At 38.7% G+C, this 113,860-nt stretch overlaps 6 protein-coding genes and 1 long non-coding RNA gene across 14 annotated transcripts; 4 read left to right on the top strand and 3 right to left on the bottom strand.

Annotated features, from left to right (window-relative positions):
- Positions 1-23,575: 23,575 nt before the first annotated feature.
- On the top strand, positions 23,576-33,949 carry LOC122651609 (protein ALUMINUM SENSITIVE 3-like). Of its 2 annotated transcripts, XM_043845065.1 has the most exons (4): positions 23,576-23,877; positions 24,976-25,221; positions 25,397-25,722; positions 33,934-33,949. In XM_043845065.1, the coding sequence occupies exons 1-3, from the start codon at positions 23,647-23,649 to the stop codon at positions 25,709-25,711; spliced, it is 792 nt and encodes a 263-aa protein (XP_043701000.1). In that variant the 5' UTR covers positions 23,576-23,646; the 3' UTR covers positions 25,712-25,722; positions 33,934-33,949. The 2 variants fall into 2 exon arrangements, with proteins under 2 accessions (XP_043701000.1, XP_043700999.1); XM_043845064.1 differs by lacking the exon at positions 33,934-33,949 and having other exon boundaries at positions 25,397-25,901.
- LOC122651611 lies at positions 31,311-63,495 on the top strand. Of its 3 annotated transcripts, none has more exons than XM_043845068.1 (4): positions 31,311-31,495; positions 58,541-58,716; positions 62,277-62,475; positions 62,898-63,495. In XM_043845068.1, the coding sequence occupies exons 1-4, from the start codon at positions 31,420-31,422 to the stop codon at positions 63,080-63,082; spliced, it is 636 nt and encodes a 211-aa protein (XP_043701003.1). In that variant the 5' UTR covers positions 31,311-31,419; the 3' UTR covers positions 63,083-63,495. The 3 variants fall into 3 exon arrangements, with proteins under 3 accessions (XP_043701003.1, XP_043701001.1, XP_043701002.1); XM_043845066.1 differs by lacking the exons at positions 58,541-58,716; positions 62,277-62,475; positions 62,898-63,495 and adding exons at positions 40,979-41,154; positions 42,468-42,666; positions 43,085-43,480 and having other exon boundaries at positions 31,313-31,495; XM_043845067.1 differs by lacking the exon at positions 31,311-31,495 and adding an exon at positions 45,216-45,323.
- Positions 63,496-66,768: 3,273 nt separating this feature from the next.
- Positions 66,769-68,289, bottom strand: LOC122652051. The gene is made up of 4 exons (XM_043845704.1): positions 67,950-68,289; positions 67,279-67,357; positions 67,090-67,177; positions 66,769-66,975 (listed from the first exon to the last, which is right to left on the bottom strand). Exons 1-4 carry the CDS (start codon positions 68,211-68,213, stop codon positions 66,882-66,884), a joined length of 525 nt encoding a protein of 174 aa, XP_043701639.1. The 5' UTR covers positions 68,214-68,289; the 3' UTR covers positions 66,769-66,881.
- A 984-nt stretch (positions 68,290-69,273) lies between these two features.
- LOC122651316 (protein MAEA homolog) lies at positions 69,274-85,749 on the top strand. Its single transcript, XM_043844661.1, has 7 exons — positions 69,274-69,815; positions 69,987-70,181; positions 71,344-71,466; positions 72,267-72,452; positions 84,667-84,800; positions 85,074-85,260; positions 85,348-85,749. The coding sequence occupies exons 1-7, from the start codon at positions 69,507-69,509 to the stop codon at positions 85,447-85,449; spliced, it is 1,236 nt and encodes a 411-aa protein (XP_043700596.1). The 5' UTR covers positions 69,274-69,506; the 3' UTR covers positions 85,450-85,749.
- Positions 84,680-96,373, bottom strand: LOC122651318. Its single transcript, XR_006331435.1, has 3 exons — positions 96,363-96,373; positions 93,445-93,446; positions 84,680-84,824 (listed from the first exon to the last, which is right to left on the bottom strand). It is a non-coding gene; the product is annotated as an uncharacterized LOC122651318 (long non-coding RNA).
- On the bottom strand, positions 87,668-92,158 carry LOC122651317 (serine/arginine-rich splicing factor RS2Z32-like). Of its 4 annotated transcripts, none has more exons than XM_043844663.1 (8): positions 92,116-92,158; positions 91,066-91,180; positions 90,114-90,153; positions 89,867-89,962; positions 89,051-89,247; positions 88,831-88,932; positions 88,280-88,325; positions 87,668-88,237 (listed from the first exon to the last, which is right to left on the bottom strand). In XM_043844663.1, the coding sequence occupies exons 2-8, from the start codon at positions 91,170-91,172 to the stop codon at positions 87,851-87,853; spliced, it is 975 nt and encodes a 324-aa protein (XP_043700598.1). In that variant the 5' UTR covers positions 91,173-91,180; positions 92,116-92,158; the 3' UTR covers positions 87,668-87,850. The 4 variants fall into 4 exon arrangements, with proteins under 4 accessions (XP_043700598.1, XP_043700600.1, XP_043700599.1 ...); XM_043844665.1 differs by having other exon boundaries at positions 87,668-88,222; positions 88,268-88,325; XM_043844664.1 differs by having other exon boundaries at positions 87,668-88,271; positions 88,317-88,325; positions 92,116-92,157.
- Positions 96,374-102,782: 6,409 nt separating the features above from the next.
- On the top strand, positions 102,783-107,714 carry LOC122650188. 2 transcript variants are annotated; one of them, XM_043843516.1, is made up of 4 exons: positions 102,783-103,022; positions 103,120-105,411; positions 105,523-105,824; positions 105,911-107,714. In XM_043843516.1, exons 1-4 carry the CDS (start codon positions 102,999-103,001, stop codon positions 107,253-107,255), a joined length of 3,963 nt encoding a protein of 1,320 aa, XP_043699451.1. In that variant the 5' UTR covers positions 102,783-102,998; the 3' UTR covers positions 107,256-107,714. The 2 variants fall into 2 exon arrangements, with proteins under 2 accessions (XP_043699451.1, XP_043699450.1); XM_043843515.1 differs by having other exon boundaries at positions 103,120-105,824.
- Positions 107,715-113,860: the final 6,146 nt, after the last annotated feature.

The following is a 113,860-nucleotide window of genomic DNA, read 5'->3' on the forward strand; positions in this document are numbered from 1 at the left end:
ATTTGATCATATTGTGACTACAATTTTGTTCAGTAAGGATACTCTAAAACTTGACAAAGTTTTTGTTGTTTTGCTGAGAAATGAGACACGACAGAGAATAGTGGTGAGGCGATGTCAGAAAAGGATAATGCTTTGGTTACAACAGTTGTTGGTCACGGCAGAGGCAGGTCACATGAGATGGGTCCGGTAAGAAAAAGGGTTGGTTCAAATCAAAAGGTTGCAAAATAACTTGTTACTACTGTGACAAGGAGGGTCATATAAGAGCAATTGTCCAAATCGTAAGGAAGATAAAAAGGAGAATGAAGATAAATTATCCAAAGCTGCTATCTTGGAAGGGTCCTAGGGTGATAGAGATATCTATATCACTATTTCATCAATTACGAAAGCTTCAAATTGGATATTAGATTCGGGTTGTTCATTTCATGTGTTCACTCAAGGATTTATTTGTTATATATCATGCATGCGATAATGGTACGGCTAGAAAAATGTCGCGATTGGGACGGTGCTGATTCGGATGTTTGATGGGATTATGCAAACTTTAATTGGGGTTAGACATGCATTAGATTAGAAGAAAATTTTGATTTCACTGGGCACACTAGATTCAAGAGCTTACATATGCTCATTCAAAGGTCAAGTTCTCAGGGTTTCTAAAGGGGGCCATAGTTGTGATGCAGGGACAAATGATTTAGAATCAATATAGACTTCTAAGGAGTATTGAGACAAGTAAAGCTACTATTAGACCTCAGGCAAGAGGTACAGGTGGATGACGAAGACTCCAAAGTGCAGACAATTCAGGCTATGAACAAATGTAGATCTAGGAAGAAACGGGTCTCTTTCGCTTCGGATCTTGTGAGTGAAGTGATTACTCCAATCAGTTCGTTGCAGTAGGAGAGGTGAAGGCATACCACATTGTGCAACAGTGAGCTGTGTGGGGCACCCAAGCAGGGTGTGGGTCATGCCAATTTGGGTGTGACAGTCAGACAGCGATAATAGGAGATTTAGTAGAATCAACACCAACACCCTTTTTCTTCAGGGTGGCTTGTAGAATCCAAGTGATGATAGAGATTTGTTGAGGTTGTATCTTGTATTTTGCAGGGCCCACGCAATTATTAATGGGTTTGTATATGTTTTACAGGTTGGTTAAAGATCAATTAATGTAAGGGTAAATTGTAGTTGTCTAAATGTCAAGGTTTCTAGGGTGCTTATTTATTGTATCTTTGGGAAAAACCGAGATAGATCAAACAGTGAGCTGGAGAGATGTGTAGTATTTTCTGATTAATAGAAAATTTTCTAATTTTCTAGGGTAAATGTACATGCATTGGATTCAAACCACGGTAAATTGCTTGTGCTTGTGTGTGAATGTCTGCATTTCCTTTTCTCATGTTTGCGCAGGCTAAGTTGGAAATGTAGTGGAGAACAACCAGATATAAGGGGGAAAATTTAAATTAACAATTTTGTGATGAATTCATTGATTCACTATTCCATAAATACATAAAATGTAGCATTGACGAAAGTACCTCCATTCCAGCTTTGACAAGGAGAAGCTTCAAACGAAACAGTATAGCTTCTTGGAGAAATCAATCTGAATTATATCCACCTATATGGATCAAAGATATGTCCAACTCAATCAAAATTCATTGTCAAATTAACAAAAACTATCCCAACACTTGAAACATTGATTAACAATAATCGAACTCAGAATTGGACAGGAACGAATAGGAATAGATGTTGAAGAAACTTCAAAGCACAAACCTCAGAAACCTTGCAGGCGCATTCGGAGGTAAACTGATTCAAGGACCGAATAAAGACCATATCATAGGACTTAAGCACTGGATTGCCAGAATTAAAAGCGTCGTCCTTACGAGGGGTGTCGACGACAACCTTCAAGAGGGTGTACTGATGGAAGGGAGAGTTCAAAGGAACCCCCAAGGCCTCTCTGTGAAACGTAACGACGGAGGTGGAGAGTACAGCGATCGGAGTCAGACATGACGCCCGTCATCGAACGGTTGTAAGCGACTCCGGTGTTACCCATCTCCATTGATTTCACCAATAACTTCAATCTCGCATTCTTTCTACCTTCTTATCGGGGATGGATTTCTCCGACCCCCCTCCTCCTATGTACGGGACATTCGTACCGAATCCTAGAAACCCATCTTTCGGAATAATTACCACCACCAATTCGCGGGCACATCCAATTACTCTAATTGGGGGAGTGGACTCCATCTTAGGCAGTGTTTTCAGGTAGGGGGTAGGATGGTCATTCCAACCCCCATGTGAAGAATTGGAGGGGACAGTGAATTGGAGGGGACAACGATTTCGTCGATGCTGAAAGTTAGAGAGAAATGCGAAAGAAGTAGGAAGGAGGAGAGAGAGAGTGAGCATTGCCATCATAGCTCCTTTTGAACATCAACTCTTACGGATGCAAATTTGGCCCCGACGGCCCGAGTCCAACCTGGCCAAGGCCGTTCAAGGTCAGCCCAGGCCGACCCTAAGGCGGATCAGGGTTGGATTTTTCTGACCCCAAGCCAGGATCAGGCCAGGCTTGGACCCAGCTAAGGGGACTCAAGGTTGGGCTATGGTTTTAAAAGGCCCGGCCCAATCAGTTCTCCTTTACTGAAAAAGATAAATGGATGGTTTGGATTTGCTGCTTCCGATCTCCACGTGACATCAAACAGCTAGACTTGCTTGCCATATCAATCAACGTTTTAAAACCCGAAAAAAATCAACTCCACTTTGCCGCTAGCTGATATGATTTCAGATTTTCTCGACGGTATGAATCAGTGTTTACAAACTCGAGAAACAACTCATTCAATGGATAACTGACCTAGGATCATGTTGGGGTTACGATGTCTTGTATCTCGTCGCCTAGATTTGGGTTGATTGCAAAAGGTGAGTGAAGAGGAATCGGCCTATCTTGCGTGTCAATCTACTATACTATGGGGCTCGATGAACAAGCTGATTCATGCGGGGTTTTGGGGCAGTAAACCCTAGGGAAATATTTTTGAGAAGTATATGGGTATTTCTGTAAAATTCTTGTATAGGGTTCCACTATAAATTTGTAGCGACAGCTTTTTCTCTATTATGCAATTTGCTAGGTGTGAGGACGAGCGATTGTAATTCTATTCTCCATTGATAGTGAAGCAGATCTTATCTCACTGTGATAAGAGTGTCAATTTGGAATCGACACCGCCCGCATAAAACCGTACCAAATCGTACCGTTGCAAAAATGGTATGGTACGGTATGATCAAACGGTATTAATCACGATACGGTATGGTATCGGTGTTGGGTACAATACCATCGGTATGTACCGAAACCGTATCGTTATACCGAAATGGTACCGAAACCATACCATTTTGGGGGATATACTTGTAAAATTTAAAAAAAAAACCTAAAATCTAAATGGCTATGATTAAATCCTAAAAGGCTAAAACCAACCCTAATTCCTTTTGGCCCTTTCCCCTTCGCCCTTCCAGGCTTCCCCTCGGTGCCGCAGAGCCTCCTCGATTGAGTGCACCTTACCCTTTTTCATTTGTTGTGTTTCTTCTCCTTCTCCTTCTCTAAAAGAGGGATTCTCCGATGTCTGAGGCCTGATCAGTTTCGACTTGAAGAAGAAGAAGAAGAAGAAGAAGAAGACGAAGAAGAGGAGAAAGAAATCTCATTCCTCACAGAGACGACAAAAGAAGAAAACAGAGACAGAGATGGGAAGCTCTACAGGAGTCGGATTCATAGCGGTTTTCGCAGTCTCATGGAGCATAGCTCTGTTGACTCTTCAAGTTCATAAACGTCTCCTCTCTCAATTTATGAAGAAGGTTGAACTTGAGTTTGCCAGTATGGTTTTCTTCCTCTTCTCCTTCATTCATGTCGTTTGCATTTGCTTGTTCTTTCTGGCTTCTTGTTTTAGACTTCTTCTTGGATCTCAGTTTTGCTTTTCTCTAAAATTCTAAGAAGAAACTTTCAAATTAGAATTGTGTATAATCACATGGATTTACCTTCTTTAAGTTTTTAACTTTTTTCTTTTTAATTATCCTAATAAAGAATTTTCTTTTCCTCTTTTGATCTAATGTATATATTTTCTGGTCAATGAACCAGTAATTCTCCAAATCGGTATCGAATTTATACTAGTTTTAATACCATTTTTTAAAAATCGGATTTTTTACCGTTTCCATACTGTACCAAAATGGTACGGTATTGGTATTGAAAATGGTATTCTTAAACGATATGGTACGATATCGGTATTGGGTACCTATTTTTGGTACCGTACTCAAACCGTACCGGTTGACAAACCTAACTGTGGACGTAGACAATCTTGCCTAATCACGTAAATCCGTGTATTCAATTGTGTGATCATGTATACTTACAATGTCTAAGTTTTCTTAGTTGTGGATTAGAGACTAGATGAATCTCTTCCCCAATCCCCACTCATGGTTTTAGTAATCGATATCGGATCGATCGATTCTTATCATTATCAACAAGGGCCAATACCAATTCCTAGCCGGTCCAATGGATCGGTACAGACCAAGGATAAGAATGATTAAAAAAAATTAGTTTATAAATTATATCTGTTAGATTTAAAATATATTTTATTTTATTTTAAGTTTCAAAATTTTTTGATTGCTTTATTATGGTGTGGGACCCATGTGATCAAAGAAGTAATTCCAAAGGTTGTAACATTCTATGGGTACCCTAAAGTCTATTCATGATAACTATCATGAGTGGGAAGGTGGGTCAAGGATATTGAATGAGATTGATTTCTCAATTCATGGCCATAGGTGATGTCTCTCCCTTTATGGGTATTAAGGCCTTTATGGTCCTTAGTGGAGAATGACTATTTTATGGGGTTTTAAGGCCTTTATGGTCTTAGTGGAGAATGAATGAATTTTAAGGTCATTCATGACCCTTAGTGGGGAATGACCATGAATTTGGAATTAACCTCCAATTCATGTCCATATTCATGCCCATAAATCTTATTCTTCAATTTGGTCATAAGTGGATGGTTATTCTTGAGAATTCCAAGGGAATGCAAGGATTGGTCTTGGGCCTATATAAACCCAACCAATTGCTTTGTAAGAGACGTCTTTGGATACATGTTCATGCTCATACTTAGCAATCACTACGAGTATTATTCTCTCTCTCTCTCTCTCTTTTCTTCTAAGTGTGTTAGAGGGTTGCTGTGTTGAAGCTCTTGGCTCCTTCAAGGGACTAGAAGGACTGCTTCATCTTCTAGTTGGAGGTTGTTTTATCTTGGGGTAGTGGTGCAGAACACTCCTTGGCAGTAGGAGGTATCAATTATCTTAAAGGCAGCACCACAAGTGTGACTCAACCTCAAGCTTGTTCAAGTTATTGCGGGTGTGGTTCTACATCAAATTCAAGCTTTGGTCTTCTCATTTCAGCCAAAGGTCAAGCCTAGTTTCTACTGCTTAATCTATTGTATTGCAATTCGTGTTGTTTCAATAATTTGTAAGGAATTGTAATACAATTATCCAACAAGTTTAAGGTAATTTATATTATAAGATCTCATGGCTGATCTTGGAGTCGTAAGCAACAAGGGTGATGCTTCGAACAACAACACCGCTGATGGAGGTGCCAATGAAGAAAATCCTTCAAACACAAGTATTGAAGGAGCAATCAACAACCAAGAAGGCGGAGTTCCTGTTAGCCGCAATGGTAAGGAGATTCCTCTTTTTCCTACCGTTGACTCAATTCCCACCAATGTTATCCCGTCGGTGACGGAGCTTATCCCGAATTTGGGTAAGATGAGGATTATCTCTGAATTTGACAAGATCGAACAGTTTGGAGGTCAAAACTTCAAACGATGGAGGCAAATGATGTTGTTTGCATTAGCCCAAATTGGGGTGGTATTTGCCTTGACTGAACCCATGCCGAAAAAAAGTAATGATCCTGAAAAGGAGGGCAAAAGGGTGGCTTGGATTCAAGCGGATTACCAGTGCAAGAATCGAATTTTGAATGCATTATCAAATGACCTATACCATGTATATAGTTCTTTGGAGTATGCATGTTCGATTTGGAATGCGTTGGTAAAAAAGTACTCTCTTGAGGATGCTGGTTCAAGGAAGTACTTGGTGGCTAACTTTTTAAACTTTGTTATGAAAGATAGTGACACCATCTCAAGTCAAATTGATCAATTTCAAATTTTGGTTGGAAAGCTAGCAAAGGAAAAGATGGTTCTACCGGAAGAATTTGTGACCGGTGCCTTGATTAAAAAGCTTCTATCTTCTTGGGATGCCTTTAAGGCGTCTATGAAACATAAGAAGATGGAGTTGACTCTAGACCAATTGATTGTAAGGATCAAAATTGAGGAGAAGAACCGGCACAAGGACAAGGGTGAAAAAGACCTTGGGGAAAGACGCCTAAAAGTGAACTTGGTAGAGACCAACAAACAAAACAAGAAAAGGAAGAATCGTCAAGACAATGATGAGCCTTCTTTCAAGAAGAAGAAACTTACTTGTTTTGTGTGTGGTAAGCTAGGACACTTTAAAAAATATTGTCGGTTCAGGAAGAAAAATTCTGAAAAGGTGAATCTAGTTGAAGACAACGTCTTTATTGCTATGGTCACGGAAGCAAATTTGGTTGAAAAACCAAAAGATTGGGTATTGGATACCGGTGCCACAAGATATATTTGTGGTGATATGAAGATGTTTTTCTCTTATTCCATGAATACAGAGGATGAAAAGGTATTTATGGGGAATTCCCAAAGTGCTCCTGTTATGGGAAAAGGAAAAGTGACTTTGAAACTCACTTCAGGGAAGACTATGGTTCTCACCAATGTTCTTCATGTGCCGGATATTAGGCGCAATTTAATTTCAATTCCTTTGCTTAATAAAGTAGGAATGAAATTAGCTTTTAAAAGTGATAAGGCAGTTATCACTAAAAATAATGTTTTTGTGGGGAAAGGATACCTTAGTGAGGGATTGTTTGTACTAAGTGTTGAAAATATTGTAATTGAGAAAACTAGTACTTCTTCTGCTTATATGATTGTCTCTTCTAACTTTTTTGATTTGTGGCATGGTAGGTTGGGTCATAGTAGTGTGAAATATATCATCAAACTATGCAAGTTAGGCATGATTACCGATAAGGTGGAATCCCCCGTAAACAAGTGCATAACTTGTGTAGAGGCAAAGTTAACCAAAAAACCTCACAAGACTATGGATAGGAAGAGTAATCTCTTGGAATTAATCCATAGTGACTTATGTGACTACAAGTCATATGAGTCTAGGGGAGGAAACAACTATGTCATAACTTTCATAGATGACCACTCTAGATATACCATGGTGTATTTACTCAAATCAAAGGATGAGGCCGAAAAGGCGTTCATATCTTACAAAATGAAAGTTGAAAATCAACTTGGTAAGAAGGTTAAGAGACTTAGAACTGATAGAGGGGCTGAGTACTTTAACCTTGATAAGTTTTGTGAGGAAAATGGAATTATCCATGAAACAACCGCTTTATACCAACCGGAATCAAATGGGGTTGCCGAAAGAAAAAATAGGTCTCTTAAAGAGATGATGAACTCTATGTTATTGAGTTCAGGTGTACCACTTGATATGTGGGGGGAAGCCATGCTATCGGCATGTTATCTATCAAATAGAATACCACATAGCAAGACTGGTATGGTTCCATTTGAGAAATGGTTTTGTAGGAAACCAAGTCTAAAACATCTACGGGTTTGGGGTTGTTTGGCTAAGGTGTTGTTACCGGATTCCAAGAAAAAAAAATTGGGACAAAAAACATGTGATTGTGTGTTTTTGGGTTATGCTACAAATAGTACGGCATACCGGTTCATGGTGATCAAAACCATGGATGATGTTATTGAACCAAATAGCATCATAGAATCAAGAGACGTTGAGTTTTTTGAAAATTTATTTCCCTTTAAGTCCATATTACCTATAAGTAAGGATAGTCAATTGACTAATGGGGAAATGGAGTCAAATGAAAGGGTTACCAATCAAGAATTGAGTAATGATGACGAAAGTCGGCCTAGGATAGCAAGCGACTCAAAAGATCCAAATATACAGATGATGAGTGGCTTGTCTATTTAGTAGACAAGGATCCTCTTACATACAAAGAGGCTATTACATCACTGGATGCCGTCTTTTGGAAAGAGGCAATCAAGAGTGAACTAGATTCAATCTTGGCGAATAACACTTGGGAATTGGTGGATTTACCATTCGGATCCAAAACTTTGGAAACCAAGTGGATATTTTGAAAGAAATTAAACAGTGATGGGTCACTTGATCGTTTCAAGGCCAGACTTGTTGTCAAAGGTTTTAGGCAAAAGCCTAATATTAATTACTGACACATTTGCCCCGGTGTCTAGAATTGCCACGATAAGGGTTATGTTGGCAATGAAGTCAATATATAACCTGGTCATCCATCAAATGGATGTGAAAACGGCATTTCTTAATGGGGACTTAGAGGAGGAAATTTACATAAAGCAACTAGAAGGTTGTGTTGTAATTGGCCAAGAGCGAAAGGTTTGCAAACTTCGAAAATCCTTATATGGATTGAAGCAAGCACCGAAGCAATGGCATGAAAAATTGGACAAGGTTCTAATTTCAAATGGATTCGTTGTAAACGACGCTGAAAGATGCTTATATAGCAGGTTTCATGGTGGTAGGAGTGTATTCATACTACTATATGTAGATGATATGCTCATAATGGGAACAAACTTGGAAATGGTTAATCAAGCTAAGAAACTTTTGATGTCTAGTTTCGACACAAAAGACTTAGGAGAGGCTGATATGGTCCTTGGGATCAAAATCACCAAGCAAGGAAATCATATTTCATTATCCCAAGCCCGATATGCAGAAAATATACTTTCAAGGTATGGGTACCATGAAGTTTCAGCGGTTAAAACACCTTTTGATATGGGGTGTCACTTGAAAAGGAACCTAGGTGAACCAGTGAATCAAAAAAGATATGCTCAAATTATTGGTTCGATCACATATCTAATGAATTGTACGCGTCCAGATATTGCCCTTGCGGTAGTAAAGTTGAGTCAACATACTCACAATCCAAGTAAGGAACATTGGAGCGCAGTTGATAGGTTATTAAGGTACCTAAAAGGCACTATAAACTATAGTTTACACTATAGTGGTAAACCAGCAGTTTTGGAAGGGTATTGTGATGCAAATTGAATTTCGGATACAAACGAGTCCTTAGCTACTAGTGGATATGTGTTTACACTAGCAGGCGGTGCAATCTCATGGAAGTCCACAAAACAATCTTGTGGGACAGGCTCTACCATGGAAGCTGAGTTCATAGCCTTGGAAAAGGCAGGAACGGAAGCCGAATGGCTTAGAAATTTAATGGCGGGTATTCCATTGTAGCAAAAACCGGCGCCATCGGTATCACTACATTGTGATAACCAAGAGGCTATACATCTAGCCAAGAACCGGATATACAATGGTAAGAGGAGGCACATACGCCTCAGACACAACCTTGTGAGACAGTACATAGATGAAGGAATGATAGCTATCGATTATGTGAAGTCAGAAAGTAACCAAGCTGACATGTTCACAAAGCCTATGTCTGTCAAGAACTTGTGTAGTGCATCTACAGGAATGGGGTTAATGCCTAATCCATAGGTCATGTGATGGACACCCTACCTATGTGAAGAGGCTAAATGTCTGAATTAGGTTCAAGGGGTACAAACGAAATCACTGGTTGACCGATTTTGTACTACTACTTGTATAAATATTCATTCCAAGCTGTAGATGGTGAAAGTAGTACTACCACAAAGAAAGAGGTTGAGCGGTAAAGCTCTTAATTAGTCTAATCCCAGGAAATGTGGGGGTGTGTCAGTTGTGGTGCACACTAGGGACTAACCTAAGTGAATGTAGGGGGTGTGGCCGCCGCCGATGAGAACTTATAGGCGAGTTCTCTAAAACATTCACGAGTTCAAGATAAGGGATATGGCCGGTTCAAAAGTCCAAAGTGATTTTATGATGGGTAGCACAAGAGTCGACCTATGGGATATGGTTGATGTGACGGTCAGCTACACCAATGAGAAAAGGTTCAAGGAGTCTGACTCCACCTCTACTCGTAGCGCGGTTCATTAGACCTAGTGTAGGTTCAAGTCCGGAAGACACCTACAACGATGTGTCCTATAGTGTCTAATTCATCACAAAGATGTGTGTCTTGTGTCGTTTTGAAACTTGTGGGGATTGTTAGATTTAAAATATATTTTATTTTATTTTAAGTTTCAAAATTTTTGATTGCTTTGTTATGGTGTGGGACCCATGTGATCAAAGAAGTAATTCCAAAGGTTGTAACATTCTATGGGTACCCTAAAGTCTATTCATGGTCACTATCATGAGTGGGAAGGTGGGTCAAGGATATTGAATGAGATTGATTTCTCAATTCATGGCCATAGGTGATGTCTCTCCCTTTATGGGTATTAAGGTCTTTATGGTCCTTAGTGGAGAATGACCATTTTATGGGATTTTAAGGCCTTTATGGTCTTAGTGGAGAATGAATGAATTTTAAGGTCATTCATGACCCTTAGTGGGGAATGACCATGAATTTGGAATTAACCTCCAATTCATGTCCATATTCATGCCCATAAATCTTATTCTTCAATTTGGTCATAAGTGGATGGTTATTCTTGAGAATTCCAAGGGAATGCAAGGATTGGTCTTGGGCCTATATAAACCCAACCAATTGCTTTGTAAGCGACGTCTTTGGATACATGTTCATGCTCATACTTAGCAATCACTACGAGTATTATTCTCTCTCTCTCTCTCTTTTTCTTCTAAGTGTGTTAGAGGGTTGCTGTGTTGAAGCTCTTGGCTCCTTCAAGGGACTAGAAGGACTGCTTCATCTTCTAGTTGGAGGTTGTTTTATCTTGGGGTAGTGGTGCAGAACACTCCTTGGCAGTAGGAGGTATCAATTACCTTAAAGGCAGCACCACAAGTGTGACTCAACCTCAAGCTTGTTCAAGTTATTGCGGGTGTGGTTCTACATCAAATTCAAGCTTTGGTCTTCTCATTTCAGCCAAAGGTCAAGCCTAGTTTCTACTGCTTAATCTATTGTATTGCAATTCGTGTTGTTTCAATAATTTGTAAGGAATTGTAATACAATTATCCAACAATATCAACGACAAATCCATCTATCCAAATCGATATTGGCCAAGTCTAATACTATATCAGATACCAATTACTAAATCCTTGTTGATGTGACCATGTAATTGGACTCCTTCACCAAGTGCAGAAAAACTTTGGTCACCGGTCTTAATTTATGCTAGACATTTTTTTTTTCAAAAAAATTACAGGATTACAAAGGGGAAGGATTTGCTGCCAGGTTATCTAATTTTTTATTTAAATAACTACCCAAAATAAAGATAGGTGTTATAGAACTACCCAAAGTAATGTTCTTTGGGTATATATACATATACTTTCTTTTTCCATTAAAAAAAAAAGTAATGTTCTTACTTCAACTATTTATAGTTTTTGACGTTTTTACCCTCAAGTTATCTCTTATTCGATCACCACCTCTCTCTACTTCAACCACTTCCCTTCTTTTTCCAGCCAATAAATCCTTAAGAAGGTTTTCTACATTTCTGATGTTGGCAAGCTCTGAAGTTGGGAAGGAATTTGCATAGGAGACTACCCTGGCTTTCTCTGCATTCCTTGTGGTTTTCTTGGTCTTTTCTTTTGTCTTGGTCCTCTGCTTTTCATTTCGTTTGAAGTTTAAACTTTGGGAAAGGCTCCCACAACCTACATCATCAGTAGGGGAAGGTGTGAGTGGTGAGAGGAGAAGAAGTGCACTTTGTTTACACCCTACGTGAAGCTAACTCTGTTGCTGACCGTCTTGCTTCTCTAGGTGCTCAGTCTCAAGATCATCTGTCTTGTAATCTGGTTCCTCCAGACTTTATCTCTCTTCCTTTGTATGCTGATCTTAGCGGAACTTTGTTCCCCCGTTAATAAAAGTTGATTAGCAAAAAAAACAAAAAAAGAGAGAAATGGGAATTAGAGAGGGAAATCAAGGGCACAAGTGTAAACAAACATAGGAGGGTGAGGTAGATCGTAGAGAGAGTGTTTTGGGTAATTTTGTAATATCCATCTTTATATTTGATAGTCTAGTTAATAAAAATATTGGATGGATAATTTGGTAAATCCATCTTTATATTTTTTTTATTTGGGTAAAGTTGTTTGTAACCAAGGCCTATTGTTGTAACCATATATTTTTTCCCATTCGTATCCTTAGAAGACTTCTTGGGGAAGTATTGCGTGATTAATTAGATGGATAAACTCATAGATGATAAGAAATTTACATCTTTAACCTCATTAAAGTACTGCCACCTCAAATAATAAAGGGTAAACTTGTATGGTTACAAAATTTGTTTGTAACCTTTTTGATTACAAACAAACACATCCTTTTTATTTTTTCTTTTCTTTTCTTGACTTCCAAACATAAACTAAAATAATTAATGGGTTACATTAAAAGAGGAAAAAACTAGGTTACAACTTCTTTCTTTTTCACCAAATCTAATTACAATGAGATTTTATCTATTAGACAGAGACTTAAAAGAGTAGATGTCAGGATGGACACCATATGGATAGGAAAATGATCGAGATGGTGACCTGACCAAGGAGAGATCTCCTGTTATAGGCGGCAAACAGAGATAGAATGGTTTTGAACATGAATTATCAGCACCTTGAACTATACTATCGAAACTGTGCTCTGAAGATTGATTTAAAGTAAACCAGTCAGATGTATCAGAAAAGGTAGTGACCTCCCCTTGAAAAGTATCACGACCATAAAGAGAAGGAGAATTAGCATATGGGAAATTGTGCTCATCAAAGATCACATGCCTGGAAATGTAAATTCACCCTGTAGGGGGATACAGACACCGATATCCTTTGTGTTGAGGGCTGCACCTTATTTCAAAGAAACAGAAAATTCTGAAACAGCTGAGGAGTTGTTTTAATTAAGAAAATAAAATTGAGTTCACCTCTTGCTCTTTAATGAGAACATAGTTAATTTGATGGGTAAAGAAGTATTTTCATGTTAAAAATAAAATACCACTCTGTACTTGATGGTCTCACTACTACCATCACCAATGCGCCACCGCCACCATCGTCGCCACCATCACCTCCTTCTTGGTCTCAGCCCTACCCGGCCACCACCACCCTTCACCAAAGAAATATAGAGAATTTATTCTCAGAAATTGAACTATCATACCGAAATCTTATTCTTGAAATATTTCAGATTGATTCAATCAATAAAATTTCAATTTCTTGGCCCAAAATCTATTTGTTGATTATTTCATGAAATCAATCCTAAATTCAAATAGAAATCATACCAAATCTATGCCTTAGTCAATTTCATTTTACTTCTAAACCATATAGTGGTTTTATTTAAAGTGTGCTCTCAAGCATTTAAGTTCGAAGGTTATATTCGCTATCACCTAGCAGTTGGTCCTCGAGGAAAAGGCAGTCTAGGATCCCCCCACCTACCCCACATATATATATATACCAAATTGGTTTTCCAGACCCATTCTCCTCAAGATCTAATACTTTCCTTTTTCATTGCTTCTTTCAACTTGATTTTCTTGGTGGCTAAAATATAATATGAAATATTATTACTTCTTACATGTGCAACCATGGCTCTTCCCCATGGATACTAGTAAATTAAGTGGGATGTTCTTTATTGAATATTGATTCAATTCTAATTTCAATATTCTATAAAAAGAAAAAGAAAAAGATTCTTTCTCCTACATTGTAAAAGAGGCTAAACACTTCCAAGTTAAAGCATATAATATATGAATGCACATGCCAAACATCAGATTGAAAGGAATATTCCACATGGCTCATCACTTTAAAGGGAAAAAAATTGATATCAACTGTCTTCTTTTTTTAGTAGGAGATCAATTGTCTTTCTTTATATTTCTTTCACATGTGCGTGTGATTTGAAGATAAAACTGTTAGATTAAATTGATCCGAATAGGGACAAAATCCCAAAAGCCAGGATCTCCATAGGGCGTTCAAGAACACAATCAAATAAATAATAGAAAATAGGGATAGAACCACTGACCTTGTTTCGCATCCATAGTGATGATGATTGCAGCGAAAAATAAAGAACAAAGATCTAGGTGCTTCCCCTCTATTCCCAAAGTAACTAGCCTGATGAGAATACCGAATGCGCAGGGACGACGAACACTGAATGTCTCCCTCTCTTTCAAGAATGCACTCCTCAATAGTAATTGAGAATAATAAGTTGTGATGGGTAGAGGGGGGACCTAGCTCTCCTTATATAGTAATCCCTATAGGGTCTGACTCATCACAGTCCCAATAAGAATCTATCTGGCCCACACTAAGCCAGTCCACATTAGACTTCTAATATAACTTAATGACCCCACTTTATTAGACCAAAACCCTAATTAGCCTAGTTTAGGGATTTAATTATGTCCATATAGAGTTTTATTAGAACTAAAATTCTAACATTCTCCCACTTGGACTTACATTAAATTCCTTATTTTTAAAAGGATTTAAAAACAGTTTTGACCAAAACAAATCACAGGCTAACAAGTCTTTAAGAAAACTTTATGTGCACAATTTTTAAAATAAATTGGTCTAGAGATCATATTAGAAAGTCAATCCTATCCCATAGAGTTTTAGACACCGAATCATGGCAGTAACTGCATCTATGATCAAACGACACAGAGCCTTCCATGGTCACTAGAGCCCTCAACTCTACTAACATGGATACAATGTGGTAGTGTGGCAACGAGATAATACTCACGTAGTGATTCCTTATATATTATTCGTTTATCAGTCCAAAATTTCTCTTCTTTAAGTGGCACAGGCTTACTAGAGAAATAAACTTTGTGATTCTAACGAATCTGTATGTCTCATCAGAAATAACTCGAGTTATACTTTATGTGTTACAAGACATACCTTTAGGCTAACAACTTAATGCCCCAGCCTTGCTTAAGGTTAACACATTCCTTAAGACTTTAAAATCAAAAATATATACATCATGTCAATAAATAAAACACTCATGTGTTTAAAAGAAACTGCATGCAATGACACCTGATATATATGTAAATCAAAGTTTACCATAAGGTAAAAATATAGATGAAAAGAAACTTTAAATTACAATGAAGCAAAATAAAACAAACTCCCACTAACCAACCACATCCCATGATGCAACTAAGCCCATGCCCATGACATGTCTCTCAAAAACACAAGGGCGAAGACCTTTGGTTAGGGGATCTGCAACCATATCATCTGTACTAATATGCTCCACTGTAATGTCACATTCCTTTACTCTCTTCTTTATGGTCAAATACTTGACCTCCATGTGTTTAGACCCTCTAAGTCCTTTATTGTTGTTTATAACCAACACAACAGAGCTGTTATCACAGTATATCTGGATGGGTCTATCCACAAAATCTACAATAGTCAACTCCTTTATGAGATTTCTGAGCCAAATAGCCTGAGTAGCAGCCCCATAGCATGCTACAAACTCTGCCTGCATAGTCGAAGTGGTCACCAATGTCTGCTTTTTACTCTTCCATGATACTGCCCCTCCTGCCATCAAGAAAACATAACCTGATGTGGATTTCCTATCATCCTCACAGCCAGCAAAGTCAGAGTCTGTATACCCCACTAGCATGAGTTCAGGAACGTGTCTGTAAGTCAGCATATGATCTCTCATCCCCTTCAAGTACCTCAATACTTTCTTGGTAGCAACCTAGTGACCAAGACCAGGATCTGACTGATACCTGCCAAGAAGTCCCGTCACAAAAGCAATATCCGGCTGCAGTGCAGACTGAGCATACATGATACTACCAAGTGCGCTAGCATAAGGCACCTTCTTCATTTCATCCCTCTCAGCTTTATTTTTCGGGCACTGTGTCGAACTCAGTTTGTCATCCTTGAGAATAGGAACATTCCCAGGTTTACAATCTAGCATACTGAACTTCTCCAGAACACGATCAACATAAGCCCTTTGAGAAAGACTTAATAAACGGCGAGAACGATCCCTATGGATCTCAATCCCAAGAATAAAAGAGGCCTCACCAAGGTCCTTCATGTCAAATTCCCTAGATAAAAGTTGCTTTGTATTATGCAACATCCTTAGGTCACTGCTTGCAAGCAGGATGTCATCCATATACAGAATGAGAAAATAGAATTTGCTCCCACTGACCTTGTGATATATACACTGATCCACTTTGTTTTTCATAAAACCAAACGAAGTTACAACACTGTCAAATTTCAGATACCACTGCCTAGAAGCTTGTTTAAGACCGTAGATAGACTTCTTGAGTCTACACACAAGATGATCTGAATCATCCACTGCAAAACCCTCAGGCTGAACCATATATACTTCCTCATCAAGATTGCCATTGAGAAAGGCGGTTTTAACATCCATCTGATGCAGCTCCATATCAAAATGAGCTACCAATGTCATGATCACCCTGAAGGAATCCTTCGAGGAGACTGGAGAAAAGGTCCCATTGTAGTCTACTCCCTCTCTCTGAGTGAATCCCTTGGCTACCAGTCTGGCTTTAAACCTCTCAACTTTTTCTTTGGAATCTCTTTTGGTTTTATACACCCATTTGCAACCAATGGGCTTACAACCTTTAGGTAAATCAACAAGCTCCCAAAAATCATTATGTTTCATCGATTATATTTCATCTCTCATCGCATCTATCCACAAATCTGACTGAGGACTAGAAACAGCGCCTGAATAAGTAACTAGATCGACCACACAACCAATGTCATAGTCATGTTCTCCCAAATAGACCTCATAGATAGGTGATATAGCTGACCTTCTCTCCCTGGTGGATCTCCGTAATGGTGCCACTACTGCCTCAACCTGAATCTGAGGAATCTCAGCTGGAACTGTATCAATGATAGGATCCTCAACCGCATCCTGAATAAGAGGAATCTCATCAGGTGCTACATGAATGTCGGGGACGGTATCAATATCAGGCTCCTGAACTCCAGCAGGTGTAACCAATGGCACAGTATGCCCCACATCAATCTGAATAGGTAGAAGAATAGGTACCGATGTACCAACCATGTGACTATCTTGAACAGTCTGAGAACAATCATTCTTTTCAGCCACATCAAATTCCAGAAACTTCGCTGTCTGTGACTCCACAATCCTAGTGCCTCCGCAGGGATTATAAAATTTATATCCCTTCGAATGATCTGGGTAGCTGACAAAGTAGCAACAAGTAGTCTTGGGATCCAACTTGTTTAAAGTCGGATTATACAACTTCACTTTTGCAGGGCACCCCCAAACTCTAAGATGGTTTAAACTGGGTTTACGGCCGGTCCACAACTCAAAAGGTGTAAGAGGAGCGGCTTTAGTAGGTACACGGTTAAGGATGTAAAGAGCAGTTTTCAAGGCTTCACCCCATAAGAACTTAGGTAAATTTGTCCTACTAACCATACCCCTCACCATGTCCATAAGGGTACGATTACGCCTTTCGACGACCCCATTTTGTTCAGGACTTCCTGGCATAGTAAACTGACTAACTATTCTAGAGTCCTCAAGGTATTTGGCAAACGAGCCCTTAAGCTGTCCAGCATCGTCATGTCTGCCATAATACTCACCCCCACGATCAGATCTAACAATTTTAATAACTTTCCTTAACTATTTCTCAACTTCAGTCCTAAAAATCTTGAACTTGTCAAGAGATTCAGACTTTTCTTTAATTAAGTACAAGTATCCATATCGGGAATAGTCGTCTGTAAAAGTGATGAAATAAAATTTTTTACACAATGTGGCTGAATAGGGACCACTGATGTCAGTGTGAATGACCTCTAACAGGTCAGAACTACGGACTGCAGTTTTCTTCTTTATTTTGGTCATCTTTCCCTTACAACAGTCTACACAAGTTTCTAGATCACTTTCGAGAGTAGGCAGGATGTCAGACTTTATCAGTCTTTCCACTCTTGCCTTAGAAATATGACCTAGCCTCTTATGCCACAATGTGAAAGACCGTTCTTTAGGTAAGGGTCTTTTAGAAACAACACTTTCAACATTACAGAGACGTAGATATCGGTGGGAGACAAACACAATCGCCAATCCGTTGGACATAAAGCAGAACCAACTTTAGTTGAATTAAAAAATAAATTAACCATAGTATTCTTTATTTCAAAATAGAAACCACTAATGTCCAAAACTGAAACCGAATTAAATTCCGCCTAAAGGACGGTACATAAAAAGTGTTCTTTAAAGTCAATTTAAAACCAGAATCTAATAATAAAATGACATCTCCACGAACTCTACGTGGAATGTCCATCATTTCCCTACGACCAGCCTTGATTCATCCTTGTTTGGCCTCCTCAGGTTTATGAACCCCTGTATGGTAAAAGCAACATGGTTAGTTGCACCGCTATCTAGCCACCAAGAACTGGATGGGGCTTCTGATAGATTGGATTCACAAACAAAAGCCAAAGAATCATTACCGATGGCTACTTGGGCTTGAGTAACTAAGCCTTGTATTTGTCGATCCTTCTTCATGTGACCCTTCTTCTTGCAAAAGAAGCGTGATCACTCTCTTTCTTCAAAGAGTCTTTCTTGGGTCCCAAATTGTTAGTCCGATCGGACTGTTTATTGGCAGACTTATGAGTATGGTTTTTAGACTTTTTACTCTTACGGGCTTTGGAAGTAAACAGGGCAATAGGCTTTTTCTCTTTCTTCAGTTTCTCTTCCTCAGACATAACCCTAGAAATTAGGTCATTAATGCTCCAGACTCCATCTTGGGAAATGTAGTTGGTTTTTATGATGCCAAATTCAAAAGGTAGGGTATTTAAGGCTTGATGGACAATTAGGGCATCTGGAAGAGGAATGTCTAAGGCCTTGAGTTTAGTTTGGTAATCAACCATCCTAATAATGTAATCCCTAACACCCCCAGAACCATCATACTCCATATTAAATAACCCTTGCAGAAGTGTCTCAATCTCAGCATTCGATGAAACTTTGTATCTCTTGGAAATTGCATCTAGCAATTCCCTGGCAGTACATTTCTCAGGCAGACCACTTTTTAGGTGTTCCGGTATCGACTTCTTTATGGACAGTATACTGAGTCGATTACTCTTTTGCCATGCAGCATGCACAGACTTTTCATCCTCAGTACTATCAGCAGTTAGTTCCATTGGTGTATCCATAACAAGGGACGTGTGCACATCTGCCATTTCCATAGCAAACATAATGTCCTCTTTCCACTTCTTAAAGTTTGACCCAGTGAGGAGCTCAATAGTAACCATGTTATTATTGACAGAGAAGGTGACTGAAAATTTAAACAATGAACAGTATAATAATTAAAATGATGCAAGTACAGCTTGAAAACTTTATAAGCTAATGAGAATTTTACACACATCATTGTGAAAACACCTTTGGGTTGAATTCTCAATATGCAATTGTAAAAATCCCTACATACCAGTGGCCATGGGAATACAGCTCAACTTTTAAAATCCACCACCTTTGGGTGTGCAGAATTCTAGGGTCAACCTATTCACATGCATACTGTATATGTACCCCTTCAAGTACCAATACATGACTACCACCTTTGGGTGTATGACCACACATTAGAGTTGAAGGACACCCCACAACTGTATGAGACCAGTGTTTCACAAATCCAACAAGGAAGGTCGCTTTGGCGGCTGCATCCTGTCGAACCCATGGAACCCTCTCTTGGGATATTCCAAAATTACTTACATCCTTAAACAAATTGTGTTATTTTATACTTTATGACAAGGGGCTTTAAATGTCTTAAAATTAACACAAAGATAATAATAATACTATTCATCAAGGTAGGTATTCCAGCAATTCAGAAATTGGTTTGGTTCCCAATAGAACGAACCGATAAATTACATAAAGGGCATGCATCAAAAGAATACTAAAAATATTTAAAATATTCATATCTGATCAAAACAGAGGGCACCACTGTGTAGAGCACAGAAAAACAGAGCCAACGCAAAAAACGGGACCCCAAACAGAGTCCCGTAGCCCCTAGAAAGCCCGATCAAAGTTCAGGTCCAAATCCGATTGACTGTACTGGTCAAACCGGTCCGAAAAGTCAAACCAAATCAATTTGGGTCAGCCCCCGGTTCCAGTGAACCGGTCCAGACCCGGTCCAACCGGGTTCGGGTCAACCCAAAACGGGTCAGTAATCGGGTTAGCGGGTCGGGTTTTCGGGTCAGAACCCGGGGCGACCCGAGAGGCGCATGTTAGCATCGCCTGTAAATAGCATCAGGCGCACGATAGCAAAACCCAGATTCTTTTTTTTTTTTTAAACTTCTGCCGGCGAGTGAAGATCACCCGCGGCTGCCGCCGATGTGTGGGAGCGCGTCCGGCAGCCGCCGGCGGTGATCCACCCACCAAAAATTCTGATTTTTCGAGTTCTATGCCCCCATATAATCAGATTCTGTTTTCGCCGGCTAAAAAAAACCGGCAGAATGCCAGTGTCCGTACGGGCTTTTGGAAAACTAGAAAAAACCCTAAAAACCTTGATTCGAATCGAAAAATTTTTGATTCCCTTATTATGTTCTATTATTTTGAATCCATATAGGTTCAAGAACGGATCTATGGAGGCTCTGATACCACATGTTAGATTAAATTGATCCGAATAGAGACAAAATCCCAAAAGCCAGGATCTCCATAGGGCGTTCAATAACACAATCAAATAAATAATAGAAAATAGGGATAGAACCACTGACCTTGTTTCACATCCATAGTGATGATGATTGCAGCGAAAAATAAAGAACAAAAATCTAGGTGCTTCCCCTCTATTCCCAAAGTAACTGGCCTGATGAGAATACCGAATGCGCAGGGACGACGAACACTGAATATCTCCCTCTCTTTCAAGAATGCACTCCTCAATAGTAATTGAGAATAATAAGTTGTGATGGGTAGAGGGGGGGCCTAGCTCTCCTTATATAGTAATCCCTATAGGGTCTGACTCATCACAGTCCCAATAAGAATCTATCTGGCCCACACTAAGCCAGTCCACATTAGACTTCTAATATAACTTAATGACCCCACTTTATTAGACCAAAACCCTAATTAGCCTGGTTTAGGGATTTAATTATGTCCATATAGAGTTTTATTAAAACTAAAATTCTAACAAAAACAGGATAAAAGAAATTATGGCTTTCGAAACAAAAGAGTGATTTTTTTTGTCACAAACAAAAGAGCGATTGATGAATAAGCGTTATTCACTCTGGAAAATTATCCTCTCCTATTCCCTAAAGCTCGGCAGTGCGGCAGTGTTAGGTGGAGATGCTAACACATGACAGTTCAGACATCCAATGATTCAATCTGAACTAACATGTGTCAGCATCTCTACCTAGCATTACCACACTGCCGAGCTTTAGGAATTAAAGAGAATCATTAGCACGCATGGGCTTGTGATTCATCTATTGGTTGTAGCATTGCACCAGTCATCCGAGTTTGAGTTCCCATGAACGGAGTATGGATAATGGTTGATAAACTTCTTCTTACTCATTCTTCTATTAGACCCTTATTTTTGATACCAGTATTGGATCTCAATGACTGTGAGGATTGAAGATCATCGACAAGCAAGTTGGAGCTCCTCTAGTGATTGCACTTAATTTCTTCTCATATCTTCCATCTTCAAACTCATAGTTCATATAGGTGTTCTTGGGAGACAAATGAATCGTTGAAAAGTAAAGGCCCTTACTGCAATCACGGAATCACCCATACGGATTAGACCACGTGTCCACATCACTAACAATTCTCAAGCATTTAAATTCAAAGATTATATTCGATGTCACCTAGCACTTATGCTTGAGACCTCATTTTCCTAATCTAGTCTAGGATCCCCCACCCCCACCACGAATTTTTATCACCTACGGTTTTCCTGCCTGGTGCGGTTCTTTAGTGCCTCTAATAAAAGGGGGTGGATCCCTCCTGGGCAATGTGTTCGGTCAAGGTGGAATGGTCATTTCAGCCCCTCTTATGAGAGGAATCGCCCAACCGTACCGGTCAACGTACCTCATGGGATAAAAGTCCCCCACCAACCCCACCACAAAATTATATATATACATTTTCTATCACTCCCATTTTGTGAAGTCGATTTTTTGAGAGCAAGTGTGCTTACATATGAGAAGTCTTCAACCACAAGGGTCTAAAATAATATAGTCCTCTGCATCTCCTCCTGCCCCGCCCTCTCTTTCCCTCTCATCGACTCTGGATTCTTTCTCTCTCTCTCTCTCTCTCTCTCTCCTTCATCTGTGGTCCCCTCCCCTCTCTCTCTCACGTGAAAATCAATGGATGATTTAGATTAATTTGATCTCAGATCTGTGATTGCAATTTATGACGTGAAAATAAATTGGAGTTCAGTTTCTGTGCACGTATCAACAGGTAAACGTACATATGAGAGTCAACCACCTGTCCTATTTTTGCCATTTACAAGGGGAAGAGGGGTTTTTATGAAAACAAAATTAAAATGTGATTGACTCTGAGATGTATGTTCACTTGTTGGTACATGCAAATGATTCATTCTCAATAAATTGACAACGTGTACATCCCACCATTATTTGAGTTGAGTTCTCCTACAACCATGGTCAAAGGATGCAAAAATATCCCATTTGGTGCCATTTAAGATGAATAGAAGTGTACTTTTGAAAGTGAAAGAACACCATGCTCCAAACTGTACGTGTCGAGGATCCAAAGGACTCAGATTAGGTTCACGTACGAAGACATCGGTACATCGGCAAGCCTTCCAAATGGAATCCACTAATCATTCTTTTTTTTTTTGGGTAATCACTAACCACCCTTCAACTTAAAGGTGTCAAAATCAAACTGAAACTATTTACCAAAATCGAATCGAACCATTTAATAAATGGTTTAGTTATGATTTAAAAAATTGAGGTCATTTAGTTAAACGGTTTGAATCGAAATAAACCGTTTAACACTCTTAAATATACATAAATGTGCCAAAATCAAACAAAAGTTTGACAAACCGAACCAAACCGTTTAAAACTAAAACCGTAAAACTGTTTAATAAATGGTTGGATTATAGTTTCATAATTGAGACGGTTTACTTAAACGGTTTGAACCGAAACCAGACCGTTTACCACCCGTACTTCAACTGTACTAAACAATCCAATTAAAAAATAGGAGACATGACGGGAAAAAGCCTAGGCCTAAGTCGTGGGTCATTCATGCCCAAGTGGAACCCAAATATATCTTTTAGTCAACGTGTCAAATTATCACTGGACAGTTGTTAGACTGATGAGAAAGGTTTGTGCGACATAGATCCTGATCCTTTATTCTTAAAATCTCACCTTCTTTTTTTATTGGTAAAATGGAATTTCTGCTCTATTTTTAAGGATGGAGGAGATGGATATGGACCAAATGTTCGAATCTCTTCAATTGGAGAGCAGCAGTACCCACCATCACCAGAGCACAATAATTTATCAAATCGATCGCAGTTACGACCTGTTCCTAGCAAGCTTTCCTCAGAAATTAACTTCCCGATATCTTCCATTTTATTGGGAAGGTTCACACATCTTATCACTTTAACCAGACAGTATCTATCGTCCTTCTATTTGTTCCTATTCTTCTTCCTCTGATCAAGTTTGTTGAGCCTCCCTTGAACCTGTTTTGTTCAGAGCGTTTTTGGGAAACAGGGCAACATGGATATCGATTGGGTTGATTTCCTCAAAGGTATGGTGAAACCGCTTATGGCCACTGCAGTAGTTTTAATGGCCGTGGTTCTGTCGATGGTTCAGAAGCTTGGGTTGGCTACGGAAATGGTCTATTCAATTGTTAGGGCTTTTATTCAGTTGTCTGTGATCGGATTCGTGCTTCAGTTCATTTTCAATCAGAAGAATGGTGGTTGGATTATCGCAGCTTACTTGTTCATGGTTGGTTTTCACTACATTTGGTGTCTCTATTTTCTTTTTTTGCTTTTGCTTGTCTTGTAGTTTCTTTGTGTAGATTGGGGTTTTTAGAGTTATTACCTGTTTGAGGAAAGGTTTACTTGGGGTTTTCTTTGGCCGTTAAATTTGTTTCTCATGAATTCCCTTTTAGCTGGGCTAGATGTGAAGTTGAAAATTCTCTGGAAAGCACTTGAGCTACATGATTAAATTATTGAAAGCTCGAGTAAGTACATCAATAGGCTTGCGACTCAAGCAATCTTCAGATTAGGTACTTCCTTCGTGAAATATGTGAACTTTATCTCTATAGAGTTTGATTTATATCAGTTATTATTATGCTTCACCCTTTCCATAAGGCTAGCCAAGACATGATCTTTAATCCGAAGAAGCATAATTTTGTACTTGATGTTGGAATCCTAATTTAGTCTGCTTTGTTGCTCATCGCCTTTTATAATTTTTGGAAGTCTAATGGACTCCTATTCTTTATCACTCAGTATAAATTCTTTGTAATCTCCCACACTTTTCTCACAACTCATAATCTTTAGAGACAATCCTAAAATGTGGACAAACACTTTGTCGGATGAACTGCAATGGATGGGGATGAAATATTATTGGGTGGGGGGGGGGGGGGTTGTTATTCTGCTATTCTCATGAATAATGGTATTTAATCCTACAGTGCTACGAAGATGCTGATCTTGGAAAACCCTTGTTACTTTGCCCATGATTGTTTCGGACCTGCTTCTACTGTTTCTACTCAATTTTTGTTTTTATGTATAGATGGAAGACCATATGATTATAACTTGTCTGATCATATTCATATAGCATGATCGAGATAGGAAATTGACATGGGTTTTACTGAAAATGGCATTGCCTACACCTAAAATGTTTGAAAATGTGGTTGAGAATAGGATAAACAAAATTACACACTCTGTCTCTACAAAATAAAGAGGTCAAGAAGAAATGAAGAGCATCTTGTGTGATCTTCTGCAGGATACTCTTTGACACTCATTTGCTGAATGGCCTCCCCTTCATTATTAATTTAAAAGTTATTTACCTGATTGTTCCATTCTATTCGTGTTATTGCAGGTCTCTGTTGCTGGTTACACTGCAGGCCAACGTGCAAAACACGTTCCACGTGGGAAGTTCATTGCTGGTGCATCCATTCTTGTTGGAACGGCAATTACCATGTTCTTGCTTATTGTGCTGAATGTTTTCCCTTTCACACCACGGTACATCATCCCTGTTGCAGGCATGATGGTTGGTAATTCCATGACCGTAACTGGTGTAACAATGAAGCGACTCCGAGATGACATCAGGATCCAAAAGAACCTGGTTGGTCTAAATTGAATAGATACATTTGATTTTTTGAGTCATTTGAGGAAATCTAAGGTGTTTCTGGCAATGCAAGAGAAAAACCTTAGATTTCCTCTATTGTTGTTGGCATTTAGTGTTCTTTTTAGTGAGTCCTATCTATATACTTAATCAAATTTTCTAATTCTTTATGTAGGTGGAAACAGCATTGGCCCTTGGAGCAACCCCACGACAAGCTACACATCAGCAAGTAAAGAGGGCTTTGATTCTTGCACTCTCTCCTGTTTTAGACAATGCAAAGACTGTGGGCCTGATCTCACTTCCTGGTGCAATGACTGGTCTTATAATGGGGGGAGCTTCCCCTTTGGAGGCCATTCAGTTGCAGATTGTGGTGATGAACATGCTCATTGGGGCATCAACTGTCAGTAGCATTATGTCGACATACCTCTGTTGGCCCACCTTCTTCTCCAAAACATACCAGTTGGAGTCTAAGGTCTTCAATGCAGAGTAGCCTCTGTTTTTTTCCTGCAACTTGCTCCTAACTATGACCATATGCATTGTGATTTGTGATCTGTACTAGTAGCACATGGAATGGTGGAGGGAAGACATTCTTCATGTCTGCTGAGCTTTTTTTGTACATTAGAGGCAGGTGTGTTGGCTTCTCAAATTGAATAACAATGTTATGGCTCGTTTTGTAGTCATTTCAAAATGTAGCCGAATGGAATTGACTCATTTTGCAATCAGATGCTTATATTATGGAAGCTGTCTATGGTTCAATGCATTCAGTGGACCCTTGTGGTCTTGTGCTTTCCTTTCTTCAATAATGTAATTGTTGTCTTCGCGACGCACAGAGAGAGAGAGAGAGAGAGAGAGATGGTAAGGAAAACATTGGAATCGTCTCCTGGAGGTTGCACGCTTGCCTTTGGTCCAAATTTGGGCTCATGTTACCTCTGCACAACTATTGTGTTGTGGTCAATAGATAGCCAGATCAGTGGAGTTTGACCTTCCCGGAACAGAAGGTGGTCTCTCACTCTTGTTTTGCTTCAACCATCTCTTACTTTCTTTCAGTCGATGAGTCTTATTTTATGTTGTCCATCTGTTCAGCTGAATTCAAAATAGTCAAAAACATTGTGAAGATGTTTGGTTCTCTTTCTCTCAGCAAGTGTTTCATATAAACAAGTTGTATCTTGTCTCAAGCTCTTAGCTGAGTAGGATTTTCTAGGTAAGTTTGGAAAATTATTATATCCCTAGGTTTCTAAATTCTTTTACAATGTGGTTGGGTCATTACTATTTTTACCTAGTATGTCAAACCTTCTTTACAATTCCATATATTGTAAATTCTTATTTCTTTACCAAAAAAAAAAATTCTTATTTCTTTATTTACCAAAAAAATAAAAAAAATCTTAGTTCTTTGATGAACATGTCATTGACACCAACTAAATAATCAAAGTGATTTTTTTTTTTTTGGGTAAAAAGCAAAGCCAATCTATTCAGAGAAGAGAGATACACTCATGACATGCCGTCTAGCTGGAAATGCTAAGATAAATAGGGACTCCTTGTTCTACATTATGGCCATGTTTGATTGGCAAGAAATGAATAGAAAAGAACAGAAAGAAACATGTGAATATTTCCATCAAGTGATGGAAGTTGTTGAGCATATGGATTCAAAGAACTTTTAGGCAAACAATTTTGGTATGTTGTCATTGTTTGCATGCTTCTTAGTGACAACCTTTTTGGTTGTAGTAGTGCCAACAGATAGTGATGATGTGTGTCTGGTGGCGTTGGAGAACTTGGAGTGTTACAGCAGCAGTAATTTCATGGGGGCTTTGAGTTGTCCTTCAGTTGGTTTTTGTGGAAGCTTGAAACATGATAAAGGAAGACCTCTGAGTCATATTTTCATTGGTTCAAGTATCAGATCAATCTGATATCGGTATTGGCCGGGAGTTTTGGCAAAAACACTCGACATGGTCTGTGTACTTTAGAAGAATAGTGTTTGCACGTCAGCTTAGTTTTGGGATCCATGCTCTGCACCTTAGTCCTTCAAGTCAGCTTTACATCGGCAAAAGAATCAAGGCAATTGGAGTTCAGATGAGAGGGTTATCGCTGTTCTGTTGGAAGTGCGGACTGCCTAGTTTTGACGCCTAACAGAATTTTTAAAATGGCAAAAATCTAAGGGACGTCGACATTTTGAAGGGTCTGTAGACAACAAAGTGACATTGATAAGCATTCCCTAGACGTCGACACGGGCCATTTCAGCGGTTAATCTGCTAACATGTGAATTTTCGTCCTTACATAATTGTGCCTATAAAAGGCCCAAAAGGCCATTAGGGAAAATGAGAGAAAAACCCTTAAAAAAGGAGAAGAGATAGAAAAGGGAGGGAGAGACCATTCCAAGTCAAGACTTTGATTCATTCATGCCTATGGCTATTTGAGAAGTTTGAAAAAAAGAGACCTTCATCGTCTATGCATGCTAGAAGGTGAGATTGAAGGGGAGAGCATTGTCTGCATTTCTTCTAGTTGGAGTTCCTGAGGTTGAGGTAACTCATTTAGCAAAACCTTGTATTTATGATTCTAGGTTTAGATTATTGTTGAGTAAATCTATTATCATTTATATAAGGATTAGGATTTGATTTTATATATCATTATCATTGTAAGGTATACCTAGTTGGGGCTTGATAGAGTTAGTGTTGTGGTCCTAGATATCTTTGTTGGAGCAAATCTGTATAATAGAAGTAGAGACTCCTTGGTTATTGTAGTGATCAAAACTGTATAGTATATTGATTAAAATACGAAGCCCCATATGCATTACTCCATGGACATAAGACATGGCCAAACCACGTAAATCTGTGTCTTTGTAATTTGTCTCTTATTTGGATATTGGAGTGTGTGTTCGGTAGAGTGGATGTGCACTACCTGATATACTTGGCCACATTGTGGTTGTGAGGTAGGTGTACATATGATTGTGTGTGATTGATAAAATTGATCAGCACCAGCCATTCATGACTATAGGGCTTTCATCGTCTGTGTCAAGCAACTCAAATCAAGCCAAAGATTTGAAGTATTGAAAAAGCATCGATTCACTCCCCTCTAAGTGTTAGCTTGGGACTATCAGAAGTTCAACTTCTTCTTTGCTTTACTTTGTTCAATTTACCTTCGGTTTAGGTTGAAGAGGGTGGGATTTGGTTGCATGATCAAAAAGTTGGATTAAATGAACATTCTCATAGATGAGCGATCAAACCTTTAGGCTCTGGTTGGCTTGCGGATGCCCCACAATTATAGTTGCAAGTCTCCTTTATCACAATAATATAGATATGGAAACCTATTCACAATGCAAAAAACAAAACAAAACAAAAAAGAAAAACGATGAAGCAACAATACCACGAGGATATATGTGATTCAGTAAGGTGCCAACATCCACGGTGAGACGAGGGTTACAAGTTCTCTCTCTTATGCCTTTCTTTGTTTACAAAAATTTCCCCGTAATTCCAATAACCCTCTGTCATTAACAAATTAAAGAGAAAATAAAAAATTACAAATTTTCGAAATTACCCTGTGTAAACCCTAAAAATTTCCTCTATTTACCTAACTCTTGATGGACTTGCCATAAACCATGGACAAAACTTGGTCCAAGACAGATTGAGTTTCCCTCCACTCATGCAGAAGGAGTCACCTCACTATGGTTATTGGAACCATCTGATTGGCATGGCAGTGATAGTTTCAACCATGCACAATAGGGATGGGAATTAATAATGACACAAGAGTCTAATCATAAGGTCTCATCATCAATGAAAGTCTTCCTTCTTCATGAGTCTATGGGTGAAGGAAAACTTAGTCCAAGACAGAATAGGGGATAGTCTTATAGCTCATCCATTTGTGTTTGAGGTTGATGCTAAAAGTAAGGTTTGCTATAACTCAACCTGGAAAGGTACCCTCATTGGGAAAGCAGAGCAGGCTCTAAATAGCATACCATGAGACAAATGAACTAAGTTTCCCTTCACCTACCCCGATGAAAAGAGTCATAAATCATGATTTTTTTTTTTATACGATAAAGAGTCGTAAGCCATGACATATGACTTTTGGATTGGATTGGAGAAGGTGTTTCCAACTTCGTACAATAAGGGACAAGAATTAATGATGAAACCCACTTGTTCTAGAATCCAATAAGCAATGAGGCCACTTGTATCACACGGATAATTTTAATCATCAACAAATAGGGTCAACAGTCTCAAAAGGTCATATCATGGAAGATGAAGAGATTCTCTTTTCATCCTAGGCGACAAAAAACTTTATCATGGGGCAATAGGCTTAGAATTTTGTGTCTTTGTTTTATTTATAAGGAGAGTTGATGTGGTCAATCTTAACCATTTAAATGTACGAAGGGATCTCTAAATTGATTACATGTCAAATTATAAAGCTTCATTCTAGCGTAGGACTTAGTTTCTATCAATTTTTATGGTCTATAATTTCCTACCCGGTACAATTCCTATAGTCCTCTAACTAGAAGGGGGTAGATCCCATCCGGATAGAGTGTTCGGTCAGGGGTTGGAATGGTTATTTCGCCCCCCCCTTGTTAGAAAACTATAGGAATTGTACAGGACAGAAAACTATAGGCGATAAAGATCCCTGCCTTCTTTTCTTTTGTATTCCTCTTTGTATAAAATTGGTTTGTTTTCAATAACAAAAAATTTCGAACCTTTCCCATTATACATACAGAACATTAGGATTGAAATTTGACAACTAAGTTTGGAAATGGAATATAGGCTTTCATGGATTTTGATTTGGAATAGAGTGGAATCAGTCAAAACTAAATCATGTATGAACTACGAACGATCTAAATTGACTGGATTCAAATATCCGATTCCAATTCTTCAAACCATGATTAAGTAGGGGAGAGTCTTTTGTGGGTAAAATTTAAGCCTTGTTCTTATGGCTATGTTTGGAAGTTTAAAAAAGAAAAGAAAAAATTCAAAAAAACTTGAATTTGAGCATAAAGATATACACTTGATCTTAACCAAAAGGCAGAAAGATATACAAATAAATATATCATTGTGTCAAAAAATTGAATTTGAGGAAAGAGATAGACACATAAATCAATCATTGTTTCATCATAAATTTGTTTTATTATTATTATTTTTTTTTTTTCCCTTAACTTTCAAACATAGCTATATGTGTGATTCTTGACTATAATAATGCAAGAGATCTGAATAAAACGTGAGAAGCACTAGTGTTAGATATTAGGATCGGATGTTTCATTTCAATTGACCCTGTATTGGTATTGGTATCAGTATTAGTTGTATCAGACCAATATCATATCAGTGGTGTCAAAACAAAGGAGGGCATAATAATAAAAAAAAATCTCATAGACATTTGAGGGGCAAAACGATCGGATATGATATAGCTAATCTGTATTGCCATTGATAGCAATGGTGACCAATACCCATGCCAATCATGGTTTGAGGTATCATTATCGAATTGCCTATACGGATGATCAATATCAGTATCCCTAACCACAGATCCCAATACCTGACCGATCCCGTATCAATAGAATGGTATAAATCAAGAGTAAAATTGTAAAAAAAAACAAGGGAGAATGTTCTCTATGCCGCAGCGCAGGCTGCGCCCAGGCACATGGGCAGCCTATGCAGGGAGGCAAGGTGGTCATTGTGCCCACCCCATGTGCCTGGGCTCTGCCTGCGCTGTGGCACTGAGAACACCGTCCCAAAAAACAACCTGTCTTTTTTTAAGAAGAACCAAGGGGAAAACTGTTTGATTCGGATTTGTACCAATCTATATCGATGTCGTATCGATTTCCAAATGGCCGATCCGATACCGTGCACTAAAATCGGTCAGATGGTTCTGGAAAAGGAGTTAATAGTATCAGAATCCCACGAAGGAAGGGAACTTTTAAAATTGAAATATCATAAAATTCTAGAAAGGGAAGGTCCAACATCCATGGCATGAAGAAGAAGGTCGCGACGTGCGCACCATGCGTATGTGACACGCGACTCATGCTTTGAAGGCTAGAATACGCAGTGCGAAAGGTTTTGGTGGTTCACGTTAGAAATCTCCGTCCACTGGTGACAACAAAACACTTGACTTCCTCGTTAAAGAAAGCGTTCGAGCTTACCTTTTTTGTTCATTTCTTTTCGGATTTCTTATTCAATCAAGTTGATCAATAACCAGAAGCTCATCATTATCAAAGGAGAAGGGTAATCCGTTATGGAGATTAGATTTTGGACGAATTTAAAAGTTCGTGTTCTTCTTCTCGCTTCGCTCATCCTTTGCTTCTTTCCCGGTAAGTTTCTTCTCAACTAGGTTTCTGGATCTCTGTTCATATAGATTTTACTCTATTTGTTTGTTTCTTTCAATAGTTTTTGTGTATTTCCTCCAAATTCTCGGTCCAGAATCTATCAGATGAAGTGAAACCGTAATTTAAGTTAATAATACCACGTATAATAGTCAAAGAGTGTTTTTCGAACTCCAATTGATATGTCTGTGAGAGATATAAACGTATGAAAGTGAATTTAAGAGATTCTTTAAGCTAAGAGAACTGGGCATTCGATACGTGCACATGAAGCAATCTCTTTGTGCGGCAAAACTTGAGACTTTCTCTTCTAGATCATGAATTATTTGCTTTGTAGCTATTAAATCAGCTCTCGATTCGAATATTCTCTCTCTTTTGCTATACTTGAGCTTTTGTTGACTGTCGGATACGACTGTGTGGATTTGCTGGTTCGTATTACATGATCTATAATATTGTCGGTGGAAGATAGCCAAGAAAGAGGACAGGAAATTACTAAGGTTAAAGCTCTTGCGATGGCAAGAGAATTGAAGGTTAGTTACAAGGAAGAGATGGAACTTTTGTCTTTTGAGACCATTGGTTGGTCGGTGACTGGTGGAATTGAGAGATTTACATCAATTTTTATGCATAATTTTAGAAATTTTTATTTGTACATAGTATCAAACTATTAAACTACCAAAAGTAAAGAAAGACTACAATCAATAATAAGGAAAGACATGGGTGTCTAAAAGAAAGATTAGCCAGCTTGCCTAAGTTCTGATTAGGACCTCATTTTGTGGAAATACCTTAATAGGAAAATATTTGATGCCATTATGGGGTTCTGATATTCTTCTCAACCTTGGTGCGTTGAAGGAGAAGAATGTTCTCTGGTTTCGAGGGTTAAGGGAAGATTTTGTGTCATCTCTATTTAGCATGAAGAATGTGGCAGAGTAGTAATTTCTCCACAAAGTGTCAACCCCTCGAGTGTCACAAGGATGAGGGTCTGAGGTTTGGAAGGATGAAGGAGAGTATCCTTGCTTTTATTAGTAATTGTTTATGGGTGTTTCCTAAGGGGTCTGAGGCATAGTTTGACATTGCTTTTTGAGATGCTCACCATTTATTGGAGCTGAATTAATAGCTGTTTGGAAATTATGTTTTGATATTTTTAAAGCAGAAAGAGGCTAATAACAAGAATCGGGTGTTAGGAAAGATGAAGGAGAGTATCTTGCCTTTTCTTAATAATTGTTCAGGGGGGTTCCTAATGGGTCTAGGCATATTTTGGTCTTGTTCCTTGAGCTGCATACCGTTTACTGGTGTTGAATTAGAAACTCTGAAATTTTTGGATTTTGGATATAAAAATATTGCTAAAATGCATATTTAGCTAAAATGCATATTTATATTCTGCAAGCAGAAAGAGGCAAATAAATATAAGTTGAAATATTTTGTCTCTCACTTAATACTACTTATGCATGTACTCAGTGGTGTCATGAAATTATGGGGGAAAGAAATTGACCAGTGCTTCATGATTAATAATCATAATGTGGTGTCAGAATGTTTTGTTTGGAGATACCTCCTTGAGAAGGACTTAGATGAATTTGCTACTCTTCTTGAATGACTATGCGAGATGGTATTGATGTAAAAAAAGATGGAAATATGTGGATAAGCAGGACTAAGGGTATGATTCCCTTTCTGGTATCCAAATGAGATTTTTGCCCTATATAGAATGTGGGTTACAACAGCTCCATGGAAAGTCATGACTTTTGCTTGATGTTAGCACTTGAAAAAATCTTGGCTTTACACCATCTCAAAAGGAAGGGGTGAAGTGAAAGAGAAGAGGTTACTCATCTCCCTTTATATTGCAAGTTCGTAGAAACAGTTTGGAGATACTATTTGGTCTTATATGAGATGCACTAAGTTGCCAAACAGTGTACGGATGCTGTTTATGTCATTGGATACTATTCTTTTGGTTCCTAGTATGTTCTCCTTTGGAGATGGTTCCCTTTGCTTTAGTGCTGCAGATAGAAAGGTAAGTGTTTGAAGGAAGTATTGCGCTGTTCAAAGAATTTGTTTGGACATTTGTTTTGGCATGTGTCAAATGTGCAGATTGGGTTCGGTTTTGAGAGATTGAGATCTTTGATTTGTAAATGAACAATAGTTCCATACACGAACATAAAACTTATCCAGATTATATAAAATCAATGGAACTTCTTGTTGCCTATAGAAAAGTTTTCAGTTGAGCAGTTTAAAGAAACAGGTTATCAAGAAGTGCGGAAGGTACCAAAGCTGTTTTTTATACTTTCCACATTTGCTTTGGTGTAAATAGGTGTTCGGTTTTGCGAGATTGAGGTTTTAAACAAAAATAGGGGTATGTTTTGTACGCTTTTAATTTCTAAATGGAAGATATTTCTCCAGCATACATAAAACATGTGCAGATTACAGAACAAAAAGCAGGATTTTTTGTTGTTGTTGCCAATAAGGGGTGGTGAGGAAGAGAAGAGTTGCCATTAAGCATTTTAAGAAGGCAGCTTTTTTATTTGAACAAAAGGCTATTGATGCGTTTAAAGATTGTCCAATTGGGCCAATTAGGCCTCAGAAGACTTTATTTTGGCCCAAGGGTTGGGTTCTATGGACCTTGGGATTCTTATTTTTGGGTTTATTGATGTAATGAGCCTCTTGTAAAAGTCTATATTTGGGGCCTTAATTTTTTTTATACAGAATTAGTATATAGATAAAATTGTGTGGGTTCCCATGTGCTTTTAAGTAAGTAAGTTTAGTCTAAGATACCTTTTTAGTTAAATATTTTATGTATTATTGTTAATCAGTAGTTTATGTTGTTTGGAGTCTACTATAGCAAGTATTTGATCAGTTAAGTTAGTTTTTGTTTACGTAACTTGAAAAGAGAGTTTTTTTATTTGGTTTAGGAGTCCTAAAGTCAATTTATTTGATCTTTATAAATAGGGATGTAATTCTACATGAATTTATGGAATTTGGAAATGGAAAATTAGTTTGGTTTAGTTAATATTGAGGTTGTTCTTCCCCACAACTTCTCCATTCTCCTAATCCTTGCGATTCCCTTTCTTCCCTATCCTTGCGGCTCCTTTCCTTCTATGTTAGAAGAAAATCCACCACCAACAGATCCTCTGATTAATCTGCATTAGCTATTTAAAAGTCTACACATGGTAAAGAAACACTATTTGTTGGATATTCACAGAAAAGTTCTTTTCTATCAAAATAGAAAATCCCAAACACCACTTAATAGTCTATAATACTTATTCAGTAAGAGGCTAAGAGCATAGTGTAAATTCAAATGGTTGGATTTGAATGTTATTCCTTGACCTTGCAATCACGTCCTTGATGTTATTTTGATTCTGAATCTTCACTTTGATGTTGGCAATCAAGGAGAATTATACCGTGCACAGTTGCACCAACCTATGGTACCATGTTGGGATCCCCCCAACCTTTTTTAGACTTCTACTCGTCTCTTTCTACCTATATTATTCTTGAGCAGCTTACACATCTTATAGAGCTCAAAATAGTGATTTTGAAATGGCAGTGTCTAATTGAGAAACTCAAAACATATCTGCAGTTACCAAATTAATGTTGTCTATGAAGATTGGTGCCGTAAACTTATTTGTTTTTTCCTTAATATTCTTCTTCAAAGCTTTTAATAGTTCAGTTCCGCAATCCTTAGTCTTTTCCCTTTGACATTATTTATATATGAAGTACCTCAACGAATATTGAAACTCTGAGGACTAAAGATGTAGAAGTACAACTGTTATTTTTTCCTTCACATCTTTATGTTGAGTTAGAGGAAGGATATTTTAACCCATCATTCTGCACATCATGAGATAGCTATGGACACTTGGCTCACTTCTTGAGTCCAATGGTTGTTTCTGGGGTCTCTTCAAACATGGCTAGACTTATTGCAAGTTTGCATTAGAAGTTTCCTTTGCATGCTATTTCAGGTGAATTTACAAGAAAGAAAATATTAGAATTTTTAGGATAATATTCTAATTTTTCTAGTCATGATAAACAAAATCAAGCTGATGCCTTCTGATGCGGCAAAGGATATGAGGTTATATAAGATGATTGAACCTAATCGATGAGTTGTAAAGGACGAGAAATGAGAAGTTTCTGATACAAAATGGCTACAGAGAACTCGAGAGGCTGAAATTAGCCTAAGCAAGAGTTAAAAGTTGTCAATTTCTAGGAGGTAACCTATGTCCATCTCCCACCAGCAGCCCCATCTTCTTCCTCCTCCATTCTTTTCTTCTTTATCCCTCATTTGTGTTACTGTTCAGATTACGGATTACCCAAGACATTTCTCTTTATTCATCTACTCCCTCAATCATCTCCGTGAACTAGTGAGAGGGGGGTCATACCAAGTACAAGTTCTGCTTTTTTGCATGGTCTGAGGAGGGGTGAACTGGAGGTGGTCCTAGCTGTCAGCATTTTTACATAAAGTTTCCGCCCTCAGATTTTGAACTCTGCACCTTCATACTAGTAGCCTGAGTTTTTTCCATCGCATCAGCAACAACCCCTACGTAGACTTTTATGAGCTCTCTTATCAACCATATGCATTGGATAAAAAAGCTATTGTAGGTTTACATTATTAATGACCTATGTTAAACTTGATGATTTTGAAGATCAAAACCTTTGAATGAATTGCATTGATGATTGAACAACAGATTTAATGACATTGGAAGAGACTAAAGACTAACAACGAAATATTGCTAAGTAGAATTTTTGTGCATGGGTTGATGGGCTAATAGGCAATTGGTCTAATAATCATGGGCATGGACTGTTTTTTGGGGTTGGGACTGTGCTAGGGCCCAGTCCTAGTTGGTGAGGCCTATTGGACCTCAGTTGGACCTAAAAAGAAATCCTCCTTTCTTCTCCTAGAATTTAGGGTTTCACGTTATGTTACTTGGACCCTTCACTTCATCCCCATAGTATTCATGTCGACTCAATATGACAGACACGGGTACAGGATACATGCCAGATCCTCCTCCTGGGAAAAAGGGGTTGGGTAGTAGACAGAGGAAGAGGAAGAAGGGGCAACCTCTGAAGAGGAGAATAATCCAACTCCAGATTCCAAAACCCTACTTTTGGGTTGCATGGGTCCACTTATAACAAATCTAAGGGTCAGTGGCAAATCTGTAAATAAATGGAAGTTATGGACCCCTCTTGGGCAAGATGACATAATTTGGGACTAAATGGTAAATTGAAAGAAGGGGCTTATTTTTGGAACTTAAAAGTGGAGTGGAGGTATACAGTAATTAAACTCAGAATCAGGGACTTTTATGTAAAATAAAAATTATATGGTCTTCAGTGATTACATAATGAAGTCGTTCCAACCTCTCGACCAGAACAGTACATGGAAGAACGGGAGTTGTTCCAGTTGAGAGAATTCCCTCGCTTGATCACCAATCAAATGAGATTTCAGGTGATGATTCGCAACCATTAGACCTCTTGAATCTGACTAAAGGCAATCCTATAGATCAACTAGCGAGTTAAAGGAGAAGTTCTGAAATCAGATCTGGAGGGAAAGAGAGAAAAGCCTTAGTTGCAGGTCAACAACTCTTAGCAGGAGGGGCATGGAAGTTTACTTAGGGCTTTGGGTCGCCGATGTTAGGGCAACCTTTGTTCAAAATCTCAGGCTAAGCCGATGGAATATCAGGGAGTTTGAACTCGTTAGGGACTGCAAGTAAAACCTAGAACAAAATAGGGTGAATGGAACTCTTTGATGCTGGTTGGCCCTTTGGCCTTTGAACTGGTCCTCCTGTTGATGTGAAGATGGGCCAGTTCTTGGTTTGTACCTGAAGCTGTTTTTCAGCCCATGAAATTGATCTACATCAGCTCCTCCCCTCTTAAAATCATTCGTCTCCGACGAATGGATGAAGGACATGTATTGCTCGTACAAATTTGGATCGAGGCGCTTGAAGTCGTCAGCATGGATCCACATGCAATCCTTGACAGAGCGACCTTTCCATTTGACGAGGAAGGAGTAATAGCCATTACTACTCTGCATCATAATAAATTTGTTGTCGAGGACATCTTCGATAGGAGTTGCAAATTGAGGGAGTCGTAGTGCATGCTCTGTGTCACCCTTGTCTGTGTGAAGGCCCACATAGAGAGTGAGGTCAGCAGTGTTGAAAACATTGCTAATATTCATATCGGTGGTAATTCCAACATGTAGGCGTTAGGACCGATGCGTTTCAGCACCTTGAATGTTCCCATTTTCCAAGGATGAATCTTGTGGTTGGTAACCGGAGGGAGATGTTCCAAAGCAACTCGAACCATCACTATATCACCCTGCTGACACTCAACAAAACGGTGATTACGGTTTGTGGCAGCTTGGCATCCATCATTGCTAATAGCAATTCGTCGTCGAACATCCATGTGTATCTTCGTGATATGTCGCAGAAATTCATCCGCTTCAATGCTAACACATGCGTGAGGGGGTAATGTTACCAAATCCACTGGTCTCTACGGGGTTCAAGACCAAGTACTATCTCAAATGGTGTGCAGTCAGTAGTACGGTTGAAGGAACTATTGTACGCAAACTCCGCAATGTTAAGAACTGAAGGTCATATCTTCTCATGATCACGAACAAGACATCGGAGAAGATTACTGAGGCTTCGATTCACCACTTCCGTCTGACCATCTGTTTGAGGATGGAATGCCGTTGAAAATTTCAGTTTTGTGTTTCTCTTCATCCATAGCGTCTTCCAAAAGTAATTTGTGAATTCCACATCATGATCCAAAACTATGGATTCTGACAATCCGTGGATACGTACCTCCAAAATCCCGGTTGGGATTTAGTTCATTTCGGTCTAGGTTTCTAGATTGGGTCATGCCGTTCGTCGCATATCATGCAACTGCATTGGAGAAAGAGGGAAGCTGAAATATGACAATGAAGGACAGAAGAAGATTGATAGAAGCTATAGAGTAGTGTCAACACTCTGTAACCATGCTGAGTAATAAATGAGCTTCTTCGATGGCGATACCTGCAACTCATCTTCCCCAATTGATTTGGGGAAGATGAGTTGCAGGTTTTTTTTTTTAATTTTTTCTTGAAGGGGTATTTTTGTAACTTTACCCCTTGATTTTAACACTGTTAGTCATGAACTGACGGAATGGGTTTATTTGTTAACGTTTGTAAACCTCAGGGGGTACGCAGAATTGTCCAAAACTGGGGGGTAAAATCATACTTTCGTTAAACCTCAGGGGTGGTATGTGTAAATTACCCTTTAATTAATTCCCTTACCCCACTTCATATTACCCTTCCCTCTCTTCTTTTTACTTCTTGCCATTAAATTGTTTTCCGTTCCAAGTTTGCCCCTCCCAGAGTCCCACTAGTACGATACATTCACTCACTTGTCTTTTGAACTTCTATTTATTTACAGTACTGCTGCCATTTGTTTCTCATCTTTTATTAATTGCTGAATTGTTGTGGAAATTACAATTTTGCCATTGTTTATAATCCTTGAGTTGATTAAGTGTTTGAGTGGGCCCAAAGCAATCCGAACCAGAGTTTTGGAACCCCGGATTGCACTAAAGATGCTAGGAGGAGAAGAAGATGTAGAAGAAGAATCATACCAGCTATCGTTCCTTATTCACCTTTCCTCTTTGGGGTTGAGGTCGCTAGCTGCATCTTTGTCAAGTGGGAGTCCTAAAGCCTCAATTCGTGACCTTATTCTTATTTCTCCTTATAAGTATTGTTGGGGAATAAGTTTGATAATTTACACTTAAGCCCTTGGGAAAATAGTGCTTTGAAAAATCCAGGATCATGGAGAGGTGCATGCCAATTCATGGACGGCTGAAAAATACAAGGATGAATGGACATAAATGGGTGTGTGTAATTTAATTTGGGTCTGAAATTTGACGCATGTCCAATTCATATCATTTTCTACATATCCAACAGTCACAATTACCACATCGCCTTTCCATGTGGCACAAACAGGTGTGTGGAGCATGTAAAATTTTCTACTCTGTGCAGGGCAGAAAACCTTCTGCCTAAAAATTATACTTGAACCCTTACAAAACCTACAAGTTACATTTTGAATCCTTGGGGGCTTCTGACTTATAGTCTATTTTCAATTCTTTGGGAATTTGAGACTTATATTAGTCAAGTCCCTATACCCCATACCTAATTTTGGATACGTATTCTTCATCCTGAACTTTAGGAGTTTGACGGATCTGACTCCTTGATACAGTCCCGCACTCTATTCCCAATTTCCCAATACCTGTACCTGTACCCAAACCCAAAGAAATTGGTTCCATGATTCCATTTGTTCCCCCATGGAGAACAAATGAACAGTTTAAAACTTCCACTCTTTATAAATAATATTAAATAAGGATGATGGGAACACTTTCTTCTTATTCATATCTTTTAATATTTCTAGAATTTTTGGCAGTTCTATGCTTTAATGACTCAATTAATAATCCATTAGGCCTCAGCTAACAAGGTTATAGGAAAGATCACCCGCAAAAGAAGCTTACGGGGACAGATTGTTGTTGCAACTAAGAACATAAGTACTTTGATATGATCAAGGTTCTAAATTTCGGTGGCCATTTCAACCATGGCCGTAACCAAAATATCTCAATGAAATCGTTGAAATGGCATAGAAATTTGGTCCATTTCGGCTGAAAGAGAGAAATGGCCATTTCGGTACCGAAAAAGTGGAATTTCGCCTTGAAACTTCAGGGAGTGCCTATTCAAGTATGGTAATACTTGTTGTTATTAATAGATTGAGAAAAAAAATCCAAATTGGTAGTTTGGCTTCGAACCCTGGGTTGCTAGTGTATAGTGTAGCTTACTGTATCCATTCCCTTGTATAATCTAGCAAAAGATTGAACCAAGATGGAAAGATTTGGGGACATACCTCTTTCTTTAAGTTTCAACCCAATATCTCTTCACAATCTTGTCATGAGAGCTTAGATGAGTTTAGAGAGCTTTGAATCCTCAATGATCTGTAAGTTTTTGAAGAAATTTGAAGAGTTATAGCAATTTTGACACATGTTCTCATTTTGCCAATTTTGACTAATTTTGATTCATTTTTTTGGTATTTTATATGAAGGAGTGTGATATTTCGATTATTTTGACCAAAATTTCGGCATTTCGATCATTTCGTTTCACTCATTTCAACGATATATTATATTCTTAGTATTTCACATTCATTTCGTTACAAGGGCCATTGAAACCGAAATATTTTTCCAAAATTGCGATATTTCGGTCGGAATTTCCAACTATGACATGATTCAGTGAATGTGTAAAAGCTAATTCCCTTTTGCCAAGCATGTCTGATATGCTCTGCAATTAGGGACTCAGCCAAGTGGCCCAACCCTTTTATCTGTTGTCACTTTGCGATAAGGAAATGAGCCAACTTAGTTTGTCTCTACAAAATTATGTTTATTCTAAGAGTTAATATAATAATTTGAGTGCATGGTGGCATTAGTTATAAGGCCTGAATATTGCTGTCCTCTCTTTTGCAGGAGTTTTTTCTTCAGGAGTTGTTACACTCAAGTCCATCCAGATTTTTAATACCCATGAATGGTTTAATGCCAAACCTACAGTTTATTTTCATTGTAAAGGAGAGAACAAAACAATTTTGCCAGATGTGAAGAAAGCAGATGTTGTATATACTTTCAAGGGTGAAGAATCTTTTCAGGTTTGTAGTTAGTTTCATAGTTATTTTGAACTAATGGTCTAATACTTTTGTCTGTTGTTAGTAAACTCTGAAAGATCTGTGGATAAACTATTTTACATGGCTTACCATGCTTTTACTGTTTCTTCTGGATCCATGTACGTAATTCTCTGATCCTTTCATATGCAGAAAAAATATTAAATGAAAGTTGTAATGGAAATCTAACAATGCCATAAGCAAACAGTGTGCTTGTGAACATAGTTCGGGGGAACTGTCCATCTTCCAATGCTGTGTATTCTCATCCAGCATTTCATCTGATAAGAAAGAGTAACTTATATTGAAATAAGTACATGAAACTTGCTTCTTTATCACTTCATTCATGCTGTGAGAACCCATGCCTTGTTTTCACTCTAATTGGGATCTGATGCAGTGTGTCACTTCTTCAAGATGGTCTATTTAACCCTTGCCTATTTTGTACTTCAGCCAGGTGGTAATGCAGCATCTCACCACGGGGACGCCCTAGCATAAGACTTTTGAAACAGTGAATTTTTTGGGATTCATGTTCAAATATTCTGTGTGGCCTGGTATTGGTGGTCCAGAAACACAAGCAGAGTTTGGCATTGATAGAACTCCTGTTATTTATTTGTCTTTTAACTCTACCAGAACACCCTTAAACCGCAGTCTGTCACCAGAGAGAGAGAGAGAGAGAGAGAGAGAGAGAAGGAAGAAAAGAAAAAAGATAGAACAAAGGGAGATCGATAGGGAAGTTGTGTACCCTACTCAATTCCACACATATATATCTATGAAATAAGCCAACAGAATCTGTAAAGTACAGAAATACCCCTGCTTACATAATATGATATTCACAAAAGCTAAATTTCCTTATTAACAGTCGTAAATCTAAATATCTCTATGACAACCGTCATAAGAGTTTTTAAATAGGGTGCTCCTGTCATTACCATCAGTTGGTCATATCCCTGGCTTACAACTATTGTTTGTAAAAAATTTCATATACTTCAGTAACATTAAATATAATTTTATGATATTACACGCTTGAACTTGAATTTTTCAGGAATATATCTCATAACCTTTAAAATATTATGTTTTTTTGGGTCCAAAGTTGCCATATCAGACGCCCAAATACCCTATTGTCAGAATATGCATCCTAATATATATTGCTCTCTATTTTGTTGGAAAGAAGATACTTCCAAAACTTAGTTGCTTTCATGCACATGTTACATTAATCGTCACTGCAGTCTTGCTGACATTTTGCGTAGGTTAATTACTTCCTTCTAGATAGGTGAACAATGAACAATGAAATTGTTCTCTGTTTGCAGCCTCTGACAGAGCTTCCTGATGAGAAATGCAAACGCTGTGGATTGTATGAGATGGACTTCCTGACATCAGACGACATATTTGATGAGTGGGAGTTTTGTTCTTCTGATTTTATAGATCCCGATGGGAACTATGTGCGTTTCAAGAGCAAGGAATTCAATGCTACATTTTTGTGCCCTCAGTGTGTACATCTTAAAAACGGTAAGTGGTTCTACATGTCAGTTTATTGTTAGATGTATATACGGCTCTCCATTTATCAAGCTGGCAATTTAGACTGTCAAGTCAGTGGATCATAGGATCATGCATGTATTGGCCAGGACTTGTAAATCTTGTTGATCTGTTTCACGTAGTCTTTTATGATAAAGCCAACAATCAAAATGTTGAACGTCAAAAGAAAATGATTAGTGGGGAGAAAATCTTTAGATATCACAATTACATTTAGCTGTGACAGCTGCCACTAATCCCAGAGTTGGTCCATCTATCAAATGGTTGGATCAATCAAAAGGCAGATCTGTTATGTGGTAAACACGGGCATGCGAGAAAAAATTGTATGCTTGTACTTCAATTGCCTATATAGTCTGAACCATTGACGTGTTTCCTGTGCTTATCATGATTGCAGATTCTGATAATGCATCTGACTCACATAATGGAGCAAATGCAGGAAAGAAAATGAATGTGCTTTTGGTGATTCTAATCATTGCAATAGTTTCAACTGTATCTATTCTTGGAATGGTAGCTGCTTATAGATATTGGCAGCGGAGGAAGAGGGATCAGGATCACGCTCGGTTCCTAAAGCTGTTTGAAGAGGGTGATGAAATTTTTTTTGATGATAAAGATGGTGATGACATTGAAGATGAATTTGGTCTGAAACAAGAGCTATGAGTATGATTACCTTGTGTCATGTTACTTCACTCCACTCTTGCCCACATGTATATTTGTAGTTAGTTGTGCATACATGATAATAACTGTTGCCTCTGTTAACACATTTTGGGTATATACACAAAAGGCAAAAAAATGTGTGAATAGAAGATGAGAGATTGCTTTTATGTTGTGAGTAGTGAATGCCCTAATTGCAGCTCCGTCGATTTGAATTTTCATGAATTAAACGAAACTAAAATTAAAAACTACTGCTTATACACACATTTTCAAGAAAAAGTTGCGGAGAGATGTTCTTCGAGAAGATTGAGTGATGCTCTTATGTTACAATTTTTGGGTACTACATGTTTTTGTTATACAGTTTGTACTTCAGAATTTCAAGTGTAATGTTTGTGAATAAGATGAGCATATTTTTGGATGGTTTGAATTTGAAACTCCAGTCAGTTTAGCTTCTAATGATTTTAGATAGTGATTTACTTGAGCTCCAGATCAAATACTATTTGCTTGAGAGAATTCTCATGCTTTATTAGAATTCGAACTCTACAATTCTATGAGTTGAAGAGCACCCTGAGAAGCATGGTCAGGATCAAACTGTTAAAGAGGTGTCCACCCAGTTATGGCTGCCTTTTTGGCATTACTAATAGAATATCCTTCACTATTTGATTAAAAATGGAACAAAATGATTTTGTTTTGTTCCTCGGTTGAAAAGAGATGTCTTGAGCAAGCCAATAAACACTTTGATAAACAGATGTGATCTTGACCGACTCAATTAAGGTATTAGTCTTTGTTCTATTAGACAATAAAGATCGCCTTTTTTTTTTTTAAGCCAAGTTACGGACAAGAATCATTTTCCCATTTACAAAACGTGTTTTTTTTTTTTCCCCATTAGAATCTGAAATTTTGTTCCGTAGGGAAAATCCTGGACTAAAGGATTACAAGATGTGATGAGCAGAGGGAGAAAACCACTACAAACGGGACAGAAAGAAACGAGAGGCACTTGTAACTAAAAGGTGGGCTTCATGGACAACAGAATGAGTAACTAAAGCAAAAGTAACATAAGTAAAAGAACGAGATAAAACTAAAAAACATCATCCACATCGGCCAAGGTGACCCGGTCTAAAGAAGACAAGAATCATCGAAGGGTTAGCATTAGGGATGTAAATGAATAGCCAAAATCCGTTTCTGTATCCGTTTAGCACTATTCAAATCCGTCCAAAAGCTAAACGGATACGAATACGGATAGGCTATAGCTATCTGAAAAGATATATTTACATGTAAACGGATAAAATATTCAATCCATATCTGTGTCCATATCCGTTTAGCACTATCCAAATCCGTCCGAAAGCTAATTGGATACGGATGCGGATATAGTACTATCCGAACCGAATCCAATCCGTTTACATCCCTAGATAACACCATAAAACAATAGTCAGAGAGAACCATCAGGTGAGTAGTTTGCAAACTACACCCAACAAGCAGGAGGTCACGGATAGTGTCAGCTTCAAACGAAAAAGCTGATGAACCCAAACTAGCGTTACACCAGACGCCAAGAAAACGACTGTCACAGTCAACTCTTCAGTGTTTAAGTAACCAAAACCATTAGATCTAAAAGTGTCGGCATTAGAGTGCCATAGGGGATCTGCACGCAAGAAGCATTGTTAGTTTTAGATAGTTCAAGCGCGTAGGTGTCGGACTTCCACGCTGTAAAACCCTTCCCTTCCCAAGGGTTTAAGGTAGAAGAATTGTGGAAGCGTTGTTAGTTTTTGCGACTAAAGTTAGGAAATCTCCGGCAACCGGGAGCATAAAAAGCAGGATTTCCTTCCTCGTTGAAAGCAGATTTTGAATCCATCATTTGATCAATAACCAATAATAACTCATCACTGTCAAAGGAGGAGCAACCATTATGACGATTTGCTTTTGGACGAATTTAAAAGCTCCTGGTCTTCTTCTCCTCGCTTTGCTCATCCTTTGCTTCTTTCCTGGTAAGTTTCTTCTCGACTAGGGTTTCTGGATCTCTGCTCAGATATATTTCAATCTTTGTTTGTCTTTTTTTTTTTTCCTCATTGTCTTTGTCCTTTTCGTCCCCCGGGTGTATTCGCGTTCCAAGAATCTATCAGATAAAGTCATAAAGGGTATTAAGAGATGCTGGGCATTCTATGCGTGCGCATGAAACAATCTCTTTGTGTTTGCTCCGTAGCTATTGTTATCAACTCCAGATTAAAGTATTCCTTCTTTTTCTCTACTTGCGCTTTTGTTGATTGCCGGATCATGTTTGGAAGACGATCGCATGGATTTGTTAGTATAACTGGCATTGATGGACTTGAGAAGTTGGCTACCAAAACTTAAAAGTGAGACTGCAATGAAAAATGAGGAAAGACTGAGAAACAGTGGGACATGAATGTCTACAAGAAAGTGTAGGCAACTAGCTAAGTTCTGATTAGCACCTCATTTTGTGGATACCTTATTAGGAAAATATTTGATGCCATTGTGGGGTTCTGATATTCCCCTCAAACTTGGTGTATTGAAGGAGAAGAATGTTCTCAAGGTTTCGCGGGGTTCTGACCAAAATCAAGGACCAAGGGCTTTGTGTCCATCTGGATTTAGCATGAAGAGTGCAGCGGACAGGTAGTAATTTCTCCACAAAGCTTCAACCAATTGAATGTCACAAGGATGACAGTATGATGTTTGGAAGGATGAAGGAGTATCCTTGCTTTTATTTGTAATTGTTTATGGGTGTTACCTAAGGGGTCTGGGGCGTAGTTTGATACTGTTTTTTTAGATGCTTGCCATTTATTGGAGCTGAATTAATAGCTTTCTGGTAATTTCGGATGTTTGGATATGAAATTGCTAAAATGCATATTTATTTTCTGCAAGCAGAAAGAGGCCAATATATATAAGTTGAAATAGTTTGGTTCTTGCTTAATACTACTTATGCATGTAATCAGTGGTGTTTTGAAATTATGGAGGAAAAAGAAAGAGGGCACTAGGGGGTAGAGGAAGATGTTAGAATTGACCCGTGCTTCATGATTAATAATCATAATATGGTGTTGGCACGTTTTGTTTGGAGACACCTCCTTGAGAAGGACCTAGATGAATTCACTACTCTTCTGAAATGGCTATACAAGTTGCTATTGATGTAGGAAAAGAAGATGGAAAGATATGGATACGCAGGACCAAGATATTGATGTAGAAAAAGATGGAAAATGAGAGTTTTAGCCTATATAGGATGTGTGTTACAACAGCTCCACGGAAAGTCATGACTTTTGCTAGATATTAGTACTTGAGAAAATCTTGGCTTCACAACATCTCAAAAGGAAGGGGTGAAGTGAAAGAGAAGAGGTTACTCATTTCCCTTTACATTGCAAATTCGTTGCAGCAGTTTGGAGCTAATAATTGGTCTTATGTGAGATGCACTAAGTTGCCAAATAGTGTATGGATAATGTTTATGCCGTTGGCTGCTATTCTTTGGTTCCCAGCATTTTCTCATTTGGAGATGATTCCGTTTGGTATAATGTTGCAGATAGATAGGAAAGTTTTAAAAGGAAGTATTGCGCTGTTCAAAGAAGAATTTGTTTGGACATTGGTTTTGGCATGTGGAAATGTGCAGATTGGGTTCAGTTTTGACTTTTGAGAGATGGAGGTCTTTGTTTTGTAAATGAGCAATTGTTCCATCCACGAGCATAAAACTTGTCCAGATTATATAAAATCAATCGGAAAGTCTTCAGTTGAGCAGTTTAAAGAAACAGGCTATAAACAAGTGCAGTAGGAAACTAAGCTGTTTGATAGACTTTGCACATTTGGTTTGGTGTAAATGGGAGTTCGGTTTTAGTAGATTGATGTTTTAAACAAAAATAGGGGTATGTTTTGTATGCTTTTAGTTTCTAAATGGAGAATATTTCTCCAGCATACAAAAATCGTGTGCAGATTACAGAACAAAAAACGGGAGTTGTTGTTGCCAATAGGGGGGGGGGAAGGAAGAAGAACCGCCATTAAGCAGTAGTGCACACAAGGTAAAGAAACTATTTGTTGGATATTCACATAAAAGTTCTTTTCTATTAAAACAGAAAATCCTTAATGGTTGGATTTGAATGTTTCCTGAAATGTTCTTCCTTGACCTTGCAATCGTATCCTTGATTTTTAGTCTTCGCTCTGATGTTGGCAACTAAGGAGAATTATACCTTGCACATTGCACCAACCTATGGTACTATCCTGGGATCCCCACCTCCTTTTTTGAGATAGTTACTCATCTTTTCTGCCTTTCTTCTTCTTGAGCAGTTTACACATCTTGTCGAGCTTATAGGGTAGGGATATTGAAATGTTCATGTCTCTGATTCAGAAATTCAAAAGATATCTCCAGTTATCAAACCAGCGTTGTCTATGAAGATTGGTGGCATGAACTTATTTGTGTGTTTTCCTTAATATCCTTCTTCAAAGCTTTAAATAGTTCAATTCCCCAATCCTTAGCCTTTTCCCTTTGACATTGTTTAGATATGAAATGCCTCAAAGATTATTAAAACTCTTAAAGATGAAGAAGTACAACTGTTATTTTTCCTTCTCATCTTTATGCCAAGTAAGAGGAATGTTGAATCTTTTAACCCATCATTCTGCACATCATGAGATAGCTTCGGATACTTGGCTCACTTCTTGAGTCCAATGTTGTTTCTGAGGTCTCTTCAAACATGGCATATACTTATTGCGAGGTTGCATTAGAAGTTCCCTTTGCATTCTATTTAATGAGATTCACAAGAAGAAAGAAATAATATAATTTTTAGTAAATATTTCAAATTTTTGTAATCATCAAAAAATCAAGCTGATGGCTTCTAATGCGGCAAAGAATGATGTAGATCGAGGGAGGAAAGGAAAAAGGCCAGTTCTGCCAGACCATCGAACCAGTCTAATCAGCCAGTCTTTGGATCATTTTAGTGGGTCAGATTTAGGCCCAATAAGAGATCTTCTGATGCAGACCCTAGCCTCCTCGAATTGAAGAAGCCACCCTAAGCCTAGGGTTTTAGTAGGAGCCTTAGTTTAGTTTATTTCAGCTCTATATTTAGTTTTTATTTTGTGTTTTTAATTGAACCGGTTTAAATTGGTTGCATCCAATTGGTTCAATTGGTCTAATGTAAGTGAAGTGATCCTATTGGCTAAGAGGTTCTTATATCCTATTGGTTAGTAGGGAATCTTCTTTTATTTAAGTTGTTTTAAGTTGTCTTAAGTCATTAGGGGTAGATAAGTCTTTTTCTCTTAAGTTATTAAGTTATTTTAAGTAGGTCCACCTCTCCACGATTTTAAGGGAGAGATTTGAATTGTAATAGTTTTAGGAATTAGGCCTTTTGGCCTCTTATTTAATAAGAGATCGTGGGAGAGGCTCCCCCACCTATTATGTTTTGAAAAAAAATCGTTTCTTTATGCTGCTGCCATGAATGCTGTTGCTTGCTCTTTGAGAGTGTTCCTTGTGGGTAATATCAAGGAGGCCTTATGAGTCATATCAAGGTGGAAGGGCCGGTAGACTCTGGTGACTCCTTGCATCTTGTAGATCGGGAGGTCCTTTTCTGCTATCAAGCTACATCAAGCTGCTGTTGCCTTGAAGGAGATCAAACCAGTGAGTTATTTTTTTTAATTCCCTGCAAGTTTCCTTCTTCTTCTTCTCCTCCAACCTAACCCTGATCGATTCCCCTTAAACCTATTGTTTTTAAACCCTAGGTACCCTGTCCAGCCCCTTCCCTCCATCAGATCTGTTCCAATTTCACACCATAATTCCAGCAGGCCATCTCCTTCACTCGATCCCCATTCTACCCCCATTCCAACAGCTAAACCCTAATCCCCCTCTTACCCATTAAAACCCAAAAACCCTAAAACTTACCTTGACCTATCCAACCATCCAAATCCTTCAATATTACAACCGAACCACCCCTACACTGCCCTTAACATTCGACCTTAAGCTCCGGCCCAAATTCCAGCTCTAAATCCTAAATCTCATCTCCCCCTTCATTCCCAAAACCCGAAACCCTAAACCTAAAATTTCTGAAATTTAAAAACTTATTCAAACCTAACCAAACCTAGTTCATTAAGACCCTTAAAACCTGCATATTAAAACCCTATAAACCCCATTACCATTAGTTAACCCTAACCCTAATTTCTGCCCTATTTAGCCTAAGCTGTCCCAATCGGCCAGCCTTGTTAGGTGAACCCATTCTCCTGGCTCCTAGTGGGACTTCTCCTACCATTAGTTAACCCTAACCCTAATTTCTGCCCTATTTAGCCCAAGCTGTCCCAATCGGCCAGCCTTGTTAGGTGAACCCATTCTCCTGGCTCCTAGTGGGACTTCTCCTACCTAGGACAACATCATCTTCTTTCATGAGTTGCGTTCGGTATCTTCCTTAAGATAAGGAGCTGATTAGAAAGAGATTTGATATTATATTTAGTAGTTTCTATTTTGTGTTATTTAATTAATGACAATGTTAGGATTTTATTTAGTTTCTATTTCACTTACTAGGTATTAATTAGGTTTCAGTTACAAGAGATTTTATTTGGCTCCAGTTACTATTTTGATATAACTAGGAATTAGATTGCAATTTAGGATAGTTTCTAATTTATTTTGTTTCCAATTTGTACGTGGATTTCCTCCCATGCAAGAAGAGGATTTTGGAAGCTATAAATAAATTAAGGACTGTATTTCAGTCCTCACGATTTGAATTTGAAAAAAAAAGAAAGCTTATACTGGTTTGCTGTGTGTGATTCAGCTGCTGTGAGAGACTGGTAGAGAGGGGTGGGAGACCTTCTCTACAGTAGGTGAGATACCTATATATCCCTCTTATTCCCTCTTCTTCTCTACCGCCAGAAATTGGGAGAAAACCAAATACACAGCATCAGAGGCTTAGAAAAGTAAGAAAAACAGGGTACCACCAGCTCTTATGATGATCGAAATCGATTGCTGTAGATGAATGCCTCGATGTAAAGAAATACAGTAGTAGGTAGTATATGCAAGGAGACTCTAGTTTATCTTTATATAACCATTAACTAGAGCCTCATATAACATGTATGGCAGCACAGGTTGCTGCAACCACAAGAAAAATTCTCTAAATGATTATCAAACCAGAGATGGAAGGTGAAGTACTGATTTAAAGTTGCTCTGATATCATGTAGCAACAGAGAAACCTGCAACCAGCCCTTACACAGCTTGAAGAAGTGAAGGAGAGGGAGAAGGAGAAAGAGAGAGAGAGTCTCAGAGTTGTAGGCAGGGAGGGAATTGCATAGGAAAAAAGGCGGGGGGGGGGGGGGAAGGAGTTCGCACGTGCACCAAACAACTCAATTCATTTTTTCAATCTAATCTGTATCATCGGTTACAAGTCAATATATGAAGAAAACTCCAAACAAGAAATAGAAATTAACCCAACTAGGGCCTGATGGTATGATTTCTATTTCAATTTCAGGGGGTGATTTCTATTTCTGAAATTGTTTGGTTTGATTTTTGCACCTTATTTCAGTCAAATAGAAATTCTGAAATAGCTGAGGAGCTGTTTCAGAATTTCTATTTCATTTGATTTAGCACTCTTGCTCTTGAATGAACACATGGTTAATTTCATGGGTAAAGTAGTAATTTCATGTTAAAAATAAAACACCATCCTTCTTCTCCTAATGGTCTCACCATCACCACCCCACTCCCACCATTGCCCCCACCACCATCACCCCACTCCCACCATTGCCACCGCCACCACCACCACTACTACCCCGCTACCACCACCACCACCACTACCCTGCCATCACCACCACCGCCACCACTGCCGCTGCCACTGCTACCACCGCCACCACCACCACCCCCACTACCCTGCCACCACCGTCACCACCACCACTACCCCGCCGCCACCATCACCATCTTCCCAAAGAAATATAGAGAATCTATTCTTAGAATTTGAACTATCAAATGGATTTTTTTTATTCTTGAAATATTTCATATTGATACAACCAGAACAAATTCAATTTTTTGACCAAAAATCTATTTGTTGACTATTTCAAGAAATCAATCCAAAATTGAAATAGAAATCATACCAAATCAGGCCTAGGAAACTAAGAAAACTAATTTTGCTCGACTAAGGAAACTACTAACTTTGTACGTAGCCATCTCCTAACAAATAAAAATTATATAAAATAGGTAAAGTCCTAAAATATCATACTAGACTAAAGACCCAGATTTGGACCCGGTTCTCGGTGTGGGTTCCCAAACGGGTTTGGGTCGGTCCGAGTTAGTACACCTGCATCAGAAAGTCAATTACTAAAATAAAGGAACTAATTAAACACAATATAACTCTACAACTTAAACATAAATCACGACAGGGATACTCCCCCTATCGTGAGTAGTCTTTTTGCAACCAAATATTTCTACCCAGAGGTTTTGGCTTGGGTTGATGGGCTAAACAATCAATTGGTCTGATGGCCTACTCCTGTGAAGTGGGCATGGACTGTTTTTGTGGCTGGGGCTTGAGCTCGGGCTTAGTCCTAGTTGGTGAGGCCCATTGGACTCGATGGGACCTAAAAAGACATCCTCCTTTTCTCCTATAATTCAGGGTTCCATGCTATTTTACAAGGACCCTTCACTTCACCCCATATTACCCGTGTGAACTCAATATGACAGAGACACGGGTGCAGGATACATGTCAGATCCTCCTCCTGGGAAAAAAGGATGGGTAGTAGACAAAGAAGAAGTGGAAGAAGGGGCAGACTTTTTTTTTTGGAGGGGGAGGGGGAGAAAGTGGGAAGCTGAAATAAAACAAAGAAGGAGCAAGATGCTGGAAGGAGAAAAACGAAGGAGAAGAAAAAGATGTAGTAGAAGAATCATATTAGCTATCACTACTTATTCATCTTTCCTCTTCGAGATTGAGGCTGCTCGTTGCATCTATGTCGAGCAGGAGCCCTAAAGCCTCAATTTGTGACCTTAATCTTATTTCTCCTTTTACATATACATTTTATCATTCTCCATTTAGGTCCTCGGGAAAATAGAGCTTTGAAAAATCCAGGACTATGCAAGGGTGCATGCCAATATATGGACATCTGAAAAACACAAGGATACATGGACATAAATGGGCATGTGATTGAATTTGAGTTGAAATTTGGCACATGGCAAATCCTTATCATTTTCTACATATCGAACGGTCAGAATTTCCAAATCACCCTTCCATGTGGCACAATCAGGTGTCAGAGCATATAAGTTTTCTACTCTCTGCAGAGCAGAAAATTTTCTGTGTAAAAATTATACTTGAAGCCAGATAAAACCTCCAAATTACCTTTTGAACCCTTGGGGGCTTAGACTTACAGTCTTAAATCAGTTCCTTGGGGGATTTGTGAAGTATTAGCCAAGTCTTTTACCCACCCTTTAATGTAGTTCTAGATTGGTAGGAGACCAACTAGAAGCCAATAACCAAGATCTCGTCTGAACAGGTAGTTTGGTAAGGTCAAAAATGGGTATTTTGGTCAAATTAGGGTTAAGGTTTGAATGTAGGGTTATGTCAAGTTGATGTAGGGGAGTCTATCGGTGAAGGTCTTGTTAAGTTTTAATGGTTGGAAGTGAGCTGGAATGGAATTGCAGCAATTTAGGTTAGGGTTTTGGTTTTTTGAAAAGGGAATAATGGGAGAATTTGGGGTTTAGGATGGGAAATTAGGGCAGGGGTTTGGATTGAGTTCTCCTTAGTGTGAGAGGGAAATTCGATCCAAATAAGGTGGTATTTTGATGGCTGGTTTGGTCTGGGCAGAATTTGGGTTATGGGAATGATGTTCAGAGATGGAGGGGATGTTAGGGTTGGGATGAATCAAACTTACTATTGTTGCAGAATTCCCTTGGCAGCAGCTTGTTTGATTGAGAAACTTGAATAAAAATTGAATCTTTAACTAGAGCTTGAAGGAGAGCTTCAAAAGAATTACCCGGGCTTCACACCGCAAGGTGTCGATTGGATCAAACGCCAATCTCACCAACGAACCACCCGGGCTTCCTACCGCAAGGTGTCAATTGGATCAAACACCAATCCCACCAGCCTTGATCAAACACAAGACAAAAAATTTCAATGGAGAAGAACAGCAAAAAGCTTTTCATTAATATCAAAATTCGTTTTCAATACTTGCCCACCTTACAATCTTATATAAAAGACTCAAAATAGACTCCTACGCTAAAAAGGACAGGCCTAACTCAATTCTTAACCTATTAGGAAGCGTTTGGTTGCGTAAATCTTTTGGATGTGGTCTGATTGTGGATGGTCATCCACTTGAGTTACCATCTGTTGAATCGTAATTCTAGAAAATAAACTGTTTGGTTATCATGATTCTGTGACGTGATTCTTCCTGAAAAACTGTTTGGTTACCCTGAGTCTGTCAGTTGGATTCACCCTGAATCTATTGGAAAAACTGTTTGGTTACCCTGAGTCTGTCAGTTGGATTTACCCTGAATCGACCTGAATAACTGTTTGGTTACCCTAATAAGTCTGTCAGTTACTAAACCTTATATTTAAAAGTATAAGACACATTAACCAAAAAAAATATGATTACCATATTAATGTTCTCAAATAATTAATTAAATCCAATTACCACTCAACCTTATATAACCTAAAATTATTAATATGCCATTGCTATGTGTGAGTGTGAGCTTAGGTGTAGGGGCAGTAAGGGGTGCGGGTGAGTGTGTGCTCAGGTGTAGGGGTAGCAAGGGGTGAGGGTGACTGTGTCAGTGTTGTGTTCAGGTGTAGGGGTAGCAAGGGGTGGGGGTGAGTGTGTGCTCAGGTATGACAACATAGAGGGTATGACTCAGTATGACTCAATAGCTTTCATTTAAGTAAACCAACAGTTCAAATTCCCCCAAGCCTCACCCTATTCTGATGGGTAAATCAGTTCACTTCAAGATAAGAAATTAAATAAGATGCTACTGCTACATGAGAGTCGTGATGGAGTCGAACCATCATCTCCTGGGAACAAACCCAGGTGTTCTTCCTTTTGAGCTAAAGACTCACCTACCTACATAAACCATGTCACAAAAACATATAGCAACTGAATAAAAGCGGAAAAAAAAAACATTTGAAGCCAACCCACAAATCCAACATCATTTATTTTCTGCTGTTCTTCCTTATTACCTAATTGCCCAGCCATACTCAATACCATCACCTTCTCCTGATCATTCTTTTTATTTAATTTAATTTTCTATTTGGTTCTGCACTAAGAGGCACCTTCTCCCCCACATTCTCATCTTCCTTGTGAGAGATGATGTAATTGGCCTTGGCCTGGGCCTGCTCTTTGTCCTTAATGAATTAGGCTTTTACCTTAAAAGAAAATCAGAATATGCCTCATATCCATCAAGTTTATAAATAAATATAAAGAAGAACAGCAGAAATATCCATAGGGTCCTACATTACCATGCTATAACCATGCTACAATCATGCCAGTGCAAGTTCATCTACTACAACATAACAATCAGCAATGGATAGCGAGCGGTGTGAACTGATTTGTCAGCAATAGAGCTTGCTGGAGTATGTAGAAATCCAAATTACATATTACTTTGCTAAAACTGATGAATGTTGAATGATATGTGACATTTTTTCTCACTTAGGATCTCAGCAGTCAATATTCTTATTCAGTGTTCAAAGTGTGAAGCATGATCTGTGGCAGTTGGAGCACCAAACATGGAGTCAATGGCTCCAAAACCTTGATGCCCATCAAACTACCATAGCTTGAGGAACTAAAAACAATCTCACAAACAAGAACCATAGCTTGAAATTGAGCACATGGACCAGATTAAACTAAGTTCAGATTTCCCTTTTAAGAAGAGAAACTTATTAAAAGACAAAGAAGGGGATGGAGCCCAAGGCCAGTACAAAGCCTACAACTTGCAGAAAAGCGTAAGAAGTAAAGCAAACAATCTAATAAGTCTCTCAGATGGCCCACAGGCCAAGTGGTTTAAGGCATCAGAAGCTGGTCCTTATCCTTCAGGACCAGCCAAGCACTTAATTATAACCAGTTAAAGTCTTTGAGTAAGAAAAGAAGTTGAAAATACAAAGTCAATGTCGGCCAACTCACTCTCCATTTACGAGTAGTGGGTGTGTTTGGCATCACCATCTAATTTTTAATGTTTTTTGTTTGTTTATATAACCTCACAGGCTCACATTAAGCCCAAAAAGGTTTGTGAGTAAGCACACACGTCACTAGGAAGCCTAATCATGGCCACTTGTCAAGTTGTCATGCCTCAGGGCCCACCTAATCATCCATGAAATTGTTTGAACATTTTTCATCTTGGGCCTACAAGGCCAGAGTCAGACCAGCAAAAGGATGTTAAAGGTATTCTTGCACTTTCTACTTATCTTAAGCTTGCAAAGGTATATCAATTGGTCTATGAATTGATCCTAAATTGATCCACCATTGATATGGCAGGCCCAGGTGAGTTCAGTAATATGGATATGGATGTGGTTTTTCTACATGTCACATATTTGACTCTCTAAAATTTCAATGTTATAGCATATAAGCTTACTCCCCCCCCCCCCCCTTTCAAATGAAAAAAAAAAGTGATAACAAGGTTTCTTTGTTCTTTAATTGATATTTATTAGTGTTGTTAGATTCAGATTAAATATTCAAGTTACATTTTATTTTCTAGGCAGATATCACTATAGGTTCTTGCAGAGGTTTAAGGCCAATGTTGTCACCAAAGAGAAGGTTTGCAGAACCTAGGTTAACTTGATTTCTTTGTAAGGCTCAACCCACACACGCACACACAATACACCAAACCAGAATGCATAGGCATTTGATGTTGAAAATGGTCCAGAAACTACCAACAATGAAAAAGTAGAAGTTTTGAAGCTTAGTAGTGATGGTTTAATCATTATTTCAAAAAGTTTTAGCTAGAAAATCACAAAATGTAGATAATAACCAAACACTATAGATAAACAGTGGTTCTACAAAGGAGAGCTACATTAAAGGAGGTTAATAGAGACTGGTATTGAAGAGTTTAGAAAGTTGACCCATTAGCCTGCGTAGAGGCTGTCAAAGATTTGTATCGGAAGACATGACCAAATTTTTGCCACATTCTACCCAAATTCTACAATGGTTTGACTGTTTTAAAACACTAGGCTCATTATAATCGGGAATCATAAGAAGTGCAAATTACACAGGAAAAGACAAAAAGAATCAGTCAATTCAGATATTCTCAGAGACAATCCTCACCAAAACTGTAAATCATTAATCTGAAATTCCATCACAAACATATTATTGTCTAAGAAAGAAGAAACAACTCAAAACCATCTCGATTTAGACAAGTTAGATACCAAACAAGAATTATATTTTGAAAAAGAAAACAGAACAATAAAACGAAACACGAGCAGGCACAGATTTGGGCATTTGAAACAGAGAGTGGATGAACTCCACTATTATAAGATCAAACCAATATCCAAAAAAAAGAAGAGCTGGAAAAGAAAAATCCAGAGATGTCTTGGCTTTTCAAACCCCGGCAGGTGGATTTCTGCCCTGATTGCTCTTCTACATTTTGTCTCACTCTCTTACCAAACTACAGTTGAGAACTTCAGATTATCCATCCTCTTTAACCAGCAACCAGGAAACAGAGAAGCAAAAAAAAAAAAAAGGAAATAGAAAAGAGAAGAATGAAGAGCCAGAGAGAGACCACCGAGCATACCTACAATCCAAAACTTGACAAAGCCCTATACCCAAGTATCTCTGTTCCAAAAATCCCTGCAATCCAAAAATTTAAAACCTAAAAACCAAAAACCCTAAATCGTAGAGAGAGGGAGAGAGACCAGATAACGAGAGAGATAGAGGGATAGAGAATACTGCTCACCAAATTAATGTAGAGAGAGGGAGAGAGATCAGATAGAGCAGGAGATAGAGAGACAGAGAAGACGCAAGCAGCCAAGCACCTTCTTCATCTTGCAGGTTTTCTTCGTGTTTTTCGTGCGCCGAGATAGTCGAGAGCTTTTCGCTTTCTTTGAAAATATGATTCGAGTGCTTGTGATTTTCGAATTAGGGTAAACTCAAATATGGACCATGCTATTTATGTTTAGGCTTTGAATCATCATCCATATCTGAGTTTACCTATAAAGGTGAACTCAGATATGGATTGTGTTTAGTTATAAAATTGGAATTATGTAATTCTGGTCATCCAATGGGATTAGGCAACCAAACAGTTTAATTTTGTTAGAATTGCGATCCAAGTGAATAACGTTCTGTTGATTTACGCAATCAAACGCTTCCTTAGGTAATCTAAATTGACTAGGAAAGTGAAATAACAAAAGAAATAGACTCAAAACATGGCTGGATTTATAGAGTCCTAATCCAGCCCAACTTAAATAGGCACATGACCACTTAAGTTGTCACATGACCACTTAACCAAGTCACATGATCACTTAAGTGATCACATGACCACTAATTACATAAAAAATAAAACTAAGGAATCCTGTATGCAACCTAATTACCCATATTTTAGGCCCATAAAAGTGGCCTATTACATAGAAACCCCATGGGATCAAAGGCCCAACATGTATATAACCCAACCCTAGACTTATTCCTTAGCAAAGAAGCCTAATTTGGTGATAAATCTATGACTCCTCGACACAGTCCCGTATTCTATTTCCTGTACCCAAACCCATGTGACATTGGTTCCACGATGCCATTTGTGCCCCTATGGAGAACAAATGAACAGGTTAAAACTTCATTTTTATGATTGCGCTCTTTAGAAATAATATCAATTAAGGATGAAGGGAACACGTTCTTCCTCTTTTTCTTCTTCTTCTTCAAAACCTTTTATCATAATTCTAAAATTTTTGGCAGTTCCTAGCTTTAATGACTGAATTAATAATCCATTAGGCATCAGCTAACAAGGTTATTGGAAAGATCTCCCTAAAACAAAAAAGGGATTTTGGGGGCAGATTGTTGTTGCAACTAAGAACCTCAGTACTTCGACATAATTCAGCTAATGTGCAAAAGCTGCTCCCCTTTAGCCATGCATGTCTGATGTGCTCGGAAAATCGGGAATCAGCCAACTGGCCCAACCTGTTTTATCTGTTATCATTTTGCAATGAGGAAATCAGCCAACATAATTTTCCTCTACCAAACTATTTTTATTCTAAGAGGCAAGAGCCTTAGAGGTAATGCACCAATTTCAGTGTTTGGTGGCATTAGTTATCATTCTATATAGCCTGAATATTTTTTGTTCTCTCTTTTGCAGGAGTTTTCCCTTCAAGACTTGTTACACTCAAGTCCATTCAGATTTTTAATACCCATGAATGGTTTAATGCCAAAGCTACAGTTTATTTTCATTGTAAAGGAGAAGAAAGGATAATTTTGCCAGACGTGAAGGAAGCACATGTTGTATATACTTTTAGGGGTGAAGAATCTTGGCAGGTTCATAGTTATTTCGAACTAATGGTCTAATACTTTAACAGTTGTTAGTTAACTCAGAAAGATCTTTGGATAAACTATTTTACATGGCTTATTATACTTTTACTGTTCTTCTGGAGCCATATACTTAAACTCTCTGATCATTATATGCAGAAAAATATTAAATGAAAGTTGTAATCCATATCTCTGATCTTTATATGCAGAAAAATATTATGTGAAAGTTGTAATTCATATCTGACAGTACTGTAAGAGAACAGTTTCTAGCGAACATGATGTGTGCTGTGTATCCTCATCTTGCATTTCTTCTGATAAGAAGAGTAATTATTATTGAAATATGTGCATTTATAGCATGCAGAGTGGGATGAGAGTTGGTGAGTTACCCATTGTGTAGAAACTTCCTTCTTTAGCACTTCATTCATGGTGTAAGAACCCATGCCTACTTTTCACTACAATTGGGATCCAATGCAGTATATCACTTCTTCAAGACAGCCTATCTAACCCTTGTCTATTTTTTCACTTCGGCCAGGTGGTAACGCAGCATCTCACCATGGGAATGCCCTGGCATAAAATTGAATCAGTGGATTTTTTGGGGTTCATGTTCAAAATCTTGTTTGTGTGGCCTGGTATTGGTGGTCCAGAAACACAGGCAGAGTTTGGCATTGGTAGAAGTAGAACTCCTGTTTTTAATAATCTTGTGACTAAACTGGAACACACCCAAATAGAAATCCGATATCAACAAGAGAGAGAGAGAAGAAAAAAGGATAGAGAAAACAGAGAAGGGTGATCGATAGGGATGTTTACCCTACTCCATTCCAACATTTATTTATAATCTAAAAGTCCCTATTACAAGTTACAACATTTGTAACAGCCATTAAATAGGGTGCCCTGCTCCCTTCTATTCTGGGGAGTGTGCCTGCTTTTTGAAAGATCACTACTTTCAGTTTGTGATATCTCTGGCTTACAACTACTGTTTGTAGGAAAATTTTCATATACTTCAACGACAACAACAACAACTCAGCCTTATCCCAACTAAATGGGGTTGGCTACATGGATCTTTGCAAAGACAAAAGATTAATAAAAAGTAGTTAGAGAAAGAATAGAATGACAATAAACAACAGCAACTCAGCATTATTCCAACTAAACGGGGACGGCTTCATGGATCTTCACCCTCCAATCAGCTCTATTTGAGGTCATACTTGAAACAAGGCCTAAGCTATGCATGTCTTTCCTCACCACTTCTCCTAGGGTCATTTTAGGCCTGCCCCTAGCTCTTTTAGTACATTCAATCAAAACTAAGTCACTCCGAACTGTAGCATCCGAACTTCCGGAGGCCTCCGTTGAAAATGGCCATTCCCCACCTCAGACGATATTCTCGAAGCTTATCTTGAATCGGAGTATAATGTAGAAGAGGTTTAAGTAAGAATCACTCAACAGTAGGATTGATGAGGCACAACATCAAAATAGCAGCAAAACCAGAATTAGTAACTTAGAGAATAAGAACCAAACGAGCCAGCAGAACTTCACCAAACTTGGATCAACTGGAGGTGGTGTTGAATGGATCTTATGCTCCAAAAATCAGCCAATTCTGGTGGCCAAATGTTGAGATGTAAAGAGGGCTTGATATTAGAAACCAGCCTTCAAAATAGAAGGTTATTGGAGATATCAATCTGGCCAGCAGTTGGGGAAACAAAGCACAGTCGAATGAAGAGTAGGATGTGCCCTCGAGATGCCCTGAATATGATCACAAAAGGGTCACAGGTTGCTGGGTTCTGGAGTCTCGAAGTTGCAGCAGGTTCTGATGGAGGAAACTGAGTCGCAGGAGCTGTAGGCCCTCAGTTGATGATGTAATCGACAGCAGCAGTGTTGGTTGTTGATCAAGGTTGCAATCAGGCCTTCACAGATGTAGCAGCAGCAGTCGTTTGCTCTCTCACAGCAACAGTAGCAGCAGGGGATCGACTGGAAGTAGAAGAAGAAGATAGAAGGGGGATAGGGTTTCGGCCCTCTCAGCCCTTCATCCTCTCACCAGGACACAAAGTTGCGTAAAGCAATAGTCTATTCATCATCATAAATTGGTAGGGGGCTCTTAAGAGCTCATACATATTTATGGGCAGCTATTGCTTGCCTTACAAGTAAGAGAAAATTATAAACTTTCAAGAAAAGGAAACAAACTGAAAATAGAAACTTGAGCCTACTTTCTATATTTGAAATTAGAAACTAAATTGAGCTAAGGTTGCTTAATAGGTAACCACAAAATATCTAAGAGAATAATTCTAAAATAGAAACAAAACTGAACTCTTAAATCTCCCACACATAGACAAAATTGAATCTTCTAATAAAGCCTCCATGCAATCTGGTCTTGGGCCCTGCAGGATTTCCTAGTAATATTCCCACCAAGGCAACACCCAAATCAACTCTAATATAATCATTCCTTATTTTATCCTTCCTAGTTTTGCCACATATCCATTTCAACATCCTCATCTCCGCTACATTTAGCTTATCTATATGACGTTTTTTAACTGCCCAACATTCTGCACCATACATCATAGTCGGTCGTATGACTGTCTTATAAAATTTTCCTTTATGCTTTACAGGAATCTATCGATGACACCAACATATCACCACTACACTTCATCCATCCTATTTTAATTCTCTGTGAAACATCATCTTCTATGTCACCTTCTTTACTGATGTATTATCCCTGATACCTAAAATAATCACTTTGTGGAATCTCTCTCATCAATTTTCAGCCCCTCATTATCTGTCCTGGAGTTACTAAAGTTATACATCATACGTTTGTTCTACTTATCTTAAAACCTTTTGATTCCAAGGTCGATCTCCATAACTCCAGGTTGGCGTTAATTCTTGTTTTTGTCTCATCCACCAAAACAATGTCATCAGCAAAGAGCATGCACCAAGGAACCTCATCTTGGATGTCCCTAGTTAACTCATCCATGAGAAGTGCAAACAAAGGGCTTAAAGCTGATCCTTGATGTAACCCAATTGTAATTGGGAAATCACGACCTTGATCCCCTACTGATCTTACACTAGTCACTACGCCATCATACATATCTTTAATAATGTCCACATATTTACTTGAAACACTTCTCTTCCCTAGCACATGCCAGATTAAATCTCTAGGGACTCTGTCATAAGCTTTTTCTAGGTCACTAAAGACCATATGGAGAATCCTTCTTGCTCTCTCTAAATTTCATGCACTTCAACTATGTTGTTAAATATAATCTTATGATATTGCACTCTGGGGCTTGATTATTTCAGGAATATATCTCAGAACCTTTAAAATATGCTAAAGGAATATTGATGTTTTTTTAATTTTCTTAAAGTTGCCATATAAGAATCCAAAATATCCCATTGTCACTTCAAAATAAGCTTCCTAATTTTCAGTGTGGTCTCTGTTTTGTTGGAAATAAGATACTTTCAAAAGTTACTTTCTTTCATATTAAGTGCATCTATTACATTGATCATCACTCAAGTATTTATGACATTTTGCATAAGTTAATTACTTTATTCCATATAGCTGAAAAATGATTGTTCTGTGTTTGCAGCCTCTGACAGAGCTTCCCAATAAGAAATGTAAACGGTGTGGGTTGTATGAGATGGGCACCCTGAAATCAGAAGATGTATTTGATGAGTGGGAGTTTTGTTCTTCTGATTTCATAGATCCTATTAGGAATTATGTGCGTTTCAAGGACAAGGAATTCAATGCTACATTTTTTTGCCCTCAATGTGCATACGTTGAAAACGGTAAGTGGTTCTACATGTCAATTTGTTTCTAGATATACAGATCTCCATTCTTCAAGCTGCAATTTAGACCATCAAGTTAGTGGATCACATCTGTGGATAGGGTGGACCTGAAAATCTTGTTTTCACTTAGTCGTTTATGATAAGAACATTCAAAATTCCTCAAAAGAAAAATATGAGTGGTGAAAAAAGTTTGGGATAAAAAATCTTTGGATATCATGATTCTTTTTAACTGTGGCAGATGCCAGTATGCCACTAATCCAATAGTTGGTCCATAAATCAAATGGTTGGATCAATCTATACGTGGGTGGGGTTTGTGTATGTGCTAAAACACAGGCATGTGAGAATAAATTGTATGCTTGTGTTCTTCAATTGCCTACATAATCTGAACCATCGTTATGTTTCTGTGCTTATCATGATTGCAGGTTCTGATCATGCATCTGGCTCAAATAATTTAGCAAATACAGGAAAGGAAATGGATGCTCGCTTGATTATTCTAATCAGTGCAACGGTTCCAACTGTATCAATTCTTGGAGTGGTAGCTGCTTATATATATTGGCCGTGGAGGAAGAGGGAGCAGGATCATGCACGGTTCCGAAAAGTTATTTGAAGTTGTTGATGTCATTGAAGATGAATTTGGTCTCGGACAAGTGTTATGAAGATGCTTACTTTGTGCCATATTATTTGAATCCACACTTGCCCACATGTATATTTTTTGGAATATACAAAAGGGGGAAAATGTGTTTTTAGCAGATGAGAGATGTTTTTATGTTGTGAGCAGTGAATACCCTAGTTGTAAATCTGTTAATTTGAATTTTCATGAATTAGAAGAAAGTAACCAAGTAAGAAAAAGAGATAATTCTGTAAGCATCTCCTTGCAATTTTTTGTAGTTGGCCATGTAAAATGAATTAGCAACTGTTGCTTGTACATATTTTTTAGGGGAAAAAAATCAAGGAAAGATATTTTGAGAAGTTTGAGTGATGTTCTTATGTTGCAATTTGATAATACATGTTTTTGTTGTACGGTTGTATCTCAGTTTCAAGTTGAATGTTTGTGAGTCATATGACTGTAGTTTTGGATGCTCGATGTTTAAAACTCCAGTCAGTTTAGCGTCAATAATAAATTATTTGAGATTGTGATTTACTTGAGCTTCAGATTTAACCATAATTACTTGAGAGAATTCCTATGATTAATAGAATCCGAATTCCACTATTCTATGAACTACGGAGCGCCGCAAGATAAAACGGGCTCACCCATTTATGGATGGAAGACCCACAATGCATGTATATTATTCTGATCATGCATAAGGAATATTGTGCTTGCACTGCCCTAAATCAGCTTTGTTAACATGACATAAATGACATATGTTTATGAATATTCTCAATAGATTGATCTTCTCCTCAAACTTCAAAGACTCTCTTTCGGCATGTCCATGAGCTTCCATTTTTTCAGTTATGAGCTCCTGTTATAATTTTAAACTCTGGTGTATTCAAAGACTCTCGTTCTGTGATTTCATCCCTTCCCCTCGCTAATTTTTCAAGCTTAGATTATGATTTATCACTCACTTTCATTCAATTAATTTTTTGGACCAGACTGATTGCTGCATCGAGTTGAAATTGGTAGTTCTGAGGAGTTCTGCTGCATATTCCTTATTTCAATCTCTGTTCAGTGACGGATTCAGGTGCTCCACTACGAAGAAAAATGGATTCGGTATCTAGTTACAAGGTTGTCTCTTCCAGTTTGTAGAAAACGAATTGAATGAAAGTGGAAGTTGTGCTATTGCAACCATCAACTTACGGGTTCGAAACATGGAACCAGCCTCTCCGTGTAGCAGGGTAAGGCTGCATGCATTTGCCCCTCCCAGATCCTGCAGCAGTGGGAGCCTTGTGCACTCGGACGTTCTTTTTTTCTTACAAGGCTCCCCCCCCCTCTCTCTCTCTCTCTCTCTCTCTCTCTCTCTCTCTCTCTCTCTGTGCGTTACTGGGGAGCAAGCATAGCAGGTCTACTTTAGTTGTTATGATCCTTTAACCTCTTGATGATTTAGATGTATTTAGTCATTCGCTTCTTTAAGTCGATGCCTAGGAAATGCTAGACAATCGCCAAATACTTGGTCTGATCTGAGTTTTCTTCTGAACTTTATTTGGTCTTCTACTTAGTTGCTGGTTAAGTCTTCCTATCTTACAATTTTGTGACATGAATGTTGAGGTTTTGGTGTCTTGACTTCTGATGATGGACTGCTGTGTGGAGCCTCTGTGGGTATTTTAGTAAATCTCCTATATAGGATTTTGCTATAAATATGTAGCGAGAGTTCTTTCGTTGTAACAAAAATCTGAGAGAGGTGTGAGGAATGAGCGATAGTAACTCTATTCTCCATTGATAATGAAACGGATCTCATCTCACCGTGGACGCAGGCAATCTTGCCGAACCACGTAAATCCTTGTGCGCATTGTGTGATTGTGTTTGTATTTTTCCTTTGCTTTTCTGCATCATGTTAGGGTTCTACAATGAAGTGCCCCCTCTTCATATATATTATATGGTATGTGTGCCATTTGCTTCTCAATTTACAGTTAAGGTTCCAAATTGCGACTCCTTGGCTACCCACTGTTGTTTCTAATTTGCATCTTATTCAGGGGACAGCCCAACGACGGGATGCTCCCAGGGCGTGCTAGGCTCCATGGAGAGGAGCTCAATCCGTCTTGAGATGCAAGTACCATCTGTAACTTGGCTGTTGGTTTTCTTGCCTTCTAAGAAATCTCAAGCGCCATTATCTGCTTCTGGAATGAAACTAGGCTTTTTATGCTTTCTTTATCATGTTTGCGTGTAAATATCATATTTCTGAATTGTATGGGCATGGTTTGTAAGGATCTCCTTAGTCGGAATGCAACTTTGGCCAAGGAGTTGACAAAGACTGGTGGAGACAATGTTGCAGGTCTGATCGGCAGGCTTCAGGTGGAGGCCAGAAAAGGAGGGTTCCAGTCTGAGACCCTCCGCAGAGATATTCAAGAAGCAATGCAACAGGTTGAGATGCTCAAATTAGAAAAAGATAAGATCAAACTTGATGCATCCGCATATAGCAACCTAGTTGGTAAGCTGGAATCTGATCTAAAGACCCTCTCAGATGCTTACAACAGTCTTGAACAGGCCAACTTCCACATGGAATCAGAAATAAATGCATTGAGGACAGGAGAACCAATCCTAGACATTGAGGCTATGAAGGTTGAGCCAAGGAAAGAAGCCCACCAAGGCGAGAGGCAGAAATGAGTGATAAAAAAAAACAGAGCAAAGTGGAGAAGCTGACAATAAGGTTGAAGGAGTTCGGGAGGATGTTGACTCACTCCTAGAAGTGATCGGAGATTATGCTGAGCTACCAAAAGATGAAGAGTTGGAATACTGATTGCACAAGTTTTTACTTGTTGGGTTAAACCTGTTGTTTCAAATGTTACTGTAGAACTAAGTGTCAACAATATACCTTTATTTATACTAATTCATTCTTATTATTCCGTTGGTTATATAAAACTAGCACAGAATTTCGGATGGGTGAAATTTCATAGGTATAATGTATTGGAGATAATTCTTTGTTTTTTAGGGTAAAATTGAACTGCATTAAAAATCTAGCAAAGAAGATTAAGAACATCGTCTGTAAAGATACCCTGGTTATGACTAGTTCTAGCTATGTTTGCTAAGTCATGAGCAACCGAAATCAGATGTCTATCTACTTTCTCAATACATCCCTCAGTAGCAGATTTCAAAAGTGTTTGAATGTCTAAAAGTAAAGAAAACAGCTGCCCCGGCCTGATGTGATCTTCAGGATGAGAGATCCAATTGACTATTTCCAACAAGTCAGTCCAAACTTCTAGGTTTTGACATTCCATAGATAATTCTCTTGTGATTCTTCCCGGATTCCTCGAGCCTTGGCTTCCTAAGCTGTCCCTACAACACCATAATTCATATAGACTGGACATAATTCTTTTGTATGAGTAAACCCAGCTTGACAAGAATCCCTGGTTAGCCAAATTCAATTACACCTGTGTATCAATAAAATTCTTAAAAAGTTGTTTGAAAAGTCAATACTTTTTGAAGAACTTAACAAGGAGAAGAGAGAGTCATATACATGAAGGATTACACCAGTTTCAATGGCCAAAGCATACATCCTCCACTGATTGGATATCTTCTCTCCCCCCCCCCCCCAACAAACCTCTTTCCCTTCTCTCCTTCTCCCCCCATCCTCCGTGTTTTTTTCTTTATCTTACCAGTCTTCATGACAGTAACAACAATCCAAGATATAGTATAAAGGCACCAGGGCAATTACCTATTAGTAAGAAAATTGTCTGGCAAAAGAAGGCTCAAAGATGTTTCCAGTGTTTCCATGCTGATGTGCAGGATATACCATATAGCTCACTTCAACAATCTAAGAACAGTCCTGGTTCTTTATAGTACGATGGAAATTATCCAGCTCTTCTGAATGAGCACCGTAAATTGCTTTAATGGTATCCCTACAGCAGCTGCAGCAAGACAAATGGTAAGCAAAAAATAAGGCAGGAAGAGATAAGAATCATAAGAGGGAGGTACTCCATTGATGCATAAATGAAAAAGTCCAGTAGGAGTACAAGAAGGACCTGCAAGCCTCCTTGTTAAATTTCTTATCATCAATCCCATATAACTCTCGGAATATTTGTGGTTCTACACGGCAAAAATATGGACGTTCTGCAATAACAGACTCAGTATAACATCTTTCTTAGAAGATTCAATTCGCCAATGAAAATTGTTGAAGTAAACTAAAAGATTAAATAGTGACCAGCAATCACCAGAGTAAATGGAGCATGTACGAGTAGTTTTCTCGAAGTGTATGCACCATCCATCCGGACCTATCATGCTCCTATAAAGCTGAAATACAATAGAGAACTGAGATCAAATAATTGCAGGTATTTACCAGAGAACAGATTTGTAGTTATACACAGTTGATTCCACAGGTGACTCTGTTTCTCTGCATGATTTGAAGACTTGAGTGCTCCGAAACTTGAATTGAATCAGAAACACAATGCCACCCCTTGTTCTTAAAAAGTATATCTAACTAGCTCTCCAATTAGTTGCAAATGAGACCCATATCCATTTCATGATTTAGACCAAAAATAGAGTGGCATTGATGGCTTGAGGACTTTAGAGCTTGAAAACTGGGTTGGATTCTTAAGTAATGCAAACCCATAAAATCAGGTCGCATCATTGAGCTTTGGTGAGATCCAACTTAAATCAGGTCTCTTATCAAGCTCAAACAAGTAACTAGAAACTCAGATGCTTGGTTGATTTTGAGCTAAGCTACAAGTTTATAGTCTTCAAATTCTAATTAAAGTTTTTATATCTTGTAATCAGAAGTTCGCATTTCTTAAAACATACGACAGAAGTCACAGAACTAACGCATCAAGGAATGGGACTAAAATTATATAAAATGTGAGATATAGGAAAGCTGATTAGGTGAAACCTGAATATCAGAAGGGTCATGGAAGATCTCTTCGGGTGAGGCGAAGGAGGGGCCTTTTTGAAGCTTGCAGCAAGCGCCGCATCCCTGTGCGCACCGCCACAATGGATCCTTTCGGTCTGTCCCAAAGCCTACGTTGACACTGAGCCGCGCATCGTTTCCCTTGGTCGGAGGAGCCTTGTGCTTGGCCTTCCTCCCACGCGCCACACATGTGGCAAAGACGCTGCCGGTGGTCGCAGTGCCCAACACCAAAGCCGCCTGAGACATTTCCAGCTTCCGACGGCGGAAACACAGACCAGCAAATTGAGCTAAGCAAAATCTACCCAGATACAAACCAACCAAAAATATCCAAAAATCCTCATTGTATTGGATTGGGCTCCTCTCCTTGGAGGGCATCGCCCCATGAGTGCCCAATAAGGCATCTAACGGCTTTGTTGTGTCGCACACATCTCGATGGTTGATTGGACATATGCCATGATGTGTGCGGTACAATCCAACTGTTAGATGTCTCATTGGATACTCATTGAGCAATGCTCTCCAAAGAGAGGAGCCGAATCTAAGGGAAGTAGGGTTGAGTTTTTAATTTTTAGTGTAGAGGGTAGTTTAATCATTTGTATTACACAGTTAACCCCGTTAGTTTTTTTATTAGATTTGATATTTTGGTACATAATGAGGTTGCATTGAAATAACGGGATAACTAAAAGGGTAGCGTTGATAATTTTTCTTAAAAAATTATAAAAACACAGAAGTCCAAAACCTACTCAATTACAAACCAAATCTTCTAATATCTACCTTGAATCTAATTTTCTAAATAATTCTCAATGGAGAAGTTCTCTCTAAGGGAGCGTGCGTAAGGACCAATGGGAGCACAGAAGAATCAACAAACATGCATTTCTATCTTTCATGGGTGGTGGAGTGGTCATTTCAACCCCTCTCTGTGTCTGTCTGGGCATAGGGGTCATGCTCCTTCACATAAATCATTTCCTCAATCTCCAAATAATGATAGGGAGAGTTATAATCCTCTGGGCAAGCGATACAGGGAAATGCAGTAAAGTAATATCATACATGGGAGGGCAGGAAAGTCATTTTTGAAAAGAAGGAAAGAGATAGACACAGACATGTAGTGCATCCTACTCCAGCGGTTCAGAGAACCTTTTCTCACAGTAATAATAACAAACAGTGAGTCTAGTATCAAGAAAGAGATAGAACTCATGAATTCCATTGCATTACAGTCAGGAAATCAGAAAGACCGAATTGTTGAGAGAAGAGACGGGAAGATTGAAACTTGGAACTCTCAAATCCAAGCAAGGCACCTCACGGCAGTTCCACAGCTCCGTGTTCTCTTCTCGTGCGATTCTCAGTCAGAGAGCAGCCCAATTCATTCATGTTAATATACAACACACAAGCGCACGCAACAAGATACCATTTTTTGCGCCTTCGATTCGTCTTTGATGATAGTTTGATTTGATGTGAGAACCTCATCTGACCCAAGATTCGGATTCTTTATTCTGATCTGCGGCTCTGGGTTCGAGCTTTTCCTCCTCCTTCAATACCAGGCAAATGGATTCACTGTCTAACGGCGATTCAGCCGCTGTAGCAGCAGCGGAGACGGTAGCGGCCACGGCCGTTTCGATTATGCCGCAGTCGAGGATCCGTCTGGCGGATTCGCTGAAGCTGGAGAATCAATTGTTGAAGTTGCCCTTTGAACATTTCAAGAAATCTATAAGAGCAAACCGCCGGATCGCCGAGAAGGAGATCGGTGCCGTTATCGATAGCGTTATCGATGCCGCCCAACAGGACATGTCCAAAGAAGAAGCTGTTGACCACCTCACGTCTCTTGTTTCCAGACTGCAAGGCCTCAAACGGAAGGTAAAAATGAAGAACACACCACCTGTTTTCTTCAGTTACCAGATTTCAGAACCCAATATACTTTCTGCTTCAGCTGGAATTAGAAGAAAAGCTCATATTCCCTCTACTTATATAATCTTTTTTGGGTTTCCCCGTTGTCTCGTTGGTTAATTGTTCGTTTTGGTAAATTAGTTGGAAGAGGGTAGTCGAACCGAGAACTTGCAAGCACAGAGGTGTCGGGCTCGACTGGAACACTTAGAGGCAGCACAGACGGAGAACGTTTCTGAGTGGAACAGCACACGCGAAAAGCGCTTTCTTGTGGACTATATGTTGCGTATGTCTTACTATGACACGGCAGCGAAGCTCGCAGAAAGCAGTAATATACAGGTGATATTTCTCGTCATTCATATGGCTACCAGTCTTGTTACATTAGGCTGCTTCCATCACTGGATTCTCTGTTAAATTTACTATTTTGCAGCAGGAATTGTCTTTCTTAGCATAGCTAGAAGAGCTCAAATAGTTTCCTATGTATGCTAACACGTAGGATAATTAGAAGACTATTACGTGCACTGGAGCACTGATATTCTCTCTCTTTCTCTCTCTAAAGTTTCGGATTGAATTATCATCAATGTGGATGATGAGACCTGAGATTGTACGTTTAGAACTGGGCGAATGAAGTAGATAAGTGCTTCTAGAGTGTTTTGCTGCAGGAATATGTATATGACTAGGCAAAAAAAATTTAAACTGTTGAGAAATGAAACTTTGTTGTTAGGAGTACATATGAGATGAGGATTTTTAGATGGATGGGTTCCAAGATTTTTTTTTTTTTTTGTTTGGGGTAGAGATGGGTTCCAAGATTAGGAAGGATAGAATTAAGGGATAATGCATCTTGACGGACAGTATTTTCCGTTCACATGTGAAACAAAGAACAACAGTTGCACCAGTCTGACTTGGTATCAGCTGAAGGCTGAAAAAGAACAAGATTAAGACCCCAAAAGATATGGTCAGTTGAGGTCCTTGGTATAGTTAAAGGAATTTTATATTTTACACCATTAGACAAGGCAGAGGACAAATTAGTTAGCAAAGGAATGGCAGAATAGGATTCATGTGGCTACAACAACAACAACACGGCCTTATCCCAACTAACTGGGGTCGGCTACATGGATCCTTTCAAAACAAAGTAGGGAAAATTGAGGTCCTCACAAAGGGAAAGGAAAGTAATAAGAATGAAGAATAAAAATGAAGAAATGAGATAAGAAAAGCGAGAAGTGAAAAATGAAAGTAAGAAGAAAAAGGATAGCCCAGGAAATCAGGAAAATCTCAGCTACATGGTGTCGACAACGTGGATCCTTGCCCTCCAATAGGATTTATGTGGCGATCCCATTATTATTGAGATAATGCTCGTCTTTTTTCATTCTCATATAAACTTGTATTTTTGGTGACCTGTTTCTTCTGATAAATGCAAGTTTCCATGCACTTGTATGTATTAACAATTAGAATGTTTCAGTTGTGCAACTCTCATGAGCATGTTAAGATCTTTTTGTGACAGGATCTTGTTGACATCGATGTCTTTCAAGAAGCCAAAAAAATTATTGATGCTCTTCAGAATACGGAGGTAGCTCCTGCCCTTGCTTGGTGTGCAGAGAACAAGTCCAGGTTGAAGAAGTCCAAGGTATATACAGTTTTTTTCTCTACTCCCTGACCTCTGCATTGTATTTTCAACTGTCCGAAAGTCCAGGTTATAGTTATATACAGTTATTTCCTTGTTGTCAGGTTCCTTTTGGATTCCAGTAGTCACTGTAAAATGTTAATGAAAGTAGACTGTATGGAGTACTCTGCTTTTATTCCTTAGTGGATGGATGATCCTACATTCCAAAACAAGCTTTGTGATAAGATAAGCCAACCCCCCCCCCCCCCCTCAAAAAAAACTACACTCTGCAATGCAACCCAGGCTGGATTGATGGGTTGTCTCTGCTTGTTGTTTTACTGTAGCTTCTGTTCAACAAATAATTGGATCCTATACAGTTAAAGAAGTTAAAGTGACATCTTTATAGTGCTGTTTTAAATCCTTTTAATTTATGCAGGCAAATGACTGTGTCAGGTAGAATTGTATATCCAATTGATAAGAGTCTAATAAATCCTTCTAAGCTTAACACTACAACATGGCAAATTTCGTTTGGCCTGGAATTTATCCAATTAATAGACGAGGTGGACACATGTAAATTTGAGTGCAAACTAATCTGGCATATCCTTAATGCAGTGCAGGAAGCCTTGATTTTCAGCCCATAAAGGATAGAGCTTTCATACCCCTTGTTTGTCGAAAGATATATCTGTATATTTTCTTCAAAATGGGATTTAGATTGAACTTGATAGAATCAATTTTCTATGTTTTCCTTTCAAAATTTAATTGAAAGTAACATGTAACATGTTCTCTTCAAATACCTGTTTAATTCTGTACACTCTTGGTGATAGAGCAAGCTCGAATTTCAATTGAGACTGCAAGAGTTCATAGAGCTGGTACGAGCTGATAACAACTTGCAAGCTATTACATATGCTCAGAAATACCTTGCACCATGGGGAGCCACCCATATGAAAGAACTGCAGCGTGTAATGGCAACTTTGGCATTTAAAAGTAATACTGAATGTGCAGCATACAAGGTAAACCTCATTTATCCGATTTCTGTTTTTATTGTCCATGTGTGTGTATCTGTTGTTGTGTTAAAAATGTGTTGCTGTGGATATGGTTGGATTTGATTGGTCCTTTACTTCCCCTATTGGTTGGGGATTAGCAATATGGAGGACAGAATAGAAAAGAAAGAAGTAACTGGCACCAATAATACGTCTCTCTCTCTCACTCTGTGTGTGTGGAGACCATTGTCAGTGTATTGTGTATCTTGATGTCTTGTGGCAAAGGGAAACCTCATTTATCTGATTTCTGTTTTTATTGTGTGTGTGTGTGTGTGTATCTGTATCTTTTGTTGTGTTAAAAAATGCATTGCTGTGGATATGGTTGGATTTGATTGGTCCTTTACTTCCCCTAATGCTTGGGGATTAGCAATATGGAGGACAGAATAGAAAAGGAAAGAAGTGACTGGCACCAATAATACGTGTCTCTCTCTCTGTGTGGAGATTATTCTCAGTGTATTGTATATCTTGATGCCTTGTGGCAAAGGGATCTGCATATGGCAGCTTATGGTTGGGGGGATGCAAAAATGCTCCATGTGTTTACTACTTTGGCTTCTTTAACCCCGCATTACAGACGAAGCCCACCTTCTGAGGATTATGTTAACTAAAATGTTGAACTTCAGGGTGTATAGATGATGTGATGTCCCTTTTGGCAAGAGAGGTAACTATCGACTGAGATGCATCTTGGAATAATCCTTTTGAGCATGTGAGGAGCGAAACTAGGGAGTTTTAATGGGCCCATTCCACTCTGATCACTATATCAGCAGACTTCTTGCACCGCTTGCTCATTGTGCTGCCATAGTAGATTTATTCAGATTATAGACTGACACCATTATGATTGGGTGGAACCTTGTTTTTCTTTCTCAAACTGTACCCTCAGCTTTTTTGTCCCTATGCATCATCTCCAGGGCCAGGTTCTTCCAAAAGCTAACATTTGAAAATCTAGTTACTGGATGTACTAGATTTATTTATTTCATAGTTGATTAGGCGTCTCCTAGTTGTTGATTAGGCGCTACCTAGGCATCTAGGTGGATTTTGGGGGTCTAGGCAGTTGTCGCCTTAGTGGTATTGAATGCCTCGACCCTTATTTGTTATTTCATTTACTTAAGATATTATTCATAAATAAGCAAATACCCCCTATTTGAGTCGAATAAAAATAGTTAAAAAATAAAATTCCAAAAGGATAAAAAGTCAACCCACCCAGTTCAAGAACAAAAACTAGATTTTCGGCGGTAGGTGAAATTTTCAACTTTCTAATGTTGGGGTTTTCCTCAAGTCTAAAAATTCCATAAATCTTAATATGGTAAAACATTGCTAAAAACCAAAAAAGCGGTAAAATATTCATTTGTTTTGATATCTAAGAAAAATTCATTCAGAGTGATTTTTGACAACATTCACACACACCAAATAAGGTTTAATCGGAATATAACTCCTTCAATATAAATCAGATTTAAGCAATCTTGGATTTGTTGGTGTTGAAATAGGCTGCTTACCCGATTAGGGTAAGCAGTCCTAGTTTGATTGGGATTAGTCCTACTAGTCCTAGCTGATTAGGATTAGTCCTAGTCATGTTAGTAGTAGTACTAGTCGATTGGATTCTTTTCTTTTATTTTATTTTTATTGTTTTATCCTCATGAGTCCTATTCGGCATTCCTAGTTGTATTAGGAATTCCTAGTAGGACTAGGACTGAGGTGTTATTATTCCTATTTGTACTTTGATCAGTTTACTTCAAGTTACTATAAATAAAGGGGCTTGGGTGATCGATTCAAATCACTCAAGCATTCATTCCAATGCTGTTTACATGGTATCAAAGCCTATTCTGATCTAGGAAACAGCTTCTCTCGATTTCAGGTTCTCTCCTCTCTCTTCTTTCTCTTTTTTTTTCCCTTTTTTTCTTCTCTCCACCACTCTCGGCCTCCTTCTCCACATTAGGGCAGCAACTATGAGGTGATCTAATGCAATTTTAGTTGCTGGCCTTAATGTCACCTCATTGAAGATCGAAGAACAGCTGGTGTGACCTAAATCTGCTGGCAGGATTATTCCATCCCTGGAGATCGAGCTCTTCTTACACCTGAAGTTTGATTTCTTTTTTATGGAGATTGTTCCCCGCTTCTATTGGTCTACACCAGCCCCGAGTTGAAGACTCGCGAAGTGTTTGAGATACTGATGCTGCACTTTTCTCGCAATTTCCGCAATCAGTTTTTCTCGCAATCAAGCTTCTTCCTAAATTTGTCAAAATTTAGGGTTTTTTATTGGCTCATCGAAAGAGCTAATTTTTGGAGGTTATCTTCCCTGGTATTAGTAGGGAACTCGACCAAGGTTTCAGCCCATTCGACGGCTGAAAACTCGCAAATTAAAAACCCATTCGAATCAGTTTTTTACGATCTGATTTTTCCGCCTGGCTGAATCATGGGTGACTCGAGATGACTACTCGCTACTTCGGAGGAGATCAAACTAGGTCTGATTTTCTTCCCTATGCTGCCGCCATTAAGCTTGATGGTACAAACTACTTGATTTGGGCGGATCATTATCCCTAACATGGCTGGTAGGGGACTCTGCCACCTCACCGGCACCACCAAATAACCCATCAAGAAGGTGTTGCTCATACTAAATGGGCTGCCAATGATGCAATGGTAATGTCCTTTGTTCGAACTCTATGACCACCGACCTCTCTAGTCAAGTATCTTCTCCTTGACATTGCTACGAGATATGGACAGCCGTCAAGGGCACTTATGGTCGTTCGGAAGTGGTGCTCGGTGTTTATGAAATCAGGAAGACACTCCAAACCACTACTCGAAGGAGATGTCTGTCACCAAATACTATGCTGCCCTCAAATGTTTATGGCAGCAATTGGATCACTATGCTCGGTTTCAGCCTACTACTACGCCGATATTACACGCCTACCACACCTATGTAGACCAATTCCGTGTCTATGATTTCTGGCTGGCCTCAATGATGACTATGATCCTATTAGGGTGCAAGTCCTTGGACGGGTTCCTTTCCCCACTTTAGAGGAGACTTTTTCTTATGTTCACAGTGAAGAGACACGACGGGCTGCCATGATGATTACTCCCAAAGTTGAGAGATCAGCCTTACAGATCGCTGGCCCCACTCTTGTTGCTTCTTCGACGGTGTTGCTTCGCTTCTACTACCAAAGAGCTTCGTTGAGTGTGAGCATTGTCACAAACCATATCACACTAAGGCTCGGTGTTGGAAATTATATGGAAAGCCACTGATTTTGAGGCCAAACGTGGTCGTGCTAAGTCTAAAAACAAAGCCAATCATATCGAAAGTGTAGCTCCAACTCCCCTCCCGACATTGGTTTCTCCCGGGAAGAACTCCAGGCTTTGCGTCGTATGTTGAACATATCAACTCGCTCTACTATGTTTGCTTCCAATTCGAGGTTCCTTCTTTGCCCGCATGTATTTCTTTTTCTGGTCATTGTGCATCAGAGTATCCACTCCATGGATCATTGACTCGGTGCTACGATCACATGACAGTTCTTCTAGCCTTTTAATACATATTCTCCTCGCCTCTGGTAAGGATAAGGTCAAAATTGCTGATGGATCCCTCTCCTCCATCTCAGGGAAAGGATCCATTGGTTGTTCTCCTTCCCTTACACTGTCATCTGTGTTGCATATTCCCAAATTTACAACTAACCTTCTTTCCATTAGCAGTATCACTAAATCCCTAAATTGTAAAGTGACTTTTTTTCCCACTCATTGTGTTTTTCAGGAACTGGACTCGGGGAAGACGATTGGATCGGGTAAAGTGCATGGCGGATTGTACTTGCTTGATGGCGATCCTACTCCGGCTTTGCCTTCGGCATCTTTCTCTTCTGATTTACATAAATGGCACTCTAGACTAGGCCATCCCCCTTTAGGTACTTTATCAAATTTATTTCCAGCATTAGTTAAAGACTATAATAAGGAAGATTTTTTTTGTGAGCCTTGTGTCTTGGCTAAACAGACGCGTTCAACTTATCCTATTTCTAATAAACGATCCTCTTCCTTATTTCATATTGTTCATACTGATGTGTGGGGGCCTAGTAGGAAAGCTTCCCTGACTGGCCATCGATGGTATGTCACTTTCATTGACTGCTATTCTAGGTTCACTTGGGTTTACCTTATGCACACAAAGAGTGAAGTTTTTTTATGTTTTCAACACTTTCATCAAATGATTAAGACCCAGTTTAATGCCACTCTTCAAATTTTGAGGAGTGACAATGGGAAAGAGCATATGGAAGGTCAGTTCCAAAAATACCTTCTGCTGCACATGGAATCCTCCATCAGGCCAGCTGTGTCGACACTCCAGCCCAAAATGGTGTGGCTGAGAGAAAAAACCGCCACCTCCAGGGCCCTTATGTTTGCTCGCACTGTCCCTTCCTTTATTGGGGGAATGCTGTCCTTACTGCAGCCTATTTAATTAATAGGCTGCCCAATCGGGTTCTTCTTTCAAAAGCCCCTATTTAATAGGCTACCCAGTCGGATTCTTCTTTCAAAAGCCCCTATTGAGCTATTACTTAGCTCTTTTTCTTTTATAGTCCCACCTAAGGTGTTTGGATGCGTTTGTTATGCTAGGGATACAAGGTCCCCTGGTAAACTTGACCCACGTAGCCTCCGCTGCATTTTCTTGGGTTATTCTGCTACCCAAAAGGGGTACAAATGTTACTACCCTCCATCCCGCAGGACTTTTGTCAGCATGGATGTTGTCTTTCATGAACATGTTCCATATTATGTGTCCCCACCTCTTCAGGGGGAGAGTGTTAGTGAAGATGTGCTGACTATTGACTCTCCACCTCCACTTCAGTCTGTTTACCATGAGTCTGAACCAGTTCGGCCTGCCCCTAGTACTCCCCCTGAGGCAGGGGAAGAGGTTCCTACACAGGGGGAGACCATTTCTATTCGGGGAGCAATCTACCCCGGTCCAGACTCCTATCCAAAGGACTATTAGTGAATTTGAGAGGAGGATTGATGCCAGTAATGTGAAGACCTATGCAAGGAAACAAAAGCAGTTCAATCAATCTGTTGCTCCAGCACCCATCCAATTGCCGAACCCGGATCCGAACCTCGCCTCTCCACCTGGTAATGATCCTCGACTTACCTATTGCTCTTCGCAAAGGTGTCGAACTTGCACTCAAGCATCCCGTATCTCATGTTGTTTCTTATGATTCCCTTTCCCCATCCTTTCGTGCCTTTATTTCCTCTCTTTCTTCTGTTCGTATTCCTAACAATTGGCAGGAAGCTTTATCAGACGAAAAGTGAAAGGCAGCTATGATGGAAGAAATGGAAGCCTTGAAGAAAAATAACACATGGGAGCTTGTGGTTCTTCCACCTGGGAAGAAAACCGTTGGATGTAAATGGGTGTTTGTAGTGAAACAGAAGGTGGATGGCACTGTGGATAGGTATAAAGCACGACTCGTGGCCAAGGGGTTCACTCGGACATACGGCATTGATTACCAGGAAACTTTTGCACTGTTGCAAAGTTAAATACTGTTCGTGTGTTATTATCTTGTGCAGTCAACCTTGGATGGGATTTGCAGCAGCTAGATGTAAAAAATGCCTTACTAAATGGAACACTGGATGAGGAGGTGTATATGGACATTCCACCAGGGTTCTCTTGTGACAGAAACCAAGGAAAAATATGCAAACTGAAGCGCGCACTTTATGGGCTGAAGTAGTCACCTCGAGCATGGTTTGGCCGGTTCCACAAGGCCATGATTTCTGTGGGCTATAAGCAGAGTAATGCTGATCACACACTCTTTATAAAGAGGGTTGGTGAAAAACTCATTGTTCTTATAGTCTACGTTGATGATATAGTGGTTACTAGCAATGATGGTGATGAGATCAGACGGTTGAAGACCTTCCTTGGACAAGAATTTGAGATTAAAGATCTAGGGAAACTACGATACTTTCTTGGGATTGAAGTAGCCAGATCTTCTAAAGGCATTTTTCTCTCCCAAAGGAAGTATGCCCTAGACTTATTGGCTGAGACCGGGTTGTTAGGCTGTCATCCTTCAGATACTCCTATGGACCCTACTGTTCGACTCAAGGAGAAAGAGGGTGAGCCTGTTGATAAAGGCCGGTACCAAAGACTTGTAGGGAAGCTGATTTATCTTTCACACACGCGTCCCGACATTGCTTGTCGCCGTGAGTATCGTGAGCCGTTTATGCATGATCCCTACTCTTCTCATATGGAGGCTGTTCTTCGTATCTTGCACTATTTGAAGTTAGCTCCTGGAAAAGGAATTCTTTTGTCTACGCATGGTCATCTACGGATAGAAGCATACACTGATGCTGATTGGGCTGGTTCTGCTGATCGGAAGTCTATTTCTGGGTATTGATCCTTTGTAGGTGGAAATCTTGTCACATGGCGTAGCAAGAAGCAAAATGTGGTTGCTCGTTCTAGTGCCGAAGCTGAGTTTCGAGCTATGGCACAAGGTATTTGTGAGTTACTATGGCTTAAAGGTTTGCTACAAGATCTTGGTGTTCCTATTCGTCTTCCTATGATGCTGTACTGTGACAACAAGGCTGCCATCAGCATAGCACACAACCCAGTACAGCATGATCGTACCAAGCATGTTGAGGTGGATAGGCATTTCATCAAAGAGAAGTTAGAAGCTGGGCTGATTTGTATTCCCTTTGTGACATCTGCGGATCAACTTGCTGATATCTTCACCAAGGGATTGTCTAGAAAATTGTTTCATCCCAATCTAGTCAAGTTGGGCATGATCGACATCTTTGCTCCAACTTGAGGGGGAGTGTTGAAATAGGCTGCTTACCCGATTGGGGTAAGCAGTCCTAGTTTGATTGGGATTAGTCCTACTAGTCCTAGCTGATTAGGATTAGTCCTAGTCATGTTAGTAGTAGTACTAGTCAGATTGGATTCTTTTCTTTTATTTTATTTTTATTGTTTTATCCTCAGCTGAGTCCTATTCTGGCATTCCTAGTTGTATTAGGAATTCCTAGTAGGACTAGGACTGAGGTGTTATTATTCCTATTTGTACTTTGATCAGTTTACTTCAAGTTACTATAAATAAAGGGGCTTGGGTGATCGATTCAAATCACTGAAGCATTCATTCCAATGCTGTTTACAGTTGGAAAGCTGGTTTTGTGCTCTACCTAATACAAAAACTCTCATGTAAAAATAAAATCATTTGACCAGTCAAAATTTCTTAGAGAACAAGAACATTTCTCTAAATCGATAGCAGTTTAATTACTTATAGATAAGATCATATTTTCTAAGAGCGGTATAAAACAAATGTGAGACTAGGTATACCATGACAATGACCAATTCCAAGAACAGAATAAATCAACTGTATGTTTTGATTGTTTCGAACTTCCAATAGTTTGCTTGTTCAGTTCTGTTGTCTTCTAGTTCTATGTTGATTTTTGATGACTTGATGTGGCTTAATATTGATTTTTGATGACTTGATGTGGCTTAATGTTGATTTTTGATGATATAAGGTATATATTGTAACATACTAAATAATGTTAGAGAAGAGGGGAATAAAAAAATAACACTTGGTCGCTTAGGCGGGTTAATGTAGAAGGGTTTCAGCTAAGAACCACTCTACAGTCGGATTGATGACAGGTTGCCGCAGAACATCAAAATAGCAATAAAACCAGAATTAGTAACTTGGGAGGTAAAAATTAAACCGGGCAACAGATGGCTACCAAACTTAGGTTGAGTGGAGGTGATGCTGATCAGTTCCTTTGCTCCAAATTACAGCCAATTCTGATGGCTGAATGTTGAGTTCTGAAGAGGACTTGAAATTAGAAACCAACCTTCAAAATAGAAGGTTAATGGAGAACCAGTCTGGCCAGAAGTTGGGGAAAATTTTTTGGGGGTTATTTTTGTAACTTCGTTCCCTATTATTGTTGCCCTATTTTCGTAGTTGCTTGGGGCATTTAGGGTTAAGGATTGTAAGAGAGGCATAAGCCGAAAACACTGTATTCTTGTTTACTCCATCGATCAAAGAAGAAACATAATCCCCTTGGATGTAGGCACATTGGCCGAACCACGTAAATCGTTTTGTCTGTGCGTTGGTTTTCTTCCATTATTGCTATCATTTGCAGGTTCCGCAAAACAACAATTGGTTTAGTAGCTGAAGAGATCTGGAGCCTTGAAGTTGAAGCAGAATCAGCAGAGAAACAGAGCCGCAGGGTCCAACAGTCTTTCACTTGACTGTGTAAACAGCAGCAGCAACAATACTTGGTGTTGATTGAGCAATCGATTCAGGTCTTCAAGGACTCTCTAGCAGCAATAGTTGCAGACACAAGAGACAGCAGCAAGCACACTCGATTGGGAGCAGAGGAATAATAAAGAAGAGAAAATAGAATAGGAGGGAAAGATAAAGAGATTCGGCTCTCATCAGCCAGGCTCTCAGCCCTAGGATTTTGGCTCTCAGCCAGGCCTCCCAGCCCTTCATATCACACATGGGCAAGAGAAAACTTGCTCAAAGCAATAATAATCAACTTCACTAAATCGTTGGGGATGGGGGGCCTCTAAGGGCATTACATATTTATGGGCAGCTATGTTTGCTGTACAAGTAAGAGAAAATTAGAAACTTGCAAGAAAAAGGAAACAAACTGAAAATAGAAACTTGAGGAAATAGAAACTTCTAAATAAAAGCTAAACCTACTTTCTAAATCTGTAATTAGAAACTAAACTGAGCTAAGGTTGCTTAATAGACAACCACAAAATATCTAAGAGAATAATTCTGAAAATAGAAACTAAACTAAACTCCTATATCCCCACACATAGACAAAATTGATTCTTCTAAAAAAAGTCTTCACACAATATGGTCCTGGGCCCCACAGGATCTTGGGACCCCTATGGTTGACCAAGTATATTTGGTGTCTTTTCACCTTGAAGGCAATGCGAAATGTGGTTTCAACTATTGAAACAGGAATTATCCAACATAAATAGGGAAGAATTCAAGGGAGGACTCCATGGTTGTTTCGGCCCTAGCCAAAATTGGAATATCTTTGGCAAACTCACTAAACTGCAACAAGGATCGGTGCTGGATTACCAAAACCAATTTGAATCGCTCCTGTCCAAGGTTGGGCTTCTTCCACAAACTCGACAAGTCAGTTGTTTCATCAGTAGGTTGCGAGAATCCTTCAAAACCGATGTGCAGGCTAGACAACCCATATCCCTATCAACTGTAATTGGTTTGGCTCGGTTGTATAATGCTCGCAATGAGTCTCAAGCGGTGCCTACAAACAACAAGGAAGATTCTATCAACCAATCAACGACTCCGATTAAAAAGCTGACCCAAGCTAAGTTGCAAGAAAGGCGTGCTCAGTGTCTGTGTTATAATTGCAATGAGAAGTTAGTCCCTAAACATCGTTGCGAGAAGCTATTTTTAATTGAGGCTTGCTGCAAAGACGAGGATGATGGTGACGTCATAATGGATCACGGGTGAAAGAGCATTTTCGATAGTGGTATTGAAGACATTGCCGGATCTTATGGGGTTGAAATGTTACATGACTTTTTTTTTCCTATTTTTTCTCTAAGATGGACCATTATTAGATGTGAATTAGTGGGATTCTTAGTTGAATGAGTCTTTTTAACGTTGTAGGGTAAGAGTCCAAGTTAGTGGGTGGATTAGTCCATGTGTCAAGAGTCCATATAGTAGGAGTTTGTTGTGTTTAAGAATGTAAATAATGGAGTAGTTAGTTCCTACAACTTAGAATGTTATCGTTAGGAGGAGTATTTAAGTAGTAGGATGGAATAAAACAAGGGAAGAAGAATGGAGTTAAATCATGATTCAAAATTTCGCGATATATCGTCGAAATTTCGGTATATTTCAGTAATTTCGACACTACCGAGACGAGATGGGCTTCCGAAATGAAAAATGTTCAAATTTCATGAAATTTCGGTATATTTCGTTAAAACAATGTGTATTTAACTATTTATACATCAGGGTCCAACCGTATACTGTCAATCAAGGGTGCAAACCCAAAACACCACTTTGAGTTCACTTTTTTGCAATATGAAGGTTTAAATGTGTTTATTTAGCTTAAATAAGGGTGTACATGAAGTATCAGGCCTTAATATGGCCAAAAACCCACCGAGATGGACTGCCAAAATATGGCAGAAAAAATACCATATTTCGGCGAAATTTCTGTAAATTTTGGATATTTCGGAAATCTCGACGTGCCCAAAATGGTGAGACGAGACGAGATCTTGAACTATGAGTTAAATTCAGGACTGTTGTCTTGTTTGGGAAGTTGGTTATTCCTTTAAAATAAACCCATCTTGTTCCTTATCTCTTATCCTCTTTATCTCTTGATGACCTACACCCATAGCATATCCCTTCTTGCGTCAATTGTCCAAAAGAGAGAAAGCCAAGAAGAACAAGTGGACAAAGAGGATCCAAACCAAGGATTTCCTTTGGGGCCTATCATTCGTCTTCTGTGAAATTCCATGTCTTTCATTTAGAAGAAAGAAGTTAACGCAAACAGTTAGTGTTACTAGAGAAGTGGTCAATAGATGGTGGGAGTATAGAGTTCCCTTGAATTAGGACAGGTCCTGTTTGATGAACAGCCTGTATTGGTCATAAAATCCTGCAATTTGTCTAAAAAGGGGGATCATGTTGCAAAGGACTCTAGATTATGATCATTAAGGAAGCCTTTTCCAATTCTGACATGTAGTTGTTCTGTGAACAAATACCTATAACACTTCCCGATCTGTAGAAAAATCAGTACTTTAATGGAAAGAAATGACCTTCAGAAGTAGATAACAGTCTGCTTGCTTGTTTGATGGAACCAAACGTACAGTACTTTTGGCCTTCCGTTCTCCTTTTGGAACCAAAGCAACCTGCCACTTTAAACTTCAAACCAGACTAACCCCTTCAATAGAGTTCAAGGTTTTTAACCTATATCCAGGACGCTTTTCCTGCAATTTTTTCCATGCAACATTCAAAAATTCCAGAGTGGCTAGTTTAGTTATATCTGATGGAATAAGGGTAACAAGTTCTCACTCCATCTCTCCGCTGCAATTTAAATGATTGGAAACTTCGTCAGATTGTTGAGATGTTAGAGTTGCAGGAAGACAATCAAGTAAATGTATGTGGGGAAGATAACAGAGTTCAGAGAAATATCCCAGCCTTCATGGCGAAGTCATGCTTTGATGTGTTAGGAGGTACTGGTCAACATAATCACCCGGAGCAAATTGGTGTCTCTAGGGAGGGGATTCAACAAAAACTCAATTTTTACTCTGGACAGCCACCAACGATGGTATTCTAACCATTAACCACTTGATCCCAAGGTATCCTTGATGTCTTTTTGTTTCAAACCGCTGAACCTGTCCCTTATATCGTGACCCATTATCCATACATTTTTGAGATTCATATTCCACTGATTGAGGTTAAAAGCATGTGTAATACAAAAAGTCTTCATTTTTTTTACTTTGGAGTTGGAAGGCAGAATCTAAGCCGTGGAGGTCCACATAACATGGAGATTACCCTGGCAGCAGTCTCGCAGAACTTTTGGTGGCAAAAGGAAGAATAGGGCTTTTTGAGGGGCACGCATAACCCAACCTACATAGGTTCGAATAGAACTTAAGGTGATCTTTTGTGCATCAGTCGAACAGTCAAGAGAAAGATGCTGTTGAAATAAGACAAAATCTGAAATTGTGCATTTTTTTAACTTCTGGATCGCTACAGCTCTTCCTTGTTGCTTTTTAAGTGTAGCAAGTCATCTTACTCTTGTAAGGCTGTAACCTGGTGCAAGTCCTGCTTTTATGGGGCCTAAGGGGGATGGGGGTATGTTTTAACCCTAACAATATTATTTCCATGAAGTGGCCGCCCTGAGACTTGAGCACACATTTTTGTGGTTCATGCTGGCATCCTGAGCTTTTATCGTTGTACCAGGTAACAGGCCCTGGGTAAGACATCTTACCCATACCCCCCCCCCCCCTTCTCAAAAAAGGGTCTTTTATGCCACAGACATTCTCATCTCTGTCCTACTTGTTACCTAATTGTATCATGCTCAGTTATGATTTCATGTGCTCTCCTGAGAATTCAAAGTTATAATTCTGTCCCAAGGATGCTGCCACCAAGGATTTTCTGCATTTTTCTTTTTGATTTGGATTATTATATTGGATGTGATTGAGGTCATCTGTTTTACATGTTGAACTACTGAACTAGGATAACTTGATTTCTTGTGCTTTTCCAAGGTATTTTTTGAACCAAAGCAATGGGACTATCTAGTGGAGCAGTTCAAACAGGAGTTCTGCAGGTTATATGGCATGACCCTTGAGCCTTTGTTGAATATCTATTTGCAGGCAGGCTTGTCTGCCCTTAAGACTCCGTATCCATATTCTGTGATTTGTTACTATTTTTTTTTGCTTCTTGTTGTCTGATTCCCTTTATTTGCTGAAGATTAAGAGCCCCTTGCTGTTGTAATTAGTTTGCACAGTATCCAAGACCACAGCTTGATGGTAAAATGACCAAATTTGAAACATGGTCCTATAACTTTACTGAAGCTGTGACATCAGCCTCGCTCTTCTATGGTATGTACCTTGTATGCTAGAAAGCTCCCTATCATGCCAAATCGCTGCTCGCTTTTCTTGACCCAGTTTAGATTCTGTTACGAAGAAGACTGCACCAAAGAAGACCCACTGTCGCAGGAAGGCTTCCGGAAACTAGCATCACCATTACCATTCTCCAAGCAACATCATTCAAAACTTGTTTGCTACATCACAAAGGAGCTAATGGATACAGAGAACCCACCACTAGTCTTGCCAAATGGCTATGTTTATAGCACTAAGGTGTGCACCCTTAAAAGCAATGGAATTGGTAGGTTATGACTGATGAATGCAATTTTGTATTAATTGAATTTTTTGTGAGAATGTCAGGCCCTTGAAGAAATGGCCAGGAAGAACAACGGTAAAGTCACGTGCCCTAGAACAGGTTTGGTCTGCAAATATTCTGAGCTTGTCAAGGCTTTCATTTCGTAGTCATGGATATTCAGAACTGAGCCAGGTCGACAATCGCATTCCCAGCTCCCAACAGATGAGAGCTACAGCTGGTTGCGTCTACGGAAACTAAGCAGCTGGCTTGTGAAGAAGCAAGCATTCTCCTGTCCACTTCATGACTAAGTTTGTTGATTATTCCCAATCCATGTATATTTCAAAGACAAACTTATTCCTTTTTCACCTTTTTTTTTAATCGAAAACAAGCTCCTGCTGTGTTCTATAATTATATCATCTGTTAACAACTTCTCATAGAAATTAAGCGTTGTTATCAATAGTTATTATAGTCCAAATTAACCTGAATTTGGGAAATGGAATTTCATCTCTGGACAAGAGTGGTGCTAACAGGAATTGGTTATAAACTGCAGCATTATAATCGATGTCTCAGTTTTTACTGATTCTAAACATATTTTATATATGGGAGAATGGGAGAATGGGAGAATGGGAGAATGTCGTGTGTCCGGGAGTTGGCAAGGCATCTCCCACACAAGGAGTCTTTCAGCTGTTCGATCATGCAAGATGAAAATAGCCATTAGATTCAACTTGTACTTTAAACATAATTTCCCATAAACTTGGATTTTTCTCTAACCTAAAGCCCAGCAAGCCACATGTGTTACAATGTAATGGAGAAAAGGAAATTAACAAAACTGCAACTTGTATTTTGCGTTGGGGAATGTATGCGGTAAAAGGATGAACTGGTTTTAAGTTTCAACACCTTTTGTTCTTGAAAAAGTACAAGTTAAATCTAATGGCTATTTGCAATCTCTCCTTATACTGCTGATAAACCGCTCGTGTGGGAGATGCCTTGCCAAGCTCTCGGACAGAGAACATTCTCCTACCTTTTTATTTATTCCATCTTCAGCTCTGACTTGATGTGATTATGGTTCAGGTTCACCACCAACGTCCAAATATTCAGATGCTGGCTGGCTGGCAATCCTCACCCAAAAGATGCTTAGAATTTTAGTGGTGAGACTAGAGGCGACTGTCTTGGATCCAGGTCTTAAGGTTGTCTTTTTTGGTTCTAGGTCCAAATGTAGCAAAGGGTTCTCAACTAAGCCGAATCGGCAACAGGATCGACCTCTGCTGATTCCTATTCCGATTCTGATTCAGCTGAGAATGGGCCAGAATCGGGGACTGCACCCTTTGAAATCTAGAACGAATTGGCTGCTTTGGCTACTTAGATTGCTAGAGAAGCAGTATCCTAAAACAGGCCATTCCAGTATAATTTTTGTTAACAGAAATAATATGACTCCATGATAAATGTGTGTGGATCGTGGATCGTGTCCCTGTACAAGTACACGTCTAAGGCCCTCCAATTCCACTCACATGGAATCCACTCCTCCTGTGGGTCCTACAATGGATTCCATGTGAGTGGTCCTAAAGGGCCTTGGATGGTACTTATACAACGACACGATCCAACCTCAATTCATTAAGAAGATGGAAAGGTACATGTTGTCATTTTATACTTTCCTCTCATAATGTCTTATTATGTCTCTCCTCAATTAAGATGTTGGTCTTCCTTGAGTACAACCAAATTCACCTCCCTTAACTCAATTAGCTTGGCATGTAAGGTGCCAATAAATTCCCTAACAGTGTATCCATCCCTCTCCTTTCAATGTTTTATACCGATATAACATCTTAAATACTACCCGATTGGATTCTTGGACTGGATACAGTTACAACAGAACCAGTTGATTGGGCAAAACTATTAGAACCTTATCTTGAAAAGCTTATCAAGACCCCTCACATATTATATTTGTCCCCCCACTCACATGTAAAATTTTCAACCAACAAAGTCGGACAAGTTACAAAATAAAGGCTTGAAGATCAAGATTATGGAAGAGTGCACTGTAATGGCCATAATACCATAAACATGCATGGTACTAAAACGAATTAGACAAAAATTTTAAAAGATTGTCCTGCATATGATAGCATTTTTATCTTACCATATTTAACAAGAGATTAAAATAGGGGAGAAGGTTCTATGAGAAAGCAGTACAAGCGTAATGCACCACTGAGCAAGCAGTACAGGGGGAATGCACCAATGAAATACGACAAAACGATTATAGATAGGAGGGCAAGCGAGGTCATTTCAGAAAGTGTGCAACTCGGGTAAAACCCTAAGCATGCAGTTGGGAGTTTGAGCAACTATACAAACCTGAACAGGCCGGTTTACACTACCATTCTATTTTTCATTTTGTACGATGTAAAATGTGAGAATCTATTGAAATATCTTCCACATCCAAACTTTACCTTGTTCCATGGTTCTGAAATCCAAAGGCTATTCCCAGAATGTTCATTACCCAAATCAAATGTTTCTCAATGGTCATTATGTAAACAGAAAAATGTTCAAAGAGTTACTAAAGATGTCATAACTTAGAGAACCCTAGTCTTGAGCGCTTGAAGGAGACTCGCTGCCCTGAGGGGAACCACGATTGCCATCATCATCACCATCCATAGGGCTCCCATCATCTCTAGGACTAGGGCTACGGCTGTGTCCATTCCCCTGAGGACTTTGGTACCTCATGCCTTCAGGGCTCTCTTCCCTCCCAGGGCTTGCTGGGCTTCTGCTCTCAGCCTGAGGGCTCTCACTGTACTCTGACCCATTGCGCTGAGTAGCTTCCTTGCGATCTCTCGGTGGAGGACTGTCTCTCTCTTGAGGACTGTTCCTATCCGGTGTAACGCTGCGCTTCCTTCCTCTGGATGGTGGAGGGGAACTCTTCTTTGACTTGGGACTCCTACTGTAACGAGGGCTCTTAGATCTTTTCTCCTCATGCTCAACACTCCGCTCTCTCCTTACGGGTGATCTTTTCTCCTCACGTTCAACACTCCGCTCTCTCCTTACGGGTGATCGAGATCGGCTGGCCCTCGACAATCAGAGTTAGCACACAGGTGAGAAAAAAAATTAACAGTGAGAAAGATTTTTTTTTTTTTTTTGTTGGAAGGGGGGCGGGGGGGATAATGTTCTTAATACAAAGAAACTAGGAGGCATCTGTCTATGGAACCCATCATAAACTTGGTCTTCTCTCTCTCACTTCCCCTCTTCATTTGTTTGGTTTAGGGGTGGGGAGGAGGCTGGGGAGAGTTCAGCTCTGACAGTTCATTTTCCCTCTCCCCATTCTTTCTCTACAAGGGATACCAAGAGATTCCATAGCGCCACAAGAATAGACAATACTAAACAATAGGTCAACCACGGCCGTCCCGACAGTTTAACCCAATGCATTTCTGCCTTTAAAAAACAAACTTTGAACTATTTCAGCCTAAACCATTAAACAAGTCCAGGCCATTGCCACACCTAAATTCTTGATGGCAACCATAGGATCACATAATTTAAAATCCATTCCGTAATAAATGAAGGTAAATTACCTATAACTGTGGCTCCGGCTGTAACTTCGGCTCCTGGTTTTCCTGCTAGTGCGACGAGGAGATGGGGATCTTGATGGTGAACGAGAATAACTACTCCCACGTCTGACAAGAGAACATTGTCCCGTTAGTTAAACTGAACATATCTATATACTAACAGCACTATGCCCAAACAATAAACATAAATAAAATAGCATAATGAAGTTCAAAAGGGGGAGGATACCTAAGTTCCTTAGGACTATTTTGGCAGTTTCTTTCTATATGACCTCTTTGTCCACATCGGTAACACTTATTCTTCCAGTCTCCAGCTTTGCAATCTCGAGCCCAGTGACCATCAAGGCCACAGTTGAAGCAACGACCCGATCCAGGAGGGGGACCTCTTCCCAGATACTCTCGTGAACCACCTGGTCCACGCGGTCCCTACATTCCAAGCCAGGGAATCAACAATACGACAGATTAAAAAAACAAACATTTGCTAGCCATCATGGGTAAAGGGATACATAAGAATGAAAATATATCTATGAATTACAGGTAACAGTTTCCAATTGCAGAATCCCCCACGCAATCATCTCAACATCAACAAATAGTAAATATGAAAGTAATCACAACAAAATAAATGATACTGAATGATCAGTCTATCCTACAGACACTTGACAGTTGAATGTTCCAATAGACAAGGTGCCTGTATCACAACACACACTTTCAACTGACCAGAAAATCAAAAGAAAAACTCAACAAACAAGATATTCTTTAGATACAGGATAGCTACCATATTACCATATTTTTGAAAACGCAATAAAAACAATGACTACAGGAGGTGAAGAAAAGAAAATCAAATGCAAGACAATGAAAACACTACTCATACCTGTTAAAAAGGAGAAGGAAACACTAAAAATGAAAGTTATATACAAAATATTATACTATTATTTTCTCAGTGAGGCAATACTGGCAAGATAGATCAAAGAATCATATATCCAAGTGAATAAGAATAAATGGAACAAAAAACAACCACGAAAGATGATGAGGTCAGAAAACTTACTCCTTTAGCAAATTCCACCAGGATACGACTCCCACCAAAATCTCTTCCATTTAAACTATATCTTGCATCATCAGCATCACGAGGATCACTAAATTCCTGTAAACAAATACAAAGGACAAAAGAGGAGGGGGAAGGAAAAGCTTGTATATGTTTAACAAAATATGGTAAAGCAAAAACAAATTATCACACTCAAGCAGGTGAAAGAATATGAAAAAATGGGAGAACACAGAAAGTGAAGTGTACATACAACAAAGGCGAAGTCGTGCTTCAAATCCACATCTCGTACTCTGCGGAAACGGTTGCCAGAAACAGTAAGGCCATCATGACTCAAGTACCGAAGGGTCTGATACTTTGGCCCTCACAGATGAACTAAACACCACTTTGAGATTGTTGCCATTTCCATAAAAACACGCAATAAGATTACAGAAAGAATCGCCAAAGTCTCCTATACACTCTGCAACAATAGCCACCAATTCCACCAAGGGCACCCTCTCACCATAGGCCTCCAGGTTAGGCAAAAGGCCAGAAACCTTCAACAAGATCACTCAAGTTAAAACACACGACACGTGGGGGTTTCAACGTTCTCACAAGATAACATAGAATAGTGAACGTGAACGTAAATCCAAGCACAAAATTATGCTTGGCAAAGACTTGAATGTCTCCTAAACACCTAACAAGTACCCACAATACAAACTAAGGGACTGCTAAACCAGGAGTGGCACCATGAATTATGAACACATATCACAAGTTCACAAGAACAATAATAGGTGCCCTAGAACACCCAAGGTTGCATTCAATCACCAAACTTAAATGCTAAGATACGGACGGGAACAGGAGAAACGTATCAGGGACTGTATTATCTCAAACCACTGTCGAAGAATTTAATAGAACGAAATCTGAGATCCAAAAAGGGTTCTAAGAGGCCTAAACCTTGCTTTAAAAGCATGTAAAGCTCAAAGTTACCATCAATATTACGGATCAAAATCTGCAAATACTAGATTGTGAGTAATGGTACGTGGTAGGATAACATTGATGATTAGCAAGGTCAACAAAACAAAAAAAGACTTCACTGAGAATTTATGGCCTCTGAATTGAATAACAAAAAAAAAAAATTACGAATAGGACCAAATCCATCCAAAACTCAACGTAACCACATAAATATACATGTTAATATTCGATACAACTAATCCCTCTAGTACCTTCCATATCTGCTGAATAGGTCTTCCAGGTCACGTGAGCGTGTTCTTGATGACAAGCGTCCAACATAGAGACGTGTACTGCCATAGCGATCATCATACCGAGGCATCTTTTACACTGCAACAACTAAAACACAAAATTAGTTACTGACATTACTACTTTGGAGGTGATAATAGCAACCCATAAAATTAATAATTCTAACAACTCCACCCGCCCTTAGATTAAAAATAAAGGAAAAAAAAAATGAGATATAGAATATCATCACCTCAAAATCATCTAAAAGAATTACAATCACATTTGTTCTGGATATTGGACACATATGATTATAGAATGCTAAAAAATGAAGCAATTATTTCAACAATTAGAGTGATGACCATTCACAATCTTGGGCACAATGGGCCATCATTCTAAGTATTTAACTGATTAAATAAAATGAAAAGCAGCCTCTAAATCCTTGCACAAGTTGTTGCAGAAAAGAAAATTAAAAAAGTAAAATACTTGTTCCACTGATTCCGTATTAGGTTAATTCAACCTGGTATATATGATAGAGAAGCTTGAATGGGCCAAATTTCAAACTAAAACTACGGGAAAACGCATAGCTTAACCATAAAATTCTCTAAACCATGTGCAGTTCTAATAAGGATAATTATAGGGGTTACACATGTAAGAATTAAGAAATGTTGGAAAGGCAGTTTCTATGAATCTAATTAACTTGAACAAAACCAATGCCGATTAAACATACCAGAGAAAAAAAAAAAAATAGCACTACACCTCAACGAGAAACTCAAAGATCTAATAAATAGATAAGAAATAAGATGTAACCATGACGATATTAGATTCCATGATCAAAAACGGAAGACAACAGAGAATTCATCTTGAGATCTCACATTCGAAGTGTAAAAGTAAAAGGTTGAGATGGGAAAAAAAAAAAAGGGAAATCAGAACCTTTTTTTTTATTATGACGATACTTCAGTACTATCGAATTGAGACTTGAGAGAGAGGAACATGAAACGAACGAAAGAACGTACGAACGAACGAACAGAGGTGCGTACCTTTGGGTAATTAAAAAACACACGAAGCCGGATAAACCCTAACTTTCTTGAACGGAGAAGAGCAAGCTTGTCCCGTCAATCTTGAATTTATACAACGATTGGACGGTTTTGGACGGTCTAGATTTGTTTTTCGTAGATCAAAGGCTTTAATAATAGGACCCACTTTTCCTTTAATTTATAGGAAATGGTGATTGTGTCACAAACTCATGTTTCACATTTCACCTGCGGTGTTTCTCACTTTATGGGTGTCAATGGGGTTGTAAACGGATCGGATTCGGCTTGGATAGTGCTAAATTCGCATTCGCATCTGATTAGCTATCGAACAGATTCGGATAGTGCTAAACGGATACGAACATGGATACGGATCGGATATTTTATCCGTTTACATGTAAATATAGTTTTTCGTATAGTTAATAGCCTGTCTGTATCCACATCCGTTTAGCTTTCGGACGGATTCGGATAGTGCTAAACGGATACAGAAACGGATTTCGGCTATTCATTTACACCCCTAGGTGTCAATATTAACCACCACCAAACCCGCCTCCCCCCCACCCCCTGTGTGTGTGTGTGTGTGCACGCGCTTCTCATAGATGGACGAAATGACTGTCGTGCTCCTTACGTAAGCTGAAAATATCATCCCTGATGATGTTTTTATATGCTCTTCCATTGGCCCGTGCGATGGCATAGGGTCACGCTCTCAAATAGAAAACATCTTCCCAAAAAATTGTTGAGGTGTCTATCGACTGGTTTCAGTATGGAATTGGGTTAAACTGAATCCAAATCAGTAAGGCAGATCTCAATTTTGATTGGTTTTGTTTAATTGGACCTTCTTTTCTTTTTTTTTGGGGGGGGGGGGGGTGGTGGGGGTTGAAGGTTTTTTTTTTTTTGTTAGTCTAGTCATTTTTTATTGCTATCATTTTAAGAGATGGGTTTCTTAGGCAGTGTTTGGTAGCGGTCTCAATAGTGTTCTTTGGTGTTTTTTGTTTTTTTTAAATAAAAATAAAATAAAATCGAACGGGAGGGAATCTTGATGAAAAGAACGTTCTTTACAAACCGCCTCAGATATGGTCTGCAATAAACGAGAATAAATAATTTGTAACCTTACTTTTGTTTTTAGTATGATATACATTTTTTTCTCAAATGAGAGTAATAGTGTCATTTCATATATATATATATATATATATATTCAACAAAATGTGTTTGACAATGACATATTTGATAAGTCCAAATTATATGTGAAAATTCTTTTCAACTCATATCTTAAACAACTTTTAGGACTAAGACAAGAGACAATTAAAAGAAGGGGGGATGTTCTCTGCCCGGGAGCACATCTGGGCGTAGATTGCACTCAAACACATGGGGTAGGATTTCGGTCACTCGGGGGGGGGGCGGTCATTTCGCCCACATCCATGTGTCTGGGCGCATCCTTCGCCTCCAGTGCAGAGAACATTATCCCTTAGAAGAATGTGTCAAGTTCTCCTATCCAGTATGCTTCAACCTATGCCCACAACAGAGTGTGGACAATTCAAACCCTATTGATGTATTTGGTTGTTTTTGCTATTTAAGTCTTGTTTGATTCGTTGTACAAAATTTTACACAAAAACTTTCTTCAATAGAAGATTTCTATTATTTTCCTATACTATTTTTTGTCATTTTATGTTAAAACAAACAATTGAAAATCCAATTTTTTTTTAAAAAATTATTTTTCGTTTGTCTTTCTATGTGGAAAAAAATGGAACCTTGATAAAAAAAAAAATTTTAAAAAAGCTTTCCTTCAACCACAGCCTTCCATCGATGTACATAGATTATCGCTCAATAGTCAAAGGGTATGTTTGACCATTCATAAATAGGGGGTAGAGAAGTACAGTCACTGAGGATTGTACAGTTCTTTCACCGCATGGTGAAGGAAAACTTCCCCCAACAAAAAACCCTTCATTGTTTATTTGGTTGTTGTGGGAAAAAAATAGAGAGAAATAGGGGGAAAGGGATGAAGAATTGGTATGGGGGAATGTGCATTGTAAAGGGTTGAGGAGACCCGGGGGGGTGTCAATTCAAAAGAAGAGAGGATAGAAATCTAGCTTCCAATTTTTAAGGGAAAGGTATGATGAAAAGAGACCAATGAGACCGAAGAGAGTGTCAATGAAAAGACAACAAGATATGAAAGAAAGGGGAAGAGGTGAACTTATCCCCTCCCAATTCGCTGCCTACTTCAATTCCTTCCAATTTCTCACACAGGAGTGGAAATGACCAGCCTACCCCACTTGAGCAATGTGTTTGGGTAGGGGTAGGGTGATCATTTCTACTCCTATGTGAGGAATTGGAGGGAATTAGAGCGGGCAACGAATTGGAGGTGATTATTATTCAGGTGAATGGACTATGATGCTTACATGCAGCTAGGGTCGGGTGGAGCTAAAAAGAACCAAATGATCGAAGATTTCTGGCCAAAACAAGGTAAGGATACAATAGGCACGATTGAGGTTTTCAAGCCCTTAATTGAGTAATTAAGAATGAAGTTTGATGGAAAAATTAAGGTGAAAGTTTTCCTTCACCCATACAGGAGGATCACTTCCTTCAACTACTTTTTTTGGATCCATAAAATATAAATTAATCATATGCAAATAATTTTTATGGGGACTTACCTTCAACAGTCTTCTAATAAATTGTCAATGTGCATATCGATGAGCACACGATCCACGTAGTCTCATTAATTTCAGCCTCTTTAAAACATAAGAATCTCATATAGACAAGTGCAGCAATTTTGGGATTACATTTCTCAGATTTTTTTTAATGTTTTTTATGCATTTTTCTTCACCAATTCCAACCAATCGTTCATCGCTAAACTTGTTTTTTCTTTCTTCCTGACAGGAGAAGGAAAAGGGAAAAAATACACCCAATTGAAGTATTGCTTGAAAGATCTTGTAAACACTCACAAACACAATGTGAACATAGGTTTCTTTTTTGAATCGTTATCCCTTCCATAGGAACGGAATGATCATCTTACCCCCTGCCTGAAAACACTGTCCAAGGTGGGGTCCACTCCCCCTATTAGAGGAATTTGAAGAATTGAAAGTGATAATTATTCCTTCTTCTTTTTTCCTCTAATTGAAACCTCTGTTAATAATTCTTCTATATTGGGTGATAACAGAGGGCTCGGCGAAATTTAGGGCATATTTGGACTTCTTGTGTCCCCAAGTAATATTCTTATATCATATATCCAATTTCGTAAATAAAATTACAGAATCCCTTGAGAGTATGAGTATCTTTTTTTTTCTTTTTTTTTTGGGTAGGAAGAGAGTATGAGTTTTGGCAACATTTACTTGTAGTGCACCAAATATTATCAATACTATTTTTTTTATTAAAAAGGTTGAGCTATGCTAATTAAGATAGGTTGGTTGGCTAGCTTATTTCATTACTCCCACAGACTATGCACTATAATTGGCATAAAATCATTAAAATGTGGTTAAAAAAATTTAATGAATATATATAAAAAATAAAAAAAAAGAGGCATCATATTTGCATGTGCTTGTATTCTTGAACTAACTAAATCAATAATGCATAATTTTTTTGAGCCATGTTGATGGCATATTTGGTCAAAGTAGAGACCGTTAGATGGGAAGTTTTCCCTTGGCCACATGTCCAATCTTAAGTTTCATCTCCTTATACGGCTAACGTTTGGTAATCACACAAACCACACGACAGTCCCAAAAGATTAACCAACTTTTGGGATCACAGAAGGGCAAATGGACATACACAACGCACACCACACACACACACTCGATGTAGGACTAAACTCATGTACCTTTCGCACATAGCGCAATGTGTTTTTTTGATAATCACACAAACCACATATCAATCCTAAAAGGTTAACCAACTTTTGGGATCGTGGAATGGTGGATATACACAAAGCACACCACACTCACACACCCGATGTGGGACTAAACCCATGCACCCAATGCACACAGCGCAATGTTTCTTTTGGCTAACTTATTTTGACACTTTATCCTTGTATATTTAAATGGGTAAAGCTGTTTGTAACTAACCCGGTTACAACTATATATATGTTATATGTTGTAACCGGACTTATTTGCCCACCCTAAATTACTTGTCTAATTTTTTAAGACAGCGGTGTTTCTTGTAATTTTCCACTCCTCCATTTCCCTCTCCTGTTCTTCTCCGTCCCCAGCTAACCCTCTCCTTGATTATTAGTGGTTGGTCTATGTAAACGATCAAGAAAAACGGAAAATGACATTGGTTGTTTTTAGTACTTTGGTAACCTTTATTGTATTTTTTGTAAAACATAAGTACACAATAAATGAAAGCAAAGATAAAGAATAAAAGAAATATTTCCTACAAAGAAAGCATTCAATGGGAAAAAAGAAACTTTTTTTTTTGGGTAGGAAAAAAAAAAAAAAAAAAAAAAAAAAACTTATTTAGTCATTAGTATTTTGTATATAAATTGGCCCAAGTTTGGTTCTTAAATGATTTTCATTAATCTATTGATTTGAAAAATCACAAGTGCATACGTTGTTTTTTTTTTTTTTTAAAGAAATTGCACACATAATTCAGGAATATTGCAAAAAATAATTAACTTTGGGCTTCAAGTAAACTTAATTTGAAGATACATTTGGAGTTATTTAGTTTAGGGAAAAGGTTTTGGTACAATGTCAACTCAAAAAATGAAATTACACACATCTTCACATATCACTGTTAATCTAAGGGGATGATATGTCATTAATGCTCCTATCCCTTTTGTCAGATTCCAAAGTGGATTCCTTTATTTGCCTAAAATTGCACTCAGGCAATGCAAGGAAGGGAACCCTCTCGGGCTCTCCCTTTAGTTTATTAGATATTGATTTTTTGGAAGAGTTCCTTACACTGTGAGTGTTGAGAGGAATCTGCACATCACATCAATGGTTGTCCTGAAAAGGTATCATCCACATGAGACTCATATATTCAAAATAAGTAAGAGAAAAAAAAAATCATATGGAATAGAAATTGCACTTGATGCTATCGAAAACTTAATTAGTAAGTTCGGAAACAACAATAAACGGGTACGAATACATACGACAATAATACTTTTAAAAATTCTGGCATAATAAAACCTATGGTAGTATATGGTACATGTTTAGCATGTGTTTAATATGCCCACCTTGTAAGCAAAAATAAGGGTATATATTTACGATGTATAACAGACATGCACTACCTAATAAACAAAACAATAGCATGTAAACATTGATTTTATGGTATACATTCATCTCTTTCTTTCAATGTTCCTCTTGAGGAGAATTTCTAAATTCTAAAATGGATTGAATCCTGGAATTCGTTCAAGAACCTGGGAAAGAAAGAGGGAAAGGAGGCTATGGGACTTTGTGGTTTTATTGCATGGACACTTTGGCTATCTTGGAACGATATGGTTTTTTGTCGAAGAAACTGGAGTCCAGTAGAGGTCATTCAAGCTGCTAGCTAGGCGGACTTGGAATTCAGGCACGCTAATTGTCCTCAAAAAGCCTTCAGCAAGCTCCCTTCAACCAAAGTGCTCCCTGTATCTTCTTGGGTGGCCCCTGCCCAGCCTTTCCTCAAGCTCAATTGTGATGCAGCATGGACTTCAAATTGCGAGGTGATGGATAGGTTTCATTATCAAAGACCATTTGGGGCAGCCAATATTCTCCTAATCAAAGGCCTGCTACTTCGACAATAATCTAGTTGGTGAATCTATTGCGATCCATACTGGCTTACTGGAAGCTATTTCTCATGGCATTGTTCATATCATTGTGGAGTCTGACTCAAAGAAGGCTATTGATTGCATCCAAGGCAATTCTGGACCTTCTCCACTGGTGATTGGACCTGTTGTGAATGATATTAAGCATTTAGCTTCTTTTTTCTTATCTTGTAAGTTTGAGTATCTTCCTAGGGAGGAGTCCAATTCGATAGCGGACACCTTAGCCCGGAAGGCCTTGTTTACAGTGTGTACGACAATTTGATCAAATTCTACTCCATGGTTGTTGGAGTCTTGTAACCCCCCAATTACGTGTTCTACATGCTTGAATAAATAGATATCCATTTACCCCTCCCCTCCCCCCAAAAAAAAAAAATTAAAAAAATAAAATAAAATTCCCAACTGAAATAAACACACCATAATGATCTACTCCATTATGAGGTCTTTTCTTCAATTTTCCAGGATTTGTTTCATGCTTCAATTTCAGAAAAAGCCATGTTGGGACTGTGATTAGAGAACTCAAAGACAGAACTTGGCTAGTTATTCTTGACTTGGATAAAAATAGTGAGTCCACAAGTGATTCGAGTAAACTCAAATGAGTGGTTTTTTTAATGCTAATTGAGTTTACATGACTCTTGATCAGGTTTTAAAATTTTTTTGACTCAATTAACGATTCACCCGAGTCAAAATCTGATTTTTCAACTGTCCTATTGCCCAAAAAAAGGAGTTAAGAAAGAAATGATGGTACTAATTACAAGAAAAGACGTCCTAATAGTCAACCGGGGTTCTCCCCAACCATCAATTAATGCATATTTATTTATCAATACAATAGATGATGAAGACGGCCTATGCCCCCGATCCCTATGAAATGTAAAAATCCCACATTTTTTTATGACCACCGTGTTGGTGCAAGGCCACGCAGTTTGAGAGCGATCCCCCACCCATATTATAAATTTCAAAATGTACACATTTTGAATGATCCTAGAATTCGTTACAAAAATCTATAACACAAATTTATAACTATCAATGAGTTGCCCTCCTCCGCTTTTCATTTTACAATGCATAGTGCTATAGAATTTAGGTAGTCGACATTATGTAATACAATCCCCATTGGGAGAAGTTATTTGCTATCAAGGATTTAGATATTGATATCGTATCGATCAATACATAATTAACTAAAAAATGATTTTTTAATATTGAAATCCATCTGATATGGCCCGATACAACCAATCTATATCAATATCAATAATGCAATCAATGTCGGCATTGATACCATGAACTAAAACTATGATTCGTATAGAGCCCGAAACAACTCCTCCTCATGTGCGAATTCATAAGAGTTGTCATTTTATTCCACAAATACCTCTCTAAACAAAATCTTATTGGCAACGTCGAGGGACATTTATGAAAGAACCGATCTGACTCGTTTGTATAAGGGATTGTCCATGAAAGCTTGTGGCCATACTAAGTCAAATTAGACATTTTTTATTTTTTTTTTGGTAAAGCAAATCGGACATTTTACTCCCAAGAATATTGATACTAATTTTTTAGATCATTTTACCCTTTGATGATACTTATGACACCTATCCGTATCAATATCGGTGTCTATTGATACCAATATATATGGATGGATACTACACAAATATCTAAATCCATGTGAAGAAGCGCATGAAGCATGGCGCACACCACCTTTGACCTTATTTTAATTATCTCTCTGAGCCTAAGGTGTACCTTACCCCTATATACATTCTCATTTGTTATTATTATTTTTTTTTCTTCTTCAATAAATGAATAAAATTGGGATTATGTGTAGTCATACCCTTAGTTAGTAAATTTGCGTATAATACACGTATTATATGCGTCTCCATATTTTTAAACGTATAATACTTTCGTCCCCATATTTTCCCATATTTTTATAAAAAAAATACATTTTTTAATTAAGCGAGTATTATACTCATATAATATGCATTATATGTTTTTTTTTAAATAAAAAAAAATACCCAAAAGATTAGAATTTAGGGAAATGATTTCACTTTCCCTTTCGTCCCTTTCGATTTGCGTTGAACATCCAATCGTAGCAGGCAACCGTAGCCGCCCTCCATCTCCAATCATCCTCCCCATCTCCGTTCAACAAAGCGGCACTTAAGTCTTGTACTCTCCTCTTGTTTCTCTGGTCTTTGAACTTTGATGGTGGTAGTGAAGCAAATGAATTTGTTGTGATAGTGGCGAGAACGGCTCAAACTCTATTCTATTTTATTCTTTTTTTTTTGTCTCTTGTAGCTAACGTGTACAGTGGAGATCCATATCTGAAACTCTCCCTCTTGTCTTGTGTTGGATAATTAGTGGGAACTCATCCCCCTTCACAAGAACACATTTGGTTAAAAATATATGGTTATCTCATTGTAGATAATAAGAAATGTAATGTTGGAAGAATGATTTAATGATAAGGTAATCAACTTGCTCATCTCATTTTCAGACAATCTACATTCATTTCTTGTAAATTATTGATATTTTGGTATGTTAAATGATAATCTTAGAGATATTCTATAGCATATTATATTATTGTGTTTATTTTAGTTCATAAAATCATGATATTATTTTGTTTATTAGGTGATGAATGCATGTTACATTATGAATATATGTTTGTTTTTTTAAAAGTATTATTGCCGTCCATGCCGTATTATATCCGTATTAAACACGTACCGTATTATTACCGTATGTGTTTTATGAAGCCGGATTTTTGAAAAGTATTATTACCGTCTAGTCCGTTTAATTGTCGTACGTATCTATTCCCGTTCAATTGCCGTTCCCGAACTTACTAACTAAGGTCATACCCTATGCCTGTTTTACTTATTAAAATTAAGGGCGTACGTTCTTTGTTCGGAAACGCATCTGAGAGCCGATTGCGGCAAGACACATGGGCGGGGTTTGGGTCCATTTGGGGGGGGGGTGTGGTCATTTTGCCCACAGTCCATGTGTATGGGCGTTCCGTTGCGCCCCGAGTGTAGAAAACTTTAACCCTAAAATTAAAAAAATAAGGAAAAAGAATGCTAACACTAGTTATTGTGTCTAGAATCTAGACTCTACACTCTATTCACAAGAGTATGCTAAAAAAACCGTTAAACCCCCAATGAAATAAAAATCTCATCCAAACCAATGTCTTTATGTGCATTCTCATTGGTCCTACGGTAGTTCAAGCCTTCAAGGTTACACGATCAGTTTTAGTGTTCTCTTGCCCATTCTAAAGACGGATATACCCCTCTTCAGATGAGAAACTGATTAGAATATTAGCAGACCCTAACAAAGATCTGCAATAGACTTGCACTTGTTGAGCGATTTGAAGATGGTGAGCCGGTGAGGTGCGCAGCATGACACGCGGCGTAAATTAAGAAGTCAGACATCAAAAAACCGCGTGGAAAAACACGATAAGAGAGCATCAGATTTTGCGGAAACCCTAGGCAAAGAGGGATACTTTTCTTTCCCCCATCCAACTCCTTTTCTCCCTCTCTGTGTTGAGTCGTCGAACCCATGGGCTCTCCTGGTTCCTTCATCGTTCACAACTACTCAGGTAAATGAGATCGTCTGCATTTTCGTTCTCTACCATTTCATGCCTCTTTTTCTAATTTTTCTGCATCTTTTTTCTCTTTTTCTTGATCCTTATTTCCGATTATTGACCCATAAGAATCTTCCGGCGTTTATTTCGATTTAATTCATGTGAATCTGGTCGTTGGTGGTTCCGATCTTGCATCTGATGTCTGGTAGTATTTCGATGTGAATCTGGTCGTTGGTGATTCCGATCTTGCACCTGAAATCTGGTAGTATTTCGATCAGACAATTTTCTTGGATCGTCTGTAATTTTTTATGCAGCCTGTTACGCCAGCATCTTTCTTTTGGATTGTGGTAGCTTGGGTGGTTGGTTGTGTTGTTTCTGCTATTTCGGCTGTTTACTCTGAATTTTACGGTATGGAGGATTGTTTTGCAGAAAGATCTTACCAGGTGGTTTTCATTGATAAGATCTGGTAGGGTTTCTTGGTCAATTTTAAGTTAAGGCAAATCGGCCTCGTAAATTCTGGATCTCCATGGGTAAGATCGTGATGATCTGCACGTCCGTGAAATTAATAGATGAAGATTCGTTTTCTTTCCGAGATCCTCAGATCTGCTAGTCGCAGATGTGCGTTTTCTAGGTTTGCTGCAGTGAAGCGACTTCTATGGCTTAATTGGGAGGTTTAACGAGTATATATATATATTAGATCTTTGTTCCATAAGTGTCACTTGACTCGGACTAGTTAGTTGTGGATGTGTGTTTTATGGGTCTGCTTCGCAGGGAGCAACAACTTTTATGGGATAATTTGGAGGTTTAATCATTAATCTGGGAGCTAATTTGCTTCTATTCTTAGGGTCTTATTGTGTAGTAGGTAGAGAAATTGCAATTATAAGGAGTGGTTTTGAATGACGGTCTTGCGGTGTTTGTGTACAAAAACAGAAGATGTCGAATCCTCAACATCTTAATGTTACTTCCCCTTCCAAAGGGAATGAGTCATCTCTTTGTGAAATTGAAGTTATATATCACAAACGGACATTGTTATATTGTATACAGATGACATTTGGTTGGGTTTCATTACGGTAGTGAGCATGTGTTATTTGAAAATTTACGGGTGGTTTCAAATCGAGATCGGAAACTCTTGGTTGTCAATCAGTCACTGCAAATTCTTTCCCTTTTCATGTTTCCCAATGGTTCCACGGTTTTCTAAAGATTTGTAATTTGGATGATGCCCTACTATACAAGTTTTGGTGTACTTTGGAAGAGGCATTTTGTTTTGCATTATTGCAGTGCATAATATTAAAGCCAAACAGCATAACTAACATCTGTTTCTATCTATTTCTTCTGCAGGATTTACTGGACTCATCTATTCTGCTCTTTAATGGTCTTGATTATCTATTTCTTTGGCAAAGCCATTTGGGATACTTTAGGAATCAATGCAAGATTACAAGAAATTGAATAACTGGGAGTTTCTTTGGCAACAGACAAGATTAATCTGATCTGTTGTAGGGATTTTGGAGCAACATCAACAAGAAACAGATACTAGTGTGGACTTTTCTCGTTTGAATATCAAATTATTTCATATTAGGGTTTTATTTTTATCTAGTCTTGAAGGAGCTTGAAGACATGCCAGTTTCAGGACATGAAGAGGTGTTTATTTCCTAACTAAAATACTGCTAGGTAATATTAGGGGACTCTACATAATTCTTTTTCATTGAATATTGATGATTCAATTTTCTGTTGGCAGCCTGGGTTTAAACCCCACGGTTGGCATTCTAGTGATTCTATTGCAGGTGTACCCATCAAGAAAAGAAGGTTACCATTTGTTGTGCCTCAGTCACCTCCTCCTCAGATGCAGTCATCAGAGGCAGTGGAACCTGTCAAAACAGAGAAAGAACATTCTAACCTAAAGGAAGAGTCATCTCCAAATGCAGGTGATGCAAGGGAGGCTTCTGGGACTGGTACATTTAGAAGTTATTCTCTGGAAGAAAAGGGTAAATCTTCTGCTGATAGTAATGTTTACTTTGTCCAAAGTAAGGTTAATCTTCCTGGATTTGGTCTTGGGGAACCAGCTCATGCTGTGGCCTCGGGTTCTGGTGCTGAAAAGAGCGACAAACAGGAAGTTAAGGTTGCTGATAAGCCAGTGTCCCCAAAAATTCCAGAAAATACTGAGCTACAGCTGACAGAAAAGGGAGCTACTGTGCTGGGAATATTGGAAGAAGCAAGTGGGAAGGAGAAACTTGAGAGCAGTAATGGTTCTGAACTTCTGAACTCTCCAGGAAATTCTGAATTACCATTAGTATCAAAGGAACCGATGATTTCAGCTTTGACAGATCAAAATAGCCTTGGGAGCTGTGGAAAGCAACAATTTATTGATCCATGTTCATTGAACTTGACTTTGGCCAAGGCGGACACTGATGTAAAGAATAAAAAAACTGTTTCCAATTCAACGATTGCTGGCACTCTTCCACCTGTTAACAGGTCACTTTGGGATTTGAATACTACGATGGACACATGGGAAGACTCCATGAATGATGCGTCCACATCTCACAGATTACGTGGTCCTGACGGGTCAGATGGAGTTGCCACACTTGGTACAGTGCCTGTGATATCTTCGGCTGTAAGGGTTTTTGGGGAACCTGAAAGAGCTGGTGTTACTATAGGGAAAGATGTTCTTGATAAGAATGAATACAAGTCCAAGCTTCATAGCTTCTCCAACCTTCATGATCGACAAACTGTATCTGATGATCTTCTTAATCTATGCCTTAGTCCATCTGGTCTCCAGTCACGCTTCAGTCAAGAGCGGCCCTGTATGCGAAGGAAAATAGATTCAATGGGAGTAGAAACTAACTTGAAATTATCTGAAACACTGGTGTCGTCAGCCAGCAAATTGAATATGGTTGGTAGCATTGTAAAGTCTGAGCCACCTGATGAAGTTAATAAGCTGGATTTTAGGACTGCAAATGCAAACTCTGTGAATTTTTCAGATATTAGAATTGTAAAATCTGAACAATTGGAAGATCACAGCCAAGAATCCCTCAAATCATTGTCGACCAGCAATATGAAATTGGTAGATCATGGCTTTGTAAAATCTGAGCCAGTTTGCAAAAATAATCAAGTAGTCTTAAAAGCAGTAGAAGAAATACAAAGCCAATTAGAACAGGCAACATGCACTGCAGGTGTGTCTATAATCAGGGATGGATTGCACTGTTCAGAAATTCCTACCCGCATGGAAACATTTGGTACTAGGGGGTTGTCCCATCCTTCGGAGTCTCATACTTCTGCAGTGGATATTCCAAAGAGTGCAGAGGTTTCCTGCCAGTCAGATTTGCCTCCTTGTACGAAGGAAACATCTGTTAAAGATGATGTAACACAGGAAGCATGTGGAAGTTATGGTGGAGTTGATTCAGATGTGGGCCATGTGGCTTCTGAATCTGTTGGTCAAGATGCTAAGGAATCAAAGATGGGAGTTGTTATGATAGCTACTTCAGAAACAAAAGGTTCAGGTGGTATTGATCCCGAATCTTCCAGATTAAAATTGACTCGTGAACTTCACTCAGATTCATATCAGCATGGTGAGGTGGCTGAGAGTGATGAGGAAAAGATCAACATTTCAACCGATATGCTGGAGGATGATTCTTATGATACTGGCTATGAATCAGATGGTAGTCATGCAATGGGTGTTACCAGTGTAGAAGATAAACAACATCGAGGAGAAGATGATTTTGAAGATGGTGAGGTTCGAGAACCATTGTTGCATAAAAGTGGTGTGTGCGAGGAAAAAGAAAAACAGCAAATTGATTATGATGGAGAATCTGAAAACAGGGATGATGGCATGTGTGGTGATCATGTCTCTACATCCACTGGTGAGGACAGAGGGGCTAAAATAGAAGAAATTGGTGAGTCAAATAATGCTTTTTGTGGAGGAGAGTGCAATAACAGCTTGCTTAATGAAAAGAATGATCAAGACATGGGTAAAGTTGCAACTTCACAAGAATCATTGGGAGTCGAAATGCTATCTACAGGATCTGATAAGAAGGTAACAATTAGAGCTGCTATAAGCAAACCACTAAATTGTTCAGGAAGGGAAGATGGTTCAAGGGGTCATGAGGGAGATCTAACATCCAATCATGCACTTTGTGATTGCCAGGTGACTACCATAGGTGATGGTCAATCTGATGCGATAAGCGAACAGGAGGATGTCAAAGCTGATCCAGGTGAAATTAATCATTTGGTTTTGCCCAATGCAGAACCATCAATAGATGGCGATGAATCAACTAAAGATAGAGGCACCAGAAGGCGAATTATAAATTTGTCTCGAGCTTCTAATGGGTCGTCATCTTCAAGTAAACTGAGAACTATTCCTGGCAGGTCGTTGCCATCAATTACGGAAAAGGAAATTTATACTGATGTAGTATTCAAGGGTGATAAAATGCATAGTGAAGGCAATAGGTGATTATTCTTGTTGTTTTCTAACTGTTTCTTCAGCTTCTTGGTTAGGTGCACTGGAATTTAACTATTTGTGATAATTGTTTCAGAGATGAAAGCTACAATGATGGAGTTCGCAAGTTTGAAAGAGAAAGAAATCAAGATCAGGCAGTTGGTAACTCTGGATCTGATTTTTTACATAGCAGAGGAAGGGTTGACAACCGGTTGGACTCATTACATGGTGATTGGGATTCTGACCATGACTTTGGGTCGGAACACTACAGCGGTCCTACTCTTCGACTACCTAGATCTAAAAATGCAGTTGCAGTTGCTGCTGCTAAGCTTGAGTGTAGTGGTTTCATTGTTGCACCTGATGGTACTGTAGTAGGTTCAGGCAGGGGAGGGAGGAAACCGTTGAATGATGATTTGTCAGTTTTTTGTCATCCATTATCTAGGAGACGGTCACCTGTTGGAAGAGAAGGTCCTGGTACACACATGGTTCGCAGACCAACTAGAGATGTGAGCCCTGATAGATGCCCCGGTGGATTGAGACATGAAGAGAAATTTTTGAGGGGTAGGCCAGAAGACTTCTTGGATCCTGTTTTTTCACATTCCCAACCTCAATATGAGCGAGTAGATCCTTTTCTGATTGGGGGCAGAAGCTTTTCGCCTGGTCACAGGAGGGTTCCTCCTCGTGTGCCTCGAATTCGGTCAAAATCTCCTCCAAGAACCCGATCTCCTGGTCCATGGTCATCTCCTAGACGATCTCCTGATGGGTTTGATGGACACCCGGCAATGACTCGTCGTAGATCTCCACCAGTGTACAGGATGGACAGGATGAGATCTCCTCATCAACGTCCTTGTTTTGCCAATGATATGGTGGGTAGAAGGCATGGTTCTCCCCCCTACATGCCTCGACTACCTAATGAGATGAGGGAAATGGGTTCTTCTAGAGAGCATGAGCATCCAAGGCCATTCATATCAAATAGGAGCCCATCTGGCAGGGTTTTGCCTAGAAATAATAGGAGATTTGATATGATTGATCCTCGAGAAAGAACTGAGAATGATGAGTACTTTGGTGGGCCTATGCGCTCTAATCGATTTCATGAACTAGGAGGTGAAGGTGTTGATGAGAGGAGGAAGTGCAATGAGAGGCGTGGACCTATTCGTTCTTTCAGGCCTCCATACAATGGCACTCACGTTGAGAACTTCCGTTTTCATTTTGAGGATGGTCCTAGGCCTAATCAGCTCTGTCCAGAAGCTGACACTGAGTTTCATGAAAGAGGCAACTTTAGGGGAAGGGAATTTGATAGGCGACTTAAATTCCGTCCGGGTAATATGCATAGAAGAACAAGAAGTATTGAAGAACAAGAAGAAAATTACAGGCATGATGGACAGGGCTGGAATGATGCTGGATTTGATGATGTTGCTCGGGTGAAAAGAAGAAGATTTTGAATATGTTCATCATATTTGGCTATTATGATCATTAAATGATCTGCAAGTGATGGTATAATAAAAGCTGAATGTGTCTCCTGCAATTCTGTGAGGGCTTGAGTAAGGTTATTTTAGTGGAACTTAGAAGTAAATCACTAACTTTGTATGCATTTCTATGTGAAGTTCTCAAAATTACGTCAGTTTCACCCCGGCCGATCAACCTATGAAGAGAATACATGTTGCATTATTGCTGCTTCACTCTATATAAAATGCTGCTGATGATCCGATTGAATCTGTACATGGTATAGTACTCCTTAGTCTATCTGTTACTACATATTCTGGTCACACATTTTGCTTTTATATGCCATAAATCTATGTCAGCTCATCCTTGTTGATGGATTTTCTTTGGTACTGATGGCTTATGTAAGTCCTTGGTTGGTGACACTTCTACTTTTATGAGTTTTTTATATGATTTTATGATACTTGGTGGTCAGTAGAAGGTATGCTACAGAGAGCCGTTAATAATACTATGCAGTTGGTTTGGATATACTTTCGTAAATTTACCCATATATAGCCCCTTGGTTCAAACTCTCTGTTTGTGGGAGTTGTTAACCTCTTGGATCTGTGGCTAAGGTTTTTATGATCAGGAGGTTGGTTCAAGCTTCAATTTTGGCATGGGATACATTAACCTCATGGTTCTGCAGCTCATGTTGTTAATGACTAGGAGCTTGGTCGATGCTTCTATTTTGACATGGGTGTCATTGACTGGTCAAACTTTATCTGCTTGCATGCTCCGTTGAATTCGTACTGTTTATTCTGCTGACAGATAACATGGTATGCTTCACATGGCTAAGTTCTTGGGGTGCTCTGTGGTTTGGTTGAATGATAAGGTGCTAGCAGCCTGATATTAAGTTGAATTTTGGGTCCAGCAGAAAATCTCTAAAGTTTGTTGCAGTGGATACTTGAATTGGAACATTTGAAGTCCAAGGTAAGAGGGCTTTAGCGGTATAATGTACAGCTGAGAAATGCTTATTTGGTTACACTGCTCATGGATGGTATTCTCTTGATGTGCTTTCTTGTTTGATTGAATGAGAAATGGTGTTGGTCCTGAAGTTACTGAGAATGTGAAGTTTCCATGAAATCTTCGTAATCAACGGGAATATTGGGTTCAAGTTGTTTAAACCAAAGGTGAATCCTTGAAATGCATTAAGATAGAACTATAAAAACTTCCATGCATCAAGATAGAACAACCTTACTGATGAGGTGTTTTTCGCAGCTGGGGTCATTCCTTTCTGATGTGAGAATTTCTTGTTTTCCCGTTTCCCCTTTTTGTTGCCAAAGCAGTTTCAGAAGCCACCTTCCTTGGATGTAAATATAGAAAACTAGGTATTATACTCTTATAGGCTGGTGGTGGGCTTCTGTGGCTTCCAGAATATGTGGCAGGGATAAAATGGAATCTGAAATTAACTTCCTACCTGGAGTTGTGAATGGATGTGATGGTATGCTTACTTTCACTTTCGCATGTGCTTATTGTATCTTGACAAGGAAATTCAGGGATTACCATCAGGAGTAGAAGTGCTTTATTACATGACAGTCTTGCTGAATTGATGGTTGGAGGAATTATGCATCCACTGTGAGACTGGGTGGGTAGTTGCAGGTGAGATTCTTAACATCAATCTCATGGTTGCCTTGCAGGGGTTAATTGGTAAGGATAGATTAAACAATATGTTTTGCTTAACAAGATATTTATTTTTGGTTATTTTTGTTCACTGCCTAAGTGAGATTTTGGCAGTGAAGCCTGAGTTAAGATGTGTGGAGTCAACCGCTTTACGTATGAGATGCAGACAAGAACAGACCTTGAAACCCCCCGAACCTTCTCCTCATTTAAGCTAATTACAGAACATAACAGATTAAATCTCGCTGTTTTACTGAGGGTGGGCTTGTCATGGCAGGAAAAGATCTGGGATATCACCTAGGGTTTTAAGTGAGAGGGAAATAAACCCAATGTTTCTGGTGATAAAGACAATAAAATTTTGGGAAAAAGAAAGCTACTTAGTAGCAGGGCTCTTGTGCTAAGACACAGGACTGCACAAAAGAATCATCCTGCCCCCTGCAATGGTGCAGGTGCAGGTGCCACACCCCAGGCAGTGATCTCTTGCCCTAAATGTTTTTTAACAAATTTTAAAATTCCTTGAATGAAAAATGATACTCTCTTTGAAGACCTATATCCAGTACCCATTTTGGTGAAAAACATTTGTAATTGGGTATCTATTGGTGAGAAACGTGATTCTATCATGTTGATGACTTGGTGGATAAGTCAATGATTGGATGGATAGAGCTCATTTGCATTATATTCCATGTATGCTGCCACTGCAGGGTCTGGGAAGGGTAAATGTATGCAACTTTATCCTCACGGAGAGACTATTTCCATATTTCGAACTCGCAACCTGGTGGTTAATTGTTGTGTCAAGGCTCAGCCTCTTACAAGTACCTTATGGATGCGATATCTATGCATCTATTGAAGAAATAATTTGTCCACCAAGGTAGAGAAAGCGCTCATGGGTGCTATGGGTGCTTATTTAGTGATACTGAGGAGCAAGAATTATTCTCTGGGGTTGCCTGAATTATGACTTATTTATAGAAATGAGGGCAAGGAAAGTTTTTCCCAAATGGCTACTCAAAATGGTTTTTAGGCAACCCATATATTTGTCAATGGCAGTCTCAGTAAGGTTTAAATTTAGTTACGTAGACCCTGAGCCTGAGGTGCTTTCGTCACATGTATAGTTTTGAGTAATAGTCTGAATTCAATATTCCTCACCTGTCTTATCTCTCAACATATTCGCATCGTATTTTGGTGGCATTTGAAAGCATGTATGCCCCTCCCTAGCAATACTAGCTCTCCTTAATATTATCATCCACAAAACTTCATTTATAGAACATGAACTTAGTCTTTGTTCAATGTTTATTATTGAAGCCTCACTAATAAAAAAATGGGCAAGAGAATGACCTGATCGTATGCAGTGCGACTGATCTACAATCACCCTTGTTCTTCTTGACATGATGCCGACCAAGAGTATGTGGTAGGATAGTATCAGCTAGCTCGGCTCGAATGAGAACTTACTTTCTTCTAAACTTAGAAGATTCTTTTATGAGTGAGATAGGAGTTCGTTTTGCCCTATAAAATCTTGGTCCATTTTATGCTTGATGCATTTATCGTTATCGATTATTGAGCTAGCAAACCTATTGTCTCATAATTATTCGATTTCTTGTATTATGCTATTATAAAAAAGTATAAATTAATTCTTCTGCATTTTCATTGGTATTTCTCTCACTAAAATAACCCCCTTTGATTGCATGTTCATGACAGAAACATTCTTATGTAAACATATTTATGACAACAACAATGTACGGGAAGACTTCACGTACATTAGTAAAAAGTATGAATTATTTCTTTTGCAGTTTCTTTTGCATGTTCATTGGTATCAATGTTTATTTTCTTTGGTATTTCTCTCACAAAATATTCTTTTTTTTAATCAGCCGTCTAAAGCCCTTTTTCCCTTTGCCTGGATCAGCTCCTTGTACGTGAAGACTTCACGTATAATTTTGTGACAACAAGTGTACTTTTTAATAAATATATGGCCCTCTCTATGCTGCCATTGACAGTGTTTAGAGGGACATTTATGGAAGAAAAGCATCTGTATTATCATGAAACCGTATGTGAAGATTCGTTACCCTCGAGCTGATCCGAACTCTTCTTCGCTCCCCTCATCACCCTACATCTCTCTCTCCCAACTCCCCCAATACCAATGCCATCATATTCTTTGTCCTTAGTCCCTAATCTATGTATGTGTGTGCTTCACAATTTGAACAATAGAATAACTTAATAATTTTCATTGGTGTTTTTTTTACTAAAATAACCCCATTTAATGCATATTTATGACAAAAACATCCATCTTCATGTAAACATATATATGACTTAGAAAAGATATATATATTTTTTAATCAGCAGTGTAAGGCTTTAAGGGAAGCTTAAGGTGTGAGCAACCATCGATTTAGATTCGCCCTCTTGTATTCAATTATATTTATATTTGCAAGTTAATGGTACTTCATTGGCTCTTTCACCATCACTAGCGCACTAGTTATTTTGATGAATATAGACCACTGTCTGATGTAATTGTCTTATTTAAATTTTTTGGAATAAATAAGTATACTTGCTTGTGCTTACAATTGAGCAATTAGATTTATCTTGAAAAAAAGATTAAATTCCCTAGCTAATTTATGATGTTATTCAGAACCTGTTAAGAGTTATAGACATGATGAGGACATCAAAGGAGATGTTCAATGAGAAAACTCGTAATGCTCATTGATCATCAACGAAGGTTTCTTATTTTACCCAAGATGACTTAAGGTTCTCCAATGTGACCATGGGATTGAAATCCCTAAATTTAGTCATAGATGTACAATTTTATGCTTTAGCCATGTTATCGGTTACATTTGATGTAAATGGTGAAAATGTGTTTTGAGAAAACTAGGGTAGTAGTAATGGTGGTTGTTGGTTTCTCTTTACGTTCTAGGCCAAAGGACACAAATAAAAAGAAGAAAGAAAGCATGGGTAGGACCCATGAATTTAAGTATAAAGGGAAAGAATGATATAAGAAATCATCAACTATACCAAACCACTTTGAGAAAGTAGATGGATGAAGGTATTCATGAAACATTTACCTTATTTAAACTTAATGTGTTGGTGTGATCAACCACCACATGATATGTTAACTCTGGTTCCATCATATATAATTGCAGCTCAATTGCAAAGTTTAAATACGACAAGGATGTTTTGTGGAGGCTGATTTCATCTTTTGACAAGGACAAGAGCTGTTACCACCCCCGGTAATTTTTTATTTTGCCTTTGAATGAAAATGAGATTTTATTTCTCAAAGATTTTCTAAATGAAATGTGATTTCCAACAGTTAAAAATATTTTTCTTTGATTGAAACACAATTCTTTTTCATCCCACATTTTAGAAAGTGTTTTCTAAAATATGTCGCTCAAGCTAGTTAAGTTGTTCCAAAATTATTTTCAAAAGGGGTTTAAAATGTTTGTGTGCTCATGTTCACACACTTTTGACACTTGATATAAAGTTATATAGAGTTGGTAGAACTTATAAGTTAATGAAAGATAAACCTCCAGATTGTCAGAAGGAAATCCTTTGCTGACTAATGAATCAAGTTTACATGGAAATATGATCGAGAGGTCTTTTACCGACCAAGAGAATATACTGCCATTTGTAATTTGGAGTTGATTCATACTAATACGGGTAATCTAATAAATACTCTTACCTCGATGAAGGTATGAGTGTTTAATCTTTTTTACCAACGAATAACTTCATTTTAATAAATTTACTTAATGTATTGGAAATTAGTACTACTTGAAAAGTTCAAGGATTCCTATTTAGAGGTCAAGAATCAATTAGGTAAGTTCATAAACAATATTGATTAGATCAAAGAATGGAAGTATTTTTCGGATGGTTTTGGGATTACCTAAAATATTATAAGATATCTTTTTAGTTGGCATGCCACATGGCAAAAGTATGTGAGAGTAGGAGTTGCACTTCTCATACTCTACCTAACAAAAAAGGGGGCATCAGCCAATATCATCCATATTTTAATTAATATATTAGACGGGACTCTTCTTGGCATGTCTCAATACTTTTATAGTAAAACAAATTGCAAACTATAATTGTGCAAGAACCTTTAATTCCCTCTTAAGCTGCTCAGGGTGGACATGTTGCATTTTGTTTCTATAGTTACAAGATATCTTGAAACTAAAGTTTTTTGCAACTAGAGATTCTCAGTTTTGCCAATGGACTTGGCCATGCAGTTAAGCTAGGGTACAATTAATGGTGTCAAAACCTAGCCCGAACCGTTAAGACCAACAAAAAACGATCAAAAAAATCCAGACCGAACCGAAGTGAACCAATCCATATCGGATTAGTTTTGGAGTGGGATATGATGGGACTGGTTGAAAATCAGACTACACTAGACCGATCAATAACAAATCGAAAACTGAACTGAATGAAACCGATAAAAAATATCATTAAGTATAAAATTATGAATAAGTGAATTGATTATCCATTGATTTTAATAATAGTGAGCAAAATTATGTTGTAAGGGGAATTGTTACAAATCAATGAGTATGAGGTTATAAAAATAGGGAAATTGATTTGTAACAATAACAATGCTTGTTCCATTGATCTCCTTGTTCATTGTACAAAATTAGTTGGTTGCCAAATAAATGATTTGATAGTAAGGTTCTTTTTGTGATTTCAATATTAGTTATCTTCTTTGTAACTATTCATTGATTTCAATATTAATTATCTTTCTCTTACAATTAATGATAAATAATTATATGATTTGAAACAATGGTTTCGCTATCTATTTATCCACTTACTTAATTATTAGTTATCGTCTATTCTTCTCCTTGCAACGTATCTTCTTTGTTCAGATTATAACATGAACATATCTTTATTCATGGTTGTTTACTTATTTTGATTTGGAAAAGGTTAATTAAAGTGTTTTTATTGAATCTTTCAGCACTATAAATTATGAATGTAAAATTTCATTGTGGTT

Source organism: Telopea speciosissima, chromosome 2 (assembly GCF_018873765.1).
Source record: "Telopea speciosissima isolate NSW1024214 ecotype Mountain lineage chromosome 2, Tspe_v1, whole genome shotgun sequence".
Classification (NCBI taxonomy): domain Eukaryota; kingdom Viridiplantae; phylum Streptophyta; class Magnoliopsida; order Proteales; family Proteaceae; genus Telopea; species Telopea speciosissima.

Coding starts and splice junctions, on each gene's coding strand:
- LOC122651609 (XM_043845065.1), top strand. CDS start 23,647: ATGGATATCGATTGGGTTGATTTCCTCAAAGGTATGGTGAAACCGCTT. Junction 23,878..24,975: donor TCGCAGCTTACTTGTTCATG/GTTGGTTTTCAC, acceptor GTGTTATTGCAG/GTCTCTGTTGCTGGTTACAC. Junction 25,222..25,396: donor TCAGGATCCAAAAGAACCTG/GTTGGTCTAAAT, acceptor TTCTTTATGTAG/GTGGAAACAGCATTGGCCCT.
- LOC122651317 (XM_043844662.1), bottom strand. CDS start 91,172: ATGCCTCGGTATGATGATCGCTATGGCAGTACACGTCTCTATGTTGGA. Junction 89,963..90,113: donor AGCACGACTTCGCCTTTGTT/GTATGTACACTT, acceptor ATTTGTTTACAG/GAATTTAGTGATCCTCGTGA. Junction 88,933..89,050: donor AATAGTCCTAAGGAACTTAG/GTATCCTCCCCC, acceptor TTCTCTTGTCAG/ACGTGGGAGTAGTTATTCTC.
- LOC122651611 (XM_043845066.1), top strand. CDS start 31,420: ATGGAGATTAGATTTTGGACGAATTTAAAAGTTCGTGTTCTTCTTCTC. Junction 31,496..40,978: donor CATCCTTTGCTTCTTTCCCG/GTAAGTTTCTTC, acceptor TCTCTTTTGCAG/GAGTTTTTTCTTCAGGAGTT. Junction 41,155..42,467: donor AGGGTGAAGAATCTTTTCAG/GTTTGTAGTTAG, acceptor CTCTGTTTGCAG/CCTCTGACAGAGCTTCCTGA.
- LOC122652051 (XM_043845704.1), bottom strand. CDS start 68,213: ATGTCTCAGGCGGCTTTGGTGTTGGGCACTGCGACCACCGGCAGCGTC. Junction 67,178..67,278: donor TACATGCTCCATTTACTCTG/GTGATTGCTGGT, acceptor CTGTTATTGCAG/AACGTCCATATTTTTGCCGT. Junction 66,976..67,089: donor TTTAACAAGGAGGCTTGCAG/GTCCTTCTTGTA, acceptor GTCTTGCTGCAG/CTGCTGTAGGGATACCATTA.
- LOC122650188 (XM_043843515.1), top strand. CDS start 102,999: ATGCCAGTTTCAGGACATGAAGAG. Junction 103,023..103,119: donor CAGTTTCAGGACATGAAGAG/GTGTTTATTTCC, acceptor TTCTGTTGGCAG/CCTGGGTTTAAACCCCACGG. Junction 105,825..105,910: donor ATGCATAGTGAAGGCAATAG/GTGATTATTCTT, acceptor TAATTGTTTCAG/AGATGAAAGCTACAATGATG.
- LOC122651316 (XM_043844661.1), top strand. CDS start 69,507: ATGGATTCACTGTCTAACGGCGATTCAGCCGCTGTAGCAGCAGCGGAG. Junction 69,816..69,986: donor TGCAAGGCCTCAAACGGAAG/GTAAAAATGAAG, acceptor TTGGTAAATTAG/TTGGAAGAGGGTAGTCGAAC. Junction 71,467..72,266: donor CCAGGTTGAAGAAGTCCAAG/GTATATACAGTT, acceptor TCTTGGTGATAG/AGCAAGCTCGAATTTCAATT.